The sequence below is a fragment of the Cervus elaphus genome, chromosome 4, assembly GCF_910594005.1.
Source record: "Cervus elaphus chromosome 4, mCerEla1.1, whole genome shotgun sequence".
NCBI lineage: Eukaryota > Metazoa > Chordata > Mammalia > Artiodactyla > Cervidae > Cervus > Cervus elaphus.
Window position 1 is genome coordinate 57,350,119 of NC_057818.1, and position 135,139 is coordinate 57,485,257.

Below are 135,139 nucleotides of genomic sequence, written 5' to 3' on the forward strand. Positions count from 1 at the left end.
GACTTCCCTACCCCTGCCCCCCAGATTCTTGCTACCAGTCTCCAGCTACAGCAGGTGAGTCCTGAGGCAACCACAGGTGAAAAATTCTTAAAATGGATTGAAGAAGACCAAACCAACGTAAGTCAACTAAAGTTGATTAAACAAAATAAGGAAATCCCATTAATTTGCCATTTGCTGATTCGACTTTTCAGAAACTGGACAACATCCACAGAATCAGTTTCTCTTAACCTCCTCCCAGGTATGTCTTCTTCCGTGGGGATCCTGTGACTCTCCTGGTCAAGGGTCCCATTTCCCAGATGAAAAAACTGAGGCACAAGGAAGGCAGACTATTGGCTGAAATCCCTTGGATGGGAAAGGAAGCAAGGAGGACAGTTCGAACAGAGCTGGTGCTCTCTTAGACTTTATTTCAGGGCTTAGGGGAAGGGACAAAAACGGTGAAAAATCAACTTTCTCTACCAATGGTAAGGCGGTGTCAACATCGTGCCGCTAGGGGGCACCGTGTGCAGGAAAAGATTCTCGGTGGGACAGGACTCCTGGGGTTGAGGGAGGGAGGGTGGGGGTGGGGGGTCTAGACTCCTGGATCTGAGGGTGGAAGGCACTGGGAACCCAGATTCCTGAATTCCTTCAGCAGCTTTGGGGTTCAATTTCATGAGTCCCAGTCGCAGGAGTTAACTGGCCTGGATGGTTTTCTGTATCCAGTCCGCGAACTTGCAGAGGTTGGTGTAGACGCTTGGCACGTCAGGTTGGCCACACCGGGCTTGTCCAAAGGATACAAGGCCCTGCAGGGACCCGTTGCAGACCAGGGGGCCCCCGGAGTCACCCTGTTGTGGAGAGACAGAGAATAAAGAATCCAAAACACAGAGAGGTGGGGACGCGCCTGACGGTCCAGTGGCTCAGAATCCCCTTTCCAAGGCAGGCAACACAAATTCGACTCCTAGTCGTGGAACTGAGATCCCACGTGCGGTGGGGCAACTAACTAGAGTGGGGCAACCGACTACCGTGCCACAGCTAGAGAGACGCCTGAGCGCCACAAGCAGAGAAGCCAGCGTGTTGCAACAAAGATCCCGCGTGATGCGACTAAGACCCGAGTCAGGCCAAGAGACAGATGGACAGATAAATGAATATTAAAAACAAAACACAGAGAGGTGGAGATAGATGTGAGATCAGAAAGGAACCAAATGGAGAGAGGCAAAGACACGCGAGAGAAGACAAAAGATAGCAACATATCCCTTAAAGGTTCCACTCCAGAGCCCCGATCACACCTAATTCGGCTCCCTACGTTCTAACAGCTGGCCTATTCTCTTGGGTTTGCTGCTGTTCTATCTCTGTGTCTCTCCTTCTTTTTCTCCCGCTATAGCTTACTTCTCTGTCTCAATGACTCTCGGAGTCTCTATGCATCTCTGTACCTCCTGTATGTTGATTTTTTATCCTATTTCACTTTACATTTCATCTCTATGTGTCACTGTATCTGTTTCTGTCTGGGTGCGCATGTGTGTATGTGTTTCCGCCTTACTGCATCTGTCTTTATTTCTGTTTCTCATTTGCCTTGCTTCTCTTTATTCCCATGTCTATTTCTCTTTCAGTCTCTCTTCCATATCTCATGTCTCACCATGGGGCCCTTGCCCCCTCCCTTCTCCATCTCTCCCTGGATCTTCTCCCCTCTTCCCTTCCCTCATCTCTCACATGGCAGGAGTCCTTCTGGTCCTGGCCTCCACCAGCGCAGAACATGCTGGGGTGGTACACGTGGGCATAGAGTTCACTGCAGATCTTCTCCGATACCACTGAGATATTCACGCATTGGAGCACTTTGGGCAGTCTGCCTGGGACGCAGAGCATCAGATCAGCCTCTACTGGCTGGGCGGAGAACCCCTCGGAGAGACCACACACACCCACCCTCCCGAGCTCACCATTCACCAGCCGACCCCAGCCGGAGACCAGGCAGGAATCCCCGGCGGTCGGGCACTGGGAGGCGATGCTGATGTCCTGGATGGTATCAGACGGGGGCACAGATTCTTCTAACTTGATGAGCATGAGGTCGTTGGCCAAAGATGGTTTATTGTACTCTGGGTGCTGGATGGAGAGGTGGGCTTCTATCATCTGACTGCCTGGTTCTTGGTCGGCCTCAAGACTGTGCAGGCCCAGCCCGATGGTATAGGACCTGAGGGCCACGGGGTAGAGGGTGCGGGGATAGCGTGGGGACAGGTTAGTTCTGTGGCAGCCACGCCATTATCTCCATTCTTGTCTTCAACCATAACCCTATCTCCAGTCCCCTGCCCCACCCCCATCTTCCTTGCTAAGCTCTGCACTACCCAGTCATGATTTCAAATCCTAATGCACAAGCTATAATCCAGGGACAAGAACTTGCCTTAATTTACTAGATACTCAGCAGTGGAACTGAGATTTCAACCCAGGACTCTCTGAGTCTTTCCAAAGCAAGAGCTCCCGCCTCCCTCGCAGAGCCTTCCTTGAGAGCGGCTTTCACTTTTGGTACCCGGAGACTGAACCTATGAAGGCCCTCTCCTCAGCTAACAGCGCATCCAGGCCCTCCTCCCCGCCCCACCCCCGGCCCCCCGCCCTGCACTCACTTCTGGAAACAATGTGCGGCTGACAGCACCCACTGCGGATGCACCAGGACGCCCCCGCAGAAGAATTCATTTTCCAAGAACAGGGCCGCCTGCCAGGGCTGCGAGTGCGGGCGGCAGTCCTCGCCGTTTATGATGCGGCTGCTGCCGCCCCAGGCGAGGGATCCTGAGGGCGGAGGCAGGGCTGGGGGAACCCGGCTCTGAGCCGAAACGGGGCTTCTGGGGGCGGGGCTTGGCGTGGGGGCGTGGTCAGGACTGAGCAAAAGGCCCAGAATGGAGGACACTTATTCCTAGGGGGCGTGGCCATGGCTCTCGGGGGCGTGGCTGCGGTTGATGGGCGTGGTCGGGGCTTCTGCGGCGGTGAGGGGCCGTGGCTCAGGGTGGAAGCAGGACAAGCGGGAGTGGGGTTGGGGGCGGGGCTCTCGGTGCATGGGGGCGTGGTCATAGCTGGGAGACAGACAGGAGGCGGGACTAGGCCTCTTGGGGGCGGAGTCACAGTGCACTGCGGTGTGTGGAGGTCAGATGGGACTAGACCTCTCGGTGGGCGGGTGTGGTCAGAACCTCAGGGATGGAGTCAGGGATCCTGCGGGCAGGGAGAGTCCTAGGGGCGGAGTCAAGGAGGACTGAGGAGGCGGGGGCGGGGCCACAGTGCGGGGGCCTTAATTCCACGGATCAGGTTCCTTGGGGGTGGGTTCGGGTTCGCAGAGGTAGGGTCACTTGTCGGGGGAGAGTTTCAGCTTCGAGCTCGTCACAGCCATCTCCCAGACCCACACTCCATCTCTCTCTCTCTCTCATACACACACACACACACACACACACAAGCACCACGGTAGGCTTGTGCACTGCTGGGGCCTCAGTCTCCCAGCACAAGCAGACCCCTCCACACAAGGTGGCAGAGGCAAGGGCGACAGAAGAAGACGCTCAGGGAGGCAGTGCCAGTATCTGTGGCCCTGGCGTCTCGCCCAGCTCGGCTCAGCCCCGTCCCCCCAGGGCAACAGAAAGCCGGCTCACGCAGCAACCCCATAACACCGTGCTGATGCCGGTCCCTGGGCCTCTGAGGACTGGAGACCCACGCAGCAGGCGCAGATTGCCCTCAATGGGTGCCTCTCCTAGAAGCATAATCTCCCTTTCAGGGGTACCCCAGGCAAGGTCTGGTGGCTCAGACGGCAAAGAATCTGCCTGCAGTGCAGCAGATCCGGGTTCCATCCCTGGTTCCGGAAGACCCCATGGAGAAGGCAATGGCTACCCACTCCAGTGTTCTTGCCTGGAGAATCCCATGGACAGAGCAAAGAACAGGACACGACGGAAGCGACTAACACTTTCCGGCTCCACAGGTCCTCGCAGCTTCATCACTCAGGTCCTCTCAGCATTGTCACCACGCAGGGTATCCAGAGGCACAGACTGTCAGAGCCGTTCCCCCAATCATGCACCGACTCTCGCGGGAACGACTGTACACGGAGGCGTGCAAAGCCACACACACACGCTAGCACACAGGTGCCACCCATGCAGACACCCTGTGATACAAGGAATCACATGCGTGCATCCGGAAAGCAACCGTCACACCATACTGTCATCCACGCAGCTTCAGTCAGGTCCCAGAGGACCCTGAGTCGTGCCTGCCCAGTAACAAGCCTCAGACACAATCGCACACACACACACCTCACTCAGATACCTGTGACACCGAGGAGGAGATGCCCCAGGAACCAGCCCCAGGGCTTTCCCGCTGTGGTCATCCTTCAGCACCTGTATGAGGGTCAGTCTCTAGGGAACCAAGGCTTTCCATCAGTCTCTCTATCCACTCCTGCCCCCTCCCCCAGGATATTATTGGACAGACAAGGATCTATACCACCCCCTCTCCGACACACACATACACATCGCAGTGTCTGAGCTCATGGCCCAGAGACCCACATCCTGGAGAGCCTGAGAGCCTGAGAGAGAAGTGGAAAGAGAGAGAGAGAGAAGTGGGTGGAGAGGAAGAGATGGAGAAAGTGTCTCTCCATCTATAGACTGGGAGACGTAGGAGGATGGAGACAGGGCCCTCGAGGATGCAGAGAAGAGAGGATATCAGAGACGGGCTGAGAGTCAGAGTCCGGGAAAGAGAGATTCAGGGAAATAGACCAGGGGAGACACAGGAGGACTGGAGAGACCCTCCTAACTAGAGACCGATTTGGAGGAAACAGACCTGAAGACCCAAGGTCCGGAGGCTGAGAACCGCAGGGACACGGGGCTGTAGGGAGAGTAGATCATGAAGACTGCTCTTAAGGGAGTGGTGGGTGGGACGCTCACCTAGTTGCCTCTGGGCTCCGGGATCCTACACTGGGCTGGGCTTCCGCCTGCTGCCTCCAGCAGGGGCCCCTTGGGGAGCTTATAAGCATCCCCGGCTGGGCTGGCCTGCCCCCTAGGGACACATTCCTGGGGTGAGGTGCTGCCAGCTTGCAGCTCAGAGCTCTCTGGCTGCCTGGTGCCAGGCTGAGATCAGTGAGCTAGAGGGGTCGGGAGACTCCGGCCTCACTGACCCCTTCTTGCTTGGTTGCCTGTCAGCTTTCCTGTCTCTCTCTCCGGTTCTCCCTCCCTCTCTCTCTCACACACGTACACACACTCTCTGTTTCTTTTTCTCTGGTTCTCCCTCTCATTAAATCTCTCTCATCCTCTCTTTCTCCTTCTCCCTGCTGTGTTTTCCCAGCCGAACCTCCCCGATTCAAACCCCCAAGAGCACATTCTACCTTTGGAACCTTGCACACGTGACTGCACCCCTGTGAGCCTCTGTTTTCCCATCCATAAAATCAGGGTGATCATTGTTCCTCCATCTCAAAAGTCTTCCAAAAACCTTTGTGGGGGAAAATGCCTGGACACCGAGCCAGGCGCACCGTGGGCACCCAGACAGTTGGGGGTAGGATGAAGCTTTTGCTAGTCAAAGAGCAATTGCGCCCCTCTGAGGCTCTGAGCTGCGGGAAGGGACACGCACATTCCAGTGCTTCAGGGGCACACGTTCCCAGCGGGGGAGACCGACCAACAGAAAAAAATGCAGGGACAAGCGAATATCTGGTATTCATGTGTGCGCAGAGAACACGGCTGGTATTAGAGACGGACTGGGACCAGGTCGGGTGACTGCAAATGAGGGGGTGTCGGGGCGTCTCAGAGAAGGGGACTTTTAGGCTGAGAGGCAATGAACTTGGCAGGAAAGAGAGAGAAGTTGGGGGAATTCCCTTGTTGTCCAGTGGTTAGGACTCAGCCTTTACACTGCAATGGCCTGGGTTCAATCCCTGGGGGATTTGCATGCTAGGGGAAAGAGTTTGGGTTTATTTTCAATGCAACGGATTTTTTTTAAGGTTTCTTTCTTTTTTTTTCTTTTTGCTGTGGACCATTTTTACAGTCTTAACTGGATTTAGTACAATACTGCTTCAGTTTTTATGTTTCGGCTTTTATTTTATTTTATTTTTTGGCTGCAAAGCATGTAGGGTCTTAGCTCCCCAACCAGGGATCGAACTTGCACCCTCGGTATTAAAAAAGTGATGTCTTAACCCCTGGACCGCCAGGGAAATCTCTTGATGCGATGGATTTTTAAGCCTGAGATAGGAGTGGTGTGATCTGATTTCTTTTTAAAAAGCATTCCGCGTGGAGAATGATGGGAGTGGGGTGAGATGGAAGCGGTGAAACCAGTGAGGAGATGGGGGGTGGCAACAGCCCCCCGGATGGGAGAGGCTGTGGCCCCTGGGCAAAGAGAAAGGGGAGGGGCGGGGCGTCAAGTACCCGACGGGTGGACGGTGGGGAGGGAGGAGAAAGGAGGCATGGGGCGTGTCTCCGCCTCGGTCTGCTGGCGGTCACATTTGTGGCGCCGTTTGTGTGGAGGTGCGAGGGGGTGTTGGGGGAGAAGGACTGAGCTGAGGGCGCCCATCTGGAGCCAAGCGGTTGGATGTGTGGGCCCCAGGGGGCGGACAGAGGTCGGGGTGGGTGAGGAGTCACCCGAGGAGACATGTGTTTAGAGCCATGGGGTTGGATGAGATCACTCAAGAAGCAGGCGTGGACTGCCCTGATGAGGGGTTGTAGGGACAGTTGAGGTGATGCTGAGGGATGACTGTGCCTCCCTCCGTCTCTCTTGGCCCTGTTTCCCTCTGCTTTCTCTGTCTTTGGCCCTTCCCTAGTGTCTGGTTCTTGGACCCTGTCTCCATCTACCTGCCTGCGGCGTTCGGTCACCTGGGGGCACAGAGACCCCGGACACCGCTCTGCTCCGGGGACCTGCAACTTTGATCATGAACATGGAGGAGGTCAGCAGGAGGGGTGTGGTGGGTGGTGGGTGGTGCAGGGTGGGCTCAGACCTCACAGCTGCCCAGACTTGACTTAGGTCTGGGCAGTGGGAGGAGGGGGGTTGGAGCCAGAGGGAGGGACAGGGCTGGGGCGGCTGGAATCAGGGAGAAGGCGGTGGATGCGGCATCCTTCTGCCCTGCTCTGCAGCCTCACCTCTGTCCTGTCCTGCTTGAGGTTAGGCAGAGGTGACCCAGTTATTTGGGGATGAATCCAAGAGTGAGTGTGTCTGTGTTGGGGGCGGGGGTGGTTAGGTCATGTCATGGGGATGCCTCCAGCCTGGCAAGTGGGAAGGGTTTGGAACAGGAGCTCCATGGGTGAGAACCCAGGCTGGGGTGGAGGGTGGAGAGAGGCAGAGACCACGAGATGCAGAGATGGGCAAAGAGACTGGGACCAGAGGCAGAGAAATAAAACCCCAGAAGGACACAGGGAGAGACAAGAGAGAGAGATGGGCTTCCCTGGTGGCTCAGTGGGTAAAGAATTCACCTGCAGTGTGGGAGATCTGGGTTCGATCCCTGGCTTGGGAAGATCCCCTGGGGAAGGGAACGGCTACCCACTCCAGTATTCTGGCCTGGAGAATTCCATGGACTGTATGGTCCAGGGGGTTGCAAAGAGTGGGACAGAGATGGGTTGGGACACAGAGGGAGACAAGGAGAGAGACACACAAAAGAGAAGGTGGAGAGGTGGGCAGAGAACACAGGCCAACAGCAAATGACACAGACAGAGATTGTCTAAGCACCCTGGAAGTCATTCTAATTTCTTTTTCACTTTTAAAAATGTTTATTTATTCGGGTGCTCCAGGTCTTCATTGGGGCCCGCGGAATCTTCACTGCGTCACTCAGGCTCTGTCTTTGTGGGCGGCGCACAGACTGTCTAGTTTGGAGCGAGGACTCAGTAGCTGCGGCGAGTGGGCTTCATTGCCCTGCGGCATGTGGGGATCTTACTTTCCTGCCCAGGAACTGAAGCCATTTCCCTTGCATTGCAAGGCGGATTCTTAACCACTGGACCGCCAGAGAAGTCTCCCAAGTCTTTTTTTTTTTTTTTTTTTTGCCTGATATTAATTTTTATTTGTTGATCTAAATAATGTAGACATGTCTAAGAGTACTTAACATTAAGCAGAATATTTTCATTGTACCTAAGTTTGCTGCTGCTAAGTCACTTCAGTCGTGTCCAACTCTGTGCAACCCCACAGATGGCAGCCCACCAGGCTCCCCCGTCCCTGGGATTCTCCAGGAAAGAACACTAGAGTGGGTTGCCATTTCCTTCTCCAAGGCATGAAAGTGAAAAGAAAGTGAAGTCGTTCAGTCGTCTGACCCTTAACGACCCCATGGACTGCAGCCTACAAGGCTCCTCTATCCATGGGATTTGCCAGGCAAGAGTACTGGAGTGGGTTGCCATTGCCTTCTCCGCCAAGTCATTTTTAAAATAGAGACCGAAGATAAGTTGTAATTTTCCCCAACTTGACCCAACCCTAGCCACCCCAATAAGTGTCACCCCATTCACAAGTCCCCATTGATTCTTTTCTTGGTTGCTCTAGTCCTTTGAGCAGCACCTCCAAAATGTCACTCAGACCTAACCAGGTCTCCCCACCTTGACTCCTCCTCTCCTGGCTCAGCCCTCTCTCCCTGGACTTCCACTCTTGTCCATCCCAGTCTATTTCCCAGAGGGATGTGCCTCCTGTAAACAGCTCCAGGAGCCTCCCCCTCCCTCATCCTCTAGGCCCCCCTGTGGTCTGTTCCATGTGGCTTCAACACACTTCCCTTCACTCGCTCCCTTGACCATTCCCACTGCTCCTTTTGTCTTCTCTCAAATGTCACTTCTTCCCAGTGGCCTTGCCTGACCCCCTTCCCGGTCTAATCCAAGGCCCCCACTCTTCTGGGTTTTGCTTCTTTGTTTTCTTCTCCAAGCATCCCACGCACGTCTCCAGAGCCCTTGGCACAATTTACACACGTGTTACTGTTTGTGTGTTTATTTTTCTAACATCTGCCGCTCTCATCAGCCTGGGAGTTTCGTGGGGACAGGGTCCTTGTCTGTTCTGTTCACCGTGGAAAATTCAGCGCTTCCCATGGAGCAGGCAGGCATTCACTATGTGTGTGCTGAACACATGGGTAGGGAGAGAGAAACACAGATTCAAAGAGAGATGCTCAGGGACAGACAGACAGAAGAAAGAGCAGGACACAAAGACAGATGGAAAGAACAAACAATAACAAACAGTAATAATAGCTTACACTTAATGATAGCTCTTTGCATTGGGACAGGAGTGGGGAACTTAATTAATTAATTAACATTGAATTAATTATAATTATGGCAAGAGCTTACCATGGGCCTATTTTAAGTGGCTTATATGTAATAACTTGATCCACCACCACACCATATGCTCTTATTAACTTTATACAAATGAGGAGAATGAAGCATAAAGAGGTTAAATAGTTTACCCAAGGTCGCAGAGGGCTTCCCAGGTGGCAAGGGTGGTAAAGAGCCTGCCTGCCAATGCAGGAGACGTAAGAGGCGCAGGTTCGATCCCTGGGTGGGGAAGATCCCCTGGAGAAGGAAATGGCAACCCACTCTGGTATTCTTGCCTGGAGAATCCCATGGACAGAGGAGCCTTGTGGGCTACAGTCCGTAAGGTCGCCGACAGTCGGATGAGACGGAAGCGACTTAGCTGCAGCAGCAAGGTCACAGAGTCTGGGAAAGATGGAGATGGACAAGTGGGCAGAGATGACGGGATACAGAACAGGAGAGAGTTGGAAACAGCGAAAGGTAGATGCTGAAAGACACACATCTCAGGATAATAATGATTAAAAACAAAAAGACCAAAAAAAAAAAAAAAAACCTAACAGTTATATATCACTTTTTACTAGGTGCCTTCATAACAGTTTTACGCACGCCAACTAGTTTTAATCATCACGATAATCCCACGAAGTAGCCGTTATTGTGCTTAATTTTATGAACGTGGAAAGGGAGGCATAGAGAGGTCAATCAGCTTACCCAGAGTCACAGAGCAAAGTGGCCGTGAATCCAGGCCTCTGGCTCCAGAGCCCACCTCTTGAGCTCTCCTTCATGCACATTAGGAAACAGAAACAGAAGCTGAGGGATGGGTGTGCTGTCTCGGGACACAGGTCATGGGGGTTCAGGATACACCTGGGTCCATGGCCCCTCACCTGAGCCATCTGCCCTCATCCCCACCTGCAGGTGAGGGGCAGCCTGGCCAGAGAAGATGTAGAGTGTCGTTGGGGAGGCAGTGAGATGCGGCCATGCCAGCCCCAAGTACCCCTCTCACTGCGTAACTGGAAGAGCAAGCCCCCCCTCTCCCATAGACGGAGCTAAGAAGACGCTCTTAAATCTCCTGGACACAGTGGAGGGTGGCCGCCGCTTACAGATGTCATCTGCTCTAAGGCCCAAAGCAGCCCTGACCACGTTTTCAGGGGCGTCTGTCCCAGCCCTTAGGGTACCAGTCCCCATTCTTTGGGGGACCAGGGACCAGTTTCACGGGAGACAATTTTTCCACGGACCAGGCGTGGGGTGCAGGGAGGGTGGTTTCAGGATGACTCAAGCGCGTTACATTTACTGTGCATTTTATTTCTATTATTATCACATCAGCTCCACCTGAGATCATCAAGCATTAGATCCCGGAGGTCGGGGACTCCTGCCTTAGGGAACTCGCCCCCAAGTTCTACCTGGTAAACTCAGGAAACACGTTCAGGCTGGGTCTGAACCAACTTGAGGGTGGCCAGCGGAGGGGTTGCCCCTATCTCATTCAATAACTAAAACCACGTTGGCATAGATTGTATTATCTGAGGAGAAGTGCTTTTTCCCCCCTTATTAAGGGCAATGGTGGGTTCTGTAGGAAAACTGCCTGCTGAAGGCATCTCCCCTTCCTGCTCCTCTCCCAGGAGAGAGAGGGGCCAACACCTGGGGTGGAGGTCCACCCCTTAGCAGGGACAACGGAGACAGGGATTTGGGGAGGGCATTTACTGGGGTGAGAGAGTTGGAGCCTAGAGAACTACGGAGACCACAGCCTGCCCACTTGTGAGCTGGGGAGATGGCTGTGGGCTGTGGGGCCAGTATTGGGGCATCTCCTGGACACTTCGCAGCCACAGGGTATGGGGTCGGAGGGGGTCTCACTGAATGTCAAAGGAGCAGAAGTTAAGACAGTAGCCCTCGTGGGACTTCCCTGGTGGTCCAGCAGCTAAGAATCCATGCATCCAATGCAGGGGACCTGGGTTCAGCCCCTGGTCAGGGAACTGGATACCACATGCTGGAACTAAGAGTTCAAATGCCACAACTATACATCCTGAGTGTGGCAACTAAGACCCAGCACAGCCCCACCCCCCCAAAAAAAACGGACAGTAAGTAGCCCCCATGGACCAGCGGCCTGGACATTACTCTTTTTCCCGTTATTTACAAGCTAAGTTATATCATCCCCCTGCAGAAGAAAATGGGGCCCTGCAAGTGGCAGATATTTCCTGCCAGACTGGTGGGATATGGGGCTGGGGGAGGACCAGTGGGCTTGAAGCAGATTAAAATCCATTTAGACCTTCGCTGTCCAAACAGCAGCAACCATCAGCATCTATTGGGTGCTTAAAATGTGGCCAGTGTGTGGTTAAAGAACTAGCTTTCACTGTTTAGTTAATTTCAGCGAGTTTCAGCATAAATGCCAACTCTTGGTTCAATTACTGGGAAAGTTTTAAGTGCCTATGGAACCAGCCGGGTACCTGAATCCACCTTTTCAACTCTTTACATTTTACAGGCTCTCAAGTAAAGACCTAGAATTCCAAATGAAAATTTAGCATTCTAATGGAGATGCTGCTGTAGGTGTGAAATAGTCACCCGATTTTCAATTTTCTGAAATTTACTGTATTTATTTTTGTCTGTGCTGGGTCTTTGTTGCTGCTTGAGAGACTGTTCTAGCTGCAGCAAGCGGGGACTCTGAGGGTAGTAGCGGTGCCCGGGCCTCTCATTGGGGGTGGCTTCTCTTGTTGCATAGCAACAGTAGCTACTAGAAAATTTTAAATTACTTAGGCAGTTGCTGCTATATTTTGATTGGACAGTGCTGGTGTGGAGGGAATAGGAATCAAAGATTAACAATGCAAAAAAGCTTAAGCACTATGTAGACTGGTGTGACTGGGAACATGAGATGGATGTGAGAGTTAAATCATAAAGAAGGCTGAGTGCCGAAGAATTGATGCTTTCAATTTGTGGTGCTGGAGAAGACTCTTGAGGGTCCGTTGGACTGCAAGGAGATCAAATCAGTCAATCCGAAAGGAAATCAACCCTTGAATATTCATTGGAAGGACTGATGCTGAAGCTGAAGCTTCAATACTTTGGCCACTGATTCAAAGAGCTGACTCACTGGAAAAGACCCTGATGCTGGGAAAGATTGAAGTCAGGAGGAGAAGGGGGCGACAGAGGGTGAGATGGTTGGATGGCATCACCGACTCAATGGACATGAGTTTGAGCAAACTCTGGGAGATAGTGAAGGACAGGGAATCCTGGCATGCTACAGTCCATGGGTTTGCAGAGGCGGACACGACTGAGCGGCTGAATGACAAAGTGAGTTTCTTTTTTTTCCCCCGGCCGTTCTTGGCGCCTACGAGTTTCAGTGATCTAAAAAAAAAAAGCTCTGGAAATGGCAGATCTTTTGTCGGGCTGATCCACAAATAGCCTTCAACTGTAGGAGAGACCTCTCTAAGGCATATACCTGATCCAAAAGACTTCTGGTCACACTCAGAATAGAAATTAGAAACCTTACCAGGACGCAAAGGCCCAACCACACTCTATGCGCCTTTGTTCTAGGTTTTCCATAAACATTAACTCAATCTCCTCACTATCCTATGAAATAGTGTTATCACCCCCACTTTACAGATGACAAAAAAATTAGGCACAGAGAAGCAAAGAGTCATATGCAGTTGACCAAACAGGGAAGATCCCCTGGAGTAGGACATCGGTTGGAGGTGGGTTTGAAGATGGGCTTCCCAGGTAAAGAACCCGCCTGCTAATGCAGAAGTAAAAGACGCAGGTTCGATCCCTGGGTCGGTTCTATCCCTGGGTCGCGAAGATCCCCTGGAGGAAGGCATGGCAACGCACTCCGGCATTCTTTCCCGGAGAATCTCACAGACAGAGGAGCTTGGGGCGGGGGGAGGGCGGTACTACAGTCCGTGGGGTTACAAAGAATCGGACACATCTGAGGCGACGGAGCACAGGTCTGCAGGCAAGCTGGTAACCTTCAGAGCTGGAATTTTTGACATCGCGCCTCTCTGTGCCCAACGACTGTGCAACACTGCCCCCTTGTGGATCCGGAGACACACAGGGAGAGAGTTCCGAGGTTGGGAGGGGGTTAGGGACAAAGGCGGGACCCCAGGGTCTCTTGGATCTGTCGCCCTGGGCCCCGGCACCCAGCTCTGGACCCAGACGTGGGAGCAGAGGAGGCAGGTGCAACCCCGGCTGGTGACGGGAGCAGGGACCGCCACGTGAGCTTTGCCCCTGGTGAGCTCCGAGCCTTGCGCTCTGTGAGCTTGGGTCTTGATCCTGACCTTGGGTGTATCAGGAACTAAAAAGAAGAGCTCAGAAATCTGACCTTTGGAGTCAGATTTGCTCCAGCAAGAGCTTGGGTGAGCCGCGGAGTGTTTCTGTTCTTAGAGGTCAGACACTGTTATCTACAATTATTGCTACTAATGCAGTAAGTCCAAGAGGACTCTGTTCGTTTATTTACTCTATCTCTATTTATTTTTTTGGCCACACGGTGTAGCTTGTGGGAGCTTAGTTCCCAGACCAGGGATTGAACCCAGGCCCTCAGCAGTCAAAGTGCTGAGTCCTAACCACTGGACCTCCAGGGAATTCCCATATCTGTTTATTTTTGAATCATGGTGACCCTGGGTGTCTTCCAGAACCATGTCCTCTGTGCACCCAGATACCCAGAAATGATCATGCTAAAATAATGGGGATAATAAATCCCTCGCATGCATTGAGTGGGCTTCCCTCATAGCTCAGTCAGTAAAGAATCTGCCTGCAATGCAGGAGACCCAGGTTTGATTCCTGGGTTGGGAAGATCCCCTGGAGAAGGAAATGGCAATCCACTCCAGTATTCTTGCCTGGAAAATCCCATGGACAGAGGAGCCTGGTGGGCTACAGTCCATGGGGGTCACAAGCAGTCCATGGGGATCACAAGAGTCGGATGCGACTTAGCGATTAAAACCACTATGCGTTGAGTGGTTCTAGTCATTGTTTAGCTTGTGTTATTGTTCTTAATCTCAGGGGATAAAGTTATGAGCCTGTCTTTTTACAAAAGCAGAGATAGGTCCAGAAATGTGACTTCCCCCATTATAAAAGGAAATCAGTTTTTCTCAGAAAACTCTTCGCTGGCTATATTTGTTAGGGTGGCGGGGGAGGTGAAAACAAAGTCCTTCTTTGTTTTTACATACTTGGGGGAACATGTTAACACTAATGGTTAACATATGCTGAGTGCATGCTCTGTGAAACTGTTTCAACAGCTTCACTCGCATTAACTTGCTAATATGCCCATTAACTTTAAGAAGTCGCTACTATTGTCTGTCTCCACTCTACTCAGGGAGAAACCCAGGCGAAGAGAGATTAGAGTCACCTTCCGAGGCTATCATGGTAAGAAATAGCTGGGTATGAACCCAGGGAGAGTTGCATGAGAATCTGTGTGTGTGTGTGACATCATTCCCACTTCACTTTTCAAAGGTAGAAGTAGATTTATTTAAATAAAAATAGATTTATTTATCTCTGTGGCTGGGTCGAGTCTTCGCTGCCGCACATGGGGTCTGCACTGTGTCCTTCGGGATCTCTCCTTGGGGAGCAGGGACTCTCCAGCACCAGGGCTCTACATCACCCGGGCTTAGCTGCCCCGCAGCACGTGGGATCCTAGTTCCCTTACCAGGGATCAAACTAGAGTCCTCTGCATTGCAAGGTGGATTCTTTTTTTTTTTTTAATGTTGGGCTTTTTGCTTTTATTTTTAAAATCATTTAATTAATTAATTTATATTTATTTTTGGCTGCGCTGGGTCTTCGTTGCTTTCTGCAGGCTTTCTCTAGTTGCGGCCAGAGGAGGCGACTGTTAGGTTGAGAGGCGTGGGTTTCTCTTTGTGGCGTCTTCTCTTGTTGCGGTGCATGGGGCTCTAGGTGTGTGGGCTTCAGTAGTTTCGGCTTGCATGTGATGCACGGGCTTAGCTGCTCCGTGGCACGTGGCATCTTCCCGGGCCAGGAACTGAGCCTGTGTCCCCTGTGCTCGTAGCTGGATTCCTATCCACTTGTCACCAGGAAAATCTTCCAGGCGGGTTCTTAACCAGTGGACCACTAGGGAAGTCTCTCTGACTTCATTTTTGAATAGGTATTGCTTCTACACGGCACAGAAGCAAAGTATGTTTATTAAAAACATACAGAGTGATAAACCTCCATCGTGACCTTGCCCGCCTTTGAGCCGGTCCTCACCCCTTCTTCCAAGCATAACGACCAGAATGTCTTTCTTGGGTCATCTTCAAGGGTTTCACTGCACATGAACCATTAAATGCAGAGATGTCTTCTCATTTTGCCTTGGTTTTAGCCACCAGGCTGGGCTTCTTGAAAAGTAAGGTGTCTCCTAGTGATCAAAGCATCTGGTGAAATGAACCATTTAGACGCTGAGAAAACAAATTGAATTTGAGGAAGTCTAACTCTTGGGCCTACAGAAATGAACTGGGTCTTTGCTACATCTCCAGGGGAGACTGTAAAGAAAGAATAGCTCCTTATGTCATGTGACTGCTATCAAAGTGCATTATAAACAGTAAAGTTTTTGGAAATGGCAATACACAGTTTATGAGAATTATAATAGATCTGCATTTGCTTCTACTGTATCTTTAAGGCTGGTCTAAGAGTCACAGGCAGCTAACAAAAACGGTACATGAAAAAAATAAAAATAAAAACACAACATTTGGTGAATTCTTTTTCGTGATATAAGCATCAAAGAAAAACTTGTAATGCTGAGTTAGTTTCAAGGTTTGTGCAACACTGTTTAGATAATTACGTAAGTTGTAAAACAATGGCTGGTGTAAAAATTACAGATGATTCATAATTATATCTATGAACATAAAGCTCTCTACTGGGAAGGCTTCCAGTCTGGAGAACTCAGTGGGAGGCATTCCTCCACCCACGCCCAAGGGAACTTGCTACTCATTCTGCCGGTGACTGTTGTTCAGTCGCTCGGACGTGTCAGACTCTTTGTGACCCCATGAACTGCAGCACGCCAGGCTCCCCTGTCCTCCGCTGTCTCCCAGAGTTTGCTCAATTTCATGTCCATCAAGTTGGTGAGGCTATCCAACCATCTCATCCTCTGTCGTCCCCTTCTCCTCCTGCCTTCAATCTTTCCCAGCATAAGGGTCTTTTCCAATCAGTTGGCTCTTCGGATCAGGTGGCCAACATATTGAAGCTTCAGCATCAGCATCAGTCCTTCCAATGAATATTCAGGGTTGATTTCCTTTCAGATGGACTAGGTTGGATCTCCTTGCTGTCCAAGGGACTCTCAAGAGTCTTCTCTAGCACCACAGTTCAAAAGCATCAATTCTTCAGCGCTCAGCCTTCTTTATGGCTTAACTCTCCCATCTGTACATGACTACTAGAAAAACCATAGCTTTGACTGTATAGACTTTTGCGGGCAAAGTGATGTCTCTGCTTTTTAATACGCTGTCTAGTTTGCCATAGCTTTGCTTCCATGGAGCAAGCGTCTTTTCATTTCATGGCTACAGTTACCGTCCTGTGGGTGGAAAAAGAACACTGAAAATAGAACAAATAAGACAGTGAAAAGTGCACATAGAGAGATCTAGAACAGTGATCACAATACATGCTCAATGCAGAAGTATCTACATTGTTGGTTGCAGTATGCGGGAGCTTTAGTTGGGTCTAAAGCTCTAAAGTCATATGAACTCATGAGTTGCAGTAAGTGGGATCTAGTTCCCTGATCAGGGATCGAACTTGCACCCCCTGCATTGTGAGCATGGAGTCTTAGCCACTGGACCACCTGGGAAGTCCCCCAAGTTTCAGTTTTGCAAGATGAAAAAGTTCTGGAGATCGGTCATACGACAATGTGAATGTACTTAGCACTATTGAATGGCACGCTTAAAAGTGCACAAGATGGTACATAATTTTACATTATGTATTTCTACCACAAAATATTAAAAAAGACCTCCTGATGCTGGAGTTGGTTACCAAGTTTGTGACACATCATTTAGTTAGTTAACATGAGTTATAAAACAATGACCAAGAGTGAAAATTAGAGATGACTCTCTTGTTATCAGTGCAGGTAAATGATACAGCCCCGAAGCTTCCCTGGCATATTTCTTAAGGTACATTGTTCTTAAAAGCTATAAAAGCTCTGGACAAGCTCCTCATTGTGAAGATGAACAGTTTCACTCTTTGTCTAATGCCCTGCAGGGGTGTTTTGGTAGAGTCAGTTCTTGACAGTTTTTCTTGAGTGTGTATGTGTGTGTTAGTCTCTCAGTCGTGTCTGACTTTTCACGACCCCATGGACTGTAGCCCTGCAGGCTGCTCTGTCCATGGAATTCTCCAGGCAAGAATACTGGAGTGGGCGGCCATTCCCTTCTCCAGGGAATCTTCCGGACTCAGGGATGGAACCTGCGTCTCTTAAATCTCCTGCATTGGCAGGAGTGCCAGTTACCATTGGCGTTGCCACTAGCACCACTCAATGCCTCAACAGCACACACAGGAAAATGTCCACATCGGCTTTTTCTGGATGGTTGAATCACTCTGTGGTTTTATTTTCTTCATTCATGTACCTCTGTGTACCGTGTTCCTCCATGTTCCACGTGTTCCTTCGTGTAACTAAATAGTTGATGAGAGAATTTTTAATTAGAAGAGTTCCAGATCATAAATATAGGAGAGTGATAAAATTATAAAATCACCATTTTGCAACCCGTAATGAAACAGTGCATCTGGGCTATGGTCATGGTTGGCTGCTAAAGCCAGTGGGTGGAAAGCAGATGGGAACTTTATAATAAATGGGTCAGGCTACGACACTGGAATCCTAACATCACAGAGAGACAACTCCACAGCAAGTATCTCTTGATTTGTTGTCACGGTAAAGACACAGCAGCAGCTTTGAAATATTTTGCTCCCAGCTTGGACCTGAAGGAGATCATGGTTTTTGCTCCAACTACCAGAGGATGGAGAAACATGTTAAATAGGCCCACAGGGAGCCAATCAGGAGAATCTGTGATGTGCAAACTTCCAGGATGAACAATCTGTTTTCATCAACAATAAACACATTGTTCAAGATTGGGAAAGGAGTATGTCAAGGCTGTATATTGTCACCCTATTTATTTAACTTCTATGCAGAGTACATCATGTGAAATGCCTGACTGGATGAATCACACGCTGGAATCAAGATTACTGGGAGAAATATCAACAACTTCAGATATGCAGGTGATACTACTCTAATGGCAGAAAGTGAAGAAGAATTAAAGAGCCTCTTGATGGGGATGAGAGAGGACAGTGAAAAAGCTGGCTTAAAACTCAACATTCCAAAAACTAAGATCATTCCAAAAACTAAGAGAAAAGTGGAAACAGTGACAGATTTTATTTTCTTGAGCTCCAGAATCACTGTGGATGGAGAATGCAGCTGTGAAACTAAAAGAAGCTTACTCCTTGGAAGAAAAACTATAACAAACCTAGACAGCATATTAAAAAGCAGACACATCACTTTACTGACAAAGGTGCGTATAGTCAAAGCTATGTTTTTTCCAGTAGTCATGTACGGATGTGAGAGTTGGACCCTAAAGAAGACTGAGCGACGGAGAATTGATGCTTTTAAATTGTGGTGATGGAGAAGGCTCTTAAGAGTCCCTTGAATTGCAAGGAGATCAAACCAGTTAATCTGAAGGAAAATCAACTTTGAATATTCATTGGAAGGACTGATGCTGAAGCTTCAATCCTTTGGCCACCTGATGTGAAAAGCTGATTCATTGAGAAAGACCCTAATGCTGGGAAAGATTGAAGGCAGGAGGAGAAGGGGATGACAGAGGTTGAGATGGTTGGATGGCATCACTGACTTGATGGACATGAGTCTGAGCAAACTCCGGGAGATAGTGAAGGATGGGAAAGCCTGGCGTGCTGCAGTCCGTGGAGTTGCAAAGAGTGGGACATGACTTAGTGACCGAACAGCAACAATAAAACCTTTATCAGTGAGTAGAACATTTATTGTCACTTCCTGCCAGTGCCCCATCAATCCCCACCCCCACCCAAGAGTCAAGCAGTATTCTGATTTCTTTCCACTATAGGCTAGTTTTGCTTGCTCTTCATATAAATGGAAATATAAATACGTCCTTTTCGTGTAAGGCTCTTTCATCTTGAGATTCACTCAGTGGTAATTTGTTCCTTTCAATGACTGAGGCACATCCCATTGCTGGACTCCACCAGTTGTGTTCATACGTTCTCGCATTGGTGGACGCCTGGGCTGCTTCCAGTCTTCTCCAAATAAAGCCGCTATGAACATCTGTCTGATGGTTTTCAGTTGCTTTTCTCTCATGATTAAAGATGTTGAGATCTTTTCACTTGCCTTTTGCCTATTTGCCTTTCTTCTGCTGTAAGTTGGTTCAGTCGCTTAGTTGTGTCCAACTATTTGTGACCCCATGGACTGCAGCATGCCAGGCTTCCCAGTCCAGCACCAACTCCCCAAGCTTGCTCAAACTAAAGTAGACTCATCTTTGATTTTTTTCTCTCAAAGAGAGGAGTCTTGGACCTACCTGGTGGTCCAGTGGTTAAGAATCCGCCTGCCAACGCAAGGGGCACTGGTTAGATCACTGGTCCTGGAAGATCCCACATGCTGCAGGGCAACTAAGCTTGCATGATGCAACGACCGAGCCCGTGTGCTGCAAATACTGAAGCCTGTGTGCCTAGAGCCCGTGCTCTGCAAACAAGAGAAGTCACGGCAATGAGAAGCCCGTGCACCCGGCAAGAGAAAGGCAAAGAGAAAGCCTGTGTGTGGCCTAAATAAATAAATAAAATTTAAAAACAAAGGGGTCTTGATACATTTTCTAGTGCTATTATTTAACTTCCCTGGTGGCTCAGACGGTAAAGAATTCGCCTGCAATGCAGGAGACCTGGGTTCGACCCTGGGGTCAAGAACATCCCCTGGAGAAGGAAACGGCAACCCACTCCAGTATTCTTGCCTGGAGAATCCCACGGACAGAGGAGCCTGGTGGGCTACAGCCCATGGGGTCACAAAGAATCAGACACAACCGAACAACTAACACTTAATTTAACTTACACAGATGATCAACCTTCCCGTATATATTCGTTTTCAGGGACTGCTGTAATAAGGTATATCACAAGCTGGGTGTCTGAAAACAACAGAAATTCATTCTCTTACAGTTCTGGAGGCCAGAAGTCCAAAGTCAAGGTGTCTGCAGGGCTGAGCTCCCTCAGAAACTCGGGTTGGAATCTTTCCTTGCCTCTTCCAGCTTCTGCTGGCGGCCGGCAGTGTTTGGCTTGCAGCTGCACCCCTCCATCTCTGCCTCTGTCTTCACATGGCTTTCTCCCCCAGGAGTCCGTCTTCACATCGCCTTCCCTCTTCTCATAAAGACACCGGTTTTATTGGATTCAGGTCCACCCTACTTCGGTATGAACTCAACTAATTACATCTGCAGTGACCCTGTTTCCAAATATGGTCACATTCTGAAGTACTGGGGATTAGGACCTCGATAAACACCACTTAACCCATAATATTATCGATCCGGTGGTCTGTCCGCGCCCCCCCCCCCCCCCCCAAATTATGTCTAGGCCCTCGCCGTCTTCGAAATTGGGCTGCATTCTCAATGTGGTGGCATATTTTTCTCTGCACCAACTCTGGGGCAGACGCTGGGCAAGAGGTGGCATTGTCATCTAGGTGTTACCCGTAAAGAGTTTGATTCCATCCATGGCCCAGACGGGTCGAGAAACTTGCTCAAAGTTAGCGGAGGAATTGGTTCTCAGCCTCCTAGGACTCCAGAAAAGTCCGGCCACGTTCACTGCTTCCCCTAGGCGTTTCCTCAAGAAGCCTCGAGGTGGCGCCGTAGAGCAAACGGCGGATTCTAACACCCCGGCTTTTAAAACGCCTTCTTCCTGGGCCCACCTCAGGGATCTTGCAACTCTTGATTCAGTTGGTCCGAGGAGGGGGCCAGGAATTGACTCTTTTAACAGGCACCCAGAGGATGCCGATAGGCGAGGGCTGAAGGATCGATGCCTGTCTTCGCAATTGTGCAGGGCAGCTTAGGGAACTCCAGCACAACAGTAGTAATGCTCATCATCGTTACAGAAACTCCTGTTTTCACACGCTCCTTCTGTGCTCAGCTCTCTGCGCTTGCCATTAGGGTACGGTCTCTCCTTCAATGCTCATGGTAACTCTGTGAGATCGTCCCACCGGAATGAAACAGGAAGCGGATGCCAGTCTGCGTATCCGTCCCCTTTTTACTACCAGACAGACCCGACCCACGGGGAGACTCTGCGCAGGGGCCGAGGGAAACGAGATGGGAGCTCTGGAGACTGGTGGCAAGGCCACAGCGTTTGGGGGTGGGGGTGGGCGTAGGGGAGAGACTTAAGCATCTAGAAGGGCAGGGAGAACTAGATCAGGGTCAGCCAAGGAAATCTGGGGTCCAGGATTGCCCCTCTCTCATCTAAAGCTCACTGCAGGAATCCTTCCTACATTATTGTCTCTTCGTGTGCCTCTCTTGCCTCTATCTAACCATCCTCTGCCTATCGATCTAGTATCTGTCTTACCGAGTCTCTCTCTCCATCCCCCTCAGTCCTTTTCTATAGTTCTGTTTTAGTCTTTCTCTGAGATTTCCCAAAGGGCTGGCTCCTTCTTCCCCACTCTTTAAATCTGTGTCTGATTTTAAGTCACTTCTAATCTCTTTTATCTTTCTTCTTTTTTTTTTTTTTTTAAAAGATTTCTGTCTCTTTTTTGATGTGGACCATTTTGTTATTCAGTCACTCAGTCGCATCTGACTCTTTGCGACCCCGTGGATGGCAGCAAGGCCAGGCTTCCCTGTCCTTCACCATCTCCAGGGGTTTGCTCAAACTCATGTCCATTGAGTCGGAGATGCCATCCAACCATCTCATCCTCTTTAAAAGTCTTTATTGAATTCGTTACACTATTACTTCTGTTTTACGTTTTAGATTTTTTGGCCCAGAGGCATGTGGGGTCTTAAGTTCCCTGACCAGGGATCGAACCCACAACCCCTGCATTGGAAGGCGATATCTCAGCCACGGGACCACCAGGGAAGTCCCAGCCCCTCTTTCTTTAAAGATCTCGGTCTCTCCCGCCTCCTCTCTTTCTCCCCTCATCCCTCCGCACCCCTCCCTTCGTTGCTCATCATCATCGCTTGTTTGGCTCTGTGTCCCTCTATTTGCTTTTGTTGGCCCAAGTGTGTTGTGGTTTCGGGCACAAGCTCAGAGCTCCCACTCCTTGGGTCACCTCCTAGCTCTGCCACATACCAGCTGCAGAAATGGAGCCGGATTTACCCAACCTCGTTGCCCCTCAGCCTCCTGATTTATTGAGAGCCTCCCTCCAGAGAGGCTGCCGTCAGAACCGGAGAGACGAGGCGCGCCACGCATGCGGCGAGGTGTCTGGCACTCAGTAAGTGGGAGCTGTCATCATCAGCGTCATTATTATTATTACTAATACAAGGTAACCCTCTGCCAGCCTCTCTGGGGCCAACAATTAGGTGCTTATCTGGTGTGTGGAATGCATGAGGGAGATCCTCCCACCACCAAAATTGGGGCCACTCCCTGACTTCAGTTTCTAGCCTGGATCAGGCACCCCCAAGAGTGAGCGCACGGGACGGAGGACACACCAGCCTCCTGGGGACACACCCGATGACACTTTTCGCCCTTCGTCTCGGCTTCTCCGAAGTCCCGAGCCGACCCCGTGCCTTTGGTGTGTGTGTGCTGGGAGGGATCAAGCAAGGAGCCGCCATGGCCAGGTTAGGTTCAGAGTCTCATGTAACGAGTGAGGGATACACAGTGGTGTCAGGAGGTGGCCACAGTGAGTAGAAACAGCACAGACAGCTTCCACAGTCTTGCAGAAGAGGTTCAGTGCCTCAGTGCAAGATGTGGCTTGATCACTGGACAAGTTCATTTCTTTCTTTCTTTTACTGCCTTTAGACCTTAGTTCAGAGGTTGAATATCATACACACATCATTATTAACATTATCATCACTGGTTTGCAAGGGATCCCTCTTTTATCTGTCTCCTCTCCCTCCCCCCATCCTTCTCTCTCTGTCTTCTCTCCTTCCCTCTCTTCCTTCCTTCCTCCTTCCTGCCCTCCTCCTTCAGCCTCACAAACTATGTCATGTAGCTCTTATATGTGTGTATTTTTAACTTATGTCACTGGTGTTGGATTACACATCTCCCTCTCTTCCAAGTCGCTTTTCAAACAAGTGCTGTGTTTCTAAGACTCTTCCTCGCTCTTCGTGTTCCTGCGTCTGCCTCATTGCAGGAACTCCACGGAAGGTTGTCCCCACGTTCCCCCAACAGTCTCCCTTGAAATGGACACTCCATGGCTACCAACTCCGAGACACCACACAGAACACTGCAGGGCGCGTCCTCGTACGTGTCCCCTTGTGGGTGTGTGAGAATTTCTTTGGGATGGATAGTCAGGAGAGAAATGGCTGAATCATGGGGTGTGGGTATACTTAATTTGATGAAATACTGCCAGAATCCTTCCTCAGAGAACTGAAACCACCACAGGTACCCAAGCGGCGCCTGAATATGCTAATGCCTGTACATCCCTAACAATACTTCACACTACGCATCCTTCTAATTTTCTCCACCCTAATGGGTGTAAAGTAGTATCCTGTTGTTTCAGTTTACATTTCTATGATAACTAATGAGTTTGAACACCTCCTCATTTGCATAGCTTTTTTGCAAATTGCCTATTCAAATCCTTTACCTATTTTCCCCTAAGGGTGTCCATCTTATTGCTTATCAATTCACAGGTTGTTCTTGTTGTTCAGTCGATAAGTCAGTCGTGTCCAACTCTTTGTGACCCCAAGGACTGCAGCATGCCAGGCTTCCCTGTCCCTCACTGTCTCCCCGACTTTCCTCAAACTCACATTCACTGATTCAATGACACCATCCAACCATCTCATCCTCTGTCATCCCCTTCTCCTCCCGTCTTCAATCTTTCCCAGCATCAGGGTCTTTTCCAATGAGTTGGCTCTTCGCATCAGGTGGCCAAAGTATTGGAGCTTCCCCTTCAGCATCAGTCCTTCCAATGAATATTCAGGACTGATTTCCTTTAGGATGGACTGGTTGGATCTCCTGGCAATCCAAGGAATGCTCAAGAGTCTTCCCAGCACCACAGTTTGAAAGCATCGTTTCTTCAGTGCTCAGCCTATTATAGGCATTGGTCTCTTTTCCATCTTTTCCCCTGGTTCATGTTTGATTTTACAAATAATTTCTCCCATTCTGACAAATGTCTATTAAAAGTCTGTTTTACCCTCCTTTAAACCCAAATTCTTAATTTTGTCATAATCAACCTAACCAATGTTTTGTTCTAATATCTTTGCTTTTAAAGTCTTAAGGAGTCATTCCTTGTCCCAGAGATTCAAAGATATTCTCCTTGACTTTTTTCTACTGACTTTACAACTGTCTCTCTTCCATATTGGTCTCCAATACTCCTAGACTTCACTTTCTTGTGTGGTGTCAGATAGAAATCTGGGTTTATTTTGCTCCTCATAGTGAGCCAGTTTTCTTAATACCATTAACTAAGTGTACCGTATTTCCCCTATTAATAAATAGGGTTAAGAAAACTATTAAATTCTCTATTAAGCTTTCCCTTATTAATTTGAGTTGCTGCTTTACCGTATTTTATATATAGCATACAATATTACATTGAGTTCCCATGAGTTCTTTCTGAGCTCCTTCTCTTTGTCACTGACCCATTTATCTGTTTTTTTCACTAATGCCTCACTTTAAAAAATGCATTCCTTTTGTTTTGTAGTGTGTCTAGTAAGGCAAGAAGCTTATTTCTTGCACCACCATCACCTTATTCTCACCGCTTACATCACCGTGCAGGAAACACATTGATCCTCTCCACCCTTCATGGGAACTGTTTACCGACATCTGCCCCATCCTGGCCTCCTTGTCGGAAAAGACACATCTCATTCAGGAAGAGAAAGTCGAACCCGCCAAGGAAAATCTGCACAATGTCTTTGTTCAGCTTTTAGTTCCTGGAAACTATTTCCCAAACCATCTCCTCTGTATCAGCATACTAAAAACCAACTCCAGTAGCTCAGACAGACACTTGAGGTTTTTTAAAAATACATTTACTTGCTTGTTTCATTTTTGGCTGCACTCGGTCTTGGTTGCTGCTCCTGGGGTTTCTCTAGGTGTGGCAAGTGGTGACTACTCTATAGCTGTGGTGCACAGGCTTCTCACGGCGGTGCCTTCTCTCGTTGCAGAGCGCGGGGCTCCAGGCGGGCAGGCTTAGTTGCTGCGTGGCACGTGGAATCTTCCCAGGCCAGCAATCGAACCAGTGTCCCTTGCATTCCAAGGTGGATTTTTAACCACTGGACCCCCAGGGAAGCCCCGACACTTGAGGTTTTATTCTCTGTTTCAAGCCCAGATGTTGGAAGTCCATGCCTGGAACAGATACTTAAGCGAGTCCCCAAGAATGCAAGATTCCTCTTGCTTCTTGCAACCCAATCTTTATCCTGTGATTTTTATCCTCAGAGTGGCGGGTCTGCCTCGGGGCACCTACATGCCAGGTGGGAAGAGGGGGAAGTCCAAACATGATGCTCTCCCTTTTATCAGCAAAACAAAAACTTCCCAGGAAAACCCAGCTGCTAGTTTTCAGCTGCTGTCTTACTGCTTAGAACTGGATCACGTGGCCACCCAGAGGTAGGGTGAACGTCTTTACTTAGGTCACATGCCATGCCACAGCAATAGAGGGTCTCAGGTGGTGATGCAGTGCAGAGAATGACGACCACCTCTTTGACTTCTGTCTCCTGGCCCACACACTTCCCCTCTGATCTCCTGCTGACCCTGGAGTCTAAATCCATCCAGGACATCTCTGGGTTCCGCCATCAGCAGAAAGAAGAATGAGGATGGGGTGGGTGGAGAATCAAAGCACACGGCTTCTCCTAAACCCTTCACCATAGTTTTTTTTTTTTTTTTGCAATTGTGGGGGGCAATATTTATTTGTTTGGCTGCACCGGGTCTTAGTTGCGGCATGTGGATTTATTTCCCTGACCTGGGATGGAACCCAGGCCCCCTGCCTGGGGAGTACTGAGTCTTAGCCACTGGACCACCAGGCAAATCCAACAAATGTTACATCAGGAAAAAAGTAAGCTGTTGAAGAACTTCGAAACTACTCCAATACTTATCCAAAGTAAAAATGGGTAAGTAAGTTGAAGTACGCTTACACAATAACATACAGGGCAACGGTGAGAAGGAAACGTTCACATCTATAGACAAAAACCTGGGTGAACTGAGAGCAAATACAATATTGAAATCTGGATTCTGAAGACCAAAACTCCTGTCCCCAGATGTGTCTGTTTCCTCGACCGCCACACCCTGCAGCCTTCTCAGGGGCACTGCTGGGCGGGTTGCTGCTGAAGGAAGGGTGATGATCGGCTCCGCCCATAATAGGTGGCCCCACCTCCTTAGCCATAGCTGATTGGGTCCAGAGTCAGCACCTGACCCACGAGCAGCCAATCAGATTTTTTCCTCTCTGTTGACTGTGAACTAAGACAGCCCAATCACTGGAGCCAGTTGTCCCGGAAGTGATGAGAAAAGAGAAGGCCCCTTGCAGAAAATGAGAAGATACCCTGAAAGCAAGATTGCATGGGGAGAGAGTGAGCCATCCCAGAGGCAAATATCTGTCCCATCGTTTTCCAACTGCAAGTCATGGACAGTCTGTTGATAACGCACCTCCCTTTTAAACTTTGGCCAATAAGCAGCTCCGTTTTGTTTTCCACCAATATCTGGAATGATCTGCTTAGCACTGTCACCAGCCGGCTTTAAAACCCCTGGTGGCTTCCCGACCTTTTAGGGAAACAAACAAACCGGCTTCCAGGTATACTGGTCTTCTTTGCCTTCTGAGAAATGCCCATCCCATCACCATCTTGCAGCCCTTGCACTTATTCTTTTATCTGGAATTCCAGGTCCCAGACATTCACGGGGCTGGTCACTTTTCATCTCACACGCTGTCGTTGTTAAGTCGCTAAGTCGTGTTTGACTCTGGGGCCCCATGGACTGTAGCCCACCAGCCCTCTTCTGTTCATGGGATTGTCCAGGTAAGTACTGGAGTGGGCTGCCATTTCCTTCTCTGGGGGATCTTCCCAACACGGGGATAGAATCTGTGTCTTCTGCATTAGCAGACAGCTTCTTTACCATTGAGCCAGCAGAGAAACCCTTCATCTCGCAGGTCTCAGCTCAGATGCCTCCTCCTCTGAGAGGGCCTTTACATTAGTTTCTTGTTGCTGACGTAACAAATGATCATAAGCTTAGTAGTGTACAACAGAAATTACTGTCTTACGGTTCTGGAGCGCACATGTTCACACTGTTGTCTCACTGGGCTAAAATCAAGGCACTGGCAGACATCACTGAATTCCTTTTGGGAGCTCTCGGCGGGGGGGAATCCATTTCTGAGCCTTTTTCATTATCTGCATTCCTAGGCTCACAGCCCCTTCCTTCATCTTCAAACCCATCAGCATAGCATCGTCCAGTCTCTCTCTCATTTTAACTCCCTACCCTGCTTCCTTCGTATAAGGGCCCTTTGGATTATATTGGCCTCTCCCTCTCAAATCCTTAATTTGGTCACAGCTGCAACATCCTTTGCCATGGAAAGTCATGGGGCTGCCCTGGTGGCTGATACAGTGAAGAGCCTGCCCGCAATGTGGGAGGCCGGGGTTTGATCCCTGGGTCGGGAAGAACCCCTGAAGAAGAAAATGGCAACCCACTCCAGTATCCTTGCTTGGAGAATCTCATGGCCATAGGAGCCTGGTATGCTGTAGTCCATGGGGTCGCAAAGAGTTGGACACGACTGAGCAACTAACAAACACATGAAGTCACATATTCACAGATTCCAAGGATTAGGATGTGGACACCTTGGGGTGAGCGTGGGGGTGGCTACTGCTCCCCCACACCCTTCCAACCATCCGGTATAAACACACCCCTCTCCCAACATTCCTTCTCTTCCCCATTCCCTGTACTCCTTTTATTCATATCACTTACACACTTATTAGAGTATAAAATGTGTTTGTCTATCTTTTCTGTTCTGCCCGCTGTAGTATCCCCAGCATGCGGACCCATTCCTGGCAGGAAATCATCAGTTGATCAGCATTTGTGAATAAATTGAAAAGCTGATCGAAGGAATCTGTTTCTTGCAATTGCAATGATGATCCAACAGAGCAAACAGCAGTGCAGAGGGGCCAGTGACTTGTTCCTGGCCACCCGACCGTTCAAGGAAGAGGCTATACACACAAAAAGCCCCCTTCTCAGATGCTTTATTTCTGGGATCAAATCTGGGTCACAGCTGCAGAGGTGGACTCTGGACCTGAAGAAGGAAGCGCTGGGGAGACTGAGGTGCAGCCTTTGCCCTGGGTGTTACGGGAACTGTCTTCAGGATCCAACCAGAAGGACTGGTCTCTCCACGGTCCAGGGAGGGGGGATCTTGACTCCAGGAGACAGGTGGAGGGGCGCGCTGGAGAGATGAGCAACCTCAACATTTTAGAGAAGGAACTGGGTTCTGGAAGGAGTGTCAGGGTCTCCCTGCACAGGTAGGGACTTGTGGGGGGATCGGGGGGATGAGGGGAGTCCAGAATGCCGGGTCCAGGAATGAGTCACGAATTGGACTTGATAGTGTCCTGGATCCACTTGGTGAACTGACAGAGGTTGGTGTAGACGCCAGGTCTGTTGGGCTGGGCGCAGGGGAAGTCTCCCCAGGACACGAGGCCCTGCAGGGAACCATTGCAGACCACAGGGCCCCCGGAATCACCCTGTGGAGGAGACAGGGAGGCACAGAGAGGCAGCGATGTGGGGAGATGAAGGGAGGGGGTCACACAGATGAGGAAGACACCAGAGAGCGAGACACAGGTAAAAAGAGACACATGGAGAGCATATTACTCTTTCACCCCAAGTCCACCTTTTAGGAACCCCCTTTATCTCTCTCTGGGCTTCCCAAGTGGCTCAGATGGTATAGAATCCGCCTGCAATGCAGGAGACCTGGGTTTGATTACCTGGATCAGGAAGATCCCCTGGAGAAGAGAATGGCCACCCACTCCAGTATACTTGCCTGGAGAATCCCATGGACAGAGGAGCCTGGCGGGCTACAGTCCTCGGGGTCTCAGAGTCGTACACGACTGAGCCGCTGACACACACTGACACTGTCCCTCTCTACCCAAACCCCACCCTGTTTTCTGTCTGTCTCCCTCATGCCTGTCTCTGTGTTTCCTTCTATTTCTTTCTCCCTCTTCCCTCCAACCTTGGAATACTGAGTTTCTCCTGCTGGATACGCCTTCTTTTCCCTTCCTCACTCTTCACCCATCCTTGACACCAATCCGCCTTGTACATATACCTCACTTTTGCAGAGGAGCAGTCATCAATCCCTGGGTGACGCTTTTTCAGCTTGGCACTGCTAACAGTCTGCACGCTCGCTCATTCATGTAGTCATGTCTGACTCTTTGCGACCCCATGGACTGTAGCCCACCAGGCTCCTCTGTCCATGAGAGTCTCCCAGCAAGAATACTGGAGTGGGTTGTTATTTCCTACTCCAAGGGACCTTCCTGACTCAGGGATGGAAGCTGTGTCCCCAGTGGCTTTTGCACTGGCAAGTGGATTCTTGGGGAACCCACTGGGACCAGACAGTTCTCCGCTGTGGGCGGCTGTCCGGTGCATTTATTATAAGACCTTTAGCAGCAGCCCTCCAGCTACTACACACTAGGAGCTCCCTCCCTCCCCAGACACATTGAGACCACCAAAAACATCTTCAGGCATCGCCACACGTCCCCCGGGGGTTCAGAATTGAGGATCGCTCTCGCTGACTAATTTGGGTTGCCTCTGCTTAATTCCCTTAGCTCCCTGTAATGACCCTTCCTGTAATAATACTTGGGCATTTTTCCTGTCCCTTCTTGTTTATGTTTATGCAAAATCCCTCCGACCTGGCTTCTTCTCGTGTTACAATGCAGATGCTGTTTTCCAGGCAAAAAACCCTCTGCTGCCCCAATCACTAAATTTCAACTTTCTCATGGTTTAATTTCTCTCCTTCTTTTTTGTTCGCTCTTGTTTAATATCCCTGCAGAGTTCCTTTCACTCGGCAGTGAGTTAACTGCTCTGAGCCCTGGCTCCTTGTCTGTAAAAGAGTTAATAATAATGGTTAAATGGATTAATTGAGCTGATGCTTCTGAACCACTTAAAAAGAGTGTCTGGCAATTAATTAGCTCCTATTATTATTATAGTATTAGTATGATTGTTATTACTTTTTGCTTTTAGTGGCCACGCCCAGACTGCATTCCGGTATGAAAAAGCCACTTGAGGTTTAGGGGGAAAAAAAACAACCAAAGTACTACCCTTGGCTACAGAAAGACTACGTATTTTACTATGTTGACATCTGGACACTGAGTGAAGTAAGACAGAGAGAGAAGGAGAAACATCTCTTTTATGTGGAATCTAAAAAGAAATGATACACATGATCTTATTTACAAAACAGAAAGAGACTCACAGGCTTAGAGAACAAGTTAGGCTTGCCAAGGGGAATGGATGGTTAGGGAGTTTGGGATGGACATGTACATGCTGCTGTATTTCAAATGGATAACCAAGAAGGACCTACTGTAGAGAACGTGGAATTCAATGTCATGTGGTAGCCTGGATGGGAGAGGAGTTTGGGGGGAGAATGGATACATGTGTATGTATGACTGGGTTCCTTCTCTGTTCACCTAGAACTGTTACAACATTGTTAATCAGTTCCACTCCAATACAAAATTAAAAGCTTTTTTTTTTTTTTAAAGATTTTGCTATCTGAATCAGATGTGCTTTCTTCTCATAAAAACCCCTCCATCCAGATGTGTGTGCTTCCAGTGTTAACTGGGAACATAGATTAAGCTGGTGGACCTGGGAAGTTTTTGCAATTGTTACATTTGTAAGATTTTTGGGGTAGGGGAGCTTTTCCCAGGCATCAGAATGGGTCTGGAGTGCTGTCTGAGCCCACAGCTTAACAAATATTACTGAGCATACATCCTGCCAGCAGAGAGCTTGTTAATTTACATTCCTCTAGACCCTTTGGACGGAGAAGGCAATGGCACCCCACTCCAGTACTCTTGCCTGGAAAATCCCACGGACGGAGGAGCCTGGTAGGCTGCAGTCCACGGGGTCGAGAAGAGTCAGACATGACTGAGCGACTTCACTTTCACTTTTCACTTTTCACTTTTATGCATTGGAGAAGGAAATGGCAACCCACTCCAGTGTTCTTGTCTGGAGAATCCCAGGGATGGGGTCGCACAGAGTCGGACACGACTGAAGTGACTTAGCAGCAGCAGTAGCAGACCCTTTGGAGGGAGGTGGGGTTTCCCAGGTGGCGCTAGTGATAAAGAACCCACCTGCCAAATGCAGGAGACAAGAGATCCAGGTTTGATCCCTGGGTTGGCAAGATACTCTGGAGAAGGAAATGGCAATCCACTCCATTATTCTCTGCCTGGAGAGTCCCATGGACAGAGAAGCCTGGCAGGCTACAGTCCATGGGGTCACAAAGAGTCAGACTAGAATGAAGCAACTTAGCACACATCCAGAGCCTTTGGGGACCTAAATATAGGGAAGGGTCCTGAGCTGTAACAGTTTAATTTCTGTCATCCTCAACAAATAGAGCTCCCGTGAGAACATAAAGAAGCTGTGTCCTGGGAATCAAGAAATATTTGCTGAACACTGGGTTCCACTCATCCTTCCACTCTCAACCTCTGTCCCCTAAACATGCTGGCTCTTTTTTTTTTATTCTTTGAATCAGCAGAACTCCTTCCTGCCACAGGGCCTTTGCACATGCTTTTCTTGCTCTAAACTTCTGCAAGGCTGGCTCCTGTGTGTCATTCAATCTCTGCTCAGATGTCACCTCTTCAAGATTCTTCCAACCACCCTTCCATACATTGCTCCCCCATCACTCGCTATCATAAAACGATGTTTTATTTTCTGCATGGTCCTTACCACTTTCTGAAATTACCCTCTTTGTGCAGTTTCTTGTCCATTGGATTTTTTTTAAACTTTTTACTACACCAACAACTTTGTGATCAATCCTGTCTATTAAATACCGCCTTTTAAAAAATACCCCTAGTTCCCATTTTCCTTTTTTGAGATGTTTCATAAGAATTTGTCAAAAAACTTTCCCACTACAGATTTTGAGGGAATAAGACTCTTAAGACTGCACTTGCCTGAAAAGTGCCAAAATAAATAAGACAAATCTGTGATGTTTATCGGGGCTTCCCTGGTGCTCAGACAGTAAAGAATCTGCCTGCCATGCAGGTGACCCGGGTTCGATCCCTGGGTGGGGAAGATCCCCTGGAAGAGGGAGTGGCAACCCACTCTAGGATTCTTGCCTGGGAAAACCCATGGACAGAGGAGCCTGGCAGGCTACAGTCTATGGGGTCGCAAAGAGTCAGACACGACTGGGCAGCTGAACACACGTGACGTATGTGGTATGAAGGGTGGCCCCTCAAATGTGGTACCTTTTTTCAGGGCACACCCTGCCTGTCCATACCACACAGGCTTGATCTCTGCCTTGAGGCCAGTGCTGTCTAACGCAGTGGCTACTAGCTACACGGTGTTCTCGAGCGCTTGAAACACAGCTAGCCCCGACTGAGATATGCTGTCAATGGACAAGGACACACTGGCGCAAACAAACAAACAAAAAAAAAAACAGGAGAAAGAAAAACCATTGAAAAACATCCACACTAGCTTTCAAAGACTTACTATGAGAATCAAAGGATGTAAAACATCTCATTCCTAATTCTTACATATTAATTACATTTTGAAATGGTGGTACTTAGGATACATGGGATTAAATAGGGTATATTATTATTGTACGTGTGTGTTCAGTGGCTCAGTCATGTCTGACTCTTTGGGACCCCATGGACTCCAGGGGGTAGCCCACCAGGCTCCTCCGTCCATGGGATTCTCCAGGCAGGAATACTGGAGTGGGTTGCCACTTCCTTCTCCAGGGGATCTTCCCCACCCAGGGATCAAACTTTTGTCTCCTCGTTGACAGGCACATTCTTACCACTGAGTCACCATTATTATTATTATTATTGTCATTATCGTTATTATTTGCTGGGTCTTCATTGCAGCACATGGGCTTAGTTGTCCCACGGCATGTGGGAGTTTATTTCCCGAACTAGGGATCAAACCCATGTTCCCTGCGACGCAAGGTAGAGTCTCAACCACTGGGCCATCTATATTATTAAAATAGCTAATTTCACCTGTTTGTTTTTACTTTTTTTTTTTTTTTTACATGTAACTGTGTGTGAAAGTGTTAGTTGGTCAGTTGTGTCTGACTCTCTGTGACCCCATGGACTGTATCCTGTCAGGCTCCTCTGTCCTTGAGAGTCTCCAGGCAAGAATACTGCAGCGGGTTGCCATGCCCTCCTCCAGGGATCTTCCCGACCCAGGGATTAAACCTGGGTCTCCTGCACCGGGCGCAGATTCTTCACTGTCTGAGCCATCAGGGAAGCCCAGGAAGTTACATGTAATTACCAGAGTGTTTAAAATTACACGTAAGGCTTGCATGATATTTTTAACTGGAAAGCATTGCTCCAGAATGTGAGCTCTGTGGGAACAGAGGGTCTCACTGATTTGATCATCACGGGGTCCCCGGGACGCAGCAAGGTTCCAGGAACATAGCTGATTTCCGTGTGTATCAGCTGAATGAATGGAGAAGTCTCCAGCCTTACCTGGCAAGAGTCTCTGCCCGCCTGGTCCCCAGCGCAGAACATGGTGTTATCTATTTGATTTGGATAGGCCTTCTTGCACTGGTCGTCACTCAGCACCGTGATGTTCAGGCACTGGAGGGCTTTGGGGAAGGTAACTGGAACAGAGAGACCGCAGGGCCGGGCAGGCGGTGAGCGATGGAGGAAGACAGGGGAGGGGCAGAGTGCTCAGAGACAGAGAAGGGGAGAAGGCAGACATAGGTGGGCATCGAGAGAGACCCAGATACTCACCCTGGGGACTGCTGGTTGTTCCCCAGCCAGACACCAGGCAGCTGGTCCCAGCAGAAGGACAACAGGAGGCGATGTTGATGGGTCTGACGTACGGAGTCTCGCGGATCCTTTTGTTCAGTTTGATGAGCATGAGGTCGTTGGAGTGGCCAGGGTGGGAGTAGCCGGGGTGGGCAATGGATTTGATGCCCTGGAACAGCTGCTGCCCAGACTCATACATGGGTGACAGTGAGTGGTGGCCAAGACGAACTCTGAAAAATCTGAGGAAGACAGTGCTGATCACCCCACCGACTCTGAGCCTGACCCCCATATGCAATGCCAACTCCCATGCCAAACCTACCCCCAACCCCATTTTCACCCCCATCCTCAAACCCATCCCTGACACCATCTTTGCCTCCAGCCCTTTGCCTAACCCTGCCCCAGTCACAATGGCAAATGCATCTCCAGCCCATCTCCAGCGCCAGCTCTAATCCTTTCCCCACCCAAAGCGAAGTTAAAGTCGCTCAGTCGTGTCTGACTCTTTGCGACCCCATGGACTGTAGCCCACCAGGCTCCCCTGTCCATGGGATTCTCCAGGACAGAATACTGGAATGGGTGGCATTTCCCTTCTCCAGGGGGTCTTCCCAACCCAGGAATCAAACCCAGGCCTCCCGCATTGCAGGCGGATTCTTTACCAGTTGAGCCACAATGGAAGCCTCCCACAAAAACCATAAACAAATGCATTCTCAACCCCAAATACAATCATCCTCAATCTCACATCTAACCATGCATGCGAAGTCGCTTCAGTTGTGTCCAACTATTTGCAACCCCATGGACTGTAGCCCACCAGGCTCTTCTGTCCATGGGATTCTCCAGGCAAGAATACAGGAGTGGGTTGCCATTTTCTCCACTAGGGGATTTTCCCTACCCAGGGATAGAACCCGCATCTCCTGTGTCTTCTGCCTTGCATTCCTAATCATCCAGGGCTTGCATTTCTAGCCTCAAATCCAGCTCATCCCTAACTCCCATCCCCTACCACAACCCCCTCCCAGTCTGACGTCATCCCCTCCCCACTCTCCTCCCCAGCTCCATTCTAAATCCCATCCCCAACTCTACCACCTCCTGCTCCCCCGTCCCCATCCCACCCTCACCAGACCGCCCCACGCCCAGCCCCCAGCCCCCATCCCACCCTCACCAGACCCCCCATGCCCCTCCCCTAGCCCCCCAGCCCTCCTCTTGGAGCCCCCACTCACTGCTTGCGGCAGTGGGCAGCCGTGAGCAGCCACTGCGGGTGCACCAGCACAGCCCCGCAGTAGAGCTTGTTGAATCTCAGCAACAGCGCAGCCTGCCACGGCTGGCTGTTCTTCTCGCAGTTGGTCCCATTCACGATGCGGCTGCTGCCCTCACCCGCCCGGGTGTCCTCCGTCTCCCCAGGCCTGAGGTCCCGGGTGCTCTCAGAGGGCCCGATGGCAGAAGGGTCGTCGCAGGAAGCCACATCGTTTGCAAGAGCCGGGTCTGGGGGCAGAAAGTGGGCGGGACGGAGCTCGGGGGCGGGGCCAGTCAGCGGATGAGGGGCGGGGCTAGGGCCCTAAGGGGTGGGGCCTAGTTTCCAAAAGTGGGGAAGTCAAGCCTTCGAGAGAGCCGGGTCTGGGCTTGTGTGGGCAGAGCCTGAGATGTGGGTGGGGCTTGAAATCGATCCGGGCAAGGCCAAGGCCAGAGTCACGCGGAGGAGTCGATTCTATAAAGAGCCTTGACTTTGGAAGAAGAGGCCAGGGCTGGGTTCTAGGAACTGTGGCCAGGATCGGAGGTGGAACCTGGCCCAAAGAGGTAAACCCAAAGAAGCTGGGGCCTTTCTTGGTGGAAGGGCACAGCCCAAGGATCCCTGACTGTAGATAAAGTCTGGACTTGGGGTATGGTTGAGGAAAAGAGGCAGAACTAGGAAAAGTGCTCAGACTGGGGGAGGGGGAAGGGGTTCATTGGGATGGGGCGGTGGAAATCAGAGTTGTTTTGTGAATTCAAAAACACAAATGTGAGCCCCTCTTCCTCACACAAACCTGCACAAAGGGACCCAGATACCTTCCTCCATCACCGGTTCTCCCATCGCCTGTTAACCCGTCTTTGTTTGTGTTCTTGCTAAAGACCCAGACAAGCACCATCTTCATTTACACGCACTCTCCAAGAACACGACGGCTGTCACAGACATGCACACACCCAGTGACATGTATCATCCCCACACACAGCTCTGCCTCGTGGCGCACACGCTGCCCAGGTACACTTATTTGGGGGAGGCTGGCACTTTTCCAGTGGTCATGTATGGATGTGGGAGTTGGACTATAAAGAAAGCTGAGCACCAAAGAACTGATGCTTTTGAACTGTGGTGTTGGAGAAGACTCTTGAGAGTCCCTTGGACTGCAAGGAGATCCAACCAGTCCATCCTAAAGGAGATCAGTCCTGAATATTCATCGGAAGGACTGATGCTAAAGCTGAAGCTCCTATATGTTGGCCACCTGCTGTGAAGAACTGACTTATTGGAAAAGACCCTGATGCTGGGAAACATTGAAGGTGGGAGGAGAAGGGGATGGCAGAGGATGAAATGGTTGGATGGCATCACCGACTTGATGGACATGAGTTTGAGTAAGTTCCGGGAATTGGTGATGGACAGGGAAGCCAGGTGTGCTGCAGTCCATGGGGTTACAAAGAGTCGAACACAACTGAGTGACTGAACTGAACTGACATGATCTCACTCCCCCCCACACAGTATCTTAGTGACATGGGCACGGACGTGTAGAGACTGCCCCTCACTTCTGCACACAGCACGATAGCGTAGTGACAAGGTTAGATAGACTCTGTGGACCAAGCATGACACAGGGCAAGTCACCCAGCCTCATTCACTGTCTCGTGGTGACAGCCTCTTCCACACACTCTGCTGTCGTGGGAGGGATGGGAACTTCACACACACCACTGAGTGGTCACACATACAACCCCTACAAATACGCAGTCATGGGACTTCCCTGGTGGTCCAGCAGCTAAGACTCCGAGCTCTCGATGCAGGGGGCCCAGGTTCTATCCACAGTCAGGGAGCTAGATCCTCCGAACACACGACCACACACAGTTACCCATACACAAAGCCTCAACCAACCACACAGAGTTGTTATTCAGTCGCTCAATTGTGTCTGACTCTTTGTGACCCTACGGGCTGCAGCACGCCAGGCCTCCCTGTCTCTCACCCTCTCCTGAAGTTTGCCCAAGTTCATGTCCATTGCATCAGTGGTGCCATCCAGCCATCTCATCCCCTGTCATCCCCTTCTCCTCCTGCCCTCAGTCTTTCCCAACATCAGTGTCTTTTCCAATGAATTGGCTCTTCGCATCAGGTGACCAAAATACTGGAGCTTCAGCTTCAGCATCAGTCCTTCCAATGAGTGTTTCTGGGTTGATTTCCCCTAAGATCGACTGGTTTGATCTCCTTGCTGTCAAACTAGTGAGCAATATCTGTAGCTGTCACAAAGAGAGCCACCCATAACCACCCATAACGTCGCACCCAGCCACAATCACACAGTCACAAATGGCTACCTGAAGGCACCTAGCCACACATTTTCATGGCGCCAAGCACTTTTGTCAGACTCAATCCTGTGACCCAGGGACAGAAACCAGCCGGCATCCATACACCCAGCAGAACAGCCACACACAGCCACACACACAATAGCACTCACAGCACACACACCGCCACCCACACAGTCACTGAGACACACACACCATCTTAGATGCACACACACTCAGTCACACGATCACACGTACAGTCTCAAAGGGTAGTCCCACCTGTCACAGATAGTCACTTGATATGGGAAAAGGCACCACACACTCACACTCACACACACATGCTCACATACATAGCGGTCCCACTGCCACACACAATCACAAATGCAGATTTGCATTCACCCAACCTTGGGGCCATAACTAGTCACACGGGGTCCCCCTGGGTCATAGAGTCCCTGACAGCTCCCCCCCGCCCCGCACGGCTGGCCTATGTGGACACACTAGGGTCCTGGTTACCTGTCGCCCCCAGAATCAAGGCTGCGATTAGGGTACAGGCCATCCAGGACCAGGCGGCTCCTCCCGTGGCCATGGTCTTTGCACCTGATAGAGGTGGGGGAGAAGAGGGTAGGCAGGTGATTCTGGGACCACTTATCCCACCCCCATCTCCTTCCATCCCCTGTTGCTAAGAGCAGAGAGGGGCCGTGAGCACGTGGTCCACCCAGAGCGCTGAGTTGAGGCTCGGGGGAAATTCTAGTACTTCGCAGCATCCTCCCATCTCTGGTCTTCGAGCGAGGATGGAGATGAGATGGAGAGAGGACCCGCAAGCGTCCTTCCCAGACCAGAGCCCACACGGAGCCGTCTCTGCGTCCCTTCGCCCCTCCCCAGGGCTCACCTGCTGCGTCCCCCAGGTGGGAGGTGGGGACCCGGCTCCGCGCTCAGCCGCAGACTCTCAGGCCGCCGCCGCCGCCGCCGCCGTGGTCCTGCAGCCGCCACCTCCTCCTCCTCCTCCTCCTCGGCTCCTGGCACCGGCCTGGGTTATAACCACCCACTGATCCCCGGGGCGCATTCCCGGGTAGTGAGGCGCCCTACCGGGCTTTAGCAACCACTCCTCCGGGCTTCCCCCCACCTCCGCCCCCAGAGCACCCCCCACCCAGTCCCAAAAGCCACTCCCTACCTCCCTGGCCCCGGGATGGGGAAGGGTCTCCAGAGTTCTGGCCCCGGGGCCTCCCAGAGCCTCAAACCCAGCGCCTCCCCTCCTCCGAGGCGCGCTGGGCTCGGGTTTTCCGTCTTCCCTGCGCCTTCACTCGTTCGGCCTGCCCTGCCCTCCTCCCTCTGCTCTAGTTCTCTCTGTTCCGCTTGCCTTGGAATCTTTGAGTCTCTTTCAGTATTAAGGCGCCCAGCCAGTGTCTCTTTCTTCTTTATTTTGTACGGCTTTATTGAGGTATGACCGAGCTACAGTAAAATGCTCATGTTCAGTATGTACAACGTGATGCGTTCTGACCCACATTCATCCAACCATCACCCCAACCAGGATAACAAATGTATCCATCACCTCCAAAGTTTGTTCATGCCCTCTTGTGTGTTTCTGTGCTTCTTAATTAACCTCTCTTTCTCCACACCCTGGGTCTCTCTCTGTATCTTTTCTGTTACCTGTCTCTTTTCTGAGTCTACCCTTCCCTGTCTCCTATCTCTATTTCTGTCTTCCTCGTCTTCTTCTTCCCCTTCTTCTTCCTTCCCCCTCTCTCTCTGTCACCGAGTGCCTGTATCTCTGCATCTCTCAGTCCCTCTGTCTCCCTCACTGTCCATTTGGGGCCAGGAAGACTCTGGCCACGTTGCCGAGGGGCCTCCTCAACACCTCCTCCTGACCCGCATCCAGGACCTGGTGCCTTGGGGGCAGAAAGGGGCAGGGATCCAGTCTAGGGGTCCCCGCAGGTGCCTTCCACACACTGTCGGGCACAGCCAGGTGTGGGCGAGAGTTGGGCAGGGCCACCTGCCAATGGGGCAGGAAGCCAAGAGGCTGGGAGAAGGGATGGGTGGCTCCTGGCCCCTTGGGAAATGGGGCGCTGGGTGGGGAACCCAAAGGGTGCCTCCTCCCTCCCTGGTTCCGGGCCATCCGGGCCTGCCTCTCCTGACCCCTTACCATCCAGGCTCTTCTTTTGTCTGCCCCCAGCTCTCTGCATCCATCTTTAACTGTCTCTCCAAGTCTCTGTCTCTACTAGGATGTGAGAGCCAAGGACTCATCCGACACCTATTTAATGAGCACCTACTGTGTGCCAACTCAGGTCTGTCTGTGAGCAAAAACAGACAATGACGTCTGGAGATGCTGCTTTTGCAGAGCTCATGTTCCTTGAGGGCAAAACCTGAGCTGTCTTGCTCACCTCTATAATTCAGAACCCGTTGACTGGGAGGATTTAGAGCCCCGAGGCTGGTTTCAGTGTGTAGGGGGAAAAAAAAGTCAAAACATAAGAGTCTGAGGCTTATTTTGCCTATTGCAATGAATATTTCATGCATTAAAGTGACAAATCCTGCATCCTACTTCTTTCTTTTAAGTTTAGCTAACTCACCTTTTTAATTCCAAATTCCAGGAAGGTTTTTGTTTGTTTGGTTTGGTTTGGGGGAGTTCTTTTTTGCATTTTAATTTATTTTATTATTGAAGTAGAGTTGATTTACCATGTTGTGCTAATTTCAAATTTCGCCTTGGTAAAATTTCACCTGCCTTTGGTTCTGGAGACATCTAAGTATACTTTTTCTCAGCTCTAAAGATCTTTAGGATTGAGAGATAGTCTGGAATGGCCACTCTGTGATAATTTCTGACATCTTTCTACTCTGCAGGGTAAAACTAAGGTTGCCATTCATGTTGGCGAAGCAAATGGACCATGGTTTCTGACCCTCCCTCCAATCCTGACTTCTGCTCCAAACTTCAGCTCCCATGTTGGACCCTCGTTTCCCTTTCTCTGGGGAGTCACTTACTGTTCCATTCAGCTTCCCGGGAGGATGGCTGGCTTAGACGGCCTTTTGTCTTTCTCAGGGCTCGTGCAGTGGGACTAAGCCAGGAAGGTCTTTCTGAGGACAGGGCGTGTACGTCAGCATGGGATCGTGCACAGTGCATGTGGTGGAAGAACCCCAGAAGGTACATGCAAGCCTGGGTCTTCACCCAGTTCTGCCTGTCTGCTCCCCTCATTTGGGGGGAGCGTCTCTGGCCTCTCCACCTCCCTGCCCAACCCCCTTCTCTCCCCTCAACTGGACTACAGTGCAATCTTTCACATATCTGCCTCCTATCCTGTCCTTTTTCTCAAGGCCCTCAGGATCAAGGTCAAGTTGTTCAGCCTGGCACTCAGGACCCAGTGCCATCCTCCACTGACCTACATTCCCAGCCCCATCACCCACTTCTCCAGCCTCAAACCCTGGCCTCCACCATCCTGGATAATTTACCATGTCAAGGACACATCGGATGTTCTCACCCCCCTCCCCCAATTTTTCTACAGGTCATTAGCATCTTGAGAATGCCCCCGACCCAAGCATCTCCATACAGCGTACTCAAATCCAATCTCCCTTCTCCAGCCCTCCCACCCCGGCCCCTGCTCAGCCCCACATCATCTCTCCCTGCACCCTCACTGGTCTTTCCCTTCCAGTCCATCCTGTACCTGGTCCCAGAGCTGCTCATGCTAACACCCCTTCCATGGCTCCCCATTGCCCTCAGGAGAAGCCCCAGACTCCCAACCTGGGGTCTGAGGTCCTTTGGGATCTGGTCCCTGAGGTCTCCTCTCCTCTTATCTCCCACCACTCTTACCCACACACAGTGGCCTCCCAGCCCTCTCATCTCCCTGCCTTTGCTGCTACAAGGGGAGTTTAGTGGAGAAAGCCACCCTCGGGCAGTGCTGGCATAAGGTGGAGGAATCAGGGAGGTCTCCCTGGGCTGGGGAGGAAGGTCAAGTTGGGTTGTGAAAGGGGACTAAGGCTATCTGGGCTTTAGAGAGGCAGATGAGGCAGAAAGCACCATGAATAATAAAATCCACTCTTTTATTGTTCACGTGGGTGTGCCAGGCACTGTTGCTTGTGTTTCACACATTTACAACCCTCAATCTCCCCCACCACAGCCACTGCCTGATGAGACATGTACGATTCTTATCCTCATTTTTACAGAGGAGAAAACCTACACAGTGAAGGAAGGCAGTTCCTGTAGATACATGGCGAGCAAGTGGGGGAGCTGGGACCCCCAACTCGACTTTGGCCAGACACGAGACCACTTCTCTGTAGGAAGAAATTAAGCCCATGGGGTCATCAGGGGAGGAAGAGATCACTGGAAGGGAATTGTTTGTATTCTGTTAGCAGCCGGGGTAAGACCTTAGCCCGTGTCCACCGTCACACCTAGTGATGAGAGGGTGGGGCTGGGGTAGAATCAGGAAGGGTTTGCACTGTGGTGTCATGGCTTTTTATTAAGTATTAGGATCGGGTCTGGGCAGCAGGGGGGGAAGAGGTCAAGAGGTGGAGGTCACAGGTCAGGATCAGTTGGCCTGAATGACTCTTTGGATCCAGTGACCGTATCTGCAGACGTCAGTGTAGACGCCTGGCTTCTCCTTGGAGCCGCAGGGGACGTTACCCCACGACACAAGGCCTCGGAGGCGGTCGCCACACACCAGCGGACCCCCGGAGTCACCCTGTGGGTGAAGAGGGGGAGAGAGTCAGACAGACCCGCAGGAGAAAGAAAAAGAGACGGCGACTTCCCTGGGGGTACAGTGGACCGTGAATCAGCCTGCCAGTGCAGGGGACGTGGGTGCGAGCCCTGTTCTGGGAAGGGTCCATGTGCCATGGAGCCACTAAGGCTCTGCCACAACGAGTGAGCCTGCGCGCCGCAACTCCTGAAGCCCACGTGCCCGGAGTCCCTGCTCCACGACGAGAGAAGCCACCTCAAGAAAAAGCCCGCCCACAAGGAGAGAGCAGCCCCCGCTCAATGCAACTAGAGAAAGCCCCAACGAAGACCCAGCAACCATAAACAAATAAATGATTTCAAAAACCTACTCTGAAAAAAAGAAAAAAAGACAGAAGGAGACACAGAGAGACATGTAGAGACGGGGGGACGATACTCAGAGATGGAGAGAACGACTCACATACAGAGAAAGAGAGACAGACAGACAGAAAGTCACTGTCAGGGGAACAGAGACTGAGGGAGACTCAGAAACACAGAAATCTCTAAAGGGAGGATGGACGGCCTCAGAAATGCGGCTTCTCTTCCTGCCCTTTCTCTGCATCCAGCTCACTGGGCGTCACCTTTCTCTAGCTTTGCCTCTTTCTCCCTCTTGGCTGGTCTCTGCAGATCCTCTGATGCAGAGGGGTCAGTTTGGGCATCGGAAGGAGACATCCAATGGACGACGTGGCAGGAACCCAAGTTAAAGGTATTTGGGAGAGAGGATGGGGCCCCTTTGCTCCCTGGCTAGGGTCCCCCTTCTGCACAGCTTGGCTACTTCCAAGCAGGACTGGTGGGGGCTCTGTTGGAGGAGGGACAGTCTCCTGGCACCATCTGCCTCCTGACTGTGTCTCTCTGCTTCTTGATCTCTTCATCTCCATCCTGTCTCTGCACTTCCTGTCTCTGCCTGTCCCTGTCTGTTTCTGTGTATGAAATTGAATCTCTCTCTCTCTTTTCTTGCCTCTGATTCTCACCCAACCTGGCTCTATGTGCGTCTGTCCCTTCCGTTTGGTCTACGCGTCTGTCTCTTCCTGCCCGTCTATGTCCTTGGCCATGTAGCCAATGGGTCCCGACGTCCTCACCTGGCAGGAATCCTTCCCGTGCTTCTCGTCCCCGGCACACACCATGTTTTGGGTGATCTGGCCAGGGTAGGCATGATCACACTCCTCGCGGGACACCAGGTGGATGTACGCACACTGGATGGTGTTAGGGTATTCACCTGCAAAGAGAGATGGGCCATGATCACGTCACAGTCCGCCCTTCTCATTGATCCTCCATCTATAAATCCTCCCCCCTCAGTGATCCCCTTTTCCCACTGGTCCCCTTATTCCTGTTTGTCACTCATTCTCAAAACCCACTTCCACTGCCTGACTCCTGATTGGTCCTTCTTTCCATCACTCTTCCCTCCCATTGGACTGTCTTCCTCAATTACCCCTTCTCTCAGTCAGGTTAGTCGCTCAGTCATGTCTGACTCTTAGCAACCCCATGGACTGCAGCACAGTAGGCTTGCCTGTCCATCACCAACTCCCAGAGCTTGCTCAAACCCATGTCCATCGAGTCAGCGATGCCATCCAACCATCTCATCCTCTGTCATCCCTTTCTTCTCCTGCCTTCAATCTTTCGCAGCATCAGGGTCTTTTTTAGTGATTCAGTTCTTCACATCAGATGGCGAAAGTATAGGAGCTTCAGCTTCAGCATCAGTCCTTCCGATGAATATTCAGGGCTGATCTCCCTTAGGATGGACTGGTTGGATCTCCTTGCAGTCCAAGGGACTCTCAAGAGTCTTCTCCAACGCCACAGTTCAGCCTTCATTTCCTATTGGTTTCTGCTTTCTCTTAAGTCCCGCCTCCACTTGTCACTTTTCCATTGGCCCCACCTTCTTCAGTATTCCCTTCCTCTATTAGTCACTCCTCTGTTATATCTCTTCCTCCTTCACTGGACCCTGCTTTCCTGATTGGCTCATCCTGATTGGGCACCACTTGACTGTTGTGCCTTTTCTAACTGGTCCCTTCTTTCCTCATTGGTTCTCCCTTCCTACTGGCCCTTCATCCAAAGCTGTGCCCCCTCATTGGTTCTTTCCTAAACGGCCTCGTGCTCCCCTGTTGATTCCCCCTTCTTTTTTGGCTCTTCACTAACAGGCCCACCCTCCATGGTTCCTGCTGATCTATTGGGTTTATTTCTGCTCTAGTCCTTTATCTAGTGACCCCTCTTGACCTTTGACTCTTCTCAATTGGTTCTTCCACCATCAGCTTTCTCTACACTGTTCGCTTTCTTGATCCACATCCTTCAGCTGGCTCCCCTGCTTTATTGATTTCTCTTCTCCCATTAGTCCCTCCTCCGTTGATCCTTTCTTGATCATCTGTGTATCCTGATCCGTCCTTTTTGACAATTGGCCCCCTCCCTGATTGATATCTCTGCAGTGACCCTCCCTCCTCATTGACCCTTCATGTCATGTCCCCCGACTCCATTTCAACCAGCTGTTGGTCTGCTCTCTTTGCCGGCTGTTCACTCATTAGCCCAGCTCTCGTATTTGCCCTCCCTCCCCATTGAACTTTCACCCACTGATTCACTCTCCCGCTGACTCTCATCATGAACCACCTCCCCCCGCCATGACCCACCACCCAGCGATGACGGGTCACCCGCATCGTTCTCCCCCTACTGACCGTCTGCCATCTTGCCCCAGCCTAGGATGTGGCAGCTGGTGTGGTTGGCTGAGCAGTCTCTTTCCAGGGCCAGAGGCTGGATGTGTTCAGAGAACCTGGCCGGCCGTGACAGACGCAGTAGCATGATGTCCTGGTCGTGGGTGGCGGCGTTGTAGCCTGGGTGGACCACTGTCCGGACGACAGAGCTCTCCTCCTGGAAAAACTCCCTTTGCTGAAGGTTGTGCTTCCCCAGGTAGACCTGCAGATTCCTGGGAAAGGAAAGGGTGAGGTCTCACCTGGAGCCCTTTGGACTGCAGCTGAGACTCTGGAGGGGCCTACAGTGGGAGATGGGGTAGCCTGGTGCTACGAACCATCTGGCCTGCTGCTGGCCTCACCATCTTCCCAGCTCAGCAAATGACAACTCCGTCCTTTCAGAATAATCCCGGAGGCTATTCTCAACCTTTTATGTGTTGCTTCGTATCTAAGGTGTCCAGAAATCCTTTTGTCTCTCCAAAGCATATCCAGAATCTTACCACTTCTCTCCTCCCCCACTGCTACCATCTTGGTCTGAGCCACCGTAACCTCTTTTTTTTTTTAAATTTTTTTATTAGTTGGAGGCTAATTACCCACCGTAACCTCTTTACCTGGACTGCAGCCTCATTGGACTCCTGATTTCTCCCTTTGGTCCTGTCAAGTCTGTCTTCCACAAAGCAGCCAGGACGGTTTTAACAATATAAGCCAGCCTTGTATTCCCTGTGTCAGCACCCTCCCATGACTCCCATTTTGCTCAGAGTAAAGGCCAAAAATCCCACTGTGGTCCATAAGGTTCTGTACAATCTGTCCCCATTATCCATCCACTGTGTCCCACTCTGCTTCTCTTTCTGCTCCAGCCACACAGGCTTCCTGGTCTTTCCTTGAACTCAACAGTCATCCTCTCACCCCAGGACCTTTGCACTGGTTGTTCCACCTGCCAGAAACTCTTTCTCCCAAATACCTGCATGCCTCACTCCCTCACCTCCTTCAAATGTCACCTTCTCAGTGCGGCCTTCCCTGGAGACTCAATCACAGTGCAAATATTCAGACTTCCCTGGTGGTCCAGTGATTAAGAATTCATCTGCCAATGCAGGGGACACGGGTTCGATCCCTGGTCTGGGAAGATTCCACATGCTATGGAGCAACCAAGCCCATGCAGCACAGCTACTGAGCCCACAGCCACGACTAACATCTGAAGCCCTCACGCGCAACAGACTGTGCTCTGCAACAAGAAGACTTATCGCAATGAGAAGCCTTCCCACCGCAGCTAGAAAGTAGCTCTCACTTGAGCAGCAATGAGGACTCAGTACGGCCAAAAATAAAGAAACAAATATTATTTTAAAAAAGATGAGATTTTTGTTTTAGTCAGGTACCTCCTCCTTAGCAGCTAGACCAGTGTCTGGCCTATGACAGACATTGAATAAATATTTGTGAAATGGATCAAAGTGTTGCTCCCTTGCTCAGAAACTTTCTGTAGCTCCCTATTACCCTCGAAATAAAGCTCAAGTGCCTAATCCCACTATTCTCTGACCCTCAGTGAGCCAGTAATTTTCCTTAGAATTCTTCAGACTCTTCCCACCTCAGCTTTTTGGGCCGTGTATTTCCTCTGCCCTGGATGCTCAGCCTGCTTCTTCATTTGGTTTCCCTTTCTCATTCTTTGTCCGTGCCTCAGCTTAAATTTCATCTCATCAGAAAGTCCTAACCCTCTTCCATCTAAAGCAGGAACTTCTGTTCTTTTCTCTCATGGAGCCACTCCTGTTTTTTCCTTTCATTGGACTTAAGAGTAATTTGTGGTTATATTCCCCCCCCGCCCCCCCCCCCCCCCCCCCGCCAAGGATTCAACAACTGTCTTCTGGTGCCTTTCTACTCCTGTGTCCCAAAGGGCAGATACTCTGGGCAGCAGTCTCCATCTTTGCTGAGTCCACACGGCCCAGCTCAAATCTAGCATTTGTGATTTCCCCTGGTCAATGTGCACTGAACGAATGAATGAGGATGGTGAGAGCGATGCCAGGTTTCCCCGTGTTTGGGGGAGACCACCCTGGAGGTCCTTGAGTCCTTGACCCTGCAAGACAAGACCTCTGCTGAGGTCTCCCCTTGACCCCACTGGGACACGACACCTCTTGGTTTATCACTTGTTACTCCTCTGAGCTTCAGCCTCTACATTTGCAAAATGGGTCTAAAAAGTCTGTTACTGGGCTTCGCTGGTGGCTTAGATGCCTGCAATCCGAGAGACTCGGGTTCGATCCCTGGGTCGGGAAGATCCCCTGGAGAAGGAAAAGGCAATCCACACCAGTATTCTTGCCTGGAAAATTCCGTGGACGGAAGAGCCTGGTAGGCTACAGTCCATGGGGTTGCAAAGAGTCAGACACGACTGAGCGACTTCAATTTCTTTCTTTCTTTCTTTCACTGTGCGGGATTCCATGTGCCTAACTAGACACGTGGCCCATAGTTAGCACTGAAAAACATGGAGTCTGCTGTTCCTCTAACTACTGGTTATTAGCGCTCTGAGGATTGGTCCTGGACCTGTGGTTGTTTAGTTGCTAAGTCGTGTCTGACTCTTGCGACTTCACGGACTGTAGCCCGCCAGGCTCCTCCGTCCATGGGATTCTCCAGGAATGAATACTGGAATGAGTTGACATTTCCTTCTCCAGGGGATCTTTCCGACCCAGGGATCAAACCCGTGTCTCTTATGTCTCCTGTGGCAGGCGGGTTCTTTACCACTAGCGCCACCCCCGGCGGCAGCTCTTTCCAGGGTGCTTCCCCCTGCACTTGGAGTTAAATCCACCCCTCCCTACAGGGCCCTGTAAGGTCTTCCTTCCCCATTTAGAAGGCCGGTTTATTAAAGCAGCAGTTTTGCTTGTTTTCCTCACTGCTGTACCCCCCCGGGGCCCCAAACACTGCCTGGCACGGATACTGTACTCAATTAAATACCGGCCAGTTGAGCCTGGTTATCAAGACGGTGTCATGACGTGGGAGTCATGCAATTCTGCAGGAACTCCGCAGGGTCTAACGGCAGCGAGGATACTCACGGTTTTTTGCAGTGGGCAGCGGTGAGGACCCACAGCGGGTGAATGAGGACGCCTCCGCAGAGCAAGTGGCCCGACGTGTAGAGGGCAGCTTGATAGGGGTGAGACGTCTGCTCACAGGGCCCACCGTGGAGCACCTTGTTCTGCTCCTCCGCTTGGGCTGAGGGAGGCTCTGAGTGAGTGGGGAGGTCTGGAGGTGTCAGCTACACCCCCCAAGCTGAACCCCATTGCTGCCTTGACCATCAGCTTCATCTCCATCCCCACCGCCAGAGCCAAACCCATCCCTAAACTTTCCTGTCTTTAAACCTGTGTGTGCCTGCTAAGTCGCTTCAGCCGTGTCTGACTCTTTGCAGCCCCATGGACTACAGTGTACCAGGCTCCTCTGTCCTTGGGATTCTCCAGGTGAGAATACTGGAGTGGGTTGCGCTGCCCTCTTCCATTGGCGGGTCTCCCTGACCCAGGGATTGAAACTGTGTCTCTTATGTCACCTGCATTGGCAGGCGAGTTCTCCGCCACTAGCGGCCTCCTGGGAAGCCCATCTTTAAACCCACCTCCGACCAATTTCCCCATGTCCCAAACCAACCTCAACCTCTTCCACATCTTGAAGCCCACCTCCCACCCCTCCCCCACCTGCATCCCTCATCCCTAACTTAAACTCCCCGATGTCTTCCTCATTCTAAACCTCCTCCCCGGCATTGCCATATGTGTCCCCATCCCCAATTCCATTCTCTTCCCCATCAACAACCCTCCACCCCCTGCCCAAAGTGACTCCCTCACGTCACTGCCCTTTTGCCCACCTGCAGCGCCCAGAACCAGTGCTATGACCAGCATCTTCACGGCCATTCCTGAGAAGGGAAGCCAAATGCTGCATTAGTCCCAGCCTCCGAGTTCGCCCAGGCTCCTCCCTCCCCATCCTCCCCATCCTCCCCGGCTGGCTATGCTCTCCTGACCCTTGGCTTCCATCCTTCCCATGTAGCCTCCCGGTTTCTTACCTTCCCAACCCACGCCTTCCATCTGAGGGTCCCACGAAGGCGGGGGTGCCAGCGAGGCCCCAGAACCTGCTGTTCACCCTGCCCTTCTCCTGATGCTTCTACACTCGTTCTTTTTTCTCCTCTTGGCTCTAGTTTGCCTGCTCAGTAACAGGACGGAGGGCCCCTGACGTTCTTCCCTTGCCCTGGGGTGTCTCCCCCTCCCCTTGGCTCTGAGCTTACCTGAAACTCACCTCCACACCTGGGGCTTCTGCGGGGGCCAGCTGCGGGGGGTGGGAGGGTGGGATGGGCCGGTTCTTGGGTTGGGGGCAGGGACAGTAGGTGTCCCCAGCGGATGAATGGACGAGGAGACGGAGAGAGTCAGAGGTGCAGGGAGCTGGGTAGAGAGAAGGCACGCTGAAAGCAGAGGCAGGCAGAGGTAGAGGGCTGAAAACAGAGAACGTGGGCACCCAGGGCCTGGCAGACAGACACCCCAGCGCCCTGGCCTGCCTGCAAGAGGCCCGTCCTGTCCTCAGATGCTCCCATGCTTCCTTTTAACCCCTGCCTCCCCGGGCCCCTGGAGCAGGAGGCCGCCCCGCCCTTTCCTCCTTCCCCGGGCCTCCCACGCGCATTCCTCCCACCCCCACAGCTCTGCTTCTGCTGACCCCTGATCCCAGCGTCAAGGGAAGGGGGTGCAGTTTCCTGAGTGCACCAGGGGGGCGACTCCCCGACTCCCGGGTCGAGGAAGGAGGGGCTGGGGGCTGAGAATTCTGGACCTCCAAGGAGAAAGGGGCTGGAAGTCTGCACACCTGGACCTAAAGGCAGGAAGGGCAGGAGCTTGTCCTCAGTTCCTAGACTTCCAGGTCCTCGAGCACAACAGGGTGGGAGCACCCCAGAAGGCCTGCGTCCCAGGTAAGCATGCAGTACCCCAGGCCTCCAGGACTCCCACCACTCCTGTGAGTGCTCTGGGGCCTGCGGGCCGTCAGTGCCCCGGGGTACAGGCCACCAGGCGGCAAGGGTTCAGCGAGGTTGGGGTGATTCACGCACCTGCCCTGAAGTCGCCTCTGTGGGTGTTCAAGAGCCTCCGTGTCCCCACAAGACAGAGCAAGCCGACCAGCAAGAGAGTGTGTGTCACCAAGCCGGTCCCCACCCCGGCCCCAGGCTGGGGTGCAGAGCCAGGCGCTATGGGGAAAGGGCCTTGGAACAATCGGGCTTTGTCCGCCCCCAGCACCCCGTGCCATGCTCCTGGCACCTCCATTTCTCAAGCTCTCTTCCGGGCAGGCGGACGGGCGGCTTCATCAATAACTTCCCTTTGTCCCTCTCCGACTGTGCTGTGATTGTCCATCCACCTCTGGCCGGATACCGGGGCCCTTGACCCTCCCGGTCCCCCTCTTCCGTGTCTCTGTCCATCTCTCTCCCTGGCGGTGGTGGCGGGGCCTCCATCTCTTTTTCTCTGTCTGCTTCTGTCTCAGCATCCTATCTTTTTCTCTGATCGCCGTCTTTCCCCCTTGATTTTCCGTGTCTCCACTGACACTCTAAATCTCTCTTCTTACCTCTCCTAGCTTCCCCCTGCATTGCCAGGAGAAGCATGTGTACCCACAGAGGGGTGTTAACTCCTGGAGAAGGGGCGACCTGGAGGTGGGAGCCCCAGGGGAGCTAGTGGGACCCAGGGGGACTTCAGGACTTGAAGATTTCACATCGATATGGAAATCAGCATGAGACCTGGAAATAGGCAGGGATGCAGGAACACTGGGTAGCCACGTGGGAATGTGATGAGTAATGGGGATTCAGGAAGCCATGGAGGCATCCAGGGAAGATTTGAAGAGGTGTCTTTGAACTTGAGCTTGCAATCAGGAGGAGAATGGGGGTAGTTCAAGGGTCTGGCCCAGGTGGGGAAGCAACTGACTGGTGATGAGCTGGAGCCTGAGGGTGTGTGTGGCCGCGTGGCAGGAAATGGGTGTGGTGATCAGATGGAACGGGTGGGATGAAAAATGGAAGCTTTTGGGAAAGTCATTGGGTAATAAGTCCAACTGATATGAATAATGTCTACCTCAGCAACCAGCGTGGGCCTGGCAGTACAGGTTAACATTTAATTCTTGCATTAAATCGAATTGTCACCACCTTTGCTCGGCCCCCATCACCTCTGGGATGAAAACCGATTTGGCCTTTGATATGCTCTGTCAGTCCTGGGTGTTCATTGGAAGGACTGACGGTGAAGCTGAAACTCCAATACTTTGGCCACCTGATGCAAAGAGTTGACTCATTGGAAAAGACCCTGATGCTGGGAGGGATTGGGGGCAGGAGGAGGAGGAGACAACAGAGGATGAGATGGTTGCATGGCATCACCGACTCAATGGACATGAGTTTGAGTAAACTCTGGGTGTTGGTGATGGACAGGGAGGCCTGGCGTGCTGCGATTCATGGGGTCGCAAAGAGTCGGACACGACTGAGTGACTGAACTGAATTGAACTCTTGCCTGGAGAATCCCCATGGACAGAGGAGCCTGGAGAGCTATAGTCCATAGGGTCGTGAAGAGTTGGATGGGGAGGAAAGCAACTGAGCACTCAGGCATGCTCTCCGGGGAGGCTCCTCCCACCCCCAGCCTCCTCCAGCCCTTCTCACTCACCTCCCCACTGAACTCAGCATCTTCTTCTCAGGACCCCTCATCCTCCCAGATATCAGGCTGGACTGCTCACAGCCACTGATCCCCAAGCACTGTGCCCCCACCTCCTCTCTCTCTGTGATCTCCTCTCTCTGTCCCCATGTCCCTGGTCCCAGGTCAACCCTGCTCCTCTCTGGACCATTATCGCAAATTCTTCCCTTTCTCTGTATCCTTCACTTGGCCTCAGAGGCATCTCCTTGTGTCCAGAGCTGACCCTGCCTTTGTCCTGCTCACATCCCTGGCATGGGTCCCTCAGCATCACTGGGACAAAGTCCCAGCCCTTCAGCATTCAGGGCAGCTCCGGCCAATAGAAATATAATGCCAGGGACACATGCACTTTTAAATTTTCTAGCAGCCACACAATTTTTTTAAGTAAAATATTTATTTTAATATCTCATTGAGCTCAATGCACCCAAAACAAAAAATTTCAATGTGACATCAAAATACAATTTTAAGGAGGCGGTTCGCTTTCTCATTTTTTACGTAGTAAGTGTTTGAATCCCACGTGTCTTTTACACATATGTGCATGCTGAGTCGCTTCAGTCATGTCCAACTCTTTGCGACCCCCATGGACTGTAGCCCGCCAGGCTCCTCTGTCCATGGGATTCTCCAAGCAAGAACCCTGGAGTGGGTTTCCATGCCCTCCTCCAGGGGATCTTCCTGACTCAGGGATCAAACCCAAGTGTCCTGTATAGGCAGGTGGATTCTTTAACACTTGAACCACGAGGGTAGCCCCTTTTATACTTACAGCACCCCTCAATTGGAACTTGCCACATTTCACGAGTCAGGAGCCACCAAAGTGAGTGGCTGCCTCATTGCCCAGTACAGCTCTGCCCCTCTTGTTTTCTAGGGCTCCAGCCTTGCAGACTAGACGTTTTCCTGAACCATTCATTCCATGTCTTCTAACCTCTAAGCGTTCGCTTGTGCTATTCCCCTCTCCCACAATGCTCTTCCCACCTCCTCCTGGCAACAACTTGTCATTGCGTCATCATTGCCTCCTTCAGGAAAGCGTCCCTGAACACCACCCAACTTCCAGCCGCTTGCAGGTGGGTTGGTCACTCTCATCGAAGTTCCTAGAGCAGGTGGCTCCTTCATAGCAGCATCTGGGTCCATCTCCCACACTTGGACCATGCACTCCTTGAGGGCAGACCCTAGGGCTGACTCATCCCTGTGTCCCAAGTCCCAGAACAGGTACTTGGCCCAGAGGAAGCCTTAAGAAATGTTTACCAAGTGACTAAATGACTTCATTACGCCCACTCCTGTTTTACAGAAAAGAAAACTGAGGCTCAGAGAAGGGAATTTAGTTGCTCAACCTCAAACACCCAGGGAACGATGGAGCCTGAACTGGAACTCAACTTCCAACATGGCCGTGGACATGGCCCATCTCTTGGGTACCACCTTTGGATCCACCTTACTACTATGTGGGGTGGGTAGAGTTTTGAGGAGTTGTAGAGAGCCCCTTGGGAAAGGAGGGAGGTGGTCAGCAGTGGGGAGTGGAAGAAGCTCTAACAGAGAGAATGAAGTGCCCAACTCTAGGCATTTGCCAGTGGCCTTCATGGTTTTGCCACCCCCACACGCCATGCATGCTTATCCCCTGCAAAAATCTTCAATGAAGAAGATGTTGGGGACTTCCCTGGTGGCCCAGAGGTTAGGAGGTCACCTTCAGGTGCAGGGAGTTCAGGCTCAGTCCCTGGTCAGGGAGCTAAAATCCCTCATGCCTTGGGGCCAAAGACCCAAAACATAAAACAGAAGCAATATTGTGACAAATTCAAGAAAAGACTTTAAAAATAGTCCACGTTACAGAAAAACGTAAAAAAAAAAGAAAATGCTTTATTTAGAAAACTTTATGAAAGTAGAAGCAGGAAGAAGAGCCAGAAGTCACAGACCATAAAAACCAACACTCACTGCAGGCTTACTCTATGTCAGACATAGTTCATGCACTTTCTGGATGTTAAATGTATTCTTTGTAACAGCCATGGGAAACAGACGCTATTTCCCTCATTTCCGGGGTGAATGGGGGACTTCCCTGGTGGTCCAGTGGTTAAGACTTTGCCCTCTCAATGCGGGTTCAACTCCTGGTCAGAGAGCTAAGGTCCCACACACTGACGGATGTGGCCAAAAATTTAAAGAAAAATTAAAAAAAAAAGAAGGGATGAAGGAATTTGAGAAGGAGGGGACATATGTATACCTATGGCTGATTCATGCTTATGCATGGCAGAAACCAACACAATAGTGTAAAACAATTATCATTTAATTAAAAATAAGTTAATTAAAAAAAAAATAAAAGCACAATACCAGAAAAAACAAAAACAGAAACAACAACTACTTCTGTAAACCCTCCGTGGAAACACCGAATCTTATAATAAATCCTCCTGAACGTCCCTTTACTGAGATACGGTGATTCCCATTGTTTGCAGGTTCCTCCGCTCCAACAAGCAATAAACTTGATTTTTTCTACTTCAAAAAAAAAAAAAAGGATGAAAGAAAAAAGGTGGGGAAGTGAGGCGCTCAAAGGCAAATAGCTCACAACTGCCAGAATGGGATTGGCACCAAAAAGCTGTTTCTAGAGTCAGTGTCTTTAACGACTACAGTGTACCGTCTGCCCAGAAAAAAGAATTTGTTTTTTAAAAAAATTCAACAAAAGAACACTCTCAAGTCATTGCAAACCAACCCACCTTCAGATTTGCATACACATCTGCCTAGAGGCATAGTCAACTATCCCCAGGCTGACCTAGTGAAACTGCTTTGCTTTGCTCTTTAAAAATGTTTAGATTAATATGGATTTAGAGAGAGGGGATGTTGGTGGAGCTTCACAAAGGTAGTGGCCAAATACTCTGACTTTGGCCACACTGCATGGCACGGGAAATCTTAGTTCCCTGATCAGGGATTGAACCTTTGCCTCCTGCAGTGGAAGTGCAGATTCTTAACCACTGGACCACCAAGGAAAGTCCCCCAAAGCCTTTTGAAATTCCTTAAACTTGACACTTAAACTTAAATATGCCAGCAAGTTTGGAATGTGAGCAAATTTGGAAAACTCAGCAGTGGCCACAGAACTGGAAAAGGTCATTTTCCTTTCCAGTCCCAAAGAGAGGCAATGCCAATGAATGCTCAAACTACCGCACAGTTGCACTCATCTCACACGCTAGTAAAGTAATGCTCAAAATTCTCCAAGCCAGGCTTCAACAATACATGAACCGTGAAATTCCAGATGTTCAAGCTGGTTTTAGAAAAGGCAGAGGAACCAGAGATCAAATTGCCAACATCTGCTGGATCGTCAAAAAGCAAGGGAGTTCCAGAAAAACAACTACTTCTGCTTTATTGACTATGCCAAAGCCTTTGACTGTGTGGATCACAATAAACTCTGGAAAATTCTGAAAGAGATGGGAATACCAGACCACCTGACCTGCCTCTTGAGAAATCTGTTTGCAGGTCAGGAAGCAACAGTTAGAACTGGATATGGAACAACAGACTGGTTCCAAATAGGAAAAAGAGTATGTCAAGGCTGTATATTGTTACCCTGCTTGTTTAACTTATATGCAGAGTACATCATGAGAAACGCTGGGCTGGAAGAAGCACAAGCTGGAATCAAGATTGCCGAGAGAAATATCAATAACCTCAGATATGCAGATGACACCACCCTTATGGCAGAAAGTGAAGAACTAAAGAGCCTCTTGATGAAAGTGAAAGAGGAGAGTGAAAAAGTTGGCTTAAAGCTCAACATTCAGAAAACTGAGATCATGGCATCTGGTCCCATCACTTCATGGCAAATAGATGGGGAAATAGTGGAAACAGTGGCAGACTTTATTTTATGGGCTCCAAAATCACTGCAGATGGTGACTGTAGCCATGAAATTAAAAGAGCTTACTCCTTGGAAGGAAAGCTATGACTAACCTAGACAGCATATTAAAAAGCAAAGATTACTTTGCCAGCAAAGATCTGTCTAGTCAAGGCTATGGTTTTCCCAGTAGTCATGTATGGATGTGAGAGTTGGGCTATAAAGAAAGCTGAGCGCTGAAGAATTAATGCTTTTGAACTGTGGTTCAACTGTTGGAGAAGAGTCTTGAGAGTCCCTTGGACTGCAAGGAGATCCAACCAGTCCATACTAAAGAAAATCAATGCTGAATATTCATTGGAAGGACGGATGCTGAAGCTGAAGCTCCAATATGTTGGCCACCTGATTTGAAGAGCTGACTCATTTGAAAAGACCCTGATGCTGGGAAAGATGGAAGGCAGGAGAAGAAGGGGACGACAGAGGATGAGGTGGTTGGATGGCATCACCGACTCAATGGACATGAGTTTGAGTAAACTCTGGGAGTCAGACATGACTGAGCGACCGAACCGAACTGAACTGAACCTTGACTCAGATTCAGAGGCCGGAAGAGATTGGGTCTCTGGACTCTGGTCTGAGGGAGGAGGGGGCTTTGCGTTGGAACACCAAAGGAAGTTAAGACATTCTGCAGGGACAGTGGAATTCCTGCAATACGCGGAGGGGTGGGAGAGTGGGAGGTGAGGCGAGAAGGAAAGTTGGTGGAGCTTCCACAAGAGGAGAATGTTGACTGGGAGGGAGTTCTGGAGGAGCAACTGGAAAGACTGGCAGGAGAGGATCCCTTTGTCAGTAGCTTCTGATGTGTGACTCCCTGGGGAGCCTCTGATGGCAGGAGCAGGGGTGTGGCCAGGCTGAGTCACTGGGGCTTCTCCCTCCTCCCTTTGTGAGGCCCCTTCTTGAGGACTGGAGCCCACCTACTCAGGTTCCCAGCCCCCCATTTCCCCTGACACCCTGGAGGCTGGGTGTTCACCCTCAGTCACACAGTCCCTTGTGTGACCCAGGGGTCCTGTCTTCCTGCCAGCCCTCTGCTTCCACCTCGTTCTCCTACTACATCACCTGTGGAATGCCCAGAAACACTTTCACATCCCTCTACACCCTGATGAAGTGGCATATTCTCTACTGCCACCCCTTTACTCTCTCTGCCTTATTGTTCTTTCTCTCTCCCATTTTACAGATGAGGAAAACTGAGACCTGGAAAATGGAGAAAAATTTACCACTGGGCAGGGAGGCAGGACAAGGGACCAAAAATCAGATACATTTTTCTTTCCCATCTCCCTCTCTTCAGGGTGTCTTCTCCTCCTCTTTGGAGCTCCAGAGCTTCTCCACCTTTGTTTTTCAGGCTATTAACGTGCACACCCACAGAAAAGTAAGTGGAAGGAAGCAGGCGCCCCATGACTATCACTGTATGCAGGTTGGTACACGTCCTTTCAGGTTTTATTTTGTGAATATTTTCATTTTACATAGTGAGAACCACATACACATGTATTTCTATATATTCCTTCCTTCATTTAACATCACATAGCATAAACATCCTCACATGATACTAAGAACTCTGCATAATTACTATCCTTAACAGCTTCAGGATATCCTTGCCTCAAACCAGCCTACTGTTTGAACAATCCACTGTTTCTACACACCTTCCGTGTTTCCACTATTTTGTTATGAAAAATAACATTGTGATAAATTCAAACTTTGCTCCACATTTTGGATTTCTTTTTTTTAGTAGGCAACTAGGAATCGCTAGGTCAAAGGTGGAGGACAAAACAAATGTCCCCACTCACACTGCCAAATCACCTTCCATAAAAACTGTATGAATTTACAGTTTCAGTGGCAGAGAGGGCTGGTCTCACTACATCCTTACCAACATCAAGGTTTTGTATTTGTTTTGGTTTTTAGGTCTGATTTGATTGGCTTACACACATATTGTTGAGGTTTTAACATGCCTCTGAGGAAAGATAAAGTCAAGTAGGACTGTAGGTCACTGAGGTCCTTATTTCTGTGAATTTCCTGTTCCAGGGCTACGGATGGAGAGATGGGAGTGGAGAGATTAACGATATCTTCTCATGGTCTGTTTTATCCAGTCGACATACTTGCAGACTTGGGTATAGACACCTGGGTTGTTGGCTTGGCTGCAAGGGAAACTTCCCCAGGACACCAGGCCTTGCAAGGTACCTTTGCACATCAGTGGTCCACCTGAGTCACCCTGGAAGGGATAAAGCAAATTGGCTTCAGCTTCAGATCGAAGCTCCTGCCCCCGCCTCAGTAGTCAGTCTTTGTCAGGCGGACCCAATTGAGGAGAAGATAAACCACGTTCTCTAAAGACATTGGCTTGAGCCCCAGCCCGTGGGACCAATCACAGGGAAGGGGCGAGGCTTCTGGCGATCAAAGTCCCATTTCTTCCCAGTCTTTGGGGATTCTGGCACCAAGCCAAGGGAGGAAAGAGCAATATCTCCAGGGGATGGATAGATGTGCGAAAGGGGGATGGGGTGGCTCTGGAACCCAGGGGACAAACTGATGACATAATTGACAAGGTCCAGTGCAAAATGAAAATGCAAAGAACTCCCTGGAGGTCCATTGGTTAGGACTTGGCACTTTCACTGCCGGTAGCCTGGGTTTGAGCTCTGGTGAGAGAACTAAGATCTACCATGTGACTTGGTATTGCAAAAAAAAAAAAAAGAAAGAAAGAAAGAAAGAACGAAAGAAAATGTGGGCTCTGTAGCTCAAAAAGTATTAAAAATTTCAAAACAGCAACAGGAATGTGTTAAACCAAGCGTGGGACTCTCCCAAGTGTGGGACCCTGTGGCACTGTAGGACTCGCACATTCAAGAAGCCGGCCGTCACTAGGGGAGGAAGAGGAGGCCTTACTCTTTGGGACACAGTTTCCTGTCCCATCACCCCACCCCTCACACATATGGTCCCCCCATTCCTGACAGCTGAGGGTGCAGGTGAGAGGCAAAGGAGTCGGGGTGGGGAGGTAGGGGGCGAGAGACAAGGAAAGGCAAAGAGTCACAGAGGAAAGGAACCTAGGGGACTTCCGTGGTGGTCCAGTGGCTAAGAATCCACCTTCCAATGTGGGGGGACATGGGAGCTCAGGGAACTAAGATCCCACGTGCTGTGGGACAATGAAGGGAAAAGAAAAAGGAAGAGAGGTATAGCAAAGGATGGAGAAGAGGCTGCCAGTGGGGGTGGACGGGGCAACACAGATGGAAAGAACGAAACGAAATTCAGTGTAAAGAGAGATGTGGGAAGATGATGTTCAGACTCTTTGCGACCCCATGGACTATACAGTCCATGGAATTCTCCATCCATGGAATTCTCCAGGCCAGAATACTGGAGTGGGTAGCCTTTTCTTCTGCAGGGGACTCTTCCCAACCGAGGGATCGAACCTAGGTCTCCCACACTGCAGGCGGATTCTTTACCAGCTGAGACACCAGGGAAGCCCAAGAACACTGGAGTGGGTAGCCTATCCCTTCTCCAGCGGATCTTCCTGACCCAGGGATCGAACTGGGGTCTCCTGCATTGTAGGTGGATTCTTTACCAACTGAGCTATCACAGAGAGGGAGTTACAAAGAAGAGGGGAGAGAGCATTCTTGGCCTAAGACTGGGTCCCAAGGGAGGGGAGTGAGACCTTAGCTTTAAGCACGCAATCTCAGTAATTGCAATAAATACTATTTTAATGCAATACCTTAAAATTGAATTTAATATGAAAAAGTTCATGATGAACACTGTATCCCAATTTTAGATAAAGCGTTAGGTACCAGGCTGTGCTGAGACTCACTGAAGCCTGAGGCAGATGAGAAATTCAGTAAGACTGAGGCTTCTTTATTGAAAATTCTGATATTTTGTTAATCGTGGACTTTTGCATGAATTGACAAAAAAAATTGCATTAGAATGTGATTTATCTTGATTACTGAGTTTTTTGGGTGCCTCTTCCCCTGTAAAGTTTGTGTTTGGGGGCTTCACTGGCGACTCAGTTGGTAAAGAATCCACATGCAATGCAGGACACCTGGGTTTGATCCCTGGGTCAGGAAGATCCCTTTGACAAGAAAATGGCAACCCACTCCAGTGTTCTTGCCTGAAGAATCCCATGGACCGAAGAGCCTGGTGGGTTATAGTCCATGAAGCTTCAAAGAGTCAGACACGACTGAACGACTAAACCACCACCACTGTGTTCATGGATTGTGATACTCAACAAAGATGTCAATTAAAAAATAAATACAGTTTGTGTTTGAAGCCAAGGCCACACATGCCTACCCATTGGCCCCCAGGTCCCCCACCCCCAGACCCTCCCGTTCATTTCTCTGCCTCATCCTCAGGGTCACATTAGCCTGCACTGGGCTCCCACTACTGACCTGAGCAGAGAATGGGGTAGTGAGAGCTCAGAAAGCTGAGCCTGGGGCGGGGGCTGCAGGGGTGATGGGAGAAGGCTCCGCACCAAGGTCAGGTGCAGAGATTGTGGGTGAAGGGGGACAACGGGGGCTCTATGCTGAGATGAAGCAGCCGGGGACCCAGGGCAGGGGAGGAAGGGGGTCTCACGTTGCAGGCATTGGTGCTGGAGTTGGGGATCCCAGCACAGAGCATGGAGTCTCCCAGCAAGTCCTTGTAAACCTTCTTGCAGTCTTGGGGAGAGATGAGCTTGACGTCTGTGCACATAAGCTGCTCTGGAAAGGTCACTGCGGGATGGGGAGGGGTGTCAGTCAGAGATCTGGGGTCCGGATGGGGAGAGGATGGAGGTCCAGGATTCTAGATCCTGAAGGACGACGGGAGGAGGGGTGGGGGATCCACATTAGGATCATGAAAAGGGGGCCGACTCCTGGTCTCCTGGGTCTGGGGGAGGAAGGGTCAGGGTCCGGGACCCCTGAGTCTCCCAGGCAGCCTCACCATCAGGACTGGTGGTGGTGCCCCAGCCGGAAACGGTGCACATGGTCCCAGGGGGGTCGCAGCGGGAAGGCAGGTTGACTTTCTTCACACTGGATGACAGCTTGGCCCGGCCGTTTAGCTTCACCAGCATGAGGTCGTTGGCGTGGGTCTGCGTGGAGTAGCCCGGGTGGCGGAAGGACCGCGTGGCCTTGATCTTCTGGCCGCCCGCCAGCCGGTCACTGCCCATGTGCACGTTGTACCCACTGGAGGAGGGTGTAGTGTTCAGAGAGATGCTGTGAGTGAGACGGGGGGCAGGGACCAGGGAGAGGGGGGCAGAGACTGGAGAGAGGGGGACGGGGACCCAGGGGGAGGGCTGGAAGTGCTCACAGCGCCCCTGCCCACGTACTTCATCATGCAGTGGGCAGCGGTGAGCACCCACTGCTCGTTGATCAGCACACCTCCGCAGTGGAGCTGACTGCCCTTGAGCAGGGCCACTTGCCAGGGCTGGGAGCCTCTTGGACACGGGACTCCATCAATAATCTTGTCCCCACTCTTGTTGCCCTGGTCTGGACAGAGACATGGAGGAACATATGGGCAGCAAGCCTCAGAGGAAGGCTGAGTCAGCAGCTGAGGGATTTGGAGACAGATGGAGACAGACAGACAGACAAGCAGACAGGCTGGAAAGGAAAACAGTGCAGAAAAAGCAGGAGATGGAGACGGAGAGAGACAGGGGCAGCCCACTCAGAAGCCCAGGGGGAGCAGCTCGTCTGGGGGCCACCGCCGAAGCTGATGGGAGAGACGCTGTGTGCCGGACACAGGGTCTGGGGGGCACAGAGACCCCGGGAGGCAGAAGGAAGCAGGAAGGAAGGAGGCAGGAGGCAGAGGAGTCTTGTTTTCCGAAGGAGAAGCTGCTGGAGCCGGGGGAGGCCCTGAGCAGGCACGCCCCAGAGAGAGCAGCCCCTGAGGAGGGTCAACGGGGCTGAAGATGGGAGGTCGGGGATGAGGGCAGCCCCCCACCCCCACCTCTGGGCTGGTCGCCACCGTCCTGTGCAGCAGATCCCAGGGCGAAGGTCAGCAGCAGGATCAGCAAGGGTGTCGCCATGGTGACCCCTCTGAGCCTCTCAGGGGCTGCCAGGCAGGGAGGTTCTCTTCCGATGGGGCTGAAAAGGACACAATTCAGGAAGCAGGAGTCCTAGCCCGCAGCCCCTCCTCCCTCAGACCCAGGGGTCCAGACCCCCAGACGCCCTTCCCCTGGGGACCCAGGAAGCTGGGCTCCCATCCCTCCCCAATCCATCAATCTGTATTCTTAGTTCCTTTTGCCCTGAGACCTCAAATTCTAGACCTCCAGCCCCTCTACCGTCAGAACCAGGCGTCCAGGCTTCCCTCTGCCCCCGCCCCTCAGGAACAGGAGTCAGGGGTCCAGCCAGCCTCATCCGCCCCCTCTCCCCGCTCTCCCCCTACCGGAGATGAAGCCCCTTCTCAGCTCGGGGAGGTCAGATCCGACCCGGGCGCGAGACCAGGCCAGGCGTCTCCAGCCCGGCGCCGGGCGGCTGTCTTATACCGAGTCCACTCCCGCCCCCGCCCACGGCGCCCTGGGGTGCAGGTGGGGCGGGCTCTGGGACGCCCCCTCCCGCGTTCGCGGTTGTCTGGAACCCCTGCGGCAGCCCAGGCGCTTGCACTCGGCTCTCTCCACCCTCTCACCCCCGCGCCTTCGGGCCGGCATCCCGGGTGCAGCTGCGGAGGGAGGATCTAGACGCTCCGGCCCTGGGGGCGGCGGGGCGGAGTTCAGGGGGAAGCAGGGCTGAGGAAATGGGCTCTGGCTGGGCCCTCCTCCGGGGCCGGTTTCTTGCCCGCATCCCCTCTCAGGGATGTCGTAGACCCTGTACCCTAATTCTCACCAGTTTGGGAGAATTCGTTCAGGCTGGAACCCGGTCGTCTTTGAACCTGAACCCATTCCCAGCCCTCACACAGGGTTAGTTGCTCAGTCGTGTCTGACTCTTGGCCACCCCGTGGACTGTAGCCCCCAGGTTCCTCTGTCCATGGGATTCTCCAGGCAAGGATACTGCGGTGGGTTGCCACTCCTTTCTCCAGGGGATCTTCCCGACCCCGGATCGAACCTGGTCTCCTCAATTACAGGCAGATTCTTTTTAATTTAACCCTCATACAGGGTATGAATTAAAAAGAAGATGCTCTTTCCTAACTGGATAAATGCTTACTGTTATCAGTATCATCTGTGATTTCATATTATACCCAGATTTCTATACATACTCTGTATTTATTACAAAAGTGTCTGTATTAAACATTATCTAATTAATATCACCTCTTTATGAATTACCTTGAAGAATTTTTCATCTTAGTATATTTAGATGGATTCCCCTTCCTTCTTAAGGGTTGCATAATACTATTCCATATTATAGCTGTATCATGATTTATGCAATCTGTTTCAAATTAGAGTATGTTTGGATAGTTTTAATTGTAATAATGCTGGGTTGTGCTTCCTTGTACATTCCTCTTTGCTAATTATGTTCATTCAAGAAATATTTACTGAGCATCTGTTCTGTGCCAGAAATTATTCTGGCTCCTGGGGACATTGTGGTCAGCATTCCTTCATACAAGCTCTTGTTCTAGTGGGTGGAGACTGGGAATAAAAAATAAGCGTATAAAATACATGCTTTGTTTATTAGATGTTGGTAAGTACTGCAGAGAAAAATAAAAGCAGGGAAGAGGGACAGGGAGATGCTGGTTTCCCCCACTCTCAGGGACCCCTGGGGTTGTATTATTAGGAAGATTCCACATGAAGATGGCATTTGAACAAAATCTTAAAGGAGTTGGTGGATGGGTCCATGTGGCTTCTTGGAGGGAGTGAGTTCTAGGCGGAGCAAATGGGCCAATAAGTTAGGCACGAGGCATGAATAGAATGTTCTAGAAGGGGAGCCCTTTTTGAAATTTTCATTTATTCATTTTTGGCTGTGCTGGGTCTTCGTGGCTGTGCGAGGGCTTTCTCTAGTTGCGGTGAACGGGGGCTGCTCTCTGTTGCAGGCTCGGGCTTCTCATTGCAGAGGCATCTCTTTTTGCACAGCACAGGCTTTAGGCGTGTGGGCTTCAGTAGTGCTGGCTCGTGGGCTTCAACAGCGGTGGCTCATGGGTTCTACAGAGCGCGCTCAAAAGTTGTGGCCCATGGGCCTAGTTGCTCCTAGGCACATGGAACCTTCCCTGACCAGGGATCGAACCCCTGTCCCCTGCACTGGATGGCGGACTCTCATCCACCGCGCCACCAGGGAAGTCCAAGGGAGCCCTTTGACTGGAGCTGAATGAGCGGAGCGCAGGGCAGGTGATGAGGTGAGAGAGGTAACAGGACTCGGGTGACATAGGATCTTGAAAATCAGTGTAGGACTTTGGCACTTACCTTGAGTGAGATGGGAACCATTATACCTGAAGGCCAGTTCCTAAAAGTGGAATTGACCCCAGCTTCTAAATCAGACCCCCAAAATGTGATCTGGTCCTCAACCCTGAGCCTAAATCTTACCTCATTTCTGACCCCTAACCAAACTCTAGGTTTGTCCCATAATTTGGCCTATAATAGACATTACTGTTGTCTACTTAAGCATTCACTCCTTCTGCCTTTCTATCAGAACTCCAATTTTGTTTGGATGATCTTTTATCCTCATCATGACTATGAAGTTTACTGCACCAAGCAGGAAAACCATATCCTGCCCACCAGGGATTGGTTTAGAAATGAACATGTGATGCAGGTCTGGCCAATGAGGAGTGAAGGGGAGACCCCTGGGGCTTTCTTATTTTCAAAAAGAGACACTGGCAGAATTTTCTTTTCTTTCTTCTAGATAGTACCCCCTCTGGATGTAAATTTTAGAAGCATGGCAGCCTTCCTGGGACTGGGGAGGGAAGTGGCTAGTGGACCAAGCCAAAACACTGCAGATGGTCAAGCAGAGAGATCAAGTGATGTAACAGGATTTGTACTTTCAAAACATCACTCTGGCTGCTATATGAAGGACGGATTTTAAGGGGGTGTGGAGACATGAGAAAACTATTGTTATTGTTCCAATGAGAGTTGATGACATCTTGGATAAAGCCATTTGGGAGGTGGGGATGGTAATAAGTGGAGGGATTCAAGGTGAATATAGGGGAATCAATAGGTCTTGGCAATGGATTAAATAGAAGCTGTGGAGAGGGAGACAGATGTTAAGACTTCGAAGTCTCTCGCTTGATGGATGGAGCTGCCATTCACTGAGAAGACACGGCTGGATATGATCAAGTGCTCAAGACAGAGTGAAAAAGACCCCACTCTTTTTCACAGAATGGCGAGGAGGCTGAAGAGAACCCTAATCCTTACTTTGACACAATTCTCAACACCAGTCTTGTTTTTTTTTCTTAATAATGCAATTACTTTATTATAAGCCTGAATGTCACCTAACTCATATTCTAAAATGTTGTATGGGAAACAGAACAAGTTAGTATATTAAAAGATGGTAGTCCACCTTCTCATCCCCCCCTCTAGCATTGATGAAGGATATGGTCAAATTATAGACATTTTAAAAGGTAACACGTAGATTTCACTTTGAATTCTGACCAAGCTTGAAGCATGGTATCTGATGGTAGAAGATACAGATACTGAAGGTTTGTTGTTGCGGAGCACAGGTTCTAGGCACGTGGGCTTCAGTAGTTGTGGCTCATAGACGCTAGAGAGTGGGCTCGCAAGTTGTGGAAGTTGCCCACGGCTCGTGGAATCTTCCTGGACCAGGGACTGATCCCTGAGTTCCTATGTGCTGCCTTACCCCATCCTCCCGGAAAAGAAGCAACATCTATTTCTTGTGCACGTACTATGTGATGCGTCAGGTGCCTTGTGAACCTCATCTCTGTTCCTCTCATGGGTCCAAGTGAGGACTGTCTTCCCCACTTTATAGATGAGAAAAGGGAGGTTTAGAAGAAGTTAGAGGGCTTCCCTGGAGGCTCAGTGGTGAAGAATCCGCCTGCCAATGCGGGAGACACGGGTTTGATCCCTGATCCCTGAAGATCTCACGTACTGTGTGGCAGCAAAGCCCATGCACACAACTACTGAGCCTGTCCTCTAGAGCCCAAGGGCCACACCGACTGAAGCCCTGGAGCCTAGAGCCTGTGCTCTGCAACAAGAGAAGCCACTGCAGTGAGAAGCCTGCACTCTGCACCTGGAGAGGAGCCCCCACTCACCGCAACTGGAGAAAAGTCTATGCAGCAACGAAGACCCAGCACAGTCAAATAAATAGATAATATATTTTTTAAAAAAAGAAGTTAGAATTGAGGCTTCCCTGGCGGTGCACTGGTTGAGACTCTGCCCTTCCACTGCAGGGGGTGTGGGTTCGATCCCCACTTGGGGAAGTTCCACATGCCATGAGATGCTGCCAAAGAAGAAAAGGAAAAAAAAAAGTTAGAATCCTTGTGGAAAATCAATAGCTAAGGAGTCAGAAGGGTCAGAATTGGAATGCTGAGGATTGCCCAAGGTATGCCAGGTGGCGCTAGTGATAAAGAACCCACCTGCTAATGCAGGAGACAGAAGAGAGGTTTGTTCCCTGGGTTGGGACAATCCCCTGGAGGAGGGTATGGCAACGCACTCCAGGATTCTTGCCTGGAGAATCCCATGGACAGAGGAGCCTGGCAGGCTACAGTCTAGGGGGTTGAAAAGAGTCGGACACGACTGAGCGACTTAGCAGACACGCACCCATCACCATCACACAGACCCAGTCTGAGAAGGAAATTTCTCTGTCACTTATGCTCAGAACCTCTCTTGGCTCAAAATGAACTGGGAACCCCATGGACTTATTCATGATGCTTGTCCCCATGTTGGGCGGAGCCCCAAATCCCAGCCCTCTTGTGTCTGCCCTTTGTGCTTAGTCCTGCTCTTCAGTCCCACCCAGACACCCGGTCCATACTTCCTTTGCCCTCAGACTCTTGTCCTGGTCTTCTGCCTGAAGACTCATCATCCGGCTCACCATCACAGCTGAGCACTGGTACCTCTCTGTCCTGCGGCTGTGCCTTGCCCTAAGGCGTCCCGGACATTGGCATCCTGGAACTTTCTGATTCAGTGTCTTAGGTTCGAAAAGCCCATTGTTTCTGGTTTCCGGGATTCCCTTCCCCAGTTTTTTCATTATCAGCCCCCACTTCTTATGGAAAGCTGCCCCCACACGCATATAGTTCTGGTGAAACTGTTAATCATAGTTTTCCAAAACACTCCCACCCATTGGTATAGACACATGGTCCAGTTAAGCCAAGATTATGGTTTCCTCCCTAGAAATAACGATTGATCCAATCAATGGGGGGGTTCAGTTCAAGCTGGACCAATCAGAATTCTTCCCTGGGATTCATATTAAGATGTTGGGAGAAAAGAGATCTTTGTTTCTGCTGGGTTTGCTGAACTGGGGCTGTCTGAGGCTACTATGTTCCCTGAGTGTGAAGACATTTGTCCATAGAGGCTGAAATGAGATCCACGGGAGAAGAAAAGAGATGAGCCGAGATGAGAAACAGTCCACACATATAAGAGAGAGAAACAGAGGCAGAGAGAGCAGGGAGGGAGACAGAGAAATTGTCACAGGGGAACAGAGAGATGATTGACCTAACTCACCAATTCAGGTGGGCTTCCCAGGTGGTGCTAGTGGTAAAGAATCCACCCGCCAATCCAGGAGATGCAAAAGACGTGGGTCCGATCCCTAGGTTGGGAAGATATCCTAGAGTAGGAAATGACAACCCACTCCAGTATTCTTGCTGTGGATAATTCCATGGACAGAAGAGGCTGGTGGTGCTACAGTCCACGGGGTCGCAAAGAGTTGGACGTGACTGAGCACATACACACACACATGCACATCAATTCAGGTACTTGAGACTCTGATATCCATGTCACTTCCTCCAATATTATGAATCATCTTCAAGGCCTTCCTAAGCACCTAAACCAGTCAATCTCCCTTTATGCATAAAACCAGTTTGAACTGTGGCTCAGCCACTTGTATGCAAAAGCTCCTTGACATAAATAGGTCCTTTTAGCTTTTGTGCTGCCTCATTCTCATGAATGCTCATGGGTGCATATGTTAGCTATTCATATATTTTCTGGACCCTAGTCTGCATAGCTCACAGTTTATAAGGAGAAATCTCCCCATAGTCAGAGCTATGGTTTTTCCAGTAGTCATGTACAGATGTGAGAGTTGGATCCTAAAGAAGGCTGAGCACCAAAGAATTGATACTTTCAAGATGTGGTGCTGGAGGAGACTCATGAGAGTCCCTTGGACTGCAAGGAGATCAAACCAGTCAATCCTAAAGGTAGTCCTGAATAGTCATTGGAAGGACTGAAGCTCCAGTACTTTGGCCTCCTGATGGGAAGAGCCAGCTCACTGGCAAAGACCCTGATGCTGGGAAAGACTGGGGGCAGGAGGAGAAGGGGATGACAGAGGATGAGATGGTTGGATGGCATCACCAACTCAATGGACATGAATTTGAGCAAATTCCGGGAGATAGTGAAGGACAGGGGAGCCTGGCTTACTGCAGTCCACAGGGTCGCAAAGAGTCGGGCAAGACTGAACAACTCAACAACAGCAACATCTCCCCCAAGAGCTTAGTAAGTTTAGCTGCTTAAAAAAAAAAAAAATGAACAGCAACTCTTTTAATGGTCTTTCGCAGGCCAGTCCATTGGACATTTGAAAATCCCTACATCTTCTCTCTCCTCTGAATTAACCTCCCATTTCTCCAAGTCCTCCCAGAAAAAAGGAGGGGAACAATTTTGGACAGTGGTGATGGGCAGAGTGACCATGGGGATTCTCATCTCTCCATCTCCGGGGTGCAGACCCTCTGCCCCTCCACCCCTCCCAGGAGGGCCAAAGCACAGACAGGCAGAGAGCCAGGCTGAGGTCGTGAGTTTATTGAGGGAGATTTAGAGCTTGTCTTGGGATCAGCCCCTGCCGCCTATGGTCTTCTTAATCCAGTCCAGGAAGCGGCAGACTTTGCTGTAGACACCAGGTTTCTCAGGCCGCCCACAGGGGTCTGATCCCCATGATGTGATGCCCTGGAGAACGCCATTGCATACCAGCGGGCCCCCAGAATCCCCCTAGAAGGGGAGAATAGAAGATTTTCACCTAAGTTGCTCAACTATTACCAGCATTTCCTGGGCTTCCCTGGTGACTCAGATGGTAAAGAATCTGCCCACAATTCAGGAGACTTGGGTTCCATTCCTGGGTCTGGAAGATCCTCTGGAGAAGGGGATGGCTACCCACTCCAGCATGCTTGCCTGGTGAATCCCCTGGACAAAGGAGCCTGGTGGGGCTACAGCCCATGGGATCACAAAGAGTCGGACGGACTGAGCAACTAAGAGAAACAAGACACCAGCATTTCCTACCATCTCTGTCACGTGATTGGTTCCCCGCCATAGGATCTTTGTATCCAGTCCAGAGAGCAGAGAGTAGCAATTGCATCAGGGAGACTGAACTCCTCCATATTTTGGCCACCTGATGCGAAGAGCCGACTCACTGGAAAAGACCCTGATGCTGGGAAAGGCGGACATCAGGAGAAGGGGACGATAGAGGATGAGATGGTTGGATGGCATCACTGACTCAATGGACATGAGTTTGAGCAAACTCTGGAGATAGTGAAGGACAGGGGAGCCTGACGTGCTGCAGTCCATGGGGTCGCAAAGAGTGGGACACGGCTGAGAGACTGAACGGTAATGACAAGAATTCCTGGACAATCTTGAAGAGATCATCTAGTTACAAAACACAGGAGAAAGGAGCCGGGTTCTTGCGGATATACATACACCCAAGGGAAAAAGGTGGGAGTATGTGGGGAGACATTATTGTCTCTAAGCAATCATGGGGAAAAGACTAGCTTCCATAGCAGGAGCTACTCATGGAAATGATTCTGTTCTTGGCCAATAGGAAAGGGAATGATTCTATTCCTGGCCAATAGGAAAGGGAGCACTGAAGCATTGTCTTCAGGGACCAATCGTTAGCAAAGGGGGCGGGGACAAATCCAAGTGGAGCCCTGAGGACTGAACTTGCAGCCAGTAGACTAGAGAGTGCTCCATCAATGGCAAAGCCCAAGATGTGTCATCTTGAGGATGGGGAGCCCACTGAGGGAGCCCCGAAATCAACGGTGCCATCCTCTGGCCAGTTGGGAAGACAGCATTGCTCCCCAAGGAACCAGTCATAGGAGAAGTCAGCCATGCTAGGGAACGCAGTCAGGACCCGGAGAAAGGGAGCTCACTCTACGATCATCGGGAAAGTCAGCACAAACTCCAGGTGCTAACAGTGGGAAAGAGGGCAGGGAGCTTATCCTTCATGGACTTCCTTTCTCCTCCCTGCACCTTCCCCGGCTGGCAAGCGTTCCCAAGGAAACAGCAAGGACGATTCAATTATCCTGATTCCTGCGCTGTGCAGCCTCTGAACGCGCTTCGCACTTTGTAGAGACAGGGGTGCTGACTCTTTGGGATCGCCCCACTGCCAAGCCCCACATCTCTGCAAGGCGAGCGAGGGAAGAAGGGAGTTTCAGGACTTCCCCGGTGGCCCAGTGGGTAAGAATCTGCCTGCCAATGTGGGGGACTCAGGTTTGATCCCTGGCCCGGGAAGATCCCACATGCTGCAGAGGAACTAAGCCCGGGCGCCATAACTACTGAGTTCACGGGCCTAGAGCCTGTGCTCGGCAGCTCGCCTCAACGAAGAGGAAGCCCGCTGCCCCCCGCCCCCCCAACACACACACCCCCCACCCAGTTTGCTGCAACTAGAAAAAGCCCGAGCAAAGCCACGGAGACTCAGAACAGCCAGAAATAGGTAAATAAAAGAGGGAGTTTCCCAGATCACCAGCCCAGGCTGGATGCGTGAGCCAAGTGCTCGGGCCTGGTGCACTGGGAAGACCCAGAGGAAGGTGGAGAGGGAGGTGGGAGGGGGGATCGGGATGGGGAATACATGTAAACCCATGGCTGATTCATGTCAATGTATGACAAAAACCACTACAATATTGTAAAGTAATTAGCCTCCAACTAATAAAAATAAATGGAAAAAAAAGAAAAAAAAAAAAAAAGAGGGAGTTTCCGAAGGCACTCACCTGGCACGTGTCAGCCCCACTGCTGTCGCTGGCACAGACCATGCTATCCGTGACTTTCCCTGGGTAGGCTTTCTCACACTGCTCCTGGGGAATGATTTTTACTTCTGCACAGTTGAGAGTGTCAGGAAAATTCTCTGAGGGAGCAGAGGTTGTAAGTTGCCAGAGACAGCAATCGTTTCCCTCCATCCCTGTTGGGATCTAACCTCCTGTCTGTACACCCACAGCTGCACAGGGCTTTCTGAGACATCTCACTGGAGGGCACGTTCTCCTCTCATCACAGGAAAGCCGCAGCCCCTGCTCTTTCTTTTTCTCCACCCAGAGAAGGACCTTCGGACCCTACTGTTTGTTTCTTGCCCTGAGGTCATTTTCAAATGAAGCATCCGGTGACTGGGGGGCCTGGAAGCGCCCCTCTGTGACACCTCTGAATCTTTCCAGTCTTCCCATTCCCAGACCAGCAGGTCCTCCATCTCAGCTCGGTCCTACTTCTTCCAAATATCACCTCTTCCTAGAAGCCTTCCCTGATTATTCTAACTACAACACCACATCTCCATTACTCCCTTTCCTCTCACCTCACCCCTGTAATATTCCATTCTAGCACTTGGCTCCACCTAATATTTCATTTTATATATATTTGTTTATTGTCTATTCCCCCACCTGCATGCAACTCCACAAGGCTTTGTATGGTACAATACCTGGGGGATATCAGATGCTCACAAAATAAGTGCTGAATAGATGATGGGCACTGGAACTAGTTTTTCTTATTAACCTTTGAAAAACAGACTTCAGAGGGAAAAATTCTACCTGGTACCTCTATGTACCAGAAGATATATGCCCAGAATCTCATTTAATCCTCACATGAGCTCTTGGAAGGAGGGAGTCATTCATTCCTTCAGCCATGCATTTCTTCAACAAGTGTTTACCAAACACATACTGTATCCCAGTCACCACCCTGAACACTAGGAGAACACCATGAAGAAAACAGATATAATCTGAGCCCTCGTGGAGCTTAGAAACCTATTGGATAATTATCCCCATTTTGCAGCTGAGCAAACTGAGGTCAAGAGATGGGAAGGGACTTGCCCAGAGAAAAGGGGCAGAGCCATGATTTGAATTGACCTGCCTGATTCATGAGCAGATAGGTTTCCACAGCAGCCCATTGTTTTCTTAGGAGTCAGACAGGCAGGGACATGAAGCCTGATTTTTGCTTTCCCAGCAAATCACATCACCTCTGAGCTGAGCCCCAATCTCTTCATTGTGAAGCAGGGCAAAGGCCTCTCTGAACTCTGAAGTCCCAGAGGGAGGACCTCAGTGGAGTCCAGACTTGAGTCAAGAAAAAGGAGGGAGCTGGGTATCTAGACTGAGTGTCCTGGGGGAGAAAAGGCCTGGACTCCTGGTTGTGACGGGATCTGGGGCCAGAATCTTGGGTTCAAGATGGAGAAGAGGGAGCCTGTTTTCCTGGCCACTGAGTCCCTGTATCCCAAGTCTGTTGTGGAGATTACGTAAAACTCTGAATAACAAAATAGGGCTTCCCTGGTGGTTCAGACGGTAAAGAATCTGCCTGCCAATGCAGGAGTCCCGGGTTCAATCTCTGGGTCGGAAAGATCCCCTGGAGAAGGGAATGGCTACCCACTCCAGTATTCTTTCCTGGAGAATTCCACGGACACAGGATCCTGGCGGGCTGCAGTCCATGGGGTCGCAAAGAGTCAGGCTCGACTAGTGACGAACACTTTGACTTTCTGTGCCACAAAAAGTCTCATAACTCTCCACCTTAAAGGAGGCATGCATTCACTCATCCACTCTTCATTCATCCATCCACTTTTCTGAGCCCTATTAAACAATCTGTTTCCTTTTCCCCCCATCATGCCTATCAATATTCTGGTCTTGAAGGTTTCTAATGTGGACCACCCGTGACTGTCAACCTCACAGCCACGTTCCCTTCCTCATCTGCTCTAGAGGCAAAGCGTCACCAATGGCTTGGGGTCCAGTGGGCCAACCAGCTCCTCCTCTCCCTCCCACTACCTAGGGGGCTGGTGACAGTGCCCCAGCCTGAGATGGTGCACTTCTGGCCAACTTGCGGGCAGTGATCCGCCAGCTTGATGGGCTTCACTTTGGGCCCCAGGGGTACCCGACCACGTAGCTGAATGAGCATCACGTCGTAGCTGCGGTCGTTGTTGCTGTCGTTGTAGCAGGGGTGCGGGATGGACTGAGCCACGGCCCTCTCTTGTTCTGACTCATCCTTATTCTTCAGGCTGTGCTCTCCCACGCGGACCGTGTATTTCCTGTGATGATGGGGGTGGTTGGGCACCCGGGCAGGGATCCGGGCTCCCAGCCCCCTCCTCTCTGAGACCCAAGTCCCCTCTTCTCTCAGACTTCCATTCTCAGAGACCCGGTCCCCAGCTCACCCCTCCTGAAGCGAAGCCCCAGCCCGCTCTTTCTCCACCACCTCTGCTGCAGGAATCCACTCACTTTTTTTGACAGTGGGCTGCTGTAAGAACCCAGTTGTCCGCTATGAGAACACCCCCGCAGATAAGCCGGACGCCCTGGAACAAGGCCGCCTGCCACGGCTGAGAGTGGGGCTTGCACTCCTTGCCTTCCAGCACCTTGCTCTCCTGTGCCCTCAAGTGTCCTGGAGGCAGGAGGGGGAAGTTTGGGGCAGGAAAACGCGGTGGGTTCAAACAGATACACACGCACACACCCTCCTCTGGCGTCTGCCACCCGGCTTGCACGTGCTGCTGCACAGATGCACACGTACCCTCGTGGAAGGCCATGAGTCACCAGACACGGAGTCACACACCTGAGCCTGCGTGCACCCGCCCCGGAGACGCGCGTGAATGTCTGCGCCCCTCGGCAGGCAGCCCCACTGGCTTTGGTGCGCTGCTGCAATACCCAGCAGAGACTAACACATTCCTAGCTGCCGCCACGTGTACCAGGCCTCCACCCTCTGGAAACCTCACGGGAGCTCCCGCATGTCATCTCACACTCCCCATCTCCCCACACGCCGCCACAGGCACCCACGCAGCCACCATGACGGTGTCCCCCCAGGCTCACGTGCTCCACCGATGCCTTCCGGGCCCACTCACCTGCCCAGGATTCCAGCAGCAAGAGCAGGACCATCCAGATCAAGACTGTAGCAGGTGAGGGACATCCCATGGTGGGGCCTGGGAGACGAGAGGACAGGGCTGAGCGGAGGAGGAAGGAGGAGACCAAAACCCTAGTGATCTCGGGGTTGAGGTGGGGAGAAACAAGACCCTGAACCATTCTTCTCGGTCTTGCAGGAAGCAGGAGCTGAGGACCCAGAGTCTCAGGTCTGAAGAATGAGATGGGGCTCCAGATTGCTGAATCTGAGTTGCTGGGAGCCCATGGGGTTGGATTCCCACATTCCAAGGAAGGAGGGAGTCAGGGTCTCCGACTCCTGGGTCTGAAGGAAGAACCAGCTGGGAGCTGAGACTCCCACATCCTGGAGAGCGTGGGGCTGGGGTGCTGGTTGCTGGGTCTCCAAGGAAGAAGGGATCTGAGGTTCTGGGGGAGGGGGCAGGGGTCTGATACCCTGGGCCTGAGAACTTTGGCATCTCACCTTAGAGAATTCAGGGGGCGGGGTCACCTACTGATTCGGGCCCAGAGGAAGAGCTCCCAGTGCTTCAGCACTGCGTGTCTGGTACAAGATCCTGGAGCCTTTTAACCGGAACAGCCCGCCTCCCCATCCGACTCCTCCCACCCGGGAGCCGGCAGAGCACTGAGGAACTGGAACCCTGGGTATGGCTGAGGAGAGGCTGGGGGGCTGATTGGGAAATCTAGAGGGAGCAGGGGTTGGAATCGCCAGCTCTTGAGGTCTTGGAGGGAAGGGGCTTAGTACTGTGACTCCTGGAGCTGAAACAGAAAGGAATGGGTGCCCAGACTTCTGGAGCTGAGGGAGGATGGGCTGGGGTCCTGGGCTCCTGGGTCTGAGGGAGAAGGGGGCTGGGGGTCCGGACCCCTGGGTCAGAGGGAGGAGGGGGATGGAGGCCTGGATTTGAGGTCTGAGGAAGAAGGGGCTGGAGGCAGAATTCTTAAGGTTGTTTTTTTTTTTTTTTTTTGGAAGGAGAAATTCGGAGCCTCGGTTTTTGTGGGAGGAGGGGGCTGCCAAAAACCCGAATGGGAGACAAGACCGTCTTCTGGGTCCCAACTTCTGAGGGCGGGGCGCCCCGCCCTCTGGCGGCCCCCTGCGAGGTCCAGATTCCGGGAAGGCAGGTTTGGGAGGCGCTGTGACCTGGTTTCCCCTTCCCCTGGGGGCGACGGGACCGGCCCAAGCAGAGCCCAGGAGCCTTGCTGCAATAGGGCTGATGGAGACAGACCTAGGCAGGACCTACTCCGGGCTTATGGGAATTGCAACGCAGCGGCCGTGTTCCCTCTCTGCCCTCTATCGCGCACCCGATGCCCATCTTTTATCCTACAAAACCGGCAGAAGGAAGGCAGGACTCCGCACGTTTAATGCAAAATTATCCCTTAGATCGGGCGGGACTGAGCCCTTCTCCCAACTTCTCTCCTCTCGGTCGTTCCCCTCCAAGATGAACACCCTGGACACGCCCAGGAAGGGGCCATGGTGCGGGATGGGGGGAGTGGGCAGAGACTGACCCACTGCCTGAGTTCCACTTGGGGGAAGGGACCCTCCAGTAAGGCGGGGTCGCTGACGAAGGAGGTGGGGCCGTAAGGGGAAATCTCATTGGACAAAGCTCTGGAGGGAGACGCTGTTTATTAATTAACTTATTTATTTGGGTCTGTGCTGGATTCTCCTTGCTGCCTGGGCATTTCTCCTGTTGTGGAGCCCCGGCTGTCTGTGCCCCAGCTTCCGTAGCTGCGGCGGGCGCGGTGGGCTCAGCAGTTGCAGGCCCTGGACTCCAGAGCGCAGGCGCAGTTGTTGTGGCTCCCGGACTTAGTTAATCCCGGGCACGTGGGATTCTTTTTCCCAGACCAAGGATCTAACCCACGTCTCCTGCCTTGACAGGCGGATTCTCTTCCCACCAGGGAAGCACCTAGAGAAGCTATTTAGTGGATGTCTTTCCCGAGGTAGACGGCAGGGGACGCTATTCTGTGGGAGTGGTGCCAGGTCCTGGTGACTCAAGAGATGCGGCCAAGAGGGACGGAGGTGTCTCCCCGCTCCTTTCAACTGGGAGGCAGCTATACAGTTCACGGGGAACCCCAGGTCTGAATATCCAGAAACTGGGAACTTGAATATCCAGAAGGCGTCTCCAGGCCAGCTGAGGCCAGGGGCGAAGACTGTCGAGACTGGAGTCTTGCAAATCCGCCAGCCCTGCACCCATCCTCCTCTCCTGGTCGTCCAAGGCTCGGGGGCTCAGTTGTTCTCCATGGTTTCTTGAATCCAGTCCAGGTAGTGGCACACGCTTGTATAGACCGCAGGGCGCTGGGGTCTCGAGCAGGGTTCCGAGCCTCCGGACACCACACCGGCCAGGGTCCCATTGCAAACCAAGGGGCCCCCAGAGTCACCCTGCACGCGTAACAAGAGCAGAGAAACGGTTAGGCCGGTCCACTCAGGACCTGACACAAGGCATTTTCTTCCTCCGAGGAAGCTTCCAGTTCCCTTCTCCTCCAGAACCCAGGCGTCCGGGTCTCCAGTCCCTCCTCCCTCAGTCCACCTGTGCGGGCTCAGTCGTGTCCAGTTGCTTTGTGACCCCATGGACTGTAGCCCGCCAGGCTCCTCTGTCCATGGAATTTTCCCAGCAAGAATACTGGAGCGGATTGCCATTTCCTCCTGCAGGGGATCTTCCCAACCCAGGGATGGAACCCATGTCTCCTGTGTCTCCTGCATTGGCAGGTGGATTCTTTACCGCTGAACCACCTGGGAAGGCCATAGATGCAGGAGTAAAATCTCATGGCCCCCACCTCCCCCTAGGACCTAGCATCGTGGATCCTAACCCCTCTTCTCCCAGGACATAGAGTCCAACCCCTAGTCCCCTCCTCTTTTAGGTCCAGGAATCCTGGCAGGACTGGTTCCCCGTCTCCCCACCCCTTCCCAGGACCCAGGTATCCCAGATCCTTCCCTGTTCTGTTCTAGGAAGTCTGGGGCTCCAACTGCCTTCTCCCCCAGGACCCCGGAGTTGCTGCAGGACACCCACCCCCATCCTTCCCAGAGCAGGTCTCACCTGGCAGGAGCCCCGGCCCCCTTCCCACAGGCCGGCGCAGAGCATGCTGTCGGAGATGTGGCCTGGGTACGCCCGACGGCAGAGCCGGGGCTCCAGGATTCTGATGTTGGCACACTGCAGCGTCAGTGGGTACTCCACTGTTGGGAAAGCAGGTCGGTAGAAGGTCAGCAGCTGTCTCCTCCCAACTCAGCACTCCCCCTCCCCCCGCTTTCCGAAGACGGACCCACTGCCCCACAGCACGAGACTCTCCAGACTCTCCAAGACAGGAACAAGTGACAGAGCAACAGAATCACAGCGTGGAGGAGAGACAGATGGGGAGGAAGGGGAGAGGGCCGCAGAGGCAGAGAAAGATGCAGAGGGCCAAGAGATGAGAAGAGATAGGTATAAAACCCACACAGGGAAAAAGAGGGACCGTGGTGGGAGACAGAGACCACTGGAGGGGAAAGAGAACTCTCACAGGAGGCAGTGAAGAAACAGGGAGAAACAGACTCAGAGATGGGAATTCCCCGGTGGTCCAGTTGGCTAAGACTCCGCATTCCCAATGCAGGGGGCCCAGGTTCGATCCCTGCTCAGGGAGCCAGATCCCACATGCTGCAACTATGAAGGCCACGTGCTCTAGAGTGTGTGCTCCGCCTGGGTCAGCCACCACAATTAGAAGCCTGAGCATCACAGCTGCAGGGTAACTCCCCGCTCTCTGAAACCAGAGAACGCCTGCATGCAGCGACAGAAACAAATACAATAAAAAAATTTTTAAATAAATAAAGAAACAGACCAAGAGACATCCAGGGAGAAAGTAGTGAGATCAAGGGGAGGAGACGTTTACAGTGAGATAGCCGTTGGCAGAGACTGAGATAAAGACTAGATAGAGATGGGGAAGTGGGGGAGGGGCTGTCTAGGGAAACAGTGGTCCTTGGGGGTGAGATGCAGTGAACCAAAGAACCCGCGTGTTGGCTGAAGGGCACAGCCTCCACTGAATTGTGCCAAATTCTGCCCAACAGTGGTCGTTATTTTAGAAATACGGACCCAGCATTGTCAGTTTTGAATTTTTCAAGCAAATCAATAAACTTGGCTTTTGTATCACGTTGCTCAGGTTTTAACTGTTGGCAGCCACAAACTGACGTTTTTGTTTTTGTTTATTTCCATGGCCCTTTGAAAGCCAGTACTGCCGTGGGAAGCCAAATTTGACTAATGGATGTGCTGATTTCTGACTCTGAGTGACACAGACCTTATTTCGGTTCTGAGATGCATGTATTTTCACATGTAAACATCTCTGAAATCAGGATGTGCCTTCCAGTAAATGGTGTCATGCAGGGATGGATGGAGACTTCCCTGGTGGTCCAGTGGTTATGAATCCATCTGCCAGTGCAGGGAACGCGGGTTCGATCCCTGCTCTGGGAAGATTCCATTTGTGGCGGGGCAACTAAGCCCATGCACTACAACTTCTGAGCCGGCTCTCTAGAGCCTGCGAGCCGCATTCACTGAACCCATGTACCCCAGAGCCTGCGCTCCACAACAAGAGAAGTCTGCACACCACAACTAGAGAGGAGCCCCAGCTCGCCACAACTAGAGAAAGCCCTGGCACAGCAACAAAAACCAAAAATAAATAAGAAAGAATAAAATTTTTTTAAAAAGAAGATAAGTGAAAACGATTGCAAATGTGTCCTTTTAGCTATAGGTACTTCCGTGTATCTTGTAAGAAAATGATGGCTGAAACCTGTTTTTCTTTTTCTCATTCTTAGTGGGTTGTAAGATAATGGTGCATCTTATCATTCATAGCATTTAATGAAATATATGGATGCATAGATAGATGATAGACAGATAGAACATAGAGATGGAAAAGCAGAGACAGAGACAGAGAGGGGTTTCAGACTCCCGGCATGAGACATCAGGGTGTCTGCGGTGGGTGAGGCTGTACCCTTAGGACTAGACACGGCCCCCCAGCCTGAGATGAGGCACTCGGTGCCGGGGGAGACGCAGGTCTGGCTGAGGTTGAGGGGCTGCACGGCAGGGCCTAGATGTGCCTTCCGGGGCAGACGGACCAACATGATGTCATCGTTGTGGTCCTGGGCGGTGAGGTCCTGGTTGAATCCAGGGTGAGGGAAGAAGTCTGTGGCCCGGAACAGCTGCTCTGGACCCTCCCATTTCCAGAGGTGGTGCTCCCCGAGGCGGACCCACAGATACCTGTTGGACAGGTGTCAGAGGTCAAGGTGGGAGAAGGCAAGGTATCTTCTGCGCCCTGATCCTCTTTATTCTGACCACCGGGATGCTGGGTGACCCTCCACAAGCCACACACCCTCTCTGCGCCCTTGTCATCTCTACGTGACCCACAGTGCTGTGTGACTTTAAGCCAGGCACACACCCTCTCTGGGCCCCTGCCTCCCACTCCACCCCTTTGTCTGCCTCTACCTTCCTAGCTCTCCCCCAAAGCTCACACCTCTTCTTAGCCCCGTGTCGAGTGAACCACCTTCCTCTCTGCCCCACCTGGAGCCTCAGTGGTGACCTGGGTCCCCTGGAACCATGGAGGCAGGTGAGGCCTCTACCCATCACCCCACGACAGCCCTACAACCTGCACCCGCAGGTCTGGTGGCTTCTGTGGGGCGTGGCGCTGTGTCTTTCTGTGTATGTGTATGTGGAAAGGGTGGGATATGGAAAATCCCCGAGCTAGGCTCATTCGTGGCCTCAGACTTTTCCTGTCTGCTACATCCCTCATCTCTCAATGCACTTCTTCCTGAAATCCGGTCTCAAACCCTCTTCCTGCGGTGTCAGAGCCCACTTGCTCTGCTCTGGGTTCATGCCCTGGGCAACCAGGGACCCTCAGGGTGTCTACATGTCCATCCCCAACTCCTGGCCTCTGACACTAGGGACCAGGCTAATGACTGAGAACTCAGGGTTTGAAGACTGCAAGGTGTTAGCTCTGTCTTTTCCCTCTCTGTCACACTGTTGCCGTGGTTTCTGGGTCTGGGAAACCAGTCCCAACCCCACCCCACAGCCCCGACTTGTCCCTGATCCTGAATCTCCTGCACCTCCGTATTTCTGCTTCTCCCCCTCTGTCTTTGGTACTGAAATGTGGCCATTGTTTTCCTAGCCTGATGTACAGGCCTGAGCTAAAAGAGTGGTGTATGATGGGAAATTCTCATAGAGCAGCCTGGGTAGCCCCTATGCTTCATTTCTCGAGGGAAAACATCCAACAGGAGTGATGGCCCCTTTCCCCAGATAATATAAAAAGGATTTCTGCATCAGGTAGATTCTAGAATTCTATTAGAATGCCCAGAATCTAAGATTCTAAAATTCTAAGGTTCTAATACCTTGGAAACCCACAATTTTAGAATTCTATGAGGCTCAAGCTCTAGTATCTTAAGAATTTGAGATTCTAATGTTTTTTATTTCCCTGAATCAAAAAGCCTAGGATTTTTAAATTATCTGAATTAAATCTAGGACATGAAAACCTAGGGTTCTAACATTCTGGGACAGTAAAACTAGAATTTCATCATTCTAGAAATCTAGAAATCTTTGATTTTTAGAAATGTAAAAATTTAGGTTTCAAATAGTTTGAAACTCTCGAATTCTCTTGGTTAACACTTCGGGAATTTTAGAAATCTTGAATGGTAGTATGTGGGAACAGTAAATCCACCAGATTCTAGACATGTACGAATATAATCTAGAATTCTCTTGGTTCAAGATTCTAGAATTCAACAAACCACAGTATTCTAGGACACCGCAATTCAGAAATTCTCAGACTATGAGCTTCTCTACTCAATGAACCTAGCTAGAGCACTTTGAATCTAAGATTCTAGGGTTGCGCTATCTGACACAGTGATTGAGCGCTTAAATGTGGCTAGTCCAAATGGAGATGCAACATACTTGTAAAATGCAAGCCTGGTTTCAAAGGCTTAGTATTAAGAAAAAAAGACCAAACTATGTCATTCAGAAGTATTTAAAATTGATTACATGTTGAAATAACATTTTGAGTATGGCAAGTTAAATCTGCTGTGAAAATTAATTTTACTTTTCTTTTTTTTGTCTTTTTGGTTTCTGGTAGAAAACTTAAGCTTTCCTATGTGGTTAGGGTTAGTGCTATTTCCATTGGTTAGTGCTACTCTAGACTACTCAGATTCTACCTGTCCCTGAATCTATGTTTCTCCAATTCAGCAACATCACTAATGTACTTATTTACTTACATTAGTGTAAAATATCCTAGATGCAAGATTTTAGGAATGTACGGCTCTGGATTTTTCCAGGTCAGAGTCTAGGCATCTAGGAGTCTGAGTGAGTGAAGATGATCAGTAATGTCCAACTCTGCGACCCCATGGATTATAGCCCACCAGGCTCATCTGTCTATGGAATTTTCCAGGCAAGAATACTGGAGTGGGTTGCCTTCCCTTCTCCAGGGGATCTTCCCGACCCAGGGATAGAACCAGGTCTCCTGCCTTGCAGGCAGATTCTTTATGGTGTGAGCCACCAGGGAAGCTCATCTAAGAGTCGAAGTTTCAAAATCTACACCCTGAGGACCAGCTTCTCTAGGATGCTAGAATTTAGAGTCAACTCTCCGTCATTCTAGAAGTTGAACTTGGGGAACAGAAGTGGAGGCTCGGCGCTTCCTGCCCACAGCTCCCTCCCTCCTCTACAGAGGTCCCCGGCCCTCTCTCTCTTTCCTGACCTCCAGCCGGGTCCAGGTCACTCACCGTTTGCGGCAGTGGGCAGCTGTGAGCAGCCAGCGGTCACTGATGAGGGTCGCCCCGCAGAAGAGGTGGGTGAGGTAGAACAGCCCAGCCTGCCAGGGCTGCGAGTTGGGGCGACATTCCTTGGCCCCGATGGCTCGGGTGTCTGCCCAGCCCTGCCCTGGGGTGGGGACGGGAGGCAGGAGGGTTATCAGAGAGCCAGGTGGGAGGGCTCGGGGAGAGAGGCTAGACAGAGGGCCTGATGGAAGGGTCCCGGTGGGGGGCCATGGAGGGGAGCATGATGGCGGGAACCTCACCTTCCAGGAGCGAGAGCAGAGCGCAGAGGAATCCCAGCCTCATGACCTCTGGGGTGCCTGGATCTCCAAGCCTCTGCTCTGTGTCCCTGCTTCTTTATGGTAAGCCATACTGTCTTCCTCCTTGGGGCCGCCCCATGATTAATCTGGGTTGGGACATGTCCTGGGGAGGAGGGGGAAGCCCAGGGGCCTTGACTGGGGGCCGTGGGGAGGCAGACCGCACCGGTAGACCCTTTGTCAGGATGAGCACCATCAGGGGTCTGGCGCAATGGGGGAGGGGCCGTGGGTGAGACAGTCCTTCTCAGGTGGGTTCTCCGGAGAGGGCAGCCCTGATTCGCCCTGACTTCGGGGTGGCAGCATCCAGTTACAGGATATTCTGTGGCCTGGAGGAGGAAGAGAGAAAGGAGGAAGATCCCTAAGGCGGAGTCTTAGGGTGGAAGCAAGTTCATTTTGAATGAAGTTGCAGTGGGCTGGGACCAATGCACTCGGCAGGCTGGAGTGTTACCTAGCAAGACCTCCAGGGAATCAGGCTAGGAGTAGGAGAAAGAATCAGGACTCAGATGGAAGAAGGCAAACTAGCCGGCAGGATGGGGGTGAGGTAGGGAAAGAGGGAGAAAGAAAAAAAAAACAAAAAACAGGGAGACAAAGACACTCAAGAATGCAGCGAGAAAAAGAAAAAGAGACAGAAACGCTGTCTGGAGTGGCAGAGACCACAAAGGGAGCTGCACACCCACAGAACCCTCCCTGGCACCGGGGCTTGGGCCCCTTCCCACGAGGATAAAGGCCTCTCCCAGGAGGTTGAGAAATATGATCCCATCTGGGTTAACCTACTTTTGTCATAACCTACTTCCGTTTCCACATCTCTACCACCCCAAAGATCCAGGTGCCCAACCTAGCTGGTACTAAACACTTTTCCTATTAATACCACCAGATCTTGGCTAAGTCCTGAGAACATGGTCTTGTTTCTTTTCTACCCATCTCCTTCTTTCCAGTGTCCTTTGTATCATGCCATCTTCCCTGCCTCTCTCCCCATCCCTCCTTCTCACCAGATGAGCAGTCCCTTGAGGGCCAAGCCCAGATCTGACTCATTTCTGTGTTCCTCGCATCACCCTGTTCAAGGGTGGGCTCATGGGAGGCCTCAGGAGATGTTAATTGAATGAGTGAATGTCTTTCTCTATATCCTTCTTAGTAGTGAACTCCTACTCATCCTTCACAACCCAACCTAAATGCCCCCTCCTCCAGGAAGTCTTCTCTGATTCCTCCAGGCAGAGTACATCTTTTCCACACTGGGCACTTCCACCCTGGCCCTTCTACATTCTGTTGCTGTAAGACTCATGATTAAGCTGGGTCTGGGCTCCCTTGAATGTGTACACCTCACCAGGATGTAGTGGTTTGGAGCATGGACTCTGGAACTGGACCATTTGGGTCCAAATCTCAGTGCTGGTAATTGTTAAGTGTGTGATCTTGGGCAAGTCACTGAACCTCTCTCAGTTGCTCCATCTACTAAGTAGCAATAATAACTGGGGTTTGTGGGAGGATTAACACATATGAAGCACAACAGTGGTAGGCTTTCAATGAACATGCCTGTCCCCCTTCTACAGAGCCCTGCACTGCCTCCATCATAATACAGATCATCCATGACTACAGTTGCCTTATATTTTCTGCAGACTGGGAGGTCCTTGAGACCAGAGACTGAACACCCACTCTGTGCTAAGTGCCATACTAACTGCTTTAAAGAATATTTTGATAGCTAGCTTTTTTTGACTATTTATTCTTTGCTGGCAGTTAGGTCAACATTTCATGTATGTTTTCTCACTACATTCTCACAAGAGTCTAACTAATCTCTATTTCACAGTGGAGATAGCTGAGGCAGAGATAGCACTCAAGTATTTTGCTCAAATCACACAGTGAGTTACAGAAATATATTTCCTTCTCTACTTGGTGAACTCCTACTTATCCCTTAAAACCCCATGCATATGTCCCCTCATCTGAGAAGCCTTCCCTGATTCCTTCAGAAGGAGTCTTCAGGCCCTCTTGGGAAACCCTGGGCCTTCTTCTGTTACAGCATTGATCATTTTGTGTTATTTGTTAATTTGGCAATGCGTTGAATGCCTTGTGTGTGTCAGGCATCAGACTAGGTGCTTAGAAAACCACAGTGAATAAATTAGAGTCCTTGTCCGAATTGACTGGGTGAGGGGAAGGAGACAGACCATTACGGAGTAAACAGATACTGAGATCATTTTTGCTATAACAAGTGCTGCAAAAGAAATACACAGAGCAATGGATTAGTGACCAGTGCGGAGGTTTACAGTGGGGAGAAGCTTTCAGCCAGGGAAATCCTGGAAGGCCTCCTTGAGGAAGTGACTTTGAACAGGGACCTGAATGACAAGAATGTAAGGCTTGCCTGTCTCCTGGACCAGGCTAGCAGCTCCTTGAGGGTAAAGCCTAGTCTGATTCATCTCCAGGACCTGGCATGGCACACAGCTCAATAAACACTTATGATGTGACTAAAGGAATGGGTGAATTGCCTTTAAAAATGAATCGAGTTTTCGAGTTCCCACCTTCTTCACTCTGATTCTTGCATAATAAGCTCAACTGATATGCCTCATTGGCGTTTCCTGGGTGTGCTAATAGGGGTGGGGAAACGGTGGAAGAGAGCTGTGTAGACTCTGTTCAAACGCTGTGCCCCAGTCTTCCATGGGATCTGTGGGGGTGCGGGGTAGGGGCCTTGTGGTCACCACTGTGTTCTCAGCACGCAGTAGTGAGCCTGCCATACAACTGGTGCTCAATAAACTGATGTTGGAAAGAGAAAACAAAATAACCTGTGCAGGTTAGGAAACTTCTATTGTGCATGTGTTCCACTTGTGTTACCACTCTAAAGTCCAGGCTCAGTGGAGGAGACACCCAGACTTCTGTTAGCTTTGCTTGGATTCTGTGTATAATAGCCCCTGTTCTATGCGCTCAGTTATGTCTGACTCTCTGTGACCCCATGGACTGTAGCGCGCCAGGCTCCTCTGTCTGTGGGATTCTCCAGGCAAGAATACTGAAGTGGGTTGCCATCTCCTCCTCCAGGGGATCTTCCTGACCCCGGGATTGAACCCGTGTCTCCTGCATTGGCAGGTGGATTCTTTACCATAAGCACCACCTGGGAAGTCACATTTAGCCCCTAGCATGGGAATATTTGCACAGAGACAGTATCAGGGAGAGGATAAGAATCCCCTCATCCCAAATTTTCAGGGCAAAAAGCTCAAAGCCAATTTAGGGGAGGGGAGGGGAGGGGAGGGGAGGGGAGGGGAGGAGATGGAGTTGGAATGTCTGGTTGTTGGATCAGCCAATGAGAATGGAGATGTGGTATAGAGATGGAATTGGATGGGGATGGATCTAACCAAGAAACCAAAACATTTCCCTTAAATTTCAGAGGGCTTCTTTGCATAAACTTAGCAACTGAGATAAGGGAGGGGTCCTCTGGTCTTAGAGGCTCAGATGCCTGTAAGGTGAGGTCCCTTGAGTTTCCGTGGCCCCAGCAAGGCACGGAAGGTACCAGATGACTCAGAGACAGCCCAGGTCCTGGGACAGGAGGAACAGGTGTTGGGTGGACCCCAACATGGGAAACAGTGGGAGGGAAGAAGGAAGTGGTTAAGGGGTGCTCTACAGAACTTGACAGGAAGAAATGTGATTATCCCATCAGTCCTGATAGACGGGGCTGGGAACGCAAAGGGTGGTTAGGATTAGAGGCTACCTCTGTGCTTTTCTCCCCACAAAAATCACACACATGCCCACCAGGACCTGGTGCCATTTAGTCAGAGTTCACCACCCACCATGTTAATACTTGACGTGGCAATTTCCATGACAATCTACACGCACATGTTATAGTCTCCTCATGACACGTTTTATGAGGTAAGCACTTCATTGTTCCGGTTTTCCAAGTGAGGATAAACTGAGGCTCAGAGAAGGTACTTGGCTTGCCCAAGGTCACACAGCAGGTAGCAGTGAAGAAGGCCAGGTCGGGTGATGGATAACTTCTCTCAGAGACTAGTGACTACCATCTTCATTTCTCATGAACAAAACTTGGCCAGCGCTTTCTGCATCTTGGCCACCGCTGTCTGCATCTCAGCTTCAGCGCGGGCAGAGAGCAGCAGTGGGCAGGGGGTGTGAGGAAAGAGGAGAGATGTTAGCAGGTGTGCATGGGTGGCAGAAATTTGAGTGGGGCAGGGGGAGAGCCCAGCCCAGATGGAGGAAGGCAGAGGAAGAAGGCAGGTGGAGAAGGAGTTGCAGGGCATCCTGGGTCAGTTGGAGCGGATGGTCTTCTCTATCCAAGAGCGGTACTTGCAGATCTGCGTGTAGACAGCTGGATGCTGGGCGGAGCCGCAGGGGTAAACGCCCCATGAAAGGATGCCCTGCAGGGTCTCGTCACAGACCAGAGGGCCACCAGAGTCACTCTGGGAGTGGGAGGGAGGAAAGATCAAATAAATACACCAACGGAAAGGCTGCCACCTAGGGGTCTGGGGTAGTGATGGGGAAGGGAAGGGTCGGGTAGGGTTGGAGCTGGGTTGGGATAAAGCTGAGGTTGGGGGTGGGGTTGAGGTGGGATGGGGTGGGGATGAAGTTGGAGATACGATGGCGATGGCGCCATGTCATTCATGGTAGGTGAGGGATGGAGCAGGTTCTAGAGATAAGGCTGGGGTTGGACTTTAGGAGGGCTTCCCAGGTAGCACTAGTGGTAAAGAACCCGCCTGCCAAGGCAAGAGACGTAAGAGATGTGCGTTTAGTCCCTGGGTTGGGAAGATCCCCTGGAGGAGGGCATGGCAACCCACTCCAGTATGAGAATCCCACGGACAGAGGAGCCAGGAGGGCTACAGTCCATAGGGTTGCAAAGAGCTGGACACGAATGAAACAACTTAGCACATGGGCATTTAGGAATGGCTTGAGGATGGGGAGGTGGCTTAGGATGGGGTAGGAAGGGGTTGGGAGAAGAAAATGGCAACCAGCTCCAATATTCTTGCCTGGGAAACTCCATGGACAGAGGAGCCTGGAGGGCTACGGCCCATGGGGTGGCAGAGTCAGACATGACTGAGCAACGCATACAGGATGGGGAGACGGGCTTGGGCGTGGACTTGGAGACAGGGTTGGGCATGAGAAGGTGGACACAAGGAAGTAGAGTTGAACATGGGGTTGATGTTGGGGTAGCAGTGGGATAGTGCTGGACGTGGGGAGGAAATTGGGCTGGAAGTAGGGGGTGTCTGTTTTCCCATAGCCTCCCTGTCCTGCTCCCACCAGTCAGAGACCCTCCCTGGCCAGTCTGTACCTGGCAGGGGTCCTGGCCCTGATCCAGTCCTGCACACATCATGTTGCTGGTGATCACGCCGGGATAGAAGACTTCACACTCCTTAGGGCTCAGGATAGTGACCCTGGAGCAGCTCAGGCCCTTGTTGTACTTCACTGATGGGAGAAAGCATCGGGTAACCCTGGGGCCCCGGCCCCCAGTGCCCCAGGCCCCAGGAGTCCCGACACCCAGACCGTGCCCCTCCCAGGCCCCAGACTCCCAGCCTCTCCTCCGTCCAGGAGTCCTGGCCCCGCTTCCTCCTTCCCCGAGATTCAGGCCCCCCCGGGGCCCCTGGCTCTTGCCTCTCCGGGAGGAAGTGGTGGCCCAGCCGGCGATCTGGCACTGGTCCCCGGGCTGCGTGCAGCGGAAGGGCAGGCGCAGGGGCCGCACTCGAGGCCCCGGCACCACAGGCCTGCCAAGCTTCAGCAGCATAAGGTCGTGCTCGTCCGTACGCCTCGGCAGGATGGGGCCCGAGCCCTGCTGGTACTTGGGGTGGACGATAGGACGAGAGGTCCGGCGCAGCTGTTCGCCCTGCAGCAGCAGCAGGTGGTCATCCCCGACTCGAGCCCACAGGGGCCTGGGGAGGGAAGAGCCTTCATCGGGACTGGGGCTGAGCCCTGAGTCCCTGGGAAGGAGGGTACAGGCATTGGGGTCGGGGGGGGGGACTCTTGAGTCCTGGCAGGGGAGGGGGCTGGGGCTGGGACTCTAGGGTCTGAGGGAGGAGGGGCTGGGGGCCTAGATTCTTGGGTCTAGGTGGAGGGGGCTGGGACTCCTAGGTCTGAGGAAGCAGTGTGTAGGGGAGAAGGGAACTGGAGACCTGAGGTGGGAGGCATGGGGAGGTGTGACCACGGGTTTGGGTCCCTAAGTTCTGCAGGATTTGAGGGCAGAGGGTCTCCATGGGTAACCTACTCTTTTCTTCCTCCTTCACTGAGGACTCACAAGGTGAATAACTTCTTTTAGTTCTAAAGTCCTAACCACACTAGACCCCAACTTCTGTCTGCTGCACAAAACTGTCTACACCTAAATGGAAACCCCTGATGTTGGGAAAGTTTGAGGGCAGGAGGAGAAGGGGACAACAGAGGATGAGACGGTTGGATAGCACCATCGACTCAATGGACATGAGTTTGAGCAAACTCCAGGAGATAATGAAGGACAGGGAAGCCTGGTGTGCTGCAGTCCATGGGGTCACAAACTGCCCGACATGACTTAGGGACTGAACGACAAAAACAGGAAAAATGGAACCCTAAGAGTTTCGGCTGGGCAGTGGCTCTGGATGGGCCCAGAAACGCTGAGAAAGACCACACTGCCCCCTCGTGGTCACAGCACAACTCCACCTCTCCTCCTACAGGAAGCCCTCCAGGACTGCCCCCACGTGGAGCTGGCAGGCCCATACCCTCACGTGCTCCCGCCCCTCCCTGCCACCCCCGCCCCCCGGGGCCTGTCTCCCCAGCCCCTCCGTAGAGCCCCAGAGGAGCTTCCCCTACTTATTGTTCCCGCAGTGTGCAGCGGTGAGCACCCAACTCCTGTCCACCAGGACGCCGGCGCAGTGGAACGAGAGGCCATTGAAGAGGGACACCTGCCAGGGCTGCGAGCCGTGAGCGCACGGGGCGCCGGAGGCCACGACGCGGGAGCTTGTGTCGTTTGCGGGGAGCAGCAGAGCCTCCGAGACTGGAGAAAGAAAGCAGGTGGGGGTCGGAGCAGTCAGGGCAGTATGGCCAGCACTGGGTTTGGGATCTGAGTGGGGCCATAGGACGGGGCTTTTTCGGGAGTGGTGGTGCACAGCCTGAACCCGACGGCGTGTGTGGGAATTGGCTGTCCCGAAGCAACCGAATGGAAGTGGGCGGAGAACGGCGTGAGAGGGGAAAGGAGACCTAAGGGGCCTCCCCTGGTGGCTCAGACAGGAGAGAATCTGCCTGCAAGGCAGGAGACTCGCGTTCGATCCCTGGGTCGGGAAAATCCCCTGGAGGACGCGATGGCAACCGAGTCCAGGATTCATGCCTGGGAAATCCCGTGGACAGAGGAGCTTGGCGGGCTACAGTGCATGATGACTGAGCGACTGACACTTTCACTTTCACTTGCAAGGAGACCGAAGAGGCTGATTCTGGAGGAGTGAGGAGTGAACCGAGTACAGGACAAGGTCAGGAATACAAGGAGGCGGGGCTAGGGGCGTGGCCAATGGGGCGTGGCCAATGGGGCGTGGCGAAAGGGGCGGGGATAGAACTCTGCGCTGCGGGGGTGAAAATTAGGGTTGGGTGGGTGAAAGTTAGTTAGAAGGGGTGAGGGCAAAATACTGTAAAAGCAAGGCTTGGGATAGGGACTCCCCTGTTGGTCCGGTGACTGAGACTCCACACTCCCAATGCAGAGGGCGTAGGAGTTCAGTCCCTGGAGGGAACTAGATTCCACAGCCTTCAACTAAGAGTTCGCCAGCAGCGACTGAAGATCCCACACGCCAAAGCTAAAAAGATGCCCCAACTAAAAGTTGCAGCTGTGTGCTGCAACTAAGACCCGGCGCAGCCAAATAAATAAATACATATTAAAAAAAAAAAAGACTTGGGATTAAAATAGGGCGGAGTAAGAAGGGGCGGGGAGGGGAAAGGCGAGGACAAAGTGGCGGGTGTACTGATCCTAGCGGAGTGAAAAGCGTTGGGATAGCTAGGGCGGAGTTAGAAGAGGGGCGGGTCTAATTTGGGGCCGGGCCTTTCCGGACCGGTGAGTGAGTGCTGGGGGTCCCAAGGGGAGGAGAAGTGCGCAACAGGTTTGGTTTTAACAGCCCACTCTCCCATCGCCTCCCCGCCACCCGCCCGCTGCTCACCCCATTCCCCGGCGGCCCCCTCCAAGCCTGGTTCCCCGCCTCACCCCAGAATTGCGCCATCAGTAGCGGCAGCAGCAGCTTCCCCAGGCCGCCCTGAGCGCCGGAGGCGGCGGAGAGGTGGAGATGTGGAGGTCTCATGGCCAGGACCTAGGCTGGGGAGGAGCAGCGATGCGGGCAGTTCAAAACACTTGCCGGATCCGAGACCCCCACCTTGCCTGCCCGTCCGCGCATCCTGGGCCACCCCAACCGGCAGGGACCCGTTTAACCTAAGGTCGACCGGCGCAGGGGTGGGTAGCCTGGCGATTCGGGCCTGAACCGCCAGTGATGGGCCCAATTACCCTAATGACGCCCCTCTGGCGTCCTCCCTCACTCCCCGTCCCACGCCCGAGGGCAGCGCCCTCCCGGGCCGGACTGGCCCGGGCTGGCCCGGGTGCCAACCTTTCGGCGCTTCGAGTTCCTGCCCTCCTTCATATAAATGGGCTGGAGCTTCGAGGCTCAGAGGATAAAGAGGATAAAGAAGCTGAGTCTCCAACAAGTCTCCTACCCGCCACCCGAAGGTGCCCACCTGGGCTCTGGCGACCCACCCCCACCAAGGTGAGGTGCGTGCCACTCACCTGGGAGCCGTGGAGGGGAAGATGTGCCTCAGCCCTGCCGTGTGGGCCGCTGGACTCCTCTGCCAAGGGACCCCTGGGCAGGCCTCCCCTTTTAACCCCGAACAGCCTGTTTCCCCACCCTCCCCCCAGGGAGGTACCCACTCCCTATCCCTCTCCCTAATTATGCAGTGGGTGAGGCTGGGCCCCAGATTCCTGCTTTGGGAGGGGCCCGGGAATACAGGCTTCTCCTAGTGCCTGAAACACCCTTTCAGAACTTGGATTTCGTGGGGTTTCCCCAGGTCCGGTGTTCCCAGAAGCTTTCTTAGGTGAGGAGAGAGGGGGGCCACATCCCCAGAAGTTCCCCGGGGGTCACTGGCATAGCGTTGGAGACAGATGACTGTAAGCAGAGAGAGAGAGGGAAATAAGTAAACAGGGAAATGCATACCGAGAGTGACGTAATGAGAAAAGCCGGACGGCTGACCTGGAAAGAGGGAAGCAGAGCGATAAGACAGATGGAAAGAAAAAGAGTGGGAGCAAGAGACAGACAAAAGGAAAAGAATGCACAAAGAGGCAGGTGCGGACACAGAGGGATGCTCTGTGCCTGGGCGCGCACCCGTCCACAGCCAGAGTGGTGTCCTTGTGTGTCCCGGCCCCGGTGTGTAGGGGGAGGTTCCGCACCCTGTGCGGTCACTTCCTATCCTTCCTGCCACCTGCGTGTCTCCAGGTGACAGACAGGCCCATGAGTCACAGGAGGCCAAAAGCTGCAAGGGGCATCCCACGACACTTCAGCCAACTCCCTCATTTCGGGTGAGGAATGGGAGGCTCAGAGAGGGCAGTGACTCACGGGAGGCCACGCAGCAAGGTCCACTTAACCACCCAGAGGCCCCAGTTCCAGCTCTGAGTTCTGACTCCTCCTGCCAACCACCTCCCCTGCCAGGTGAGCAGAATGTGAGGCGAGAGCTACTTCTGGACTCTTTGTGACGCTTCTTCTCCAACAAGAAGTGGGTTAATTCCAGAGGTAGCCCAGCTCTGTGCCCTCCAACTGAACTTTCTGCCGCAATGGAGAGGCTCTGTATTTGCTATCAAATGCAGTAGCCACCCGCCACATGTGGCTACAGAGGTTTTGACATGCGACGAGTATGACTCAAGGATTGCATTTCTGATTTTGGGCCATTTAAATTTAATTTTAATTTAAATAGCCACATGTGGCTAGTGGCTATAGTATTGACCTGCAAAGGTCTTGATGAACTACCTATTATGAAGGTTGGAAAGAAAACAATGATCCCTTCCTTTTATTGGGTCTCCGCTATGTGCAGGCTGACTGACGGAGTGTGCATACTTCTGCATGCACGATTTTACAGATAAGGAAAGGAGTCTTAATCAAGGCAGTATTGTTAAGAAATGATCCCTTGCTCATCTTACTTACTGGCTGTGTGACCATGAATAGGCGACTTCTTATTCTGTGCCTTAGTTTTCCTCATCTGCAAAATGGGTATAATAATAACAGCACCAGCCTCATATGGTTTTGTGAAGATTGTGTCAGTCGACATATTTAAAAGCCCTGGGACCAGGGTCACTGGGAGCATTCAAAAGATTCATTCGTTTAGTAAATATTTATTGAAACCTTAGTGTGTGCCAGGAATTGCGTTTGCAGCTGGAGGTACAACAGTGAACCAGACAGCTATTTTCACTCCCAGAGTCACAAGTTAGAATGAGGCAGGAGTAGAACCCAGGTCTCCTAACTCCAAATCCTAACCCTGCTTACTAAGTAATCACACTGATTACTAAGTTAATAGCATCTCTCGTGGTCAAGAAGGCCTCTCCCCCCACAAAGTACATGAAGAGAGTCCTGGCTCAGACTTCCTTATTAACAGAATGAACAGGAAACCACAGCCCCAAGTAGGGATTAGGGGATTGGGCTGTGATCAGCTGGTCCTGGCTAATTGTTCTCCATGGTCTTCTGGATCCAGTCCACATATTTGCAGACCTTTGTGTAAACACCAGGCTTTTTGGAGACAGCACATGGGTCCTGGCCCCAGGAGATGATGCCTTGAAGAGACCCATTACAGACCAGAGGGCCCCCAGAGTCACCCTGGAGATGGGGAAAAGAGAACCAGTTAGACAGGAGGCAAGAGGGGAAAGTGTTCATGGTCTTCGATAGGACTTGGGGATGGTGTTGGAATAGAGGTGGAGATTGAAGATGGGATTGAGGATGAGGTTAGAGTTACAAGTGAAAACAAAGATAGGATAGAAAACTGATTGGTCCAGTGGTCAAGAATCAGCCTTCCAATGTAGGGGACGTGGGTTCAATCTCTGGTCAAGAAACTAAAACCCCACATGCAGTTAAGCCTGGGGTCCACCACTAGAGCAAGCATGATTTGAGGATGGGTGGGGCTGGAAATAGGGGTGGGGATGGGAGTGGAGCTGGGGATTGTGTTTAGATTAGAAAGGGGAACCAGGAGTGGAGCTGGATTGGGGGGTTGCCAGGGAAAGTTGGGGAATGAGATTCTGGCTGCTGATGAAGATGCAACTGAGGTGGGAGCTGGGAATGGAAATGTGGTCGGAGACCCAGGCCCTGCCCTCTGACCTGGCAGGAGTCCTTGCCCTCCTTTCGGACACTGGCACACACCATGGTGTCCGTGATGTTGCCGGGGTAGGCGTCCTCACACTCCTCCTGCTTGATGATGGTGATGTTGGCACATCGCAAGGTACGGGGCAGGTGCACTGTAGAGGCGACATGAGGGGGCACAGAGAATGAGAAGCCCCCAGTCCCCTTCCTCATGCTGCGGGGCTGCCTCTAACCCCGGCAGAGAACCAAGGCCCTTTCTCTGCACCCAGCTCCCGTCCTTCTTGCTTGCAGCCAACTCACCTCTCTGCTTGTAGCGACAGTAACAGTAATGCCATTAAGTAAAATTCTTTATGCCAGTTGCTCTATAAACATTATCTCTTATCTAGACCTAGCAGGTGGGTGTGATTATTCTCATCTTATAGAGAAGCCACTTGCCTAAGGACCTACAACTCTGCAGGTCGTGGATCTGAAATTGCACATCCTGTCTCTGAATCCAGGCCCCAAACGTTTGTCTCCACCCTCCCCAGCCCTAACATTTCCACTCTTCCTTTTGGCTTATCCCACTATTGACACCCCCGGGGTGGCCTCATTTTGTATTCCTGCAAGTTCTCGTCTTTGAAGGTTCCTCTGGCTCCCGCTATCCTTCCGCAATCATAACCGCGTGCCCCGCCCCTCCCCATCGCGTGCCCCTTTGGAGCCCCTACACTGGGGGCTGGACATGGTGCCCCAGCCGGAAATGAGGCAGTCGGCGCCCGCAGGGACGCAGCGCCGTGACACGGTGAGGGGTCGCACGGCCCAGGTGAGTTGGGCCGGGGTCGTCATCTTCACCAGCATGATGTCGTTGCGGTGGTCTTTGTTGGGGAGGCTGTTGTTGAAGTCTGGGTGGGGGAAGGACTTGGTGGCAGTTCGGGTCTGCTCACAGCCATCCTGCCGCTGGAGGCTGTGCACCCCCAGGTGAATCACATATCGGCTGAAGTGGGAGACACACCGCCGGTCAGAGACGGAAGGGGAGGGAGGCAAAGGAGATGGAGAGAGGCGTGGGGGGGAGGGGGAGAGACAGAGAGAATGAGGAAGCAGCGCGGCTCCCCCTCCAGCCTCGTCCCCCGTCGCCCACCACGCACCACGACCTTATCCTCAACAGGACATCCGACCCCCCGAGCCCAGCGCCATCCGGCTTCCGACATCCTTCATCGTCCCAGCTTCAGTCTCAGCCCCATCCCACCGTCGATCCCTGACCCCACGGTCCCCACCCGAGCCCCTCTCCACCCATCTCTCCATCTCCATCCCCCTCCCCTCCCAGCCCCGCCCCAGCCCCCGCACCCACGGCTTGCGGCAGTGGGCTGCTGTCAGGAGCCATCTGGGGGCGATGAGTGTGGCCCCGCAGAGCAGCCTCGTCTTCTGGAACAGAGCCACTTGCCAGGGCTGTGAATGAGGGGCGCACTCGTAGCCCTTGATGATTCTGGTTTCCCCCCCGACGTGCCCTAGAAGGGTGGGGAAGCCAAAGAGGGGGCCCAACCATGAGTGGACTCCCAGAAATGGGGGGAAGGGGATCACAACCCTGGGAACGCACTGTGTGGACCGGCTGGGCATTAGATGATTGAAACCCTTCCATACCAGCTGCTCAGCAGCCATTGTCCTGAGCTCTCTGAGTGTCTCCCACACCACCCCACCTGCCCTAGGCCCTCCTCTGGGACTGTCTTTGTCTCCTCCCTATTCTAGCTCTAAAGGGATCACACCTTTGGGTGGCAGGGGGCATCCGGGACTCGTTACAGCTCATCTACTCTTTCAGATGCCCTGTTATTCTGTATTTTTAATATCAGCTCCGTCAGGGTCTACACCCTGAGGGCTGGGAATCCTAGAGACTCTGGGGGCCCCTGCCCGTCCCCACCCCCCACCGTACCTGTCACCAGAGCAAACATGATTAATTGCAGAGTCATCATGGCCTGCAGCGGGGGAGGGCAGGCCCCAGGTTCTTCTGGGAACAAGATGGACAAGGGGCAGAATCACTTCATGGGGAGATGGAGGGCTGGTCCATGACCCTGCTCCGGCTCCTCCCCCAGCAAGAAACAACCAGGTTTGCGGAATTCCCTGGTTCTCACAGCACCCCAACCTCCAAAATTTTAAAAATAAATCTCTAGTATGGAGGCTGGCTTTGCAGGGCCCAATCCCAGTTAGGGGCTTCCCCAGTGGCTCAGCGGTAAAGAATCCGCCTGCCAATGCAGGAGACCCAGGTTCCATCCCTGGGTGGGGAAGAGCCCCTAGAGAAGAAAATGGCAACCCACTCCAGTATTCTTGCCTGAAAAATCCCATGGACAGAGGAGCCTGGCGGGCTGCAGTCCATTGGGTTGCAAAGAGTCGAACACAACTGAAGTGACTGAGCACACACGCACGCACTCCCAGTTGAAACCTCCAGAAGCTAGGGGAGGGCTTTGCCCAGAGCAAGGGATGGGCTGACCCCGTGTAGTCAGCCACGGGACCTCGTAGGCCCTTCTTGCCCATCTGAGACTTAGGGCCCAGCCAGCTGGGGGTCGGGGGATAAAGGGAACCAGGCTCCATTCAGTAACCACCCCAGAGCTATCTGGGGTGTAGGAGGGAGCTCAGCCTGGGACAGCATTCTGACCCCAACCCTGCTGAACCCCTGCTAGACAGGGCAGAACAGCTGGATAGGGCAGAGAGGGGCTGGTCACCTGGCCAGTGGGGGTGGAGGGTTGGACTCGGTGATGGAAGCTGGGGTCGGAGGACACTAAGCTTGGGGTGGGGGTGGGGGGCAGCCTGCTGGAGACAGAGATCAAGGCAGACAGACACAATGCCTCCACCCCTAGAAGGTCTGAACAGGAGGAATGATGCCAGGCAGAGGCCTGGCACCCTCAGCAGGGCGCCTTCCCTTCCGCCCTCCCACCACACCCCCAGACTCACGGGCGCTGGGGCTGGGGCTCGGGGGGCCGGCAGACACTGATGCAGCAGGTCTAGTAGTGGGAGGCACCAGAAAGGTGAGCAGGTAGGGGGTGGCCCGGGGCGGGCCCAGGATGACTGGCCTCCCAGCCCTGCCTTAGCGCCCCTGGGGGCAGGGTGTGGGGGGCACTCCCCAGCCTGGCCCGGGCCCTTGGGTGTGTTGCCCACCTGCCACTGTCACGTCCCCAAGTCTCTCTTCTCTGTGCATCTGTATCCCCTCGCACCCCTGGGTCCATCTGTCTGTCTGCATCCTTTCTTGTCACTGTGAATCTGCCTTTATCTCTCCCACTTTTCTATAATTCTCTGTGTGTGTGTGTGTCATTTTTCTTTCTGGTCCTTTCTCTCTCTTTGTCCAACCCTGTTTTTCCCTCCCAGTGTCTGCAAGCCTCCTGTAATTCTTCCCATCTTTCTTTGTGCCTCTCTCTCGTCTCTGCCTCCCTCCATCCCTGTCCTTCTGTCTCTCCCCACATCCATGTCTAAATCCCTCTCAGTTCTCCTCCTCTCCCAGTCTGTCTGTGTCTCCTGTCTTTGCTCCTCCCTTCCCACAGCCCCCAAGCCGGGGGGGGGGGGGGGGCCTGGCCCCTTTGTTCACCATTCCAAGGGGGGGGGGGGGGGGGGGGGTGGGGGACTCGGGCATCACACAGGTGGGGCTGCTGCCAGGCAAAGGAGCAGGCAGGAGGGTGGGGGAGGCAGGTTGGGGCCTGTGGGATTTGAGGCCCAGGAAAGGGAAGTCTGCCCTGGGCCGGCATCCACCCCCCAGGGCTCCTCCGGGGCTTCACTTCCCTGCCCACCCTTCTCCCGGGGTCCTCGGGAGCCAGCTGTGGCCCTTACTCACTCTGTGACCTAGGTCCGATGACTTCCGGAATCTGAGCCAGCTCAGCTTCCTCCTCTGCAAAACTCAAGTGCCGATCCCTACTTCTGCGGGTTTGTTTATTATCACTTAGATCTCCCTCAGTCTTGCCCTCCTCTCTCCCCTAATGAGATGTGAAGCAAGACTAGGGGATAGGCTTGGGTTCTGACAGCAGCCAGCCTTGGCCCCAAATCTGGGCACTGCCTCTTCCTACCACAGTGACGTGGGATGAAGGACTCCACCCGGCTGAAGCTCAGTTTCTTCATCTGTGAGATGGGGGTGACAGCTCTGCCTCAGGGGGTTGGGATGGAGACTCAAGGAGAGCCGGGTACAGTAGGCAAGCATCCAGCAAAATGCTGCCATGGCTGTCCTGATCACCCCTCACCCTCTCTCATCTCAAGTGTCCCTTCCATTCATTGGGGAGAAGAAATTCTCTTTCCAACTCCTGGAGAGGTTATGAAGACAGACACTAAGAGGTGGGCAGAACTATTTTAAGACCGAGGCTGGGTCCTCTTGCTTTCTAGGGCTACACCCTCTCCTCCATCATCACAGACATCAAAACAGACCTGCACCCCACATTAAATATAACACGTACTCAACTCCAGCTGAGCCAAGTTGCGACTGGCTCGTGGGAAGAATGTTATGTTTTATGGACGTTTAATTAAATGGTAGTGAATTTTGGTCTTGCAGCTTTCATTTGGTATTTTGGAGCTGACAACCCTGTCCCCCACCACCCCCGCCCCCCGCCCCCGCCACACACGCACACATGCACCGCCCCATGTCAGGTCCTTCATGGCCCTTTGAAAAGTTTATAAGCTCTAAACTTATAAGTTCCTGTTGCGGCAGATGGAGAAAAATGGCCTTAATTTCTAATGTAATTTTCTCTAGTGCATTCATGTGAGGCTCTTGAGGGAAAACCCTTACCCTCTCGCATCTTTATTTCCACACCTGTGGGTAGGGTAACTGATGAGCCCTCCCTCTAATCTCAACCAGCAGAGGGATTCAAATAGACACAGCCCCTCCTCCAGGTTTATTTATTCCAGTCACACACTTCCTTCTGCTTCAACCGTGGGTCTTAGGAGGGCTGGCTGGAGTTGGGAGCTCTGCGAAGAAGATCCCCAGTTCAAGAAGAGTGGGAGCTAGAGGTGATGACGGAGACGGTGTTGGCGCTCTGCGGGTCACAGTGGCCCCCAAGCTGAGGTATGACGATGCAGAGAGCAGGTCAGTTGCTCCCTATGACCGTCTGGATCCAGTCCACGTATTTGCAAATATTGGTGTAGACCCCTGGGATGCCTTCTTGTCCGCAAGGCCCCACGGATCCCCAGGACACCAGACCCTGAAGGACCCCTCCACACACCAGGGGACCCCCGGAGTCACCCTGGAAGACAAGAGACGAAGGAGCATGGTCTGAACATGGGGAAACCCTGTTCCAGTTTCCTCTCCACAGTCTCCTGCCCCCTCACCCATTTCTTGGGCCTTGAGGATGGTGGCTCCAAGCCTTGTCATCAGAGAAAACAAGAACAGCCAGGTTCCCAGAGGACAACAGTGACTAAACAGAGAAGAACACATTGTCCTTAGGGGCCAATCCCACGGAAGGAGGGCAAGCCTCTACGCCAGGTTAGAGGGTTCTCTCAAAGACGATAGCTGAGCCTTGACCAATGAGGAAAGAGAGTGCAGGCACCAATGACCAATCCCAGTGGAGGAGGGCAGGAAAAGGGCTGGGGCCCTGACCAATGAGGGAAGAGGACACTGGTACCAGTGACCAGTGGTAGAGAAGGAGGACTGGACATCTCAAGAGTCCTCTCCAACCATAGCTGGGGCTCTGACCAATGAGGGAAGCGAGCACAGGCATCAATGACCAATCCCAGTGGAGGGGGGCGGGACTCCATGCAGGCCAGTGACCAATGGTAGAGAAGGAGGACTGGACGTCTCAAGAGTCCTCTCCAGGACTCTGGCTGGGCCCCTGGCCAGTAGGGAGCCTTCAAGCTGGAGGACCGACAGGACAAGGGAGCCGAATTACAGGATGAGAGAGCCCTCCAGCCCCTCTCTCCTGGGCCAGCACCAACGGGAGGATGGCTGGTATGGGGAAGACTCAGGACTGGAGAGACACGCGGTCACCTGCCTGAGCTCCGAATGCCCGCTACCTTTTGCTCGCCCTCCTTTTGTGCCCCACCCCAAATCTCTCCTGCTCTGTACCTGCGCTCCCTCTCTCTGTCCTCCACTCCCTGGGCTCTCTCCCTGGCGCTTTCTGTGCCTCTCCTTCTTTCTGACCTCATCTCTCTCCCCGTCTCCTCTCTCTGACTTGCCCTTTCTGCTCCCCCCACCCCACCCCGTTCTCCCTCCCCTCCCTCCCGTCCTGGGTGTTCCCTGCAAGTCGCTCACCTGGCAGGCATCCTCCCCAGCTTCGCCGCCAGCACACACCATGTTGTCTGTGATTCTCCCGGGGAACACTGCTCGGCAGGTGGCATTGGAGACGATGGAGAGGCTGAGGCACTGGAGTCGGTCTGGGAACGGGCCTGGAGATGGAAGATGGGTGCTGGAGGATCCCCCAGTGCTTCCCTCATCCCGCCCCCCACAAAGAGGCCACATGGAAGCCCAATACAAGTTTATCCTCCACCCCTTCCCTGTGACCTCCAAGACAATCCTCGGGCCTTTACATTTCAGATGATGATTTGATTACATAGTGGCTCTTGATTTCAATCCATTGGCCCAGTCCCCCCGACCTTTAGCCTATGACTCAGATACAGTGACTCCAGACCTGACCTCCTTCAATCCCAGCTACTGTGACCTTTGACCTTCAATCTTTTAAAATAACCCTTTGAGCCCACCTTGGCCTCATGTCTTCTCTCTGTCTTTATCTTCCTTGTCTTCAACTTAACCTCTGACCTCAGCTCTGCATCCTCTAAACCACCGTTCCTACTCCAAAGTGGCCTCTGATTCTAGTTTACTTTACCCCAGACTCCCTGACTCTAACCCTTGGCTCCACACACCAAACCCTATGGCTTCCAGTCCCAGACCGGTGACGCTTGATGGAATCCCAGTTTCCGTCCTCAGATTGCGGCCAACATCTGGGTCCCATGACCTCAACTCCACAGTGACTGACGCCACAGTCCATGACCCCAAGAGCCTATTATCTATGCCTTTTGCTCTAGCCTGATGACCCTTGACATCTCTCCGACCTCTAACCTCATCCCTGACCCATGACTTCCAACTCCATATTCAACCACTGAAACGCTTTGACTCCCAAGGCCCTTGATGCACCATATTCTCAGACCCCAGGGCATGATCCAGATGGGGGGCCATTTACCCATCCTTCCTCTGAGAAGGCAGGACCCTTGACCTCACATCCTATACCCCCAGCTCTGTCCCTCCTGACCTCTGGCCCCAGGACCCCCTTACTCCATGGGTGGTTGGTGGTGCCCCAGCCCGAGATGTGGCACTCGGTGCCGGCTGTTGCACAGGTCGTGGGCAGGGGCAGGGGCTGGACGCTGGCGGTCAGCCGGACAGGGGTGCCCAGTCGCAGAAGCCGGAGGTCATTGTCATGGTTCCCCAGGTTGCCTCGGTAGCTGGGGTGGGTCACCGAGAGGCCGCTGCGTCGGATCTGTTCCGTCCAGTCCAGTTTGCTCAGGCTGTGTTCCCCCAGGCGCACCCAGTACCTGCTAGAGGGGCACGGTGGGTGGTGGGTGGTGGGTGGGCTGTCCCGGGGCTCCCAGACCGCCTGCCCCTCTCTACCGCTCCACACCTTGATGGCTGTCCTCTCACTCCTTCATTCCCTTGCTCTCACTGTCTGTCTCTTCCCATCTCTTGGTCTCTACTTCCATTGCCATCTCTGCTTCTCTAGCGTCCGTCCTGTCTCCCCTCTCCAAGCCACTGTGTCACTTTCTGACTGATTCTCTCAGCTGGTGATGCCCATGGGGCAGGGACATCCATGAGTCCTGTTCACTGCCCCGTTCCCACCACCCAGCAGAAGGCTGGGTCATCAACATTGTCAACAAAGGGGGAAATAAGGAGTAGATTCTGTTTGTCTTGCTGGTGTCCCTCCCTGTGCCCACATCTCTCTGTCTCTCCATCCATATCTGAGAGCATCAGACTTATCAAGCCCAATCCCCTCATTTTACAGATGGGACCAGTGAGGCCCAGAGAGGTACAAGATGTAGCCTTTGACGTTGCACAGAGAGTTTGGGTCAGACATGGGCCCAACGGCTCAGACTCGGCCAGGGGACGCTGGACTGGTGACACACACCATGTGGGAAGGAAATGAGACATGAGGGAACGTAGGGGCTGGGTGGGCAGGTTGCAAGACCCCTGCTCTCCACCCCACAGCTCCCCCCCCAGGTCCACCCCAGGCCCACTGTGAGGAAGTCCTACTTCTTGTCTAACCTCAGGCTCTCTTGTTGCAGGACCATCTGCTTACTCCTGTGAGCCCCTCCCCTCCCCACACCCTCCCTTTGACCACCCTGAGTAGGGAGGCTCCCAGGTCGGGGCTTACCTGCCGCTGCAGTGAGCAGCCGTGAGAACCCACCTGCGGTCAATGAGGACCCCCCCACAGCGCAGACGGGTGCCCTCAAACAGCCCCACCTGCCAAGGCTGAGAGTGAGGGACGCACTCGGTGCCGTTAACGATCTTCTCTTTGGCCTCGTGGCTGAACCCTGAGGACAGGGACACAGGGCAGAGACATGGGGGTCAGAGGTTTAGAGATTGTGGATCAGATAGAGGGGTACAGAGCTCTGGTGCACACACGCCACAACTAGAAAGTCTGCGCGCCTCAATGAAGGATCCCGCATGACCACGAAGATCCCACGTGCTGCAGCTAAGATCTGATGCAGCCAAATAAATACATTTTTTAAAAAAGAAGAAAAGAAAGAGGGACACAGAATGAGCAAGAAAAAGGCAAGAGAAAGAAACAAGAAACAGAGACGGTGGGGGAGGGGGCTCAAAGGCAGGAAGACAGACCGGTGATATACAGAGAGAGACACATGGAAACACCCAGAGACACAGAGAGGAAGACAGAGGAGAGAGATGCTTCAAGAGAGAAACAGACATTCAGAGAGAGAAAGGACGGAGGCGTGGTGACAGGGGGAGACAGAGGGGAGATGGATGGGAGGATAGAGGAAGAGAGAGAGGCACATGACCCCGGAAGAGGGAAATGAATGGAGGCGTAGAGTCAGCCCGCCGCCCTCCCCTCCTCAGTGCTTGGCATTCTCATGAGGGAGGGACCCACCTTCCCTCTGGGAAACTCACCAACGAAACACAGGAGCAAAAAGAGGCTGGCCCTCATGGTGGCCCACTTCCAGGTTCTGGGGGGTACAAGATGCAGCATCTCAGAGATGGCAAGTGGACCCTCCCATTCCCATCCCTTGCACCAGCAACTCCACGAGGAGGGGACGGTCCACACGCCCATCCTTCTCTGTGCCCATCCCCCCAAGGGTCACCCCGCCCCCACCGGTGTCTGCCTGCCTCCTCCTCACCTGGTCTCTCTGCCTGCCGGTTCCTCCGGGTGTCTGTTGCGATCAGCCTGTCCGTCTCTCTCTCTCTGCTATCTCGTCTGCCCACCCACCGGCTTGTCCTTTCATCTGCCGGCTACCCTGCCCGTCCACGCTCTCGCTGTCCACCTGTCCCCCTCCTTCTGTCTGTCTGTCCCAGACCAGCGGCTGACACAGCTTTTAACTCTCTTTGTCCCAGCCCATGCAATTTTTCCGGGTTGGGGGAAGGGGACAAGGAAGTCATGGGGTGGGGCTCCCTCTAATCCTGGGGAAACTCTTGTAGGCTAATAACACTTGACTGAGATTTACAGTTAAATGGAGAGGGGAGGGGCCTGGATGACTCCGGAGGGAAGACCCAGCCCCTCTCCTTCTCCCCTCCTCTCCAGACTAGCCAGCAGCCAATGACTCATGGCCATCTGGGAGCCGAGTTCTAATCCCGACTCCAGTGACAAGCCTCAGGGAGGGTTGGGGTGGTGGATCCCTGGGACTGTTCCCCCGAGAGGTGCAGGGAAGGGGCGAGAGGGTGGAAATGAGAGTCGGGGAAACCGAGGGCAGAGAGAGCCTGAGAAGGAAGAGGTGGAAAGGGAAGAGGTTTCAAAATAGGTGAGACAGAGGAATTTCCAAACCGGGATCCAAGGAAGTCTGGTTCTAATGGAAGTGTGCAAACAATTCTGTTCCCTGCCTTCAGAGCACAGGTCTTGTGATATCAGGTTGATTTATCTAATTCCATGAAAATTGTTTTGCATGGGGACTTCCACTGAGAAAGAAATGCAATAGGAAACAGAGGGAGAGAGAAAGAGATTTAAGGCAGAGTCCTTCTCTCTCATTCTTTCTGCCATCATCTTTTTTTTTTTTTTTTGAAGTAAAATTCACATGACATAAAATCCAGTTTTGGGGGACTTCTCTGGTGGTCCAGTCCCCAGTGCAGGGCACATGGGTTCAATCCCTGGTCAGGGAACTGAGATTCCACAATCTTCGGAAAAACTAAGCCCGCTATGAAACATCCTGCATGCTGGAACTAAGATCCAATATAGCCAAATAAATAAATAAATATTTTTTAAACATCCAGCCTTTGAGCCAGTTTAAAGTCTACCATGCAGTGAATTTTCCTGTACTCAGAATGTTTTGCAACCATCACCACCATCTAATTCCAGAATATTTTCATCACCCCCAAGAACACCCTCTACCTGTTAAGCTGATGCCTATCCACTGATGAATGGACCAATAAAATGTCTGTCCCTACTATGGGGTTTGTGGGTGTTAAGTCACTTCAATTATGTATGACTCTTAGTGACCCTATGGACTATAGCCCACCAGGTTCCTCTGTTCATGGGATTCTCCAGGCAAAAATACTGGAGTGGGTTGCCCTGTCTCCCTCCAGGGGATCTTCCCCACCCAGGGATCGAACCTGTGTCTCTTACGTCTCCTGCATTGGCAGGCTGGTTAGCACCACTTGGGGAGCCCACTATAGGGTACATTCAACTATGAATATAAAAGGAACAAGTACTGATATGTACTATACATGGGGGAGGGCTTCCCTGGTGGCTCAGTTGGTAAAGAATCTGCCTGCAATGCAGGAGACCCAGGTTAGATCCCTGGGTGGGGAAAGATACCCTGGAGAAGGAAATGGCAACCCACTCCAGTATTCTTGCCTGGAAAATCCCATGGACAGAGGAGGCTGGCGGGCTACAGTCCATGGGGTTGCAAAGAGTCGGACACAACAAAGCGACTAAACCACCATCATACGTGGGTGAACCTTGATAACACTGTGGAGAGTGAAAGAAGTCAGTCACAAAGGACCACAAACCATACGATGATCTCATTTATATGAAATACCCAGAAAAGGCAAACTGATGGAGACTGAAAGTGGTTTAATGGTTGCCTGGGGCTGCAGGGAGTGGGGATGGGGAGTGACCGCTTGGTGGTTCTCTTTGACATGCAGACTTACAGCTTGTGGCTTCTGCGTAAAGCCAATTCCTTTCTATAGCTGGCAGCTCAAAGAGGACAGACCTCCTGCTTTCAAGAAAAGCACCAAGAGCCTTTGTCACCTCTCCCAGGGAGCCCCCCAGAGCTCTCAAGTCCTTGTTCCTAGTGCTTTCTTCTTGGGCATCATCATAAGCTCACTATGAAGCCCATTTATAGGGAGAACTCAGGTCTCCCAACACGGGGGTGACATCCCCGAGCACGGAGACCATCATAGGTGAGGAAGCTGACAGACAGCTGAATGAAGCCACTTGCTCACAGTCACATAGCTGAGAAGAGGCAAAACTGGAGTCAGAAGCCAGGCAGACTGGCTCCAGAACTTGTATGGTTAATCATTTTCCAAGTATGTGAATGAACAAAAGAATGACTAACTGAAGGAATATACGTGTGAATAGATGAATGTAGAAGTGTTGCTGTGGGTCTCAAAGAAAGAGGGTGAGCTTTTGGAAAAGTACAGACTGGGTTGAAACCTCAGTTCGTCTCGTGACTCCCTGGGGGCATTGGGACACTCTCTTGTCTTGTCCTCTGTTGGTCCATCAGAAAAATGGGTCTGGGAGGAAGGTAAATGTTTACCCACCACTTCCTCTTGGGGTCATCAAACAAGGCAACAAAAGATGACTGGGAAGGGAGAAAATAAATTAGGAGTTTGGGATTAATAAAAACACACTACTATATATAAAATAGGAAGAAAAGAAAAAACAAGGACCTACTGTATAGCCCAGGGAACTATACTTAGTATCTTGTAACAACCTATAATGGAAAAAAGAATCTGAAAAAGTATATATGAATATATATATATATATGAATCACTTTGCTGTATACTTGAAACTAACATAACAATGTAAATTACACTTCAAGATAAAAATAAAAACAAACAGAATAGATGGATAGGGGGACTTCCCTGGTGGTCCAGTAGTTAAGAATCCGTCTGCCAATCCAGGGGACATGGGTTTGATCCCTTGTCCGGGAAGATCCCACATGTCTCGGGGCAGCCAAGCCTGTGTGTCATGACTACTGAAGCCTGCGGGCCCAAGAACCCAAGCTCTGCAGCAGCAAGAGAAGCCTTCACAATGAGAAGTCTGAGCTCTGCAACTGGAGAGTATAATCCGGCTTGCTGCAACTAGAGAAAGCCCACACACAGCAACAAAAAAGACCCAGCACAGCCAAAAATAAAGAAAAAATTTTCAAAAATCATGGATGGGGTACATGTATGCTAAATGCAGACATGAGTAAGATTGCCCCTATCCATTTATTTCTTTTTATAAAGAAGGGACTTTCAAAGCTGACAGATGACAGAATCTTTCTGCAGTCTTCAGTTTATCTGTACACCTCTCTCTCATTCTATTTCTGTCTCATTCATTCACTCAACAGGCATTTTGCGCTTGCCCTGTGTACTTACCTGATCCTCTGCTGAGTGATGCTGGGGTCACAGAGTTTAATCAGAACCCACAGCCCCACACCCCCTCCCAGGCATTGCCCAGTTTTTCTACCATCCTTCCCAGCAGAACTTCTCCATGGAGATCTACTCACTGTTTGCACCCCACAGCCACAGTCTTTCTTGGGTCTCCAGAGATTTCCATGTTGAGCAATCCAACGGTCACCTGTCTGTCCCCGTCTTACTCAAGCTTTGGGCAGCATTCAAAACACGGCCAGCCCTCCTCTGCCGGCTTCCTTCCGGGGCACCATGCATTTCTGGTTTCCCTCCTACTCCTGACTCTCCTTCCCAGCCTCCTTCATGAATAGGACCTTTTTCCTCCATCAGTGTCAGTACAAACAAGGGTGTTCCCAGGGCTCTGTCCTAAGCCGTGTCCTCTGCACCTGAGTGTGTACTGCTGACAGTTTCTCCCATCACCTGGGGCAGCTTGGTTCTCAGGTCTCTCCCCACCTTTATTCCTGAGCATCCGACAGCCCTCTGGACAATCTAAACCTACCTCGCCGTCTCTCCCCACCGACCTGTTCTCAGACCCCACACTCTCCACCTTTGTGGTTGGCTCCACCATCCACCCAGTCCCCTGCCCAGGCTCTTCTCTCTGGAACCCAGCTTCTTTTCTTTCACTCTCTTCACAGACCACCCCTTGTAGCAGTTTTTCTCTTTTTGCATTACAGAAAGAAGACTGGGGAACAGTACACAGAAGACATGGGCTACAGGACTGCCAGACCCAATCACCACCGGATTACTGGGCTACCTGATGCCAGCCGATGACTGGTTTTTGAAACAAGACAAGAGGAAGAAGACAAGATCTTTCCACCTTTGTCCCCATCACCTACCCCTGACTGTGAGCCCTCCTCTTACAGAATCCCCCAGATTCCTCACGGAAGGTGGAGGTGGGAGGGCACAGTTCTTGAGGCACAAGCCTACTTGTTCTCCCCTCCAGCAGCTGAGGATTAAAGCCACCTTTCTATTCCCTCTGAACTCTGTCTGTATTTTTCTTTTCGTCTTTTCAGCGGGGAGAGAAAGGGAAGATTTTGGCGCCATCATCCTCCCCAAGATGGCTTTGAACACTTATTCCTCTGCGTCTTTGAAACCTGGCTCCTGAGCTCCGGCCCTCTGCAGCCTTCGCCCTTGGGCATACCCACAGCCCATCTCCCTCTGTGTCCCCCAGGAGCTCTGTGTCTTACCCCTGGGTTATCTCAAGGAGACCCCGCCACCCACCGATTAACTAGGCTGAATCCAGACACTGTCCTCCTTCTTACCCCTCCTCACACTGTTCCTCTTTTCTCCGATTCTCTCAAGCCCTAACTTGGCCCCAACTGGCCTTGTTCCCTCCTCCTAGACCCTCACCCAAGTCATCTACCTGGATTCTCAGCCTCTGACTGCCCCTCCCCACCTAGTCCACCACTCAGAAAGCCCCAGAGGGATCTTTCTACATCTAGAGCCTTCTCTGGTCCAGCTCACACCCCTCCCGTGGGTCCCTGGTATGCATTTGATTTTCCTCCTGGATTCTGGTCACAGATGTTTTAAAATTTTTTGGAATCTCCCAAGTGGTAGGGGAAGGAGGCCGAGTGGTGAAAAGTTGATGCTTTCGAACTGTGGTACTGGAGAAGACTCTTGAGAGTCCCTTGGACAGTAAGGAGATCAAACCAGTCAATCCTAAAGGAAATCAACCCTGACTATTCATTGGAAGGACTGATGCTGAAGCTGAAGCTCCAGTACTTTGGCCACCTGATGTGACAAGCCGATTCATTGAGAAAGACCCTGATGCTGGGAAAGATTGGGGGCAGGAGGAGAAGGGGGCAGCAGAGGACGAGATGGTTGGACAGCATCACCGACTCAATGGACGTAAGTATGAGCAAACTCCAGGGGACAGTGAAGGGAAGGGAAGCCTGCCGTGCTGCAGTCCACAAGGTCACAAAGAATTGGACACAACTTAGTGACTAAACATCAACATACACAGAAAAGCACGAAATTCACTAACTGGAGATGTTTGTTTTCTTTATTTAACAATCATCTCTTGATGTTCCAACTACCTGGTTTTTGTTGCAAAGACTCCTGTGTATCCTGGCTCCTCCCTTATTTCTTGGAAAGTTCCCTGGAGCTCTCTGAGAGGCTGTCTCCCGGGCTTAAGTCCTCAGCATGTCTGTCAAATAAAACATAATTCTCAGCTTTAAGGTTGTGCATTTTTTTCAGTCGACAAGGTGGTGGCCCTATCAAGGCTCCCACTCACAGTGGTCACCCCTCAGAGGTGGAAATGACCCTTTGTCGCATGTGTGGCATCATGAATCATGACATCTGAACCAACCCTTGGATGACGAAGTCCATCCTATTTCTGTGGGAGTCACTACATTATTCTTCATTATCCCTTCCTCCTGGGCTTCCCAGGTGGTGCTAGTGGTAAAGAACCCCGCCTGCCAATGCAGGTGATGTAAGAGACTCAGGTTCAATCCCTGGGTCAGAAAGATCTCCTGGTGGAGGGAATGGCAACCCACTCCAGTATTCTTGCCTGGAGAATCCTCAGGGACAGAGGAGCCTGGGGGACTACGGTCCACAGGGTCGCAACGAGTCAGACACAACTGAAGTGACTCAGCATGCATGCGTGCATCCCTTCCTCCAAAAAGCCCGACCTGAGTTTCCAACCTCTTCAATCCGCTCACAACCCGTCTGCTTCTTTCATCTTAACATTGAATTTGTTAGCATGAAATTGTGGGCTCATATGCCCATTGCTCCCATTCACCTGGTAAGTCCAGCCTAGTCCCTTAAACAAGGCCTCACATAGACTTCCCTGGTGGTCCAGTGGTTCAGAATCTGCCTGCCAACACAGGGCACACGAGTTCGATCCCCGGTCTGGGAAGATCCCACATGCGACGGGGCAGCTAAGCCCGAGCACCATAACTCCTGAAGCCTGTGCATCCTTGCACCCGTGGCCCACGACAAGAGAAGCCACCGCAGGGAGAAGCCCGTGCACCACAGCCAGAGAGTAGCCCCCTCCACTCAGCACAGCTAGAGACAAGCCCGTGCAGCAACGAAGACCAAGTACAACCAAACAGTTAATTAATTAATTTAGCAAAAAGTGAAACCAAACAGGGCCTCGCAAATGGGACAGTGGCTCAGCTCGGTTTGGACTGGCATCCTTCCAGACTTGCGGGGATGGGGGTGGGGGTCAGGGGTGGGAGGCAGAGGTGGGTGGGAAAGAATGTCCCTGGGGATGTTCTCAGAGGAGAAATACAGGAAGGTGTTTCCATCAGCCTGCAGGGATTCGACTCACTGCTGGATTGTCTTTAGGTCCACGTGGCTGTAAAACAGGGGAGCTGATAGTTCCCCAATTGGGGCCTCAAGAGAAAGACATGAAATGGCATTATCCACTGGACTGATGATAGGAAGTGTGGTTCTCTTTTTGCTTTGGTCTCCCCCTTCCCCACCACCCATTGTTTCACCTCCTCTCTTCCTCCAACTGCCTCCAAATTCTTTCTTGCACAGGATCTCATTGTTATTAAAAAAAAAATCCCCCTGGGGCAAAACAGGAAGAGGCGGGCAAGTGGTTACAAAGTCCCGGGGAGAGGCAAGGGAGGCAGGTGGTCTGAACAGCCTGCCACCTGGCTGGCCTTCTTGAATTAAAGTCCTGTTGGCAGTCAGATCCTCCTGCTCAGGTATGTCATTATTTTCTGTTCTGCAGGAAGGATTGGGCAGCCGCCTCCTGGTTTCAGATCCCCAGCTGCCACCCAAGGCAACCTGCACAGGGCTGGAGCCTTGGAGACACGGCACCATAACAATGACATCAATAATAAGAACAATAATACTCGTGACAGCTGCCACTTAGGGAGCTTCACTCAGTACTGGCTGTTCTTTCGAGTGCTTCCATGCATGAAATCAATCCTCTCAAGAGTCCTCTAAAGTAGGTGACGTTCTCTTTACCTTTATTAATACACTGAGATGGTTCTTCATCCTCAGATAGGGAGAAGTGAACTCGTTGGTGGCACATTATTGTTCATGATCGGTACAAGCCTCTACTTTTGTTTTCCTTCTTTATTTCCTTTCGCCCTCACTTCCTTCTGCTGCTACCTTTATTATAGTGTATCTTTTGCTAGTGTTTCTGTCACTCCATATCCTCTATGATCACTTTTATTATTGTGTATCCTTGCTAGTGCGGGCTTCCCCCCATGGCTCAATGGTAAAGAATCTGCCTGCCAATGCGAAGACACAGCAGCCATGGGTTCGATCCCTGGGTCAGGAAGATTTCCTGGAAAAGGAAATAGCAACCCACTCCAATTCTTGCCTGGGAAATTCCATGGACACAGGAGCCTCTGGCTACAGTCCATGGGGTCACAAAGCGTCGGACACGACTGAGTGACTGAACAACAATCACGATTTGCAGTTAGTTAGTTTGTGTTGTTTATTTCCTGTGAAACCGCCGAGGGCAGAGTTTATGGCTGGTTGCTTATCCGATACACAGTTTGAAACCAAAACTCCTGGCCTTTCCCTGAAAAACTGTTCCTTCAGCTTCCTCCCGTTTTAGTAAACGGCGGCTCCATCCTGCTGCTTGCTCCGGCCAGAGTCTTGGAGTCACCCTTGACCCTCCTCTTTTTTTTTTAATGTTGAACATTAAAAATATTTTATTTTATGTTGGAGTATAGTTGATTTACAATGTTGAGATAGTTTCTGGGGTACAGCAAAGTGATTCAGTTAAACATATACATAGATCCATTCTTTTTCAGATTCTTTTCCCATATAGGTCATTACAGACTACTGAGTGGACTTCCCTGTGCTATACAGTAGGTCCTTGTTGATTATCTACTTTATATAGAGTAGTGTGTTTACGTCAATCCCAAGCTCCTAATTTATCCCTCCAGCCCCCTCGATCCTCCTCTTTTTCTCACATTCTCTGGCTGAAATCAACAGACACTGTAACAATCCCTTCAAACAGATCTAATATCTGACCTCTGAACTCCTCCGAGGATATCATTCTGGTCCAAGCACCATCACCTCTCACCTGGGCCATCGCAGTCATTCCACACCAACCTTTGCACCTTCTTCTCTAATCTAATACACCAGGCAGGCTCCTGCCTCATGGTCTTTGCTTTTGTTATACTTTCCACTTAGGCATTTAACCACTGCACTTGAGGGTCATAGACAAAGATGTAACAGCACGGGGTACTGAACAAGAATTGTGGGTAACAGAACAGAAGATCTGGTGGACAGTAGCTGCCAGGAGACTGAATCAGTCGATCCTCAAGGAAATCAACCCTGCATATTCACCAGAAGGACTGATGCTGAAGCTGAAGCTCCAGGACTCTGGCCACCTGATGCGAAGAGCCCGATTCATTGGAAAAGACCCTGATGTTGGGAAAGATTGAAGGCAAGAGGAGAAGGGGGCAGGCAGAGGATGAGATGGTTGGATAGCATCACTGACTCAATGGACATGAATCTAAGCAAATTCTGGGAGACAGTGAAGGACAGAGGAATCTAGTGTGCTGCGGTCCATGGGGTCATAAAGAGTCGGACATGACTTAGCAAGTGAACAACAACACCAGCAAAAGAGCATGGAGGCCGCTTGGAGCAGTCAACCCCAGCACCCTAGAGTTTAGAGCGCTGTTGATATTGAATGGGCATGGGCGTTCAGAGACAGGGAATACTGGCAGAAATGGAATGTAGGTAGGAATGGGACAATTGGGGAGACCCAGAAATGTCTCCAGAATTTCCCCAGGTTCGTTTGAATGAATGAACCAGCATGTGGCTCCAATGTTAGCTGTGACGAATCAGAGGTGCACATAATGTTGTCAGGGCAGAAGATGCTGCAGACAAGAGAATATAGGAAGAAATGTCTTGGGAGTCTAGAACCCTCTTAAGTACAAAACATAGAAGGATCTATAATATTGGCAGTGAATAAATACTTGAAGGGGTATAGGATGTTGTCAAGGAAGTTCTGTTCATAGAACATGGATGAGATTGTTGGATGAGATCACATGGATGAGATCACAGAATATCGTTGAGATGGGCAGACAGAGGCATTCAAGTGTTCCACAGATTGCACATTCAGACGATGATCTAGGTTTATGTTGAAACAGTTGGGAGATCCGGCACATTGTCTTCATTTGCACGTCCAGGGGACTGGGATGTTTCAGTGATGCAACGTCTGAGAGAGCGTGATGCTGAAAATGACTGAATGCTTCTGAAACATGCAGTGTCAGCTGGGATCAGAAGTTTGGAGAACATGGGTTGCTAGTGCAAGTGGAACACTTTGGGAGGGACAGAGAAGAGCTGGGCAAACCGAGTCAGGCAGCAGGAAAGCCAGCCCGACTTTTATTGCAGGCCCTTCGTCCATTCCTGCTGCCGAGCTTTCCGTTTCCGGATTGTTTCTTGGATCCATGGAACATACTGAGAAACTCGGGTGTAGACACCAGGCCGGTTGGGCTGCCCACATGGGAAGTCTCCCCAGGAGATGATGCCATGAAGTGTTCCGTTACAGACCAGGGGACCCCCGGAGTCACCCTAAGTGGGAGAGAGAGAGAGGCAGGGTGTCCTAAACCAAGGCAGAGACACACACAGAGGCAGAGATAGAGGGAGACAGGGATACGGAGAGAGGGTGAGAGAGAGAAACAGAGATAAGTGGACAAACACAGACAGACAGACAGACATTTCTGTGTCTCTCCCTGGTTTTCTGTTCTTCAGTTCCATTAAAACGGTGGTGGCTTACCTCACACCCCTGTTCTTGGTTCTCAGGCCCAAATCTCACCTTCTACCCTGCTCCACCTCTCAACCCTGCTTCGGCTTTACGGTTCCTTGGTATTATCTTACTATTGAGTTAATCCAGCCGTATTCCTGGTAGGGTATGCAATACACCCGAAATGCCTCTTCTCCCTCTGGGCCCAGGGCAGACTTTACAGATTGATAAGGCTCATATTACTAGTTCATTATCATACCCTTTCCCATGAAACCAAAACTCAATCTTAAGAAGCCCCCCTCTCTTGGGCATAGGGTTAATTTTTTTTTATTTTGTTTTGCCTCTGTAGTACCCATTTCTCCTTATTTTGATGACAGCCTCCTGATTTTTTCATTTGGAGAATGCCTTCTTTCCTACTCCCAATCCATACAACTTGTCCATGCCTCTGTCTGCCCCCACAGCTAGTCACACGACTCAGACTTGGCCCATCAGAGAACCCCACAGCTCTGGCCCAGGACACAATACAGCTGACCCTTGGATGGCACAAGGGTTAAGGGCACGGACTCTGTGCACAGTAAAACTCCCCCTATAACTTGTAATTAGCCCACTATTCCTTGGTGTCTGAGGTTCTGCACCTGCAGATTCAATCAGCCTTGAATCGTGTATTTGCTGTAGTGCTTACTATTGCAATAAACTCCATGTATAAGTGAACCCATGCAATCCCAACCCGTGTTGTTCAATGGTCAGATATCCTATGTCAGCCTAGTGAGAGAATCATGCTCAGTGTTTATGTACACAGCTGGAAAAGAGATCAAAGATGGTTCCTTACAGGGTAAGATTTAAGACCAAAGCTGCTGGGGCCAACATGCTATGGCATGGGGAAAGTTTAACTGAGAATGAAACCAAAACAGAAGAGTTGAATGTTAAAGAGAGATAGACTCTTAAACATCATGTGGGCACCTGGATCCACCCATGCCTGAAACAAGACATCCTGGACTTCTCAGTCACAAAAGCCAGGGTTTTGCTTAAGCTGGTTTGTGCTAGGTTTCCGTCACTCTCAACCAAAGGAGTCCCAACATTGATATATCTCAATACAGGGATATGGGTAGCCACTGTCAAAGCCCAAGCTTAAGATGAATTCTGTTTGCCAGCCATGGGTACCCTCTTTTTATCCTGACCCCCTTGTGGCTCAGCTGGTAAAGAATCTGCCTGCAATGTGGGAGACCTGGGTTCGATCCCTGGGTTGGGAAGATCTCCTGGAGAAGGGAAAGGCTACCCACTCCAGTATTCTGGCCTGGAGAATTCCGTAGACTGTATAGTCCATGGGGTCGCAAAGAGTCGGACACGACTGAGTGACTTTCACTCACACTCACTCACTCTATGCTAAGAGACAGCTCACCTTGCAAAGACTGGTTTGCCCAAGGCTGGAAGCAAATCCTTCCCCCCAAGCATCTGTCCCCACCTGCTGGCTTGTGGCAACCCACCACCCCCTTGGCCTCACCTCACAAGAGTCATTGCCACCCTCTTTTGTGCCGGCACAGAGCATGTTGGGTGTGATCTTCCCCGGGTAGACTTGACGACACTCCTCATCTGAGCGAAGCTCGATGTTGGCACATTGGAGGGTTTGGGGGTAACTCACTGAGGAGGAGAGAGAGGAAGGTCTAAGGATGTCTGTTCTGGACAGGTTATAGGGTGGAATCTGGATGGGCAGCAAGTTTGTAGAGAATAACGATGGGAAGACAAAAATGGGAGAAGAGATGGGATATGTATTTGGGTAAAGTGATGGAAGACAGAAATGTGGAGAGAAGGTGGGGGAGAGCTGGAAGAAAGGATGAGAAGTAGAAAGATGGAGAGGAGTGGTACAGGGGTAAATAAATATATCTCCGTAAGAGATATAAGTGGGGAGGTAGTGGGAAGGTAGTGGGAGAGACAGGAAGGCAGAGGTGCTGACAGAGAACTGGAGATGGGAAAGAGACAAGGAAGAGGAGAGACGGAAAGAGAGGCGGGAGAGCGGGAGAGAGAGGCCGGAAGAGGGCTGGGGCACACTGGGAAAGAAGGGACGGAAACGAGGCTAGGGAGAGCCAGGGACGCTGAGGAGTGCAGAAGGCTCTTGCTGCTGTGGAGCTCAACTTACAGTCATATACATATGTATTTATATCCAACAGATGTATTTATTCATACTTCATTATACTTAATAACCAATATATTAAATTTAGTTTCTAAATTATAAATGATACATATATTTTTAAATACATATTTATGCATAATATATGCTATGTGTATACAATGTATTTAAATAAATATATCATTTATAGCTTAGGAAATAAATCTAATTTCTATAATTTACATATTTATATACAGATGTTTTACTATGTATATCCATATAAATATAATATGTACATATACTATATATTATATACTTTTATATACTTATAAGTTTATATATATTTATATAAAGGAAACAATTTTATATATGGTATATAACATATGTAATTATAGCTCTGTATTCATAAATTTATGCATATTTCTATAAAGGAAATATAACTGATCATTTACATGATATGACATATTATATATAGCTATATATATTCATACATTTAGATTTATGTATTCTTTATAAATATGGACTATAAATATAACTATATATACTTATACATTTATATTTATACATACTTTATAAATATAACTTTACATATATTTAAGTATTCTTTATATAGAATATAAATATAACCTTATATATACAATTATATTTACATATTCTTTATAAATATAGAATATAAATATAACTTGATATATATTCACACATTTGCATATTCTTTATAAATATACATTTATGTTTATATATATTTATATATGCTACTTTTATATATTCTGTAAAGGATATATAAAACTATACATTATATGTAACATTATATAACTTCATATTTATACTTTTACGTATTTACACTTCTATATTTACATGAAGGATGGATATACCTTTCTATATCACTATGTGGTTCATGACTCATCCCACGTCTAGTAAACCTAGTTCTGTCTGTAAAGACCCCTGCTCCAACCGGCCCTCCCGTCTCGCCCGCGTCTCCCTGGCCGCCGTGCGGGCGCGTACCCTGGGGGCTGGTGGTGGTACCCCAGCCAGACACGCGGCAGCAGGTGCCGGGCGGCAGGCAGCGCTGCCGGGAAAGCGGCAGGGTCTGGATGTGCCTGGTGAGCTGCACGGCGGACTTCAGCTCCAGAAGCATGATGTCGTGGTCATGGTTCAGGTGGGTGGGGCTGCTCTGGTACCGAGGGTGGGGAATAGCTCGGGCCACCTCCCTCACCTGCTCGCCAGCCTCCACGCGTGCCAGGACGTGCTTGCCCAGGTACACTCTGTACCCTCTGCGGGTGCAAGAAGCAGGTGGTCAGAGGGGTCCAGGAGCTTGTCTCCAGTCACGTCCCCAGTCTCACCCTTCCCCGGCCCGCGGCCTTATTTCCAAAGATGTCTGCTTCCACACCCTCGACTCCAGTTCCCTCCAAAGCCTCTGCTGGGATCCCCTTTCCACACCCCCACATCTCCACCAAGCCTCGAGCTTACCCCATGCCCATCACAACCCAACTCCAACCTCATCCTCAAATTCAGCTCTGCCCACGCACCACCCCACTCACAGTCTCACCCCACCCCTTGCTCCCCCGGGCCCCACATACTCCTTTAGACAGTGTGCTGCGGTGAGGACCCATCTGGGGTGCACCAGGACTCCCCCGCAGAGCAGCCGCCCTTGCACCTGTAGGGCTGCCTGCCAGGGCTGAGAGTGGGGGATACAGGTGTAGCCACCAGGAAGGAAACCGTTGGTCCCATTGGTGCCGTTGAGAATCTTGGGGTGCTCCCGAGAGATGCCTGGTGGAGGGGAGAACATGTTAGAGAATTGGGGCTCACAGGGAAAGGAGGCTGGGTGTTATGGTTCTTGGGCTTGGGGAGCGAGTCAAAATTTTGCTCTGGGTGGCCAGGAGCTGATGATTCATTTGTCCGTCTCTGGGAGTTGCCATTTTCTATGTAGTGGAGATGAGCCAGGGCGAAGAGGTTGATGTCCCTTTTTTCAAGAAGCGCCAAACCCTCCACTGGAGGTTAAAAGAAGGGTTTGGGGAATGAGGAAGCTTCTGATACATAAGCAGAAGCCTGACTTCTTCCCACCTGAATTTTCTCTCTTGGTCCACCATAGAGATGATTTCCAGGAGTAGAGGTGAGCCTACCCTACCTATCTCCTTAAGCAGTATCCATCCATCCATTCCTCCATCCTTTCTAAACACTTTTACTGAGTGCCTTCATGGCCTTAAATACCATTCATAACCTTTGTGAAGGGAACTCTCCTGGTGGCCCAGATGGTAAAGAATCTGCCTGCAATGCAGGAGACCCAGGTTGGAAGCACAGCAGTCCACACAGAGACAATGAAGGTCTAACCCTGGGGCTTCCCTGGTCGTCCAGCTGTTAAGAATCCACGTGTCAACACAGGGGACACAGGTTCGATCCCCGGTCCCGGAAGATCCCACATGCTGAGGGGTAACTAAGCCTGTGCATTGCAACCACTGAAGCCCGCATGCTCTAGAGTCCCTGCAACAAGAGCAGCCACCACATGGAGAAGGCTGAGCACCACAAGGAAACATAGCCGCTGCTCGCCACTGCTGGGGAAAGCCCCAGTGCACCAACCAAGACCCGGTGCAGTCAAAACAAGTACAATAAGCTAAGAAATTAAAAAAAAAAAAAAAGACGTCTAATCCTGAATGTGCCACTTCCTGGCTGGGTACAAGTCTCAGCTTTCTCTCCTGTAAAGGAGGGGAAGTTATAGATCGTATCTCGTCAGACAGTCGTAGGTTCCATAAGATCCTACATTCAAGACACACACAGGACCTGTTGTGGAGCAAGCACTCAGGAAGCGGGGAGTGCTATTAATTGCACCCTCAGAAACTGAGTCATCATCACTTCTCTTTCAAACCTGATTTTGCCAGGAGAAAGTTTTCATGATGGTGCTCATAGCCTTTTAACATCTCTCTTGTCTTGCTGAGCTCACCTTTTCAAACCAGGAGGAAGCGGAAGGTTGCCTTCAGCTGGCAACCCCCAAATTAAGTAGAATCAGCTGCCTTTCCTATTATGGGGGAGGTCAGAAAGGGAAATTGCCTATCATTGAGGGGGGTCAAAAAGGTAAACTGCCTATCCATCAACAGGCAATTCAATAAATATTATAATCGAAAACAATATTGGTCCAATTCAATAAATACTATTTTTGTTCATTGTGCGGAACTGATTTTTTTTCCATTGTTGTCCTTCAGTCTCTAGGCCCCGTCTGACTCTTTGTGACCCCATGGACTGCAGCACGCCAGGCTTCCCTGTCTTTCACTATCTCCCGGAGTTTGCTCAGATTCGTGTTCACTGAGTCAGCGATGCCATCCAAACATCTCATCTTCTGTTGCCCTTTTCCTTTACCTTCATTTATAGCAAAAGATGCTGTTTTCCACTTAGAATAGTGATAGTAACTTCAAATATGCTCTAAGAAAAAAAAAGTTGTCTCTATGAAGACCATTAGGTTGAAAATAGTAAAGATGGTTTGTGCTAAGTCCCTTTAGTCGTGTCCAACTCTTTTGCGACCCCGTGGACGGTAGCTCGACAGGCTCCTGTGTCCATGGGATTCTCTAGGCAAGCATCCTGGCAGGGGTTGCCATTCTCTGCTCCAGAGATGGTTTGCCAGAGCATAAAGTCCAGGGTGTGGAGGCCAGGGCGGGCGACATGGATTAAGGTCCTGACTCAGGCACTGCTGGTGACTTTGGGGCAGGACCCTGCTGTCTGAGCGTCTTGGGCTTTTCAGCTGTGAAACTGGAGTAATCATAGTGCACCTACCTCACCAGGCTGCTAAGGGCTCCGTAAGACCTGCCTGCGGAGCTCCTAGCTCTGGGGCGTGGCACCCAGGAGGGGATACGGGAGTCCTAGGAGTGTCACCCCAAGAGAGAAGCTACCCTGCCTTCAGCCCAAGAGTGGTGATGGGTGCCTGAAAAGCCCCCTTCTTTGGGTCCCAGCTCAGGCATCAAGTCCTTTGGGGGCCCCGGTTCTGGGCCAGGAACTGCCATTACATCTCTGGGCTTCCAGGTTGGCTCCTTGAAGCCATCACCTTGCATCACAGTTCTAACCAACCATTAGGGGAACTGTCTGAATGGCAAGCATCCCCTCTAGGCTCTGGGTGCTGAGCACAGGAACTGTGTCTATGTGTACCGCACCCAGCACAGTGCCTGCTGCTCGGCTGTCTGTTGAATGAAGGGATGAATGCGGTTTCTTCACTCAAATGTGAGGAAGAGGAATCTCTGGGGACCAGCTCTTCATGGAACCAAGGTTGGGGGTCTCCTCCCTGGTGACTTAGATAGGAAAGAATCTGCCTGTCCATTAGAAGATGCAGGAGACGTCGGTTAGATCCCTGGGTCAGGAAGGTCCCCTGGAGAAGGGAATGGTAACCCACTCCAGTATTCTTGCCTGGAGAAATCCCATGGGCAGAGGAGCCTGGCAGGCTACAGTCCATGAGGTTGCAGAGAGTTGGACATGACTGAGCAAATAACATTGTAATGATTATCAAGGGCGAAAGAACAATCTAGAAGGTTCTGGAAGGGCCTGAGACTACACAGAATACTACCAATAAAGCAGTTTGTGTGTGTTTGTGCACTCACACCCATGCTCACTCACTCATCCCACCATGACCCCAGGGACTGTAGCCCGCCAGGCCGCTCTGTCCATGAGGATTCTCCAGGCAAGAACACTGGAGTGGGTTGCCATGCCCTTCTCCAGGGGATCTTCCCCACCAAGGGATGGACCCCCTGTGTCTCCTGCATTGGCAGGTGAAGGAATTCTTTACCACGAGGGCCACCCGGAAGCCAATAAAGCAGTAATAACGACTAACTTCCCAGTCCCTTCTATCTTCCAATATTCGCAGCCACCCTTTGTGGTAATGTTTCCATGTTACAGATCAAAGAAAGAAGCTAAGTTACTGGCTCAGTGAGGCAGCGTCGGGATTTGCATCCCTGTCTTTCTCTTCTAACTCTTGAACTTGGGAAGGTCTTGGGGGTGGACTTTCCGGTACAGAGTAGGACAGTCAGTAAGAGGGCTGGTGTGCAAGGTCTGGAAGGCTTAACAATAGGGCAAGCCCATCTGAACCGGGATACCCCAGGGAGAGGTCTGGGGTGGGTGGGGAGCATGGACTGACCCCAGCTGGGTCACCAGGTCACGCAGGGACACGCGGGAAGCACGCCCTAGGGACCCGCCTCCCCGCAGGGGGCTGGGGGCGGAGCCTGCGGCTCCCCGCCCCTCCCACCTCCTACCTCTGTTTGCAGCGGCCACCCCGCCTCCGCCCCCGCGCATTGCATTCTTACCTCCTGACCAGGCCACTGACAGGAAAGAGATCGCGGCGGCCAGGGGCCACATGGTGACTTTGTGGTGGGGGGCAGGGAGGGCGGGGCCTGAGAAGTTGAAAGTGGGTAAGAGCGGGCCAGAACCCCCCCATCTCTGGATACTCCCTACCCTCTGGATACTCCCTGCCCGCTCTGCTCTGCGGGCTTCCCAGTCTTGAGTGTCCTCTCCTTTACTCTGAAAACCTTGACCCTGGAATCTGCACCGATCCCCCCATCTCCCAGTTCCATTCTTGGTGTGTGTGTGGAGGGGTGGGGGTGGGGGTCCCGCTAAGGCGATGGGAGGGGCAGCTTGCACATCCCTCCCCGGGGCTGCAGCTCTTTCGCTGCCCTTCACCCTGGGTGGCCCGTCCCTCCACCCCAGCCCTCCAGCCAGCTGGGTCCTTGGTGCACTCTCCTGCCCCTCTCTACCCTCTGCAGGCGCCTTCTGCCCTCTCCGATGCCTGGTCTAAAACTGAGCATCTTATCTTTCCGCTGCTTCACCTCTCAAACCTCTGCAGATTTCTGTCTGGAACCTTGCCTCTGGCCTCTGTCTCCCTCTGCCTGACTCAGCTGTCTCCCGCTCTCTCCGACCCTCCTCCCTCCCAGTGCTCCTGCCCCTGCCTTAGGCGGACCCTACCTGGGTCGGCCCGGGTGACTTCTGCTGCCAGCTGCCTCCAACTTCAGCCTCGACCCATGGCTTTTAACCCCTGAATTCCCTCCCCCAGCGCCTTCAGCGTTTCCCTGTTGCTGGCCTTCCCTTCTCCACCCCCAATGGCTCAGCAGTCTGTCGCCGGCACCCCCAGCCTGGGCTTGGCCCTTCTCAGCGGGGCGGAGCTCCCAGGACAAGCTAGGACCCAGATCTGGTTCCGCCCAAGTTGAACCCACTGTGAACTTTCAGGCAGCAGGACCCATCTGCGAGGGAAGGGAAGAGCCCAGTTCCTCCCCCAGGTCCACCTTAAATCCCCCGGGGGTCCTCTCTAACATCAACCCATTTTTCCATCCCACTTTCTTATCTCCCCTCCAACTTTGTCTGACTCTTTGTGATCCCATGGACTGTAACCTGGGTTCCTCTGTGCCACTGGACCACCAAGGAGGTCCCTCCCACCCAACCCTACCCATATTCTTAATATACATCAGTTCCTAGCCATTTTCCATCCTCTTCCCACCTCCCTACCTAATTTTGACCATTCTCCACACTTAACATCAGCCGGTCCCTCAGACCCATTCCCGTCCACAGCCATTCTCGAGTTTAATTCTCCATGTCAAACTCAACATGTCTAAGTTCCAGTTCTCAGCCTCATCTCCAGCTCCAACTCCATCTCCAGCCTCTTTTCTTCTGGAAAACACAGGGATGCCGAAATTTACCCTACCCTGCCCCTCTCTCCAAATCACACACAAGAAGGGAATCTTCAGATGGGTGGATAGAAAGTCAATTTAGATTGGATGTGGGCAGGGGTTGGATCTGGGAAAGCAACATTTTGGATAAACGTGGCCTTTTAGGAGCAGGGATGAGGCAGTCCACGGGAGCGTAGGTGGGGATAAAAGCAGGAATCAGAGAGTTCTCGGACGTCTGGGGGCCGGATGAGGGGGAAGAGGAAGGAGGAAGGGACGGTGTTTTAGGTGTTTGAGGAATGAGAAGGCGTCTCCTGGAACTGGGCCTGGGTGGATCCCGTGAGCTAATCCCAGGGGGTGGAGGAGGCAGGATTAGGGATTAGACAGGACCGAGGTGGGGTCAGAATTTGAAAGAAAGCCAGGGATGAGGATCAGATGAAGTCTGGAAAGAGAGATAGCAGTGGTGTCATGGGGATAAGGAACTGAGATGGAAGGAGTAAGCCTTCATCTCAAAACTGGTGTGACCCATATTGAGAGATTAAAGTTTTGCATTTAAGGGTCAAATCTAGCTTTAAAAGATTTTTTGTTTTATAAAAAAACAGAGGATCTAATCATGACACTCCTGCATCTATAAAATGAACATATGTCGAAGATGTTATTTGGATTCATTAATACGTGATGGAGCTAGTAAGCTGTTACAAAGAACCACATGCATCTAGGCAATAAGAAGTGCTGAAATGAACTAACAAATAGATGCAAAAGTGGCTTATTCTGTGTTGTTGTTGTCTAGTTGCTAAGTCGTGTCCAACTTTCTGCCACCCTATGGACCATAGCCCACCAGGCCCGTCTGTCCATGGGCTCTCCCAGGCAAGAATACTGGAGTGGGTTGCCATTTCCTTCTCCAGGGGAATCTTCCTGACCCAGGGATGGAACCCGCATCTCCTGCACTGGCAGGCAGATTCTTCACCTTTGAGCCACCTGGGAAGCCCCATTCTATAGGGAGGGAAGGGAATTGTACTTCCACCTGACAGAAGTCATTCACTCAGTTATGGATGAGAATTATTTGCACTGTTATCAACTGTTTATCATTCACAGGGTGGTAAAGTAGCTCAAGACAGTAAAAGAAGTTGAGACCCCATCTAATCATAACTCATCTAGTCTTCCATTGATGGTATCGATGGGTTCATCTTAAAGCATTTCACAAATTTTCCCCACACTAGGAAGAAAAGTTTGTGGTCAGGTTTAGGATGGTAGGGGGTGTAGTTGGGGATGGGGCTGGGGGGTCTGATGATAGCAGGCGAATTTGAGGAAGAGAATGGACCTGGGATGAGGGTGGGGTTGGAGTTGGTCTGGGGGATAGGATTGAGTTGTAGATGGGAAGGATCTGGGAATAATGTTGTTGATGGTGTCCAGTTGGCTTGGGGCTGGAGATGAGGCCAAGACTGAGTGTTTGGATGTGGAGGCATTGAAATACGGTTGAGGTGGTATTGTGCGTTGACAATGAGCACTAGATGTGTCTGTGTTGGGATCAGGTTTTGGTGGGAGTGGGCTGGGTCATAGCTGTGAATGCCTCTCAAGGTGACAGAGAGGTCACTGTCCTTCCCCACCTTGGAATTAGCCCACCTCCCAGGACTGGGCCCAGAGTAGAGACTGAGTTCAAGTTCAGCAACTCTCCCCTGCCTTTTTTTTTTTTTTTTGTTCCACTGGATCTTAAGTTCCCTGACCAGGGATCCAGCCTGTGTCCCCTGCATTGGAAGCGCAGAGTCTTAACTACTGGACCACAGGGAAGTCGCCGAGTTCACTCTTTTTCCATCAGTCTGGGTTCAGAGTGAGTGCCAGGAGGGCAGATGCAAGGTTAAGTGAGGTGACAGGCTTGCGTGGGAAGTCGGGGTACCTGTGCCCTCTGGTGGCCTGGGCTCACATTTCCAGAAAAAGCCTCTCTCACTTGGGAAGGGCTGGAACTTGGAGTGGGGGTGGCTGGTTTTGGTATTTGCTGAGGGGTGAGTACCAGGTCAACACTGACATTAGGGCTTATGACTGGCTGGCTCTTGCTGAAGTGAGGTCATGGACCCCGCTAAGGACTAGGAGTATTCCACACCCTCTCACTGGATGAACCGGAGCCCATGGACGGCAGTGAGCTGCTGAAAGGCACGTACCAATTAGACTGAATCCAGGGGGGTCTCAGGGATCAGGGTCTGTCCCCCCCTCATAGAGAAGGGCTAGAGAACGAAAGGGAAAGGACTAGAAAAAGAGACAGTGTTCCTAGTGGTTCAGAGCTGAGTTCAAGTGACTCGGCCACTCTGTGACTCAGGGTCCCATTTGTAAAGTGGTGCTCTCAGTAGCACCCGCCTCATAGAGAAGGAGTAAATGAGTTAATGTTTGAAGATGCTTAGACCAGAGTGTGATATGAACCAAAAGCCACAAACGTGACTTGTTATATAAGTAAACGTGGTGATGGAGGCAACCCAAGGTTCCAGGGGTGGGGGGGAGGGGTGCCCCACCCTAGCTTGGCTTCAAAATGGGATTCTTTGTCAAGCAGGAACTGGAAGTTCTGGTTGGAAGTGCTGGCCGGGGCGAGAAAGTTGGCCCCACACCCAGGCCTGGAGCAGAGGCCCTGGTGCAAACGCTAAAGGGAAGGGGAGACAGACAAGGACACAGGGAATACACAGAGATAGAAAAACAAGGGGGATGGGAGAAGGCAGGCAGAGGAAATGCAAGGAGAGACAAAAAAAAAAAAAAAAAAGGCAAGACATTTAAGAGGGAGAGAGATGGAGAGATGCCTGGGGGAGAAACCAGACTTGGGCTTTTGGAGAGAAAGATGCCCAAGAAATTCAGGCACGTGAATTCTTTCTTTAGAGCTGGATCCATGTTATTAAGGATGTTGGCCCTGGTCACCATCTTTCTCCACAGCCACGAAATACCGCTTTTCACCCATTGAAACAGCAAGAACTAGAAGTGTCAGTCTTGCCATCTACCTGCATCTGTGCCCACATCCTCCGCTTCCTCTCCCACTTCTATAGATGAACAACCTTCGCCCCCTTCTAAGACAGACCCCCTGCACCTGCGCCAGGTACCCCATCCCCTCTCACCTCTTTGAGGACACTGTTCCAGCCAGCAGTTCTCTGCTCCCTCGCCTGCATCATCATTTTTTCCCCTTCCCCATTAGCACACGAACACACTACAATTTCTCACATGTTCCTTGGAAAAGAATTAAAAACAAAACAAAAAAAACCCTGCTCTCAGCCTTCATGCTCTCCTAGTTCTGGCTCCCCTTGACAGCAAGTCTCCGAAACGTTGGCTACACGTCCTGTCTGCATTTCTCTTCTCCTGTTCTGAGCCCACTCCCTGCAGGCTTCCTCCCCTGCTAAACTTTACCAACTGTGCCCCTTTGACGGGCACCAGTGATGTCTATGTTACTGAAGCCAGTGGCTGGCTCTTTGGGGTTCACCTCACTTGATTCATCGGCAGCATTTAACGAGCGGATCCCTTCCTACTCCTTTGAAGTCTTTCCCCGACTTCTGAGACACTACCCCCTCCTGGCCCTTCTCTTAACTCATTGACTGCTTCTCCTGCGTGCCTGGTACTGTTTATTCTCATGAACCTCTACATGATCAAGCATCTGGGTCTCTTCTTTTCCTCTGTCGACGCTCACTCCTTTGGTGATCTCATCATGGCTTTAAATACCATCAACATGCTGACGACTCCCACATTTCATGTCTCCAGCCAGACCTGGCTCTTAAATTCCCCACTTCATGTCCAACTGCCTACTCAACAAATTCACCTTCAAAACCAAGCTCCTGACCTCCACCCTTCTCTCGTTCCAGATGAGCTCCTTTTAGAGTCCCGGTCTTCTCAGTAAAGAGTCTCTTCGTCCGTTCCACCCTTCCGCCATGACCTCAGTCTTGCCCTTCAATTTCTTTTCTCTCGCGCCATGTGTCTGTTTTGCTATCAAACCCTGCCCGCTTCGAAACAGACCCGGAATTGAGACCATTTCTCAACACTTTTCATCCTCGCCACCCCGGTTCCTCCCAGCCACCCTCATCTCTCACCGGGATTGTCACAACTTTCTTATCTGGTCTCCATGCTTTCATCCCTGTCTGCCTACACTCTGCTTACCGCACACAGCCGCCAGTGCGACCCTTTAAAGATGTAAGTCAGGGCAGGTTGCTCCTCTTCTCAACGGCCTGCAGACCTTGCTCTTGTTCAGAGTGAAGGTGTCCTCATGGTGGCTGAGAAGGCTCTGGAACCTCTGCTCCCAATAATACTCCGATATCACTTACCCCTTCCTCTTCTCCCGCCTTTCCCGTGCCACGCACAATCCCATCTCAGAACCTTAGCAGTTATGGGCTTCCCTGGTGGTCCAGTGGTTGAGAATCCACCTGCCAACGCAGAGGACATGGGTTCAAACCCTGGTCCGGGATGATTCCACATGCCACGGAGCAACTAAGCCCGTGGGCCACAACAACTGAAGCCCGTACGCTCTAGAGTCCATTCTGCTGCAATAAGAGAAGCCACTGCAATGAGAAGCCCGCTGGTCACAGCTCAAGAAAGCCCTTGTGCAGCAGTGAAGACCCAAAATAATAAATAACAATAATAAGCCAAAAATAATAAATAACAGAAAAGCACTTCAGTAGTTCAGTTCCCACTCCCGGAGCCCTCTCCCCTACCAGATGCCTGCCTGACTTCTTCCCTTCTTGCCATCTTCCGTGAAGACTTCCTTCATCGCTGTAGCTGGAGATCCCTGAGACGAGGTCCGGGAGTCACTAAGCAGGACTCACAGAGCTCAGAAAAGCTCCTCTACCCAGGATGTTGGTTTATTCCAGAGAGAAAAATGGCGCACGGGGCCAAGTCCAGGACTTGGCCAAGTCCTCATGGCCAAGTCCATGAGCTTCTAACTGCCCTCTCCCGTGGAGTCATATAGACAGTGCTTACGTTGCCCAACAACCATGTGTGACAACATGTACAGGGTATGGCCCCCCAGGAAAGCCCACCTGAGCCTGTGGTTTTTATTGGGTGTTTGTCACATAGGCACATGGCTGTCTGAGTGCATTGCTAGCTTTAGTCTTCAGCCCCTCCACAGGTCCAACATGCCCCCAGACCTCCACCACGAATCCCCTTATTAAGATAGACTATCTGATGTGGCCCAAGGCCCCCGGATAAAGAAAGACACTGTTATTAGGCGGAATATTCCAAGGGCTTACAGATTTTCTCCCGGAGACTGGGCAAGGGCCAAACTTTTCTTTGTAAGGTAAACAACAGTCCTGCTGAATTAACCACTCAATGCACAACCCGCTTACAATTATAACCTTCCTCTGACGTCCTCTGCATTCTCTATCCCCTCACTCTGCTTTGAAAGTGAAAGTGTTGGTGGCTCCGTTGTGTCTGAGTGTTTGCGATCCCATGGACTGTAGCCCGCCAGGCTCCTCTGTCCGTAGAATTCTCCAGGCAAGAACACTGGAGTGGGCTGCCATTTCCTTCTCCAGGGGATCTTCCTGACACAGGTTTGGAACCCATGTCTCCCACATTGCGAGCAGATTCTTAACTCTCTGAATATTTGCTGGATGAGTGAATGAGCTGCAGGCATTTTTGAGGGTGTGGTGAGATATGAATCCTTATCTGAGCAAAAGCTTGCCAGTACTTGGTGAAATTGATTAAGAGTAAGACTTGGTCCAGTGATCCTGCTTTTGTGAGTATTCCAGGAAAGCCTTCTGTAGGTTATATAAGGGGCTTGCCCCACAGTCGTCATTGCACTATTGCCTGGATGTCCATCACTGGGGAACTGGGTCATTAAATATGGTGGGTGTATACCATGAGTGGTGCTCCTCAAGCTAATAAGCATTGAATCCCCTGGGTTGCGGGGGGCTGGGGGGGGGTTGGTGGCTCGGGGAGGAGATCTTGTTATAATGCAGATTCTGGTTCAGTTGGTCTGGGATGGAGTCCAGGACTCCGACTTCTTTCTTTTTCAATATTAATTTATTTTTAGCTGTGCTGGGTCTCTGTTGCTGAGAGGGCTTTTCTCTAGTTGCAGCTGAGTGCAGGCTCCTCTTCGTTTTGGTGCCCGTGCTTCTCACTGCTGTGGCTTCTCTCGTTGCCTACCACAGGCTCTAGGCACGTGGACTTCAGTAGTTGTGGTGCATGGGCTTAGTCGCCCCCAGTATGGGGAATCTTCCCGGACCAGGGATCAAACCTGTGTCCCTTGCATCAGCAGGCGGATTCTTATCCACTGCACCCCCAGGGAACTCCTGACTCACAATTTTAAAACTTATGCTGCCTTTACAGTTTTTGTAAAGTGTTGACTCCATTCTCCCCCAGCAGTCTTATGAGCTGTTTGTAGCCAGGCAGGCTACAACCCAGGCTGCCCCCTCAGAACTCTCTGATCCTGGGTTGTCCCCCACGGCCGAGCAGATGGACACATGTGGCCACACAGGCTTCTACTGTATCTGATTCTGCAAGCACAGAACCTCGAGAAGATGGAGATGGAATCGGGAAGGGCTGCCCAGATGCTTGGGGCTTTCCAGGTGGCACTAGTGGTAAAGAACCCGCCTGCTAAATCAGGAGACAAAAGAGACGCGGGTTTGATCCCTGGATCAGGAAGATCCCCTGGAGGAGGGCATGGCAACCCACTCCAGTATTCTTGCCTGGAGAATCCCATGGACAGAGGAGCCTGGCAGGCTACAGTCCATGGGGTCGCAAAGAATCAAACACAACTGAAGTGACTTGGTACACATAGATGTCCAGATGCTCACCGTTACAGACATAACGTGACAGACATAAATAGCCTTGAAGCATAGATATCAGCAATGATAATTAGGAATTGATGAGTTTTGAGTATTGACTTTTCAAAAGTGTACATTATTTAATTGTGAGTTTCTGTAATTTAATTTTCTTTTATGGCTGTGTTGAGCAACCGGCACTCCAATCCCTGAAAATTTGCCAAGAGGCTCTTATGGGCTGGTATGAGCTGGCTCTGGCGTGCATGCAAGGCTGGCCACCCAGCCCAGGTTTAATGACCTTTTTATTCCTAGCGACTCTCTACCTTTAAATGATGTTTACTGTTTCTTGTCTGGCACCTCCTGCTAGGATGTAAGCTCTGTGATGAGAAGTGTTTACATTTGTCTGGCTTGTTCGTGGGCCTACTTCCAGTACCTAGGAACCATGCCCGGCGCATAGTAGGTGCCCAGTAAATAGTGATTCTTGAACGAAAATAAGAAAGAGAATGAGATTCATAACACAACGATGTCGTACAAATTTGAAGCAATCAATACGATGTGACAACCAGTGTATGCCAAGGAGGCACATTATTGCAGGCCCAGCTGGGCTGGTGCCTGTGGGAGAGGAGGGTATCCGGAGTCAGGGGGGGACAAGTAGAAATAAGTAAATAAAATGAGTTCAGGACCTGAACTCAAGGGTGTGATTAACTCAACTCTGCTCACCTAACATCTGATGAGGAAAAGGAGGACCTCTCCATTTGCACCGTGTTTTCCCAGGTAACAAGGTCGGTCTTTGCCCTGCCGGTCCTGGGCCTGGCAGTCCCTACTCGCCGGACCCCGAGAAGAGGCTGGGGGAGGGGTGGTCCTGCGCAGGGGGCCACACGGCAAGGCTGGGGTGTTTTCTTCCACCACACCAGGTACGGTGGATGGCGAGGGGGCGGACACCCAGGGGACAGCATGCGCCTCAGGACACCGCTCCTAGCTGGCCGTGATTGGACCGCTATGCCTGTCTGTTGAGTGCATTAGATGAATGGGTGAATGGAATTTAAGATTGTTAAAAAACTTTCTTTAAGCTTTTTATTTTGTATTGGGGTATAGCCGGTTAGGGCTTCTCTGATGGCTCAACGAGTAAAGAATCCGCCTGCCAATGCAGGAGACTCGGGTTCGATCCCTGGGTTGGGAAGATCCCCTGGAGAAGAAATAGCAACCCACTGCAGTATTCTTGCCTGGAGAATCCTCCCCCCCTGGACAGAGGAGCCTGGCGGGCTGCAGTCCAAAGGATCGCAAAGAATCGGACACGACTGAGCGGCTGAGCACGCAGGCAGAGCCGATTAACGTTGTAATAATTTCAGGCGAACAGCGGAGGGACTCAGCCTCACTGTACACATGTATCCTTTCTCTCCCAAACTCCCCTCCCACCCGGGCTGCCACATAACATTGAGCAGAGTCCCCTGTGATATACAGTAGGTCCTTGTTGTAGGATTGATAAAATTTTATTAATGGTATTTGTCTGGCTTTTAGAGACATTGAGAGCTTTGAAAATTGTCCTCTTTGGAATACGGTGCCAGTGCAATGCCTTTGTGTTCATGTGCCTGCTCTGGTGTCTCAGGAGTACCCTGGATAACGATGGGGAGGGTGTAGGGATGCAGGGAGAACCCCTGAAGGAACTGCTCTGGGAGAGGGGAGTTCTGAGCCAGGGGTCAGGATCAGGATGCTGGGGGTCCGAGGGAGGGGGCGCTGGGGGCTGGGTCTTGAGTGGGAGGGGCAGGGTCTTGGGGAGCATGTGGGCAGGTGATGTTCTGTCCCGCTGGCTATGATCTGCTCCTCATGGTTTCCTGGATCCAGGTGTGGTATTTGCACAGGTTGGTGTAGACGCCGGGGTAACCGGGCTGGGCACAGCGCTCCATCCCCCAGGACACGAGACCCTGGAGCTGCCCTTCGCACACCAGGGGTCCCCCGGAGTCACCCTGACGGGGAGAGGCGGAGACAGAGACACCCGTGGACCGATGGCCAGAGCCCCAGCCGTGGGGAGCCCGAGAGGCAAAGATGTGGGGGGTGGGCTGAGACCCGCCCCCCTGCCCGGGCAGGGCCTCTGGAGGTCTCAGCCCCTGGGGCTTGGGGTCCCGTGTCCTCTGTGTCTCTTGGGCTCCTCTTCATCTAAGCTCTGCGTCTAGAAAACTGCATGTGTGTTTCCACACGGCGTGTCTCTGGAGCCGTTGCTCGGGGATGGATTAAGGCCTCCAGACCCTGAGCAAGCTCTCCAGGGGCCCACATGTAACGATGGCAATGACTGCGGTGGTCGGAGCTCTGCACTCTTGCCATGGACGAGCTCACCCCATTCCACCCCGTCCTGCTGCCCCCGTGGGACAGGTGAGGAAACCGGAGCCCGGAAGGTTACGTCCACACCCAAGGGCGAATAGCTAGGAGACAGCCTGGCTGTGACAACCTCTCTTGGTCTCTGGGGGTGGGAGGGGGGCCTCCCCTGATCTTCCTGCTCCTGAGGTCCTCTCATACCTAAGTCTCAGCCCCGAACAAGCTCCCTGCCCAGGCTTTCTCCCTGGGGCTCACCTGACAAGAGTCCTTCCCGCCTTGGGGGACCCCTGCACAGACCATGCCTGGGGTGATGGCTCCAGAGTAGGCCCGTCGACACTCCTGATCCGAGAAGATGTTGATGTTCACGCATTGCAGAGAGTTGGGGTACCTGGCTGAGAGGGGGCGGCATTGAGGTGTTAAAATGAGGTCTACTCTCCAATAGGACCCAGAAGTCTGGGCCTGAGACCCTCCTCCCTCAGACTCGGGACTCAGCCCCCCAGCCCCTCCGCCCTCAGACCCAGGGGTCCAGACCCCCAGCCCCTCCTCCCTCAGACCCGAGGGTCCAGCCCGAAGCCTCTCGTTCCCGATGCAGGACCCCTCACCAACAGGACTGGAGATGGTGCCCCAGCCCGACACAAGGCAGGAGGAGCCCACGCCGGCGCAGGAACGGGCCACGGAGATGGGCCGCACCCCCCGTCCCAGCCGAGCGGGCCGCTCCAGCCGCAGCAGCATCAGGTCGTTGTCATTGGTCCGCGAGTTGTACTGGGGGTGCGGCACCTGGCGGGCCACGCGCAGCACCTGCTGTGTGGCCTCCCAGACCTTCAGGTTGTGCTTGCCCAGGGAGACTCGAAGGATCCTGGCCCGAGACCCCCGAGAGTGGTGCTGCTCAGGATGTGAGCTGAGACCCCGCCCCACCATCCAGCGATGCTCCCACCCCTGGGGACGAGTCTTCCTCCAGGCTGACCCTCCCCATGGGCTTCTCAGGTGGCTCAGCGGTAAAGAATCACCCTGCCGATGCAGGAGACACCAGAGATGCGGGCTCCATCCCTGGGTCGGGAAGATCCCCTGGAGGAGGGCGTGGCAACCCACTCCAGTATCCTTGCCTGGAGAATCCCCATGGACAGAGGGGCCTGGCGGGCTATAGTCCAGGTTCACAAAGAGTTGGACATGGCTGAGCACACACACATAACCCTCGCTCTAATTGCAGGCAGAGTGTTTCCTGGAATCTTGGACACTTTCCCCCGGCCTGGACACTCTCTGGGCCCAGTCTTATATCCTCCCTTCCCCTGGTGGACTGTGCTCTGCCTTCTGAGGTTTGCGGGTTGCTGGCTCTGCCCTAGGGTATGCGCCTGGGTCAAGACTCTGTGTTCTAAAGTGAGGCTCTGAGCTGTGGCTGTAGGTTCTAAATCAAATCGATCTTCTGGAGTAGGCGCCAGGGCAGCTCCATTGTATTTCCAGCCTGGCCTTTGGGCTCTTGACACCCTAAACTTTTGACTCGAAGCTTGGAGTTGTGTTCTAGATTAAATCTAGATGCTAGCATACTTTCTAGATACTGGTGTGAGCTCCAGGTTCTAGGTTAAGTTCTGGGTTCTTGATGAAGCTCTGGTTTAAGACGTGGGTTGGGGACAGTGACTTGAGCTCTGTGGTCCAGCTGGCCTCAGGGTTCTAAACAGCAGCCTGCATTCTTGATATTAGGTTGGGTTCTGCTTTAGATCAAATTACAGGTGATAGTCTGTGGATTCTTGGTTCAAGATTCTGATCTGAGCCTTTGATCTCAGGTTGGGCTCTAGGTTCTAGAAGGAGCTCCAGACTATGGTCAGGATCCCAGGTTCTAGATGTTGGTTTCCATTCTGGGCTTTACGTTCTAGACTCTGGGCCCTTAGTTCTACCCTGAACTTCAGTTTATGGTGTTAAATCTGGTTTGTGAGCACTGGGTGAGCTTTTGTCTGGACTTTGATTTCTAGTGTGGGGTCCAAGTTTAGGTCTAGAATCTGGGAAGGGCCCTGGGCTCTCTATGAAGCTTTAGATTATGGTCTTCATTCTGGGATGGAGAGAACAGGTTGAGGTCTGGTTTTAGACTCCTCAAAGAAGAGCTGTAGACTAGACTCTGGATTACATGTTGGATCTAGAACAAACTCCAGGTTCTGTCTTTATCCCATGCTCTGAGCTGCAAGTAGGTTTCCAGATTCATGGCTGGACGGTGGGTTCTGAACCTGACTCTGGATCCCAGGCAGTTTTCTGAGAGGGGTCCTGAGTGTCTGAAGGTAGCTGTGTCCCGAATTCAACCACCACTCCCAATCTTAGTCTCTATGTGGAGGCTGGCCTCTGGATGGATGTCAGGTTTTGTGTTAGGTTCTAGATTCTGTGCAGGACTCTAAGCTGGTGTATGGGTTCCAACCGGCTTCCCAGGTGGCTCAATGGTAAAGAATCCACCCGTCAAAGTATGAGATGCAGGTTCGATCCCTGGGTCAGGAAGATCCCCTGGAGGAGGACACGGCAACCCACTCCAGTATTCTTGCCTGGAAAAATCCTGTGGACAGAGCAGCCTGTTGGGTTACCATCCACAGAGACCCAAAGCATCAGACACGACTGAACGACCAAGCACATGAACATGGTTTCTAAGCAGTTGATCTGCTTTTAGAATCTAAAAGCAGATTCTAGATTCATGGCTGGGTTCCATGTTCTGGGTCTGTGGTTCTAGGCTCTTATCTAGACCCCAAACCCAGCTGGCACCCTGGATTGTACACAGGGCTAGACTCTGGAATTCACTTGGCAGAAGAATCAGGAAGGGACCACTCACGGGCGGGCGCAGTGAGCAGCGGTGATGACCCACTGGTCGGACAGCAGGGACCCTCCACAGAGGAAACGATGCTGGGGGCCTTGCAGGAGGGCTGCCTGCCACGGTTGGGAGCTCTGGGTGCAAGTGTAGCCACCGATTATCTTGTTCTCATTCCCTTGGTTCTGGGCCATGGCTAGGAGTAGGCAAGGGTGAGCTGGAGTGGGGGGAGCAGGTAAACTAAGGCTCTCCACCCAACCCCTAGCTCTCTAGGCTGTCCGGAACCCACAAGTCCCCCCTGTGTTGCCTAATCCTTAACCCACCCATCTTTATGTACCCCCACCCTGTATGAGATATGCCCAACAGTGCCCCCAGTATTGTCCCGACACGACCAGGGAGTTTTCTGACACCCCCTCACCCCCAGGCACCTCCATAGCACCTATTATGAGGTCCCAGAACCACCTCATCCATGGTCCTGACACTACCGCCCTTGACTCCGCTTTCCTACGCATGCTTTCTATGATCACTTTATGCAGTACGCCACAGCTCCGCTCAGTTATCCTCCAGCACCATCGGGGAGCTCCCTGTCCCTTCCCCAGACTTCTTACTCTGTGTGTGGTCCCCCAGGATCACACAGGGCCCCCAGGTTCCCTGCCTCCGTACACCCACTCTGCATGCCACACCACTCCCCCGCCAGGAGCCCACCACCCCATCATCATTTCTGCCATCACTTCTGATTAGTTCTTCCCTCACACAATCAACAGGGCTTCAGTGGTAAAGAATCTGCCTGCCATTTAAGAGACAAAGGTTCGATCCCTGTGTTGGGAAGATCCCCTGGAGGAGGAAATGGCAACCCAGTCTAGTATTCTTGCCTGGGAAATCCCAGGGACAGAGGAGCCTGGTGGGCTACAGTCCACGGGGTCACAAAGAGGCGGGCACGGCTGAGCGAGTAGACGACAGTGCAGTCAGCAAGTGTCCTGCTGGTACTTTCTCATAAGACTCGGTCAGGACCTGACTGTTCTGCTCAGTTCCTCCCTTGATTTCTCACTATCTCTTGATGTTGTTCAGTTGCTCAGTCATGTCCGACTCTTCACTGTCCCCTACAAGTCCCTGGACCCTGCGGTATTCTAACACCTCCACCACTTAGAACCTGGGCCTTCCTCTAGCACGCTCCTCAACCACGGTCCCCAGACTATTCCCTACCCCTCTTGCCAGGTGAGCATCTCAGGTCCCCAGGGCCCTTCCCCATCTCCCCGGCCCTTCTCAGAGTCCAGCCCCCTGCCCACCCACTGTCTTACCTACAGCCAAGATCTGAAGAGCCATCAGCAGGAGAAACATTCTGAGGGCTGGCGGCTGGATTCTGGCAAATGCAGAGAGAAAGTGAGGGTCAAGGAAGCTGCAAGAGACCTAGAGGTTATGGGTCAGAGAGGCTCTTAGAGACTGAGACCCTTAGGGACCTGGTTGGGGGACAGAAGAGAGGCCAGAGACCAGGAGGGCAGGGTCTGGGGCAGGGGTTGCTCCTTGGTGGCTGGAGAGGATGCTGAGAAGGGCTCAGGGCTTGCCTTGATGTCTCCTGTCTGTGGAGTGGGGGTGGCGTCTGCTTCCTTGTCACTCGCCGAGGCCTTTTATCCCTGGTCTGAGTAGCTGGCCCTGCTCCTTCCTCCACCCTTCTGAGGTTTTTTATTTCCTTTTTTTTTTATTGCCTATTTCCCACTCCAGGATCCCCATCCCATCTCCTCCCATCTCCTCTCTGGCTGGAGAAGCAGCCACAATTGTTCACGAGAACCTGCCTACCTGGCGGGGGAAGGTGTTACAATCTGGGAGGAACCCAGGGAGGGGGGAAGTCCGGGGCAGGGTGGACGAGTGGGGTGGGGTGGGGGGACTCGGGGGAAGGTGCTGGGAGGGGCCGGGAGAGGGAGGGACAGAGGCAGAGAGAGAGAGAGAGGCTGCCCCGGGAGCAGAGAGAGGTGAGGAAATGCGAGAGAAGTAGCAATAGGAAGGCAGAGGGCGAGGGAGAGGAATACGGGCCAGAGAGACCTGTGAGAGGTGGGGAGACTTTAGGGAGATGGAGACTAGGGATGGGGAAGAAGGAGGCCGACAGAAAAAGGCAGGATGGGTGGGAGCGGGGCGCAGGGACAGGGATTCACGGAGAGATGAGTGTGGGAAAACGAGAGACAGAAGAAGAGAAACAGAAGGAAGGAGGGGAAGACAGAATCGACACAGGCAGAGAGAAGGAGGAAAAAGCACATAGAGACACAAGCAGCAGAGGTGCCCAACCCCCCCCCCCCCCCCACACACACACGTGAGGGATGGCAGTGGAGAGGACGGGGAAGGCCCAGAGATGGCGAGGGAGGACGTGGAGATCCCGAGAAGAGATCGGGCAGAGGATGGGGGAGACGGAGCGAAGGTCACGGAGGGCCTTTGAGAAGGAGGGGAGACGGGGAGGTAGAGATGAGAGGTGACAGCCGCAGAGGAACAGAGAGGGGCTGGGA

General features: G+C 51.7%; 11 protein-coding genes, 2 long non-coding RNA genes and 1 other non-coding gene across 27 annotated transcripts in view; 2 read left to right on the forward strand and 12 right to left on the reverse strand.

The window, feature by feature from the left end:
- Positions 1-390: 390 nt before the first annotated feature.
- Positions 391-5,349, reverse strand: KLK4 (kallikrein related peptidase 4). Its single transcript, XM_043899970.1, has 6 exons — positions 5,306-5,349; positions 4,255-4,325; positions 2,586-2,748; positions 1,908-2,158; positions 1,684-1,820; positions 391-821 (listed from the first exon to the last, which is right to left on the reverse strand). Exons 2-6 carry the CDS (start codon positions 4,313-4,315, stop codon positions 669-671), a joined length of 765 nt encoding a protein of 254 aa, XP_043755905.1. The 5' UTR covers positions 4,316-4,325; positions 5,306-5,349; the 3' UTR covers positions 391-668.
- Positions 5,350-13,647: 8,298 nt separating this feature from the next.
- TRNAQ-UUG lies at positions 13,648-13,720 on the reverse strand. The gene has a single exon. It is a non-coding gene; the product is annotated as a tRNA-Gln (tRNA).
- Positions 13,721-28,364: 14,644 nt separating this feature from the next.
- KLK5 (kallikrein related peptidase 5) lies at positions 28,365-39,204 on the reverse strand. Of its 3 annotated transcripts, none has more exons than XM_043899946.1 (7): positions 38,754-39,204; positions 38,472-38,598; positions 38,096-38,179; positions 35,299-35,560; positions 34,070-34,326; positions 33,803-33,936; positions 28,365-28,873 (listed from the first exon to the last, which is right to left on the reverse strand). In XM_043899946.1, exons 3-7 carry the CDS (start codon positions 38,166-38,168, stop codon positions 28,718-28,720), a joined length of 882 nt encoding a protein of 293 aa, XP_043755881.1. In that variant the 5' UTR covers positions 38,169-38,179; positions 38,472-38,598; positions 38,754-39,204; the 3' UTR covers positions 28,365-28,717. The 3 variants fall into 3 exon arrangements, with proteins under 3 accessions (XP_043755881.1, XP_043755879.1, XP_043755880.1); XM_043899944.1 differs by having other exon boundaries at positions 38,472-38,609; XM_043899945.1 differs by having other exon boundaries at positions 38,472-38,627.
- A 2,368-nt stretch (positions 39,205-41,572) lies between these two features.
- KLK6 (kallikrein related peptidase 6) lies at positions 41,573-50,105 on the reverse strand. 4 transcript variants are annotated; one of them, XM_043899982.1, is made up of 7 exons: positions 49,980-50,105; positions 49,176-49,349; positions 48,762-48,809; positions 47,968-48,124; positions 44,927-45,174; positions 43,346-43,482; positions 41,573-42,237 (listed from the first exon to the last, which is right to left on the reverse strand). In XM_043899982.1, exons 3-7 carry the CDS (start codon positions 48,805-48,807, stop codon positions 42,085-42,087), a joined length of 741 nt encoding a protein of 246 aa, XP_043755917.1. In that variant the 5' UTR covers positions 48,808-48,809; positions 49,176-49,349; positions 49,980-50,105; the 3' UTR covers positions 41,573-42,084. The 4 variants fall into 4 exon arrangements, with proteins under 4 accessions (XP_043755917.1, XP_043755915.1, XP_043755918.1 ...); XM_043899980.1 differs by having other exon boundaries at positions 49,176-49,329; positions 49,980-50,093; XM_043899983.1 differs by lacking the exon at positions 49,980-50,105 and having other exon boundaries at positions 49,187-49,478.
- Positions 50,106-56,828: 6,723 nt separating this feature from the next.
- On the reverse strand, positions 56,829-61,927 carry KLK7 (kallikrein related peptidase 7). Its single transcript, XM_043899969.1, has 7 exons — positions 61,742-61,927; positions 61,304-61,440; positions 60,687-60,846; positions 60,302-60,543; positions 59,957-60,093; positions 57,351-57,623; positions 56,829-57,234 (listed from the first exon to the last, which is right to left on the reverse strand). The coding sequence occupies exons 2-6, from the start codon at positions 61,380-61,382 to the stop codon at positions 57,468-57,470; spliced, it is 774 nt and encodes a 257-aa protein (XP_043755904.1). The 5' UTR covers positions 61,383-61,440; positions 61,742-61,927; the 3' UTR covers positions 56,829-57,234; positions 57,351-57,467.
- Positions 61,928-68,155: 6,228 nt separating this feature from the next.
- Positions 68,156-74,004, reverse strand: KLK8 (kallikrein related peptidase 8). 3 transcript variants are annotated; one of them, XM_043899966.1, is made up of 6 exons: positions 73,926-74,004; positions 73,432-73,509; positions 72,818-72,977; positions 72,482-72,630; positions 70,352-70,485; positions 68,156-68,363 (listed from the first exon to the last, which is right to left on the reverse strand). In XM_043899966.1, exons 2-6 carry the CDS (start codon positions 73,499-73,501, stop codon positions 68,208-68,210), a joined length of 669 nt encoding a protein of 222 aa, XP_043755901.1. In that variant the 5' UTR covers positions 73,502-73,509; positions 73,926-74,004; the 3' UTR covers positions 68,156-68,207. The 3 variants fall into 3 exon arrangements, with proteins under 3 accessions (XP_043755901.1, XP_043755899.1, XP_043755902.1); XM_043899964.1 differs by having other exon boundaries at positions 72,371-72,630; positions 73,926-74,001; XM_043899967.1 differs by lacking the exons at positions 73,432-73,509; positions 73,926-74,004 and having other exon boundaries at positions 72,371-72,630; positions 72,814-72,958.
- Positions 74,005-75,047: 1,043 nt separating this feature from the next.
- Positions 75,048-81,595, reverse strand: KLK9 (kallikrein related peptidase 9). The gene is made up of 5 exons (XM_043899976.1): positions 81,464-81,595; positions 81,171-81,327; positions 78,404-78,669; positions 76,489-76,625; positions 75,048-75,833 (listed from the first exon to the last, which is right to left on the reverse strand). The coding sequence occupies exons 1-5, from the start codon at positions 81,504-81,506 to the stop codon at positions 75,681-75,683; spliced, it is 756 nt and encodes a 251-aa protein (XP_043755911.1). The 5' UTR covers positions 81,507-81,595; the 3' UTR covers positions 75,048-75,680.
- On the forward strand, positions 81,425-89,611 carry LOC122692409. The gene is made up of 4 exons (XR_006340643.1): positions 81,425-81,562; positions 88,283-88,468; positions 88,866-88,920; positions 89,146-89,611. It is a non-coding gene; the product is annotated as an uncharacterized LOC122692409 (long non-coding RNA).
- KLK10 (kallikrein related peptidase 10) lies at positions 85,328-90,367 on the reverse strand. The gene is made up of 6 exons (XM_043899952.1): positions 90,210-90,367; positions 89,640-89,747; positions 88,268-88,451; positions 87,086-87,360; positions 86,766-86,899; positions 85,328-85,899 (listed from the first exon to the last, which is right to left on the reverse strand). The coding sequence occupies exons 2-6, from the start codon at positions 89,731-89,733 to the stop codon at positions 85,747-85,749; spliced, it is 840 nt and encodes a 279-aa protein (XP_043755887.1). The 5' UTR covers positions 89,734-89,747; positions 90,210-90,367; the 3' UTR covers positions 85,328-85,746.
- Positions 90,368-91,495: 1,128 nt separating this feature from the next.
- On the reverse strand, positions 91,496-96,664 carry KLK11 (kallikrein related peptidase 11). 3 transcript variants are annotated; one of them, XM_043899978.1, is made up of 7 exons: positions 96,545-96,664; positions 95,674-95,723; positions 94,658-94,732; positions 94,082-94,238; positions 93,462-93,727; positions 92,776-92,912; positions 91,496-92,280 (listed from the first exon to the last, which is right to left on the reverse strand). In XM_043899978.1, exons 3-7 carry the CDS (start codon positions 94,695-94,697, stop codon positions 92,128-92,130), a joined length of 753 nt encoding a protein of 250 aa, XP_043755913.1. In that variant the 5' UTR covers positions 94,698-94,732; positions 95,674-95,723; positions 96,545-96,664; the 3' UTR covers positions 91,496-92,127. The 3 variants fall into 3 exon arrangements, with proteins under 3 accessions (XP_043755913.1, XP_043755912.1, XP_043755914.1); XM_043899977.1 differs by lacking the exon at positions 95,674-95,723; XM_043899979.1 differs by lacking the exon at positions 96,545-96,664 and having other exon boundaries at positions 95,674-96,066.
- Positions 96,665-97,566: 902 nt separating this feature from the next.
- KLK12 (kallikrein related peptidase 12) lies at positions 97,567-105,654 on the reverse strand. Of its 2 annotated transcripts, none has more exons than XM_043899954.1 (6): positions 105,556-105,654; positions 101,801-101,856; positions 101,049-101,208; positions 99,959-100,218; positions 98,942-99,075; positions 97,567-97,937 (listed from the first exon to the last, which is right to left on the reverse strand). In XM_043899954.1, the coding sequence occupies exons 1-6, from the start codon at positions 105,603-105,605 to the stop codon at positions 97,782-97,784; spliced, it is 816 nt and encodes a 271-aa protein (XP_043755889.1). In that variant the 5' UTR covers positions 105,606-105,654; the 3' UTR covers positions 97,567-97,781. The 2 variants fall into 2 exon arrangements, with proteins under 2 accessions (XP_043755889.1, XP_043755890.1); XM_043899955.1 differs by lacking the exon at positions 105,556-105,654 and adding an exon at positions 102,028-102,242.
- Positions 98,476-106,438, forward strand: LOC122692410. Its single transcript, XR_006340644.1, has 2 exons — positions 98,476-98,638; positions 106,132-106,438. It is a non-coding gene; the product is annotated as an uncharacterized LOC122692410 (long non-coding RNA).
- A 4,427-nt stretch (positions 106,439-110,865) lies between these two features.
- On the reverse strand, positions 110,866-120,271 carry KLK13 (kallikrein related peptidase 13). Its single transcript, XM_043899953.1, has 6 exons — positions 120,154-120,271; positions 119,499-119,585; positions 115,803-115,992; positions 115,228-115,496; positions 113,623-113,759; positions 110,866-111,949 (listed from the first exon to the last, which is right to left on the reverse strand). The coding sequence occupies exons 2-6, from the start codon at positions 119,548-119,550 to the stop codon at positions 111,761-111,763; spliced, it is 837 nt and encodes a 278-aa protein (XP_043755888.1). The 5' UTR covers positions 119,551-119,585; positions 120,154-120,271; the 3' UTR covers positions 110,866-111,760.
- An 8,746-nt stretch (positions 120,272-129,017) lies between these two features.
- Positions 129,018-135,139, reverse strand: part of KLK14 (kallikrein related peptidase 14) — a 7,245-nt gene continuing 1,123 nt past the window's right edge. Inside the window, exons 1-6 of one of the 4 annotated variants that reach the window (XM_043899975.1) lie at positions 134,442-134,459; positions 133,946-134,007; positions 132,672-132,843; positions 130,474-130,727; positions 130,127-130,263; positions 129,018-129,525 (exon numbers count right to left, since the gene is read on the reverse strand). In XM_043899975.1, the coding sequence (XP_043755910.1) occupies positions 129,370-129,525; positions 130,127-130,263; positions 130,474-130,727; positions 132,672-132,843; positions 133,946-133,985 (759 nt within the window). In that variant the 5' untranslated portion in view covers positions 133,986-134,007; positions 134,442-134,459 and the 3' untranslated portion in view covers positions 129,018-129,369. Of the gene's footprint in view, positions 129,526-130,126; positions 130,264-130,473; positions 130,728-132,671; positions 132,844-133,945; positions 134,008-134,104; positions 134,352-134,441; positions 134,460-135,139 lie in introns of those variants that run through there. The other 3 variants (XM_043899971.1, XM_043899973.1, XM_043899972.1) reach the window with 3 other exon arrangements.

Excerpts from the sequence above, each read along its gene's own strand:
- KLK4 (XM_043899970.1), bottom strand. The coding sequence starts at position 4,315 with ATGACCACAGCGGGAAAGCCCTGGGGCTGGTTCCTGGGGCATCTCCTC. Across the intron at positions 1,821-1,907 it reads CTGGGGTCGGCTGGTGAATG|GCAGACTGCCCAAAGTGCTC; the intron begins GTGAGCTCGGGA and ends TCTGCGTCCCAG. Across the intron at positions 822-1,683 it reads ACCAGAAGGACTCCTGCCAT|GGTGACTCCGGGGGCCCCCT; the intron begins GTGAGAGATGAG and ends TCTCCACAACAG.
- KLK5 (XM_043899946.1), bottom strand. The coding sequence starts at position 38,168 with ATGGCCACGGGAGGAGCCGCCTGGTCCTGGATGGCCTGTACCCTAATC. Across the intron at positions 35,561-38,095 it reads CTTGATTCTGGGGGCGACAG|ACCCGGCTCTTGCAAACGAT; the intron begins GTAACCAGGACC and ends TTCTGCCCCCAG. Across the intron at positions 33,937-34,069 it reads AACAACCAGCAGTCCCCAGG|TTACCTTCCCCAAAGCCCTC; the intron begins GTGAGTATCTGG and ends TCTCTGTTCCAG.
- KLK6 (XM_043899982.1), bottom strand. The coding sequence starts at position 48,807 with ATGGCCGTGAAGATGCTGGTCATAGCACTGGTTCTGGGCGCTGCAG. Across the intron at positions 48,125-48,761 it reads ACTGGTTCTGGGCGCTGCAG|CCCAAGCGGAGGAGCAGAAC; the intron begins GTGGGCAAAAGG and ends AGCCTCCCTCAG. Across the intron at positions 42,238-43,345 it reads ACGGGAAGGATTCCTGCCAG|GGTGACTCCGGGGGTCCGCT; the intron begins GTGAGGACGTCG and ends CTTCACCCACAG.
- KLK7 (XM_043899969.1), bottom strand. The coding sequence starts at position 61,382 with ATGGCGACACCCTTGCTGATCCTGCTGCTGACCTTCGCCCTGGGATCT. Across the intron at positions 60,847-61,303 it reads CGGTGGCGACCAGCCCAGAG|ACCAGGGCAACAAGAGTGGG; the intron begins GTGGGGGTGGGG and ends GTCTCTGTCCAG. Across the intron at positions 60,544-60,686 it reads GCTGCCCACTGCATGATGAA|TGGGTACAACGTGCACATGG; the intron begins GTACGTGGGCAG and ends ACCCTCCTCCAG.
- KLK8 (XM_043899964.1), bottom strand. The coding sequence starts at position 73,501 with ATGGGATGTCCCTCACCTGCTACAGTCTTGATCTGGATGGTCCTGCTC. Across the intron at positions 72,978-73,431 it reads GCTGCTGGAATCCTGGGCAG|GACACTTGAGGGCACAGGAG; the intron begins GTGAGTGGGCCC and ends TCCTGCCTCCAG. Across the intron at positions 68,364-70,351 it reads GTGGGGCTGACACGTGCCAG|GGGGATTCTGGGGGCCCGCT; the intron begins GTGAGTGCCTTC and ends CTCCCCTTCTAG.
- KLK9 (XM_043899976.1), bottom strand. The coding sequence starts at position 81,506 with ATGAGGCTGGGATTCCTCTGCGCTCTGCTCTCGCTCCTGGAAG. Across the intron at positions 81,328-81,463 it reads TCTGCTCTCGCTCCTGGAAG|GGCAGGGCTGGGCAGACACC; the intron begins GTGAGGTTCCCG and ends TCCCCACCCCAG. Across the intron at positions 78,670-81,170 it reads GCTGCCCACTGCCGCAAACG|GTATCTGTGGGTCCGCCTCG; the intron begins GTGAGTGACCTG and ends CCTGTCCAACAG.
- KLK10 (XM_043899952.1), bottom strand. The coding sequence starts at position 89,733 with ATGAGACCTCCACATCTCCACCTCTCCGCCGCCTCCGGCGCTCAGGGC. Across the intron at positions 88,452-89,639 it reads ACTGATGGCGCAATTCTGGG|TCTCGGAGGCTCTGCTGCTC; the intron begins GTGAGGCGGGGA and ends TTCTTTCTCCAG. Across the intron at positions 87,361-88,267 it reads GCACACTGCGGGAACAATAA|GCCCCTGTGGGCTCGAGTCG; the intron begins GTAGGGGAAGCT and ends TTCCCTCCCCAG.
- KLK11 (XM_043899977.1), bottom strand. The coding sequence starts at position 94,697 with ATGATGACTCTGCAATTAATCATGTTTGCTCTGGTGACAG. Across the intron at positions 94,239-94,657 it reads CATGTTTGCTCTGGTGACAG|GGCACGTCGGGGGGGAAACC; the intron begins GTACGGTGGGGG and ends CCACCCTTCTAG. Across the intron at positions 93,728-94,081 it reads GCAGCCCACTGCCGCAAGCC|CCGATATGTGATTCACCTGG; the intron begins GTGGGTGCGGGG and ends CTCCCACTTCAG.
- KLK12 (XM_043899954.1), bottom strand. The coding sequence starts at position 105,605 with ATGGAAATCTCTGGAGACCCAAGAAAGACTGTGGCTGTGGGGTGCAAA. Across the intron at positions 100,219-101,048 it reads GCTGCTCACTGCAGCGGCAG|CAGGTACTGGGTGCGCCTGG; the intron begins GTAAGCCCCGAC and ends GTGCCCCTCTAG. Across the intron at positions 97,938-98,941 it reads CTGGGGAGGATGCCTGCCAG|GGTGACTCCGGGGGTCCCCT; the intron begins GTGAGCGACTTG and ends CTTGTCTTCCAG.
- KLK13 (XM_043899953.1), bottom strand. The coding sequence starts at position 119,550 with ATGTGGCCCCTGGCCGCCGCGATCTCTTTCCTGTCAGTGGCCTGGTCA. Across the intron at positions 115,993-119,498 it reads GTCAGTGGCCTGGTCAGGAG|GCATCTCTCGGGAGCACCCC; the intron begins GTAAGAATGCAA and ends CCCCTCCACCAG. Across the intron at positions 115,497-115,802 it reads GCAGCACACTGTCTAAAGGA|AGGGTACAGAGTGTACCTGG; the intron begins GTATGTGGGGCC and ends TTGCACCCGCAG.